At 38.8% G+C, this 143,339-nt stretch overlaps 2 protein-coding genes across 4 annotated transcripts in view; one reads left to right on the forward strand and one right to left on the reverse strand.

The window, feature by feature from the left end:
- Nucleotides 1-24,534, reverse strand: part of ece1 (endothelin converting enzyme 1) — a 55,090-nt gene extending 30,556 nt beyond the window's left edge. Inside the window, exons 1-6 of the mRNA XM_062038000.1 lie at nucleotides 24,229-24,534; nucleotides 17,477-17,615; nucleotides 8,689-8,901; nucleotides 8,494-8,618; nucleotides 1,717-1,863; nucleotides 1,512-1,577 (exon numbers count right to left, since the gene is read on the reverse strand). Of these exons, the coding sequence (XP_061893984.1) occupies nucleotides 1,512-1,577; nucleotides 1,717-1,863; nucleotides 8,494-8,618; nucleotides 8,689-8,901; nucleotides 17,477-17,615; nucleotides 24,229-24,357 (819 nt within the window). The 5' untranslated portion in view covers nucleotides 24,358-24,534. The remainder of the gene's footprint in view (nucleotides 1-1,511; nucleotides 1,578-1,716; nucleotides 1,864-8,493; nucleotides 8,619-8,688; nucleotides 8,902-17,476; nucleotides 17,616-24,228) is intronic.
- A 28,974-nt stretch (nucleotides 24,535-53,508) lies between these two features.
- Nucleotides 53,509-117,511, forward strand: alpl (alkaline phosphatase, biomineralization associated). Of its 3 annotated transcripts, none has more exons than XM_062038046.1 (12): nucleotides 53,509-53,644; nucleotides 79,471-79,606; nucleotides 81,070-81,189; nucleotides 86,773-86,888; nucleotides 90,286-90,460; nucleotides 97,910-98,085; nucleotides 100,281-100,421; nucleotides 102,300-102,369; nucleotides 102,441-102,575; nucleotides 102,634-102,825; nucleotides 110,071-110,190; nucleotides 116,544-117,511. In XM_062038046.1, the coding sequence occupies exons 2-12, from the start codon at nucleotides 79,528-79,530 to the stop codon at nucleotides 116,807-116,809; spliced, it is 1,590 nt and encodes a 529-aa protein (XP_061894030.1). In that variant the 5' UTR covers nucleotides 53,509-53,644; nucleotides 79,471-79,527; the 3' UTR covers nucleotides 116,810-117,511. The 3 variants fall into 3 exon arrangements, with proteins under 3 accessions (XP_061894030.1, XP_061894029.1, XP_061894031.1); XM_062038045.1 differs by lacking the exon at nucleotides 53,509-53,644 and adding an exon at nucleotides 65,831-66,070; XM_062038047.1 differs by lacking the exon at nucleotides 53,509-53,644 and adding an exon at nucleotides 78,374-78,392.
- Nucleotides 117,512-143,339: the final 25,828 nt, after the last annotated feature.

Here is a 143,339-nt window from a genome sequence, read left to right on the forward strand (position 1 = left end):
TATAGATATATATATATATATATATATTTATTTTTATTTTTTAAAATATTTTTATAAAAACACTACTATAGATGGGCAGCACGGTGGAAGAGGGGTTAGTGCGTCTGCCTCACAATACGAAGGTCCTGAGTAGTCGTGAGTTCAATCCCGGCCTCGGGATCTTTCTGTTTGGAGTTTGCATGTTCTCCCCGTGACTGCGTGGGTTCCCTCCGGGTACTCCGGCTTCCTCCCACCTCCAAAGACATGCACCTGGGGATAGGTTGATTGGCAACACTAAATTGGCCCTAGTGTGTGAATGTGAGTGTGAATATTGTTTGTCTATATGTGTTGGCCCTGTGATGAGGTGGCGACTTGTCCAGGGTGTACCCCGCCTCCCGCCCGATTGTAGCTGAGATAGGCTCCAGCGCCCCCCGCGGCCCCGAAGGGAATAAGCGGTAGAAAATGGATGGATGGATGGATAACTATAGATGTCAACATTGTGTATGTGCTAAAAGATTCATTTATGATTATATATCAAAATATAACTACAGATGTCAACATTGTGTATGTGCTGAAAGATACATTTATGATTGTTTATCAAAATATAACTATAGATGTCAACATTGTGTACGTGCTGAAAGATTAATTTATGATTGTTTATCAAAATATAACTATAGATGTCAACATTGTGTATGTGCTGAAATATTCATTTATGATTGTTGTCTTTGGTACCTCTTTTAGGTTTTGCTCACATTTGATTTATTTTATTTAGACTCGCCTAAGTTGGTGCTTTTCTAAACTTTTGTAACAAACGTGTTTAAGAAATACAAATAATATCAAGATAATACTTAAATGGGAAATAATAAACGTTAAAATAATATCAAACAAACCTTTAACAAAGTGATCACTGCAAACTCCCTTGGACTAGAGAGTGAACTACTTTTCTCGTCGTCTTTAATAAAATCTTGCACTCTTCCTCCCTTTTTGATTACCTCTCGAGGAACTCTGAAGAAACGTTTATGCTTTTTCACGATTTGAACGATTCGTACAGCCGAAGACAACACAAGCAAAGGGCGTTTTTTCTTTGAGAAAAGCTAAATGGCGTCTAGTACCCATTGACAACAGAGCTAGCTCGACCACCACGCATATATTATGGGTGGGACGTGAGCTGGACGTGACATCAGTAACATCCCAGCAATTTGAAGGTGAAATATTACCACAACGGGACACTTGGCTTTATATTCTTATTGTTTCCTCTTAATTGTCACTTTGTGGCACTTACTACTGGCGAGTAAGGAGGTGTACTTCCTGTGTGACGCCCTGCTCTCCACCTACCGATACAAAGATAGTGAATGACTGAAAAGAGGGCTCACTGTTTTCAGTTAATTCTACTGTTAAAGGTACTGAGAGAGATTCTCCTGGTTTGAAGACACAAACATGCAAATATCTACTCATACCAGTGCTACAAAAACCCAGTTTTCTTTGAAGTATAAATACTGACTCATTCATTCATGTGCGTAATATTAGAGCACCTTTTCATTGGCGGTTTTGTTGAGGTAGTAATCCCGTGAAGGGAGACCCAGACTGGACTGATCCACCTACAGCCGCAAAAGAAAGACCATGTGACTTTTTAGTTGGTCGGATGCTGCTGAGACACCAATGCAGAGAACAACACAGTGTCGGCTTCACTGCCCGCTTGTACAAACAAGCGAGAGTGGCTAAGATGGACCACCTGACCTGGATGATGTTACTGGACGAGTTCTTGGAGTCGGTGCTGACGTACACGGTGAAGAAGGGCGAGGTGCGGTAGTTTGCCGACACCGATCGGAGGACTTCCTGGAAGTTGTCTTTGTCCCAGGACCCGGTCAGGGCCCATCCTCCTATCTGGAAGAGGCACCGTTTTAGACTTTAAACACTGATTCTACTCAGGAGTCACACCTTGTTTGCAGAGCGTAATCAAATATTTTTTTTCAGGTCCAACAAGTAGTACTTATAAATGATAACAACATTATTGGTTAACTGATCATGTTCAAGAGGACCTATGATTTAATTTCATCTATATTTAAAACACTTTATTGTGGTCTAGAACAGTGGTTCTCAAACTTGTTTCACCAAGTACCAGAAAGAACGTGCTTTTTCAAAAGATACATTTTGATACTTTTGGAGAGGGTAATGCCACTTCCACTACACTATATATTCTTCATATGTCATCACAACATTCGGTTTGGGTGAGCAAAATCTTTTTTCCACAACCAAATTTTCAATGCATCATTAGTCAATAGTGCGCAGATATAGGCTGTATTTAATATATGAATATATATTTTGATTCCAAAGAAATAGCAATTGTTCAAGGACTGGAATTGACACTATTGACTTACATGTTACGTACATTGTGTAAGTTGTTTACGTAAAAGAGTTGAAAAATAAATCTAACGTAGATCCACGCTGACGTCAGTGTCTCCTTTACTTAACAGTCATTAAAATATTACAACCCTCCCAAATATATTACACACTATATGTCACACTGCGGTGAGGGATTCCTTGTCTTGGTTTTTTCTGTCTTGTGAATTGCATGTTTTATTTTGAAAAGTAACTCCTCTCGTGTCAGATCACTTGCCCTTCCATTTGTGTCATCAGTCTGACGTCATCCCTGACCCCTGATTGTTTCCACCTGTTTCCCATTACCCTCATGTGTTTTATAAGCCCACGCCTCCCCTTGTTCTGTGCCAGATTGTCTCGAGTATTTGTGCCCTCAGCAGTGATTTTGTGTTATTTAGTTTTACAGCCGAAGTGGTTAGATTTCAGTTTTTCTTATAGTTCTTTCTTTCCTCAAATTTTTGAGTGACATTTTTTGTTAACATTTATTAGATTAGAGAAAGTGTAGAATTTTCATAGCCATTGTTTCTTCCTACTGTTGGAGCGTTTTGTGTTTATATAAGTTTCATAGAATATACGTCGCCAATTATAGTTCGTCATTGTTTTTTGTGTTTTCCTCCTGTCGGAGTGATTTTCGGTTGTTCCTTTTTTTTGGGAACCTTTTTCGCCGACTAGTTAAGTTATTGTAGATTTTGAATTGCCCTGATTCTGGAGGTGAAAGGAAGCTTTCAAAATAAAAGCCTGCCGATATATTCCCTACTCTGCATCTGAGTCCTATCCTTTTGACCAAGCCTGACACTATATACATATATTCATAGTATTACTTATTTTCATGTAAAAAACACAAATTTTTAAGGTGTGGCGATCATATCTATGGTGGCTACTTTTATTTTATTTTGTAGTAGTAGTTCATTTACGGAATCCGGTCAACTTCCTTTGGGCCCCATTCAGCAACCGTTCTTAAGAACAAATTTTGTTCTTAGGCCCACTTACGAAGTTTGCAAGGAGATTTTTGTATTCACCAATATTTTCTTAGCTGGGATTTGTTCGTAAGTAAAAACAAAATCTACGAGTGCTCCAGAGCACTCTTAGGGTGGCTTATTTGTTCTTAAGTTCCCTTACTTCTATTGTCTATTGTTACATTAATATCATAGATAGATAGATAGATGGATAGATATATATAGATACATAGATAAATAGAGATATATATAGATAGATAGATATATACATAGATAGATAGATATAGATATATAGATAGATAGAGATAAGACAGACAGACAGACAGACAGACAGACATATAGCAAAATAAGCAATATATAGACATTTCAAAATACTGTGTGCGTACACACACACAAACACACACACACACACACACACACACACACACACACACACACACACACACACACACACACACACACACACACACACACACACACACACACACACACACACACACACACACACACACACACAATGGCAATGCTTTTGCTGCTAATGAAAGATGCCGCAGATCGTGCGCTGGGGAGGAGCGCATATTTCACCACCATGCAGACCTATTTGTTTGCTAAGTATAAAAAGGAGCTTAAATCTTTGAATGAAAGTGCTCTTCTAAATGTGTCCACTGGAGGTCACCATTGCAATCATTTATATCCCCTGCACATGACTTCAGAGGGGGGCGGAGCTATGTAATAAAATAAAGGCAACTCTTCCGCGTTAGGACAAGACGTCCTTACACTGCTTGTTAGTGATAGAATACAAAATGTACGTTGTCAAAGATGCTGTTGCTAATGTAACCTGTGACATTTACACACAAATAAATGCTTTTGATCATGTCTACATTCATGTTGTACTTATGACTGGGGACACATTTTGTGGGCGCACATAAATATGCTGAAATAATATGTATCCCCTTCTAACTTCATGTGTGATTCATGAAATGAGTCCACATTCACAAGTTGTGTTGTAGATGATGCTACATATGTACACACATGATGTTAGCACATCCGTTGGAGAACATGAGCACATTACATTAATAACATCATGTCATTTGATTTTAATATTATTATTAGGGGTGTCAGAAAAAAAAAAGATTTTCAGATTAATCGCAATTCTTATTTGTAACCATTCTTAATCGATTCAAAAATCGATTTTTATATTTTTTAAACTGTCCTGTCCAGCCATTTAGACAAATCATCACGTTGATGTAGATGATCTATATCTGCTGTACAGATATAGATCAGTACTTTAGAAAAGTATAGTACTTTAGAAAAGAGAAGTGTTGGATACTTCTCTTGTTGTCTTATTTGTATTTGACTTTATTAAATGTTTGGAAAGCATTTTATTCAACAAAAAACGTTTTTTTTTTTTAATTAACATAAAAAAAATATCAGCGCTGTTTATCTATTTAATGGGGCAATGTAGTCAATCATAGAACTGGCACCCAATGTCATTAAAAAAGTATTGATTTTGAATCGGGAATCGATTCTGAATCGAATAGTTACCCCCTAGAATCGATTCGAATTGAGTGGTGCCCAAAGATTCACAGCCCTAATAATTATTCATTTAATCTTTTGATAGATTAAAAGTGAACACCAAAGGGAGTATTTTACAACTCTTCTGACTGATGAACATTATTACATAATTTATTCAAAAAGTATCAATAATTAATTACAACTAAAGATATAATACTATTAATTTGAGTTGTCCCGATACCAACATTTTGGTACGGGTACCAAAATGTATTTCGATATTTTTCTAAATAAAGAGGACCACAAAAAATGTAATTATTGTCTTTATTTAAACAAAAAATCTTAGGGTACATTAAACATATGTTTGTTATTGCAATTTAGTCCTTAAATAAAAATAGTGAACATAATAGACAACTTGTCTTTTAGTAGTAAGTAAACAAACAAAGACTCTTGATTAGTCTGCTGACGTATGCAGTAACATATTGTGTCATTTATCATTCTATTATTTTGTACACATTATGAGGGACAAACTGTAAAAATGGATTATTAATCAACTTGTTTATTTACTGTTAATATCTGCTTATTTTCTGTTTTAACATGTTCTATCTACACTTCTGTTAAAATGTAATAATCACTTATTCTTCTGTTGTTTGATACTTTACATTAGTTTTGGATGATACCACAAATGTAGGTATCGATTTGATACCAAGTAGTAACAGTAGTTACATTGGTCATATTCAAAGTCCTCATGTGTCCAGTGACGTATTTCCTGAGTTTATAAACATAATATAATTTTTTTTAAACGAAATAAGATGTGATGCCAAAAAATATTCATGTAATCATAGTAGTATCGACTAGATACGCTCCTGTAGTTGGTATCATTTGTTTACATTTTGACGCCGGTGAGATAAGGTGTGTAGTGAAGCATAATTAGCTATTCCTCGTCCTTACTTTATTTGTCGCCATGGAGGCGAGGATTAAAGATTTAGAAGTAGCTAAAACACTGCAGACTGCGGATGGATGCTAGCTGCTACATAGCTAGCCATGTCTTAAAGCACCTCTTCCTGAGGGCGTTTCAGTGTTATAACTTAACCTTTATCGTTAGTTTTTAGGCCAAAATGCATCCGTTCTCCCTTTTCTGTATACACACTGTGTCTGCTTGTAAGTACTCCGTGTGTATGTGCCGCAGAACATGCTCGTCTCCTCGTAAACCAGCAATGACACGACGTGACGAAGACGGGGGGAGGGGGATGAGGGACCGGTCCTTTTTAGAGGCGGTATAGTACCGAATATGATTCATTAGCAGTGTTGGGTTAGTTACTGAAAAACAGTAACTAGTTACAGTTACTAGTTACTTTATTTCAAAAGTAACTCAGTTACTAACTCAGTTACTTACACCAAAAAGTAATGCGTTACTGTGAAAAGTAACTTTTTAGTTACTTTTTTTTTTTTTTTTTTTAAGGCTCCCATTAATGCCCTTTTAGCCTTCATTTCAGTACTGTTATTGCACTGGAGAATAATACAATGTGTTGATCAACTTGACATGCATTTGCATCACTGAACTCTGCTAAGCAATGTGGTCTACATACAACACACAAAGACAAAGATATGTTTCAAAGGGCCAATTTATTTCAGGCCAGAACAATTTGACAAAACTATTTTAAATAGCTGCAACATAACATACATAAGTAACAAACAGCATAATAACAACATAGCTGTAAACCTGGCTTCACCCAAGGAAGGCACACATGACATACACAAAGCTAACCAGGCATTTTTTTTCTCTCAAGGAATTCGGAAATAAAATCATGTCTTCATGAGATCAACACTGTACTGAAGCCCAGAACACTCTACACATTTCCCCAGTTTTAGTTTAGAGATAAGGAAAGATTGCCCTGGCCCACTAGGATCCCTCTTTATGTTTGTGAACTTTATAGTCTATACATTTAGAGTGATGTGATAATCAAACACTCTAGAATGAAAGAGTATATAAGAGACTTGACATAAAGTGTGTACCTTCAATGATGAATGATGAGCAGAGGCAGAGTTTGGAGTGTTTTCTTTAGCTCGCTTTCCATGTTTATGTACTCACTGTCCAGGTACTTGGAACATGTTTTCCGTGCCATTTGCTGTTTGACGCCGGAATCATGCTAATTAGCTGCCTGAGAGCAGGTGACTCCACTGTAGAAATAGCCTGCATGTCTTCTATCACATACACTGCAATGGCTCTATAAATGTTGTCCTGGCTAGCAGTGCCTCTGTTAAAATCATTAGGTGGAGCTGAAGTGGCATCGGAGTCTGTGTCTCTCTTTACTAGCTTTGTCGAAGCATGTTGCTTTTGTAGCTGTTTCAGCAGATTTGAATTGCTGTTTTGGGCAGTATTCCCGGGCGCGGTCACTGATGCTGCTCACTGCTCCCCTCACCTCCCAGAGGGTGATCAAGGGTGATGGGTCAAATGCAGAGAACAATTACGCCACACCTAGTGTGTGTGTGACAATCATTGGAACTTTAACTTTAAGTAGATGGGATCTTTGATCCAAGACACAACTTAAATTGAACTAAAATGTTCTTTTCTTTGTGCTCGACAAAAGAAAAGTAGTGAGAATGTTAAGAAACTCGAATTCTGGCTTCGCCATGCTGTCTTGTTAGTTGTTATGAGAGTAGCGTATGTGTGTGTGTGTGTGTGGCCCTTTAAGATATGACATAACCCCCCCCCTCCTCCATATCCCACACCCCGGATTGTAAATAATGTAAATAATTCAATGTATATACTCTGATGATTATCTTGTGTGATGACTGTATTATGAAAATAGTATATATCTGTATCGTGAATTAATTTAAGTGGACCCCGACTTAAACAAGTTGAAAAACTTATTCGGGTGTTACGATTTAGTGGTCAATTGTACGGAATATGTACTTCACTGTGCAATCTACTAATAAAAGTTTCAATCAATCAATCAATCAATCAATCAGACAGCATGTGAGGTGAGTGACGTCAGTGAGTGAGTGGGCGAGAGAAGTGAGCGAGCGGCAACAGTGACTGCGTGCAGGTGCTCTAGCTTGGTGGATGGCTGCGTGCAAGACACCAATAAAGTCACAAAGTTGCAACAAACCGCCGGCCTCGTCATTCACCCTCGAGTCCGGGGCTGTAAAGACCCACTGCCGGGTAAAGTGAAGGTTGTTAGCCCCGAAGTACATAGGCCCTGGAGGAACGTCTCCCCAAAAGTCCCGCCACCCCCCCGCCCCCACCCACACAAAGCACTTCTCTTCTCTGCACGACACCGCAGCGCTTCAATGAAACACACTCAGATCTTCTGTTTCTAGCCGATACTACATAAAAAAATAACGTAAAATAACGCAGTAACGCATCATGTAGTAACGGTAACTGAGTTACTGAATATAAAAAATAACGCGTTAGATTACTAGTTACCGCCGAAACTAACGGCGTTACAGTAACGCTGTTCATTAGTATCGTGGTACGATACTAATACTGGTATACCGTACACCACTACTATTAATTAAAGAACAAACATAATTTGTACATTTTCAGAATGTGCTTGGTGTAAACAGTTATTTTTAAGTTATCATGCCATGATTTGACCTCCAGATTGGATTTCACTTTAGAACAGATCATTTGTGTTCTGCACAGATGTTTGATGTTCCATACCTGCGTGATGAGCTCCTGTAACGGTTTGGCTCCTAACTCCTGGATCTTGCTCTCGTTCATACAGGCCTGATAATATCTCTGAGCTTTTTCCTCAGCCTGAGTCAGACCTTTCCTGGTTGTGTTCTCTGTTGAAGGAACAAACCAAAACCAAATAAGGACCAGCGAGAGTAGAAAGGTGTGGCGTAGCACGCTCACCTAACAACCGCTTCATGACCAGCATGTTGTGCTCCCACAGGTTGCTGAAGGGCCCCCAGCGGGACTTGCCCTCGGGGAGGGGGTTGTTCTTCATCCAGCCCCCGCAGGCAAAGTTGTAGAAGTCCTGGCAGGGGTCCACGGAGCGATCCAGGGCCGCTGTGACTGTGCTGGCCACCCTGATGCACGACTCCGTCAGACACATGCCGGGGTGAGCTGCGAAGCACATGTCAAATGTCCAATGTTCTCTGAGCAGGAGATGTTTGTGCAGCACTCTGAGTGTTGGGAAACTTTCAAAACTCCAATATACTCTTAGACCATTATTTATGAACACATCTTAGAGGAAACATTTCTCCTCACAAATACCGTATTATAAGGCGCATTGCCGATGAATGGTCTATTTTTGATAATTTATCATATATAAGGCGCCGGATTATAGGGTGCATTAAAGGAGTCATATTTTTTTTTTTTTTCTAAATTGAAAACACTTCCTTGTGGTCTACATAACATGAAATGGTGGTTCTTTGCTTAAAATGTTGCATAGATGATGTTTTACAGATCATCTTTAAGCCGCTTTCTGACAGTCGCTTCTGGATGCGCCGTTTTGTGGGTGGTCTTATTTACGTGGCTCACCTTCTGCACCGTCTTCTCCCCGTCATCTTTGTTGTAGCGAAGTAGCGTGCAAACATGTGTGTGGAAGAAGTGTCAAAAGGTGGAGCTAACTGTTTTAATGACATTCAGACTCTACTTAAATAACAACACCTGAAATGTGTCCTGTGAAAAACCGTCCAACCGGAACTGTAATAACTAAAGTTCCTTGGGTGAATAATGTAAACTCACCACACCGGTATGTTTTAGCGCTTTGATGTTTAGTGTTTACTGACAGATATACGTAAGTCAGAACTTTACACTACTTTATATTAGCAATGGCAACAGTGGATGATGAATGTCCTTACAAGAAGGTAAGAGAAAAAGAAGAAGCTTATAGACTACGGTGTCGGCACAGACAACAAAGGCGGACACGCGCAAATTTTCAGGATTTATGCAGATCCCAAATACAGATCAGCAGGTACCAGAAGGTAAGAAAAGTTGCTTTTGCATAATATTGTGAAACAAAACGCCAGATAATATGTCTTCTTATGCACACACCATAATAATACTCGTATGTTGAAGCACATCAAGCGGTGCGGCTTCATAGCTTACCAAAGTCGTACTAATGTCACGGCGCAGGCTCGAACCCGCTTTTCTCCGGCAGCTGCGTCTGCCGGCACCTCCGTTGGCAGCGCGCCTAGACTAACCCCTGCTCGCGCTGGCCGCATCACGCCCACATGCCTGGGAAGGCTGTGTGCGATCAGCAATCAGCACACCTGGGACTGATGAGGACGAGCGGTATTAAAACTAGTGGACCCAAGGATCCTGGCCGGAACTTAATCCTGTTACGTTGTAAGCATCCTGTGTCTGGCTTCCCTCCGCATTTCTTCCTTGATCCAGCGTCTCATGCCCTTTTGTGTTTCCCGCAGTGCTTCCCGTGTCCTCCATCATCGAGCCTCGACTCTCCCTGGACTTTGGACTGCTTCCCTCGATCCTCGACCCCGCTTTGCACACGGACCTCTTGACGCCTCTTTCAGCCCCACGGACCTACCGCTTGTCTCACGGACCTTCTTCTGCTTTGTCCCTCCTCTCGCCCAACACATGACGGTAATACACAACAATTAATTACACACATAGTCACACACACATACACCCCTTTTGGATTAGTCACACTCCATTCTCTTGTTTAGTTTATATTCTTATTGTTTGTTATTATATATATTTATTAATATATAGAGTAAATACATAGAACAACATCGCCCCCTTGTGTCTGTGCCGTCAACTCCTTCCAGCATACATAACAACTAAAACTTTTTGATAGATTTTGGAGCGCCGTGTGTAATGTTCTATATTGTCAATGGAACATATAAAATGTTGGTGTTGTTTACTTGAGTCATATTGCCATCGTAGTGCAGTCTACACGTATCTGTTATGTTTGACTGCCATCTACTGGTCACACTTATCATTACACCATGTACCAAATAAAATAGTTTCGAGGTCTGTAAGCAAAACCAGAAGTATTCCGTACATTAGGCGCACCAGGTTATAAGGCACACTGTCGAGCTTTGAGAAAAAATAAGGATTTTAAGTGCGCCTTATAGTCCGGAAAATACGGTACACTTTTGATCAGTTAGCTCGCAGCTAACACCAAATGTCATGCTATCACCACAGTGCTAACTCCTTCTTTTTTTCCTCATTTTTCTGAGAAGAAATAATAAAAGAGGCGTGTTCACTTCAGAATGGGCTGATACTGTTTGTTTCAACATGAACACAATGACAACATGATACATCCTTTCTCTTTTCAACATGTCCGAAAAGGAGTAGGAAGAAGCAAAGCGATTTAAACCTAGCCCTTTTAACCACTTCCTGTTTCCTTTATGGGACACAATTTACATCAGTGATTTATTAACACATAAGTTATTGTATTAGATCCTTAAGACAGTTCTGATTAACACACTGAGATGAAGAATATCTTCTCAAAATTCTTCTTTACTTTGTAAACACTTTTATTTTGAAAAGTTCTTAAACCGGATCATATTAGTACATTGTCTGACTTCTTTGCTTAATCCATTCCATAATGTAATTCCACATTATAAGTGTTGTGCGTGCATACACATGTTTTAGGTTACCGGTATGTTTTTCTCTAAGGTTGTATTTTTATTTTGTTGAGAAGAATTGTTGTACATTCGTAGCGAGCAGGTTATAGTTTGCTTTGTGCATCATTTTAGTTTGCAAATGCACCAAATCGTTTAGTATTTTGATTTAATAAATTATATTCTCTATATCCAACACTATGTATTATTATAACTGATCTTTAGTGAATGAAGCGTACTTTTGTCATTGTTTCCCCATATTTCTGCTCAAGAACCCAGATATGCTAAGACTAGCATGCAGCAGAGACTGCTTGTATCACACATGATATCACACACAATAAACACGCCGTGGGACTGCTTGTATTGCACATGATATCACACACAAATACAAACGTAAAACACACTGCGGGACTGCTTGCATTGCACATGATATCGCACACAAGTAAACACGCTGTGGGACTGCTTGTATTGCACATGATATCGCACACAAGTAAACACGCTGTGGGACTGTTTGTTTTACACATGATATCACACACAATAAACACGCTGTAGGACTGCTTGTATCGCACATTATATCATAAACAAGTAAACACGCTGCAGGACTGCTTGTATAGCACATGATATCACACACAAGAAAACACGCTGTGGGACTGCTCGTATCGCACATGATACCACACACAGGTAACCACGCTGCGGGACTGCTTGTATCACACATGATATCATACACAAGTTCTTGGCTAAGTAGAATCACAGCTGACCTGGACACTCGAAAGTTCTCTTGCCATTTCTCTGACACAACACACTCGTTGGCAAACATATCCCACCAGGCTGCCGTTCTTCCAGGCCTTATCCAAAACTCAACATTGCTATGTTGCCGTCTGAGATGTATTGTATCCCAAATACTTTCCTTCTCTTAAGGTATTCATGTGTGATTTCCACAAGCGTATGTACATGTAGAAGAAGGAGAAACACGGGCATGTCTGGATGACTCGCCTCCATCTTTCTAGTGGTTACCTCAGAGTCACGAAACCGGTTGTTATGAAGCTGGCTGTTGCGCGTTCTTTCTGACATCACTTCCTGTTTGGGGCGCGGTCTTTCTGACGTCACTTCCTCTCCGTACTCAGTTTGTAAACGATCGATGAGTCCACACAAAGCCAAGAGCCGGAGATTCAATTACCCGTGTAAAAAATTATCCAAGATGGGGAACCTTAAACGATGGGTTAGTGTGGATGACACAGGGTTTAGGCTAAATAGTTATTTGTTTAAGGAGTTAGACAGGGCCTGATTTTCCTCCATGACAAGTGTGGCTCGCGCTGACACTTCTTCCTCCTCTGCTGGGTTTCTGGCAGCCTTGACCACACCTTGCTGACAACACAAGCAGCACTGTAGTTAGGGATGGTGTATCAGTGGAGGAACAACTGAAGGGGTTGTTGAGGTTGTGAGACAGGAATGGTGTATCAGTGGAGGTACAACTGAAAAGGTTGTTGAGGTTGTGAGACAGGAATGGTGTATTAGTGGAGGGACAATTGAAGGGGTTGTTGAGGTTGTGAGACAGGCATGGTGTATCAGTGGAGAGACAACTGAAGGGGGCGTTGAGGTTGTGAGACAGAAATGGTGTATCAGTGGAGGGACAACTGAAGGGGTTGTTGAGGTTGTGAGACAGGAATGGTGTATCAGTGGAGGGACAACTGAAGGGGTTGTTGAATTTTTGAGACAGGAATGGTGTATCAGTGGAGGGATAACTGAAGGGGGTTGCTGAGGTTGTGAGATAGGGATGGTGTATTAGTGGAGGGACAACTGAAAGGGGTTGTTGAGGTTGTGAGACAGGGATGGAGTATTAGTGGAGATACAACTGAAGGGGGTTGTAGAGGTTGTGAGACAGGGATGGAGTGTTAGTGGAGAGACAACTGAAGGGGGTTGTTGAGGTTGTGAGACAGTAATGGTGTATTAGTGGAGGGACAACTGAAGGGGGTTGTTGAGGTTGTGAGACAGTAATGGTGTATTAGTGGAGGGACAACTGAAGGGGGTTGTTGAGGTTGTGAGACAGGGATGGAGTATTAGTGGAGAGACAACTGAAGGGGGTTGTTGAGGTTGTGAGACAGGGATGGAGTATTAGTGGAGGGACAACTGAAGGGGGTTGTTGAGGTTGTGAGACAGTAATGGTGTATTAGTGGAGGGACAACTGAAGGGGGTTGTTGAGGTTGTGAGACAGTAATGGTGTATTAGTGGAGGGACAACTGAAGGGGGTTGTTGAGGTTGTGAGACAGTAATGGTGTATTAGTGGAGGGACAACTGAAGGGGTTTGTTGAGGTTGTGAGACAGGAATGGTGTATTAGTGGAGAGACAACTGAAGGGGGTTGTTGAGGTTGTGAGACAGGGATGGAGTATTAGTGGAGAGACAACTGAAGGGGGTTGTTGAGGTTGTGAGACAGGGATGGAGTATTAGTGAAGAGACAACTGAAGGGGGTTGTTGAGGTTGTGCGATAGGGATGGAGTATTAACGGAGAAACAACTGAAGGGGGTTGTTGAGGTTGTGAGACAGTAATGGTGTATCAGTGGAGAGACAACTGAAGGTGGTTGATGAGGTTGTGAGACAGGGATGGTGTACCAATGGAGAGACAACTGAAGGGGGTTGTTGAGGTTGTGAGACCGGAATGGTGTATCAGTGGAGAGACAACTGAAGGGGGTTGTGATACAGGGATGGTGTATAAGTGGAGAGACAACTGAAGGGGGTTGTTGAGGTTGTGGTACAGGGATGGTGTATAAGTGGAGAGACAACTGAAGGGGGTTGTTGAGGTTGTGATACAGGGATGGTGTATTAGTGGAGAGACAACTGAAGGAGGGGGGGGGGGGGGGTTGTTGAGGTTGTGAGACAGGAATGGTGTATTAGTGGAGAGACAACTGAAGGTGGTTGTTGAGGTTGTGAGACAGGAATGGAGACAAAGCACCCCGGGGAGGATTCACCCCTCTTCCTTAGATTCTGCCAAGGTGTGATGTGACACGCAGGCTGAATTGCAGGAAGTGTCACCACGCTTCCCCTGGCAACTCACAGGAAACCCACACGTGAGATGGCTCATCCACCGCCTTTATCTGGGCTGGCGGGAGGAGTTGAGATGTGTTCTCAGGAAGCAGAGCTAAAGGTGCGGCTGTGGTGTGTCGACAGGGGACACATTTTTTGGGCGCACATAAATATGCTGGAATAATATGTATCCCCTTTTAAATTCATGTGTGATTCATGAAATAAGTCCACATTCACAAGTTTTGTTGTAGATGATGCTACATATGTACAGAATAAACAACATAGAATAGAATAGAATAGAATAGAATAGAAAGTACTTTATTGATCCCTGGGGGAAGTTCCCCAACATCAGTTGGGGAACATGAGTACATTACATTAATAACATCCTGTCATTTGGTTTGAATATTATTATTCATTTCATCTTCTGATAGACTTGAAATTAACACCAATGGGAGCATTTTAAAACTTTGCCAGAATCTATTGCACCTATTTGACTGATGAACATTAGAAAGTATATATGACGACAAATTAAGAGAAAATACTATTAACTGGAACATGTAAGTGTAAACAAATACATTTTCGGAATGGTCTATTTTTAAACAAAGAAAACAATCTGAAGTTATCTTTACTTCTAAGTTATCATGCCATGATCTTCCTCCATGAGGCCCCTGAACTAAAATGACTTTGACACCCCTGATCTAGAGCTCACATGGCACTTAATGCATGGTCATCTTGGCCCAGGAAGAACAAAAAAAAAAAAGTTTTTTAAATAATCTTTAGGGATGAAGGCGTACGGTCTGGATTGTCCTGTACAGTTTATACGGACTGCTATTTTTAATGTTGTCAAAAAGTTAACACAGCTTTTAAAAACTTTAAAATAAATATTTAAGATGTTCCAAAGTTGTAATTCAATACAGTGGGACCTCCACTTACGAACCCCCCATTGTACAAACTTTTTGATTTACAAACCGCAAACCTATTAAAAATATGCTTTGTTGTACAATTCTTGTCTCAATGTACGAGCGTTTCATCCACCCATTGTGTGCCCGGCAGCACATCTATTTATTTTTTACTGCTTTTTATGCAGTTTTTTTTTTAGCCATTTTACAAGTTTTGCTAGCTCAATTTGATTTCAAAGAATGCAATGTGATGTGTGGTCAGCAGTGTTACACACGCCTAACCAGGCCTTTTTCTCTCTCAAGAAATTGTGAAATAAAATCATGTCTTCAGGAGATCAACACTGTATTGAAGCCCAGAACACTCTACGCATTTCCCCAGTTTTAGTTTAGAGAAAAGGAAATATTGGCCTGGCCCACTAGGATCCCTCTTTATGTTTGTGAACTTTATAGTCTATATATTTAGAGTGATGTGATAATCAAACACTCTAGAAGTCTAGAATGAAAGAGTATATAAGAGAATTGACAGAGTGTGTACCTTCAGTGATGAATGATGAGTAGAGGCAGAGTTTGGAGTGTTTTCTTTAGCTCGCTTTCCATGTTTATGTACTCACTGTCCACTGTGTCCAGCTGCCTGAAATCGTGTGACCCCACTGTAGAAATAGCCTGCATGTCTTCTAGCACATACGCTGCAATGGCTCTATCAATGTTGTCCTGGCTAGAAATCCCTCCGTTAAAATCCAGCCGCTGTGTGTCTCTCTTTACTACCTTCGTCGAAGCATGTTGCTTTTGTAGCTGTTTCAGCAGATTTGAATTGCTGTTTTGGGCAGTAGATAGGATCTTTGATCCAAGACACAACTTACATTTAACTAAAATGTTATTTTCTTTGTGCTCGACAAAAGAAAAGTAGTGAGAATATCTCCATGTCAAGAAACTCGGCTTTGGCTCCGCCATGATGTAAACACAGACACGCCACCCACACAAAGCGTGTGACACAGGAACATTCAGAAGGACGACACCGCAGCAATAAAACACAATCGGATCTTCTGTTTCTAGCCGATAGTACATAAAAAATAACGTAAAATAATGCAGTAACGCATCATGTAGTAACGGTAACTGAGTTACTGAATATAAAAAATAACGCGTTAGACTACTAGTTACCGCCGAAACGAATGCGTTACTTTGTAACGCGATAGTCCCAACACTGGTGGTCAGGAAGTATCCACAGTGTTGTTACCACATGACAATGTGAACCAGGTGACACTAATGGTTGCTATGGTGACAAATAAAAGTGCACAAAAAGTCCAAAAACAAAACCGAACATGACTAAAACAAAACATGATCACACAGACATGACTGAATAATTGCAAAGGCATTTTATTATTAAATATATTTTCTATGTACATTGTGAAAGTAAAAGTGTACATTTTACAGTTAAACCTGACAGCTCAGTTGCCAGAATTTTACTGTAAAATCTATGTTGGTATATTCAGTGTAATATTGTAAATGGAAAAAAACTGTACCACATCTTTTTTTACGTTAGAATTCTTGTGACTGAGCTGCCAGTTTTTTTAAACGTAAAATCTATTTTTACGGTGTATTACTGTAAATGGAAAAATGATACCACAGTTTTTTTATGGTAACATTCTTGCGACTTAGCTGCCAGTTTGTTTGTTTTTTACCCTAAAATCTATTATTTTTACAGTGTACAAATGGATGGATAACTTGCTTTGAAATCATAAGTCAAGCAGATATTTAAGTATTTATTTTATTGTAACAAAAGACTTTTGAATGGATGATCACATAATTATTGCATTATTTGATATTTAACTTTAAAATATATTTAATTGCATGCAGTACATGTATTTCTGGCGGTCAAAATAGAAAGAATGAATACATTTAGTAAGAAATATAAAGTACTTTATTGACGCATATTAGGGCCAAATAAAATTATGTGGCGGGTCAGATTTGGGGCCGGGCCTTGAGTTTGACACCTTTGCCTTAGAAGGTTGCCATGACAGCAAAGATACTCAAAACAGCAACAACGACAAAAATCAGTTTAAGCAGATTCATAAAGTAAAGATGCGTTAGAAAGTTAAAGGGAAATTAGTAACGAAAGTCATCAAAATTACACCTTTGCCTCCTTAAGTTTAACATCGAGAGTCCAGTACTACAACCAGTCCAGTACTCACTTTGCCGGTAGAAGACGGCGGTCGTGATGAGCGATACGAACAGGGCCACAGAAAGGACACACACTAAAACCAGGAGCCTCCTCTCCCTCTGCGTTCTCTCAGGCCAACAAGGGAGGCCACGCCCCTGCAGAAGATTCACCTGCACACACATACCACCTTCTTGTTAAGTGCAAAACAACTTATTTTCTTCTCATTACAAATACACATTGTGCCTGACAAAAGCACACTACCAGGATAATGCAAAGAGTAATTAGAGAAGCTGTAGTGCTGCAGTGCCCTTCTTTTTAGCGCTTTCAACTGGAAGTACAAGAGCCGTTCCGTCTTATAGTCGTCCATAGCGTTTCTACTCATATGGATTCTTCATTCATCACTCCAAGAAACGTTTGTAAGTTTAACAATATAACAAAGACTGTTTATACATACTAAACCGTTCAATGTGTGACGTCTGTAGGAAATAGTAGTGTTACCTCTAGTGTTTTCATGCATATCTGTACGTAATGTAATCAAACAAGCTCCGTTAGCATTAGCTAACATGCTAACACGTTCGCGAGTGTCTGTGTTAGTATTATTAACTTACAATAGCATTATTTTTGTATTGTTTCAGTTTCACAAATTCCTTAGTAAATTCACCAAAACTTCATTGTGGAGTTATTGAGTCTGTTTAGCTGATTGGAGAGCTAGCTTGCGCATGTAGTGGGTCCATGACGATGACTTCTGTTTTGATGGATCAGTCGTTTTACTGGTGTGTTACAGGCGCCGTTTGGAAACAATTAAGGTATGTAAATAAACATTTACAGAATCTTTCTTTATAAATAACTAATTTCCAGTGTTGGGTTGGTTACTGAAAACCAGTAACTAGTTAGTTACTAGTTACTTTATTTCAAAAGTAACTCAGTTACTAACTCAGTTACTTACACCAAAAAGTAATGTGTTACTGTGAAAAGTAACTATTTAGTTACTTCTTCTACTTTTTTTTTTTTAAAGCTCCCATTAATGCCCTTTTAGCCTTCATTTCAGTACTGTTATTGCACTGGAAAATAATACAATGTGTTGATCAACTTGACATGCATTTGCATCACTGAACTCTGCTAAGCAATGTGGTCTACATACAACACACAAAGACAAAGATATGTTTCAAAGAGCCAATTTATTTCAGGCCAGAACAAATTGACCAAACTATTTTAAATAGCTGCAACATAACATACAAACATACATAAGTAACAAACAGCATAATAACAGCATAGCTGTAAACCTGGCTTCACCCAAGGAAGGCACACATGACATACACAAAGCCTAAATAGGCATTTTTTTTCTCTCAAGGAATTCGGAAATAAAATCATGTCTTCAGGAGATCAACACTGTACTGAAGCCCAGAACACTCTACACATTTCCCCAGTTTTAGTTTAGAGATAAGGAAAGATTGCCCTGGCCCACTAGGATCCCTCTTTATGTTTGTGAACTTTATAGTCTATACATTTAGAGTGATGTGATAATCAAACACTCTAGAAGTTTAGAATGAAAGAGTACATAAGAGAATTGACATAGATTGTGTACCTTCAATGATGAATGATGAGCAGAAGCAGAATTTGGAGTGTTTTCTTTAGCTCGCTTTCCATGTTTATGTACTCACTGTCATGTACTTGGAACATGTTTTACGTGCCATTTGCTGTTTGACGCCGGTATCATGCTAATTAGCTGCCTGAAAGCGGGTAACTCCACTGTAAAAATAGCCTGCATGTCTTCTAGTACATACGCTGCAATGGCTCTATCAATGTTGTCCTGGATAGCAGTCCCTCCGTTAAAATCCTTAGGTGGAGGTGAAGTGGCATCAGAGTCTATGTCTCTCTTTACTAGCTTCGTCCAAGCATGTTGCTTTTGTAGCTGTTTCAGCAGATTTGAATTGCTGTTTTGGGCAGTATTCCCAGGCGCGGTCACTGCTGCTGCTCACTGCTCCCCTCACCTCCCAGGGGGTGATCAAGGGTGATGGGTCAAATGCAGAGGATAATTTCGCCACACCTAGTGTGTGTGTGACAATCATTCGCACTTTAACTTTAACTTTAAGTAGATGGGATCTTTGATCCAAGACATAACTTACATTTAACTAAAATGTTCTTTTCTTTGTGCTCGACAAAAGAAAAGTAGTGAGAATGTTAAGAAACTCGACTTCTGGCTTCGCCATGATGTCGTGTTAGTTGTTATGAGAGTAGCGTATGTGTGTGTGTGTGTGGCCCTTTAAGACATGACATGTAGGTTGCTTCTCTTTCTTCCCCTCCATTTTTCTGCATTCTTTCGTATCTCAAGTTATCATTACGTATATGTATTGTTGCATTTGAACAATTTTATTGTTGATAATAAAGGAAAAGTATTGGTATTGTTTATTATCAATAGCACTATTTCTATTGGTATTCATATTGCTCCATTTTTAGTGTAATAATGCTCATTGTCATTTCTGTATTATTTTTTATTTTCGCTAACTGCTTATTTGCTATTACTTTTACCATCATATTTGTACATGTCGTATTTGCTGATGTTGCTCTGTTGTTGTTGTGTTTGCTGTTGTTGTTTTTGTCTCTCTGTCTAATCCCCCTCTTGTCCCCACAATTCCCCTTCTGTCTTCCTTTTTTTCTCTTTCTATCCCCTCCTGCTCCGGCCCGGCTGCACCAAATGATAATATAAATACATTTAATAAAGTCAAAATACAAATAAGGCAACAAGAGAAGTATCCTACACTTCTCTTTTGTAAAGTAAATCTGAACAGCCGATATGGGCATCTACATCTACTATATGATTTGCCTGAGAAGCTGGGCAGGACAAAAAAAATTAAAAAATAAAAATAAATAAATAAAAATAAATAAATAAATAAGACATGACAGCATGTGAGGTGAGTGACGTCAGTGAGTGAGTGGGCGAGAGAAGTGAGGGAGCATGTGCAGGTGCTCTAGCTTGGTGGATGGCTGCGTGCACCGTGCAAGACACCAAGTCACAAAGTTGCAACAAACTGCCGCCTTCGTCATTCACCCTCGAGTCCGGAGCTGTAAAGACCCACTGTAAAGTGAAGGTTGTTAGCCCCGAAGTACATAGCCCCCCCCACACCCACACAAAGCACGCCTTTTATTTTCCGACACCGCAGCGCTCCAATAAAACACACTCAGATCTTCTGTTTGTAGCCGATACTACATAAAAAATAACGTAAAATAACGCAGTAACGCATCATGTAGTAACGGTAACTGAGTTACTGAATATAAAAAATAACGCGTTAGATTACTAGTTACCGCCGAAACTAACGGCGTTACAGTCCCAACACTGCTCATTTCACAACATATATAAATTATAGTCCGGTGCGGCTAATATATGGCAACATATATTTTTACTAAAATTTAGTGGGTGCGTTTGGAAACAATTAAGGCATGTAAATAAAAATGTACAGAATCTTTCTGTGTAAATAACTCATTTCATAACATATATAGATTATAGTCCGGTGCGGCTAATATATGGAAACATATATATTTTTACTAAAATTTAGTGGGTGCAGCATATACACAAGTGTGCTCCATAGTCCGAAAATTACTGTAACTAACATACCGACAAAGACGATTACATACCAATACGTAGCGTAAAAATGGCTACTCAAAAATTCGGTATTGTTTTGTAAAAACATGAAGACCAACTGGGAACCAGTAAGAATTGTAAGCATATGGTTCAAATGAGCCAAATCTGCTTTCCCTGTCAAAGTTGGGTCACTTTGTTTTCCACACGACGATTCCACTGTCACAGATTTCTTTTTCACCTTGATACACCCGCTGTGGAGACCAACATTGCATGATTCAGACTTATGCGCCTAAAACTATTCCGTTCGCTACACTATCAAATAAGAAGATCTTAAGTTAAAGTGGCCCACATTTCTGGCCTGGACTTTAACTGGTAGAAGAAGAGCAGATCTCTTCTGTACTCCATCAGCTGCTTTTATTTCCCTAAAAAAAATCACAGCAGCATTCAGGCTGCTCAGTACAAGGTAGCTAAGGCAATAATGATATTAAAAGAAGGATGGTACTATACAAGGTGAGGCTGTGGGGCGTTATACTGGAAAATGGGACGTATACCGGCCTGGATGATATTTCATTTTATTCATTCATTAAAGTTTTTGTTGCGGGTGATTTAAAGAATTAAAAATTCTAGTTGTTTTCCCTCTTGCAAAGGGCATATCCTTTGCTCCTTCCTCCCCCTCGTGTCACACACAGGAACATCATGGCGACGACGATAGTGCAAAGTTTGTTCCCGAGAAAGGAAGATGGTCGTCAGTGGTTTGCAGCAGCAGACAAGTGCACAGTTTGTGAAAATAAATTTTTAAATGTCACATGTGCAAAATCATTGTTTCCTATGAAGAAACGTGCTGTACAAACTGTTCTATTTAACTATTCGTTAAACAGCCAATCAAGTTTGTAAATGCAGCCATACTAATAACATAGAAAATGGTACAATATTCTGGACTATAAGACGCTACTTTTTTCCTACACTTTGAACCCTGCGGCTTATAAAATGGTGCGGCTAATTTATGGATTTTTGTTTGCTGACGGCCATGAAGCAAAAAGTTTTCATTAAACACATGCAAAGACACTTTAATGGTGTGTTATTGTTTGTGCTATGGCGCCATCTTTTGGACGAGTTTGCTCACTGCAGGTGCTACTGGATCAGAGGTGTCAAACTCATTTTAGCTCAGGGGCCGCATGGAGGAAAATCTGTGCAGACGCGGACCGGACTATTAAAATCATGGCATTAAGACTAAAAAATAAAGACAACTTCAGATTGTTTTTTTTTTGTCTTACTTTGGCCAAAAATAGAAAAAACACATTCTGAAAATATTACAATAAAAATATAGAAAAAACTATCGGCAGCAGTAAAGTTTAGATCTATGAAGGAAAGAAGAAAGTGAATGAATGTTTTTAACTGAATACATTTACATATGCATAAAACATTTTTTTCTTTTGTATTATTTTTTTTTATGAATTAGGAACGTTTATGACAACCTTTTTCCAAAACATAATATAGAATGTGAGATATAACAGGATAATGCATACATTTATCATTTGTTTTCAAAACGCTTACAAAAAATGGGACCCCAAAAATGTACTGTGGGACCCCATTTTTATGACTTGATGGGGTCCATGGGACCCCATTTTGAAAATTCCTAGCGCCACTACTGATAGAGTATTGGTGTGTGCAAAAAAGCAGCAGGCGGTTGTGGCCTGCGGGCCAGTTCTAATACTAATAAAATATCATCCCAGGGGGCATAGATTATTAATTAGCGGGCCGGATCTGGCCCGCGGGCCTTGACTTTGACACCCCTGCACTTTGTGAATGTACTCATATGAATTCTTCATTCATCACTGCTGTCATGATCTGTGGTCTGGATCATGTTTTTTGTTATTTTCGGTTTAAGACTCCATGAGTTCCTGTTTGCACTCCCTTGTTTGTTTTAGTTTCCATGGCGACATTGATAGTTTCATGCTGATGTTCATTTCTTGCTCTGCTCATGTCATAGTTCATGCTGCTCTTTTCAAGCCACAGTAAGTGTTGTTTGTTTTATGATCATAGTTTACGTTAAAGTGTTAGTTTTGTTCCCTGCGCCAAGTTCGTGCCTTCGCCGGCGCGCCCTGATGACCAGGATTTTTTTTTTTCTGAACTCTTTTTTTTTGTCAGCCGCCCCCAAAAGACTCTAATTCCATGATAAGACATTATCAAAACATCCATCCATCCATCCATTTTCTACCGCTTATTCCCTTTGGGGTCATGGGGGGCGCTGGAACCTAGAGCTAATCAATCCAAGCCATCTAAATTTTATGCTCCGCTATTATATATTATTATAGATCAATACAGTCTGCAGGGATACAGTCCGTAAGCACACATGATTGTATTTCTTTATGACAAAAAACAAACAAACCCATAATCGCCCACCGAACCCCCCAGCTGCGGTTATATCATTATAGTACTTGTCCAGCTGCGGATATCATTATAGTAATTGTCCAGCTGAGGTTATATCATTATAGTACTTGTCCAGCTGCAGTTATATCATTATAGTACTTGTCCAGCTGCGGTTATATAATTATAGTTCTTGTCCAGCTGCGGTTATATCATTATAGTACTTGTCCAGCTGCGGTTACTTTATTATAGTACTTGTCCAGCTGCGGTTATATAATTATAGTTCTTGTCCAGCTGCGGTTATATCATTTAGTACTTGTCCAGCTGCGGTTACTTCATTATAGTACTTGTCCAGCTGCGGTTATATCATTATAGTACTTTTCCAGCTGCGGTTATTTCATTATAGTACTTGTCCAGCTGTGGTTATATCTTTATAGTACTCGTCCAGCTGTGGTTATATCATTATACTACCGGTAAATCAATCAACTTTCAACCACAAGTTAACTTGAAACATGTGTTTAGCAGCTGGCCTTCAGGCATGTGTACCTTTGAAAGACTTTGGCAATAACAATAATGATTTGCTACTTCCATCAGAGGTGGTCCCACTCTTATCATCAACCTTATGAACATCGGATGCTTCCAGAGAGGAGCAGAGTGAAATGTGGGACCATTAGATTCAGTCTGTGACGTCACCCTGCAGCTGTTTAGGACCTCAAAAACTATTGGTATGGTATGGTATGCCCTTTAAGTCCCATTCACCACAAAGCCGTCCAAGATTAGCCAAACAAACATGCTTAATGACACCTCTCATACATCCAATATGAAAAGGGTCTTACCTGCATGGGTGTTGACTGGTAGACGTCGTCCCCGCTGGAGTCAACCAGGTCCTCCTCATCCAACGTGGCTCTCTTGTATGTTGACATCTGAAATGGGAAATGCCCAAAAGTCTGTCTGAATGCCTCCATGCTGTTGACTGCCGTCTATTCTACGGCGGGGCTCTGAGATTGCGATTTCTCCCTGATGCCCATCGGCTTAGCTGAGGGTGATCGTCAGCGGGCCTGCTTTCAAATGACCCACCGTCATGGACGTGATATGCCACACGTCACAAGACTAATAAAAAAATAAAAAATAACACCTCCTCCAAGTCCTTGAGAGTTCTCTCTCTTCGGCCGCTTGCTTGTTCCGCCCGGCATGTGGGAAGACGGAACCGGAAAAACAGGAAGCGTGTGAGAGTCTGTGAACATTCTCCAAAACATTTGGGCTGACAAGAAGCCACACCTCTTCTGTTTTCTATGGACATGAAACTCTCAGAAGGTGGAGCCTGCCAAGTGTATTCCCCGTCCACTACGTGCTTGTGCCTGTCGCCGTGGTAACCGATACCTGATAGGCTTGACAGTGGAGCCTCTTCTCTCATCATTAGCCAGTTAGGACGTTTCCCTTTCTTTCTAGCTCAGGTCAACCCGACAAACTGTAAAAACTACATCGTTTTGGCAGCCACATTCCCAGAAAGCGAAGGACCCAGGGGCCGGACTTCACCCTTAACCATTAGTCTTATTTTGTATATTCCGGAGAACCAGCGTCGTCTACTGAAGACATTTGATTTAGGTCTATTTATTTGGTCTCAGTGGCCTAGTGATTAGAGTGCCTGAGATCGGCAGGTTGTGAGTTCAAACCCCGGCCGAGTCATACCAAAGACTATAAAAAATGGGACCCATTACCTACCTGCTTGGCACTCAGCATCAAAAGTTGGAATTGGGGGTTAATCACCAAAAATGATTCCACCGCTGCTGCCCACTGCTCCCCTCACCTCCCAGGGGGTGAACAAGGGGATGGGTCAAATGTAGAGGACAAATTTGACAAACACATTTTGGGAGAACATCTGCACCGTAACACAACATAAACACAATAGAACAAATACCCAGAATCCCATGCAGCCCTAACTCTTCCGGGCTACATTATACACCCTCGCTACCACCAAACCCCGCCCACCTCAACCGACGCACGGAGAGGGGGGGGGGGGGTTGATGTGTGTGTGGTGTGTGTGTGTGAGGGGGGGGCAGGGTTGGGGGGGAGGGGGGGGGGCGGGGTTTGGTGGTAGCGGGGGTGTATAATGTAGCCCGGAAGAGTTAGGGCTGCATGGGATTCTGGGTATTTGTTCTGTTGTGTTTATGTTGTGTTACGGTGCAAATGTTCTCCCGAAATGTGTTTGTCATTCTTGTTTGGTGTGGGTTCACAGTGTGGGGCATATTTGTAACGGTGTTAAAGTTGTTTTATACGCCCACCGTCAGTGTAACCTGTATGGCTGTTGACTAAGTATGCCTTGCTGTCACTTACTGTACGTGTGCAAGCAGAAGCTGCATACAACATGTGGCTGGGCTGGCACGCTGTTTGTACAGGTTGTAGAGGGCGTTAAATGCGGTGCCATCACAGCACGCCCTTATTATGTTGTTAGGGTGAAAATTGGAGAATATTTGCCCCGGGAGATTTCTGGGAGAGGCACTGAAATCCGGAAGACTCCCGGGAGGGTTGGCAAGTATGCAGCTGAGCCGCATCAGAGTGGTCAAAGAGCCGCATGCGGCTCCGGAGCCGGTTGCCGACCCCTGACCTAGTGTGTGTGTGACAATCATTGGTACTTTAACTTTAACTTTAAAGGCCTACTGAAAGCCACTACTACCGACCACGCAGTCTGATAGTTTATATATCAATGATGAAATCTTAACATTGCAACACATGCCAATACGGCCGGGTTGACTTATAAAGTGCAATTTTAAATTTCCCGCGAAACTTCCGGTTGAAAACGTCTATGTATGATGACGTTTGCGCGTGACGTCAATGGTTGAAACGGAAGTATTCGGACACATTGTATCACAATACAAAAAGCTCTGTTTTCATCGCAAAATTCCACAGTATTCTGGACATCTGTGTTGGTGAATCTTTTGCAATTTGTTTAATGAACAATGAAGACTGCAAAGAAGAAAGCTGTAGGTGGGATCGGTGTATTAGCGGCTGGCTGCAGCAACACAACCAGGAGGACTTTTGAGGATAGCAGACGCGCTATCCGACGCTAGCCGCCGACCGCATCGATGACCAGGTGAAGTCCTTCGTCGCGCCGTCGATCGCTGGAACACAGGTGAGCCCGGGTGTTGATTGTATTCATTAATTAAATTGTTTACTTTGACTCATTAATTTGGAGTGCAAGAAAAAGTGGAAAGTAAAATGTCGCTCTCTGATCACATGATCATTTATTAAGTAGACAGTCGTCCCTCGCTATATCGCACTTCCAGGTTTACAGCTTCACTCTACCAGGGGTTTATTTTATTTCATGTTTTTAGCATGTCATATATTTTTGTCCTCAATGAGGCATTGTAAGTTTAACAATGGCTAACTGAACAAAAATATTATGAAGTAGTATTGGCCACGAGACGAGCCCAAACTCATCAGAGCGCTTTGTTTAGTTTTGTGGCCACTGATTGGGTCAGCCTCCAGCAGCATTACCATATTGGATTAAACTGATAAAAGTGACTACTTTGGTGTTATTCTGTGTCTAGAGGGCTCTCATGATGGAAAAAAAAACATTATATACATAAAAAATATATATGTACATATATATGTAACTTTGTATTTAATCGTTAAAAACTGTAGTTTTAAATGTATTTTAGTAGAATGTTTATTTAACTTTTTTGTGCAATTAATTTGATTTGAATAATTATTTAAGTATAGTGTTTTATATCCTATATTCAAACACTGTGTTACTGTTCAAATTGTGTGTAATGTTACAGTGGCCAAAATATTAAATATACTTATCACATAAAACCTCTGCCTTGTTATTAATGAATACTTAGGTCTACTACACTACTGTAATTTAATGTTGTCATTATGGTGGTGCTTAATGAATACTTATATCTACTACACTACTGTATTTTTATGTTGTCGTTATGTTGTACTTAATAAATACTTAGGTCTACTACACTGCTGTAATTTAATGTAGTCATTATGGTGGTACTTAATGAATACTTAGGTCTACTACACTACTGTATTTTAATGTTGTCATTCTGGTGGTACTTGGAGGGCCAAGTGTTTTCTGAGGTGGTACTTGGTGAACAAAGTTTGAGAACCACTGCTCCAGGCTCTCCCTATATAATATAAACAAATTCTACTTTATGGAAATTAATTTACCAGCGTCAGGTCTGGAACCAATTACCAGCAATAAATGAGGGTTTACTGTACTGTACCACGTTGTAATATATACTCAGTCAGCATGGATATAATAATGATCTTCTTGTACTGCAAGTGTAACATGCATGGGTTGTAGATATATGCAGAGGGAGATGAAGCCACTGGATGCCGACAACTCATGCAGCTACTGCCATCTTGTTGAGGTAATAGAAATTACATCAGGAGGTTTGCTACAGCCTCAGATGTTATACAATGTTTCTCTCCTGCAAGGGGTCTGTGGTGCAGAACATGTCAAGGAACCCTGCTTTACAGTATGTAAAAGAAAGCTGCTGGGTTCCTCGACATGTTCTGCACAGCGCCTATGTGAAAGGGCAGTGGCTGTCGACAAGCATGTTGGTATGTTGTCTCACATCTCATTGTCAGACTGCCAAACAACCATTATCTGACGACAGCTGGGGAACTACCTGAGTTCACTGGGTGCCGTATAGGGTGGTACCCATACCAATATTTTGGTACCCGTACCAAAATGTATTTCCACACTTTTCGATACTTTTCTAAATAAAGAGGACCACAAAAAATGTCATTATTGGCTTTATTTTAACAAAAAATCTTAGGGTGCATTAAACATATTTTTCTTATTGCAATTTAGTCCTTAAATAAAATAGTGAACATACTAGAAAACGTGTCTTTTAGTAGTAAGTAAACAAACAAAGGCTCCTAATTAGTCTGCTGACGTATGCAGTAACATTGTGTCATTTATCATTATATTATTTTGTCAACATTATGAGGGAGTCAGGGACAAACTGTAAAAATGGATTATTAATCTACTTGTTAATTTACTGTTAATATCTGGTTATTTTCTGTTTTAACATGTTCTATCTACACTTCTGTTAAAATGTAATAATCACTTACTCTTCTGTTGTTTGATACTTTACATTAGTTTTGGATGATACCACCCATTTAGGTATCGATCCGATATATTTACTGAGTTTATAAACATAATATGAATTTTTTTTAAATGAAAAAAGATTTTGTGATGATAAAAAATATCGATGTAATCATACTAGTATCGACTAAATACGCTCTTGTACTTGGTATCATTACAGTGAATGTCAGGTGTAGATCCACCCATGGCATTTGTTTACATTGATAAGTGCTGGCTTGCTGTTAGCGGTGAGCTATTATATCCTCCTACGGTGTGTAGTGAAGCATGTTTAGCTATTCCTCGTCCTCCAGTGATAATGGTACTTGTAAGAAACATACTTTATTTGTCACCATGGAGACAAGGATTAGTCATTTAGAAGTAGCTAAAACCCTGCAGACTGCGGATGGATGTTAGCTGCTAGCTAGCTAGTCATGTTTAAAGCACCTCTTCCTGAGGGCGTTTCAGTGTTATAACTTCACCTTTATCTTTAGTTTTTAGACCAAAATGCATCAATTCTCCCTTTTCTGTCAACACACTGTGTCTGCTTGTAAGTACTCTGTGTGTGCGCGCTGCTGAACATGCTTCTCTGCTCGTAAAACGACGCGCCGTCATGCCTGTTAAAAGAAAAAAAGGGGAACTGGTACTTTTCAAACAGAGTATAGTACCGTGTTTTATTCATTAGTACTAATATACTAGTAGCGGTATGCCGTACAACTCTAGTGCCGTATAAAAGCTGTAGGCCAATAAATTACCTGTTGACACACTGATTCGGCTATTTTGCAGGATGTGACTGTGAAAGGGACTAAACTGAGAGGTTGTTTGCATTTTCAGAGTCCCAAATGAGCCAAAGTCCATGACTACACCCGATGACGCCATACCATTCACTGATAAGCCAACAAACAATCAACAATCCAGACGTATCCAATGTCTGACTAAAATATGAGCACCCTACTAATGTTTAAAGTCCAATTGTTGGCTGAAACGAAGGCGCTCACATTGTTCTCTCAGCACCATCTCATCTGGATTCCATCTTCCAGCAGCTCGTCAACCCAGGAACCCAATATGTTTACTTGACCCAGACAGCTCACTGTAAACCAGAAAGGCCACAGCCTTGATTTGTTGTCCTACCCTCTGGTTTTGTACAAACACAAAGCAGCGGTGGACTCCAACCACCTAGGACATTCCAGAACATCTAATTGTTTCTCCCTGGAATGGTTCTCTCACTCTCCATTTCATTTGTCATTTATATGTTTATTATTGTTTTCTGCATTAAATAAAATAGTGAACATCAAGACAACTTGTCTTTTAGTAGTAAGTAAACAAACAAAGGCTCTTAATTTAGCTGCTGACGTATGCAGTAACATATTGTGTCATTTATCATTATATTATTTTGTCAACATTATGAAGGACAAGTGGTAGAAAATGAATTATTAATCTACTTGTTCATTTACTGTTAATATCTGCTTACTTTCTCTTTTAACATGTTCTATCTACACTTCTGTTAAAAGGTAATAATCACTTATTCTTCTGTTGTTTGAATGCTTTACATTAGTTTTGGATGATACCACAAATGTAGGTATCGATCCGATACCAAGTAGTTACAGGATCATACATTGGTCCTCATGTGTCCAGGGACGTATTTCCTGAGTTTATAAACATAAAACAAATTAAAAAAAAAAAACGAAAGAAGATTTTGTGATGCTAAAAAATATCGATGTAATCATAGTACTATCGACTAGATACCCTCTTGTACTTGGTATCATTACAGTGGATGTCAGGTGTAGATTCACCCATGGCATTTGTTCACATTGAGGAGCGCTAGCGGTGAGCTATTGTATCCTCTTGCGGTGTGTAGTGAAGCATGTTTAGCTATTCCTCGTCCTCCAGTGATAATGTTACTTGTAAGAAACTTCATTTATTTGTCGCCATGGATGCCAGGATTAGTGACTTAGAAGTAACTACAACACTGCAGACTGCGGATGGACTTTAGCCGCTAGCTAGCTAGCCATGTCTTGAAAGCACCTCTTCCTGAGGGCGTTTCAGTGTTATAACTTCACCTTTATCGTTAGTTATTAAGCCAAAATGCGTCCGTTCTCCCCTTTTCTGTCTACACACTGTGTCTGCTTGTAAGTACTCTGTGTGTGCGCGCAGCCGAACATGCTCGACTGCTCGTAAAACCAGCAATGACACGACGTGACGACGAGGGGGGGCGGGTGGGTGAGGGACCCGTACTTTTTAGAGGCGGTATAGTACCGAATATGATTCATTAGTATCGCGGTACTATACTACGTTTGTAATACCGGTATACCGTACGACCCTAAAAATTTCTGGGTGTATGGAGTAGATATTTAGATTTTCTTTATTTATTTTTGGAAAAATTGCTTTAGTTTCTGCAAGATTTCGGTTTTGTCTGAACAGACTACTAAGGAAAAAGGCTAACGGCGAAATAAATTGTTTGTACAAACCCACAGACCCCTTAATAAAACATTTTCCGAAATTGAATTAAAAGAAAATTAGCAAATTGCTGAAACACCCAGGGATGTGAGCACCCTTTGAAAAAAAAAGCAGCAAAATGGAGAAAAAAGAGTAACTGTTAAACAATTTTTTGAAAATCAAGACTACATTTTCTTGCAATTGGGTTCAATTCCAAACAATAGTTTACCTTTAGATTTATTCTCAGCTACCAACCTCTTTTGGCTCATTGACCAACATCAGTATGATTGAGAATGTCAAATTGTATAACATGCATGCAAAAAACCTTTGGCAACTCTATCCTGTAGCCACGCCCCCTGGGGTAATATACTCGCAGTGTTGAAAATATACCTTCTGGTTGGCTACTAATAAATGTTCTAGAACACAGGTGTCAAACTCAAGGCCCGGGGGCCAGATGTGGCCCGCCACTTAATTTTATTTGGCCCTCGGAAGCCTGGAAATAATATGTATCAAGAAAGTACTGTAACTTTTCTTACTAAATGTATTCTTTCTTTCTATTTTGGGAGCAAAAAAATATATGTACTCCATGTAATCGCAAATTATGTTAACTTATATATTGTATAATTATGCAAAAATGTATTATCAAACATTCGAACAATTTTTTAAATAGAAATAAATACTAAATAGATTTCATGGTAAAATTGTGAAATGTACTGTGGTTTTTACAGCATTTTTCTGTAAATGAAAAAAACAGTACTTTTTTTAATGTAATAAACTGTGGTGCCGTTTTGGCATTTACAGTAATACATCGAAATATCTACTGTTGTTGATTTGCGGTCAAAACAAACAAACAAACAAACTGGCAGCTCAAGTACCAAAATTTTATTGTAAAATTGCATTTTTTTTAATTTACAGTAAAAAAACAAATGTACATTTTACAGTAAAATTCTGGCAACTGAGCTGCTTTTTTTTTTTTTTTTTACCATAAAAACAGCAGTACTGTTTTTCCATTTACAGTGTTTCCCCCAGAAAATGTGATAGTTAAGGTGGTGTCTCTCCAGGCAGACGGACCGGGGAAAGGGGTGGGTGGGTGTAAGGATTGGTGTAACTCGGCCTGTCGCCATCACGTCTCCACCTCGTCGTTTTCCGCTCCATTTGCTGAATGGCGATATACGGTATATATCTCAATATTTTTTCCGTAAAGTGAAAACAAAACAGTCCTAGTTACATGAGATACTAAGTATGTCATTATTATGACTTAGTAAGTCAATATTTTGACTTAGTAATTTACTAAGTCAAAATAATGACAAAATAATGACTGACTAAGTCAAATTTACTTACTGTAAGTAAGCGTTTGCAATAAGAGTTTGAAAAAAATAGTTAAAAGTGGGGCCACATGCTGACATATCCACAACTCACCATGCTTAATTTATTACAGCATTTGGGAAGCCTGTAGTTGATTTTTATTATTTAAATGTTTTATTTTTATCAACATGTGATAGCAGGTACCCTGCCATTCAAAACTGGGCTGCTACATTACTTATGATTAATGTAACTAGCTGAAAAAAATAGTACAATAGCAATAGGAGAGACTATTCATCCCTGAACACCATGGAGTTCATATAGGCTTTATGATGCAGTTACATTATTATATAAACTATCAGAGACAGCTTCATTTAACATAATGTCGTTTTTTTGCTGGTTCAACACAGCTCAATCAACACAGAAAAAGGTAGAGTTAAATAACTTAGTTGTTAACTGTAGGTCAATAATGCTTGTCTTTTTCTCACACAGACAGGGCTTTGTTGTCCGTAACACACACACACGCACACACCGTACAGTGAGCTAACGTTACGCTAAAAGCTAATTAGCCTTCACCTCAAGGACTGCGAGCGAGCTGAGCTGCCGCTTATGTTTCTAGGAGGTCAACGGGCTCATAGTGATGTTACTAGTAGTTGACTGCGAGGTGTTTATCATAATTTGGGGAGAGTCCGCTGCCTTACCTGCTAAACACCTTTCTGCTCACCCCACCGCAGGAGCACTGACTCCATGCGCTCTGAATACGCACTGCTGATTGGCTGTTATCATGCGCTCTGAATACGCACTATGATTGGCTATGACATGCGCTCTGAATACGCACTGCTGATTGGCTGTTACCGCTCTACCAATCAGATGGTTCTGTGGGTGGGACAATGCTGGGTGCTACAGAGACGTACTGACAGAGGCAGAGGCAGAACTAAGCGGAGCAGCTTGTTAAGACTTTAGTTTAGGCGGTGGCTCTTTGTTGTTAAGGCGGCTGCCTTAAAAACAAAATGCTGCGGGAAACCCTGTACACTACATTTTGAGGTGAAATTATTGCAACTTACCATATTTTTTTTTACATTTTAATTTAAAAAAAAATCTACTAATAAAATGCATAAAACAATTGTGTAATAATAGTATTCACTGTTAGAAGCCGCCCTCTAGGGCCAAACATAACTGCGGCCCTCAGTGAAAACGACTTTGACACCTCTGCTCTAGAACTACAACTGGTTGGGAACTAACAGTGTTGGGATTGTAATCATCCAAATATGATTAGCAGCAACGTGGACAACAAGTAAGCTAGCTAGATGGTTAGCTAACTATGCTAGCTTGTTTTGATGCTCCTGGTCGTCTCCCCGTCCTGCAACTCAGTGTTTAGTCAATTAAACAGCGATAAATTAACTTTAAAGTCGGTAAGTTTTCCAGCGTCAATAAATGGCCATGTGCATGCTCCAAGAGCATTCACACTTCCATCGCTTTCCTCATGAAGTGTTTTTGTGCAGTGAGGCCAGCCCGCTGGCCCGCTAGCATCACACGGTGCAGCTAGTTAGCATTAGGCAGCTATCATGGACAAACTGACCACAAAACCAAATGCCACCACACCAATGTAGGAATATTTCAATTTAAACATTGGAAAATGATGAGTCCATCAACACCAGTTTGCCCAATGTGCAAACACAAGCCAGGTCAGTGTAAACAAAACGGCGTGCGCTCACAGAAAGTGTGGTTAAAGACATCGCCAAAGACATCCTGCCCTTTAATACCATTATAAAACAAGCATTTTCTAAAAGTGTCATGTTCCTCACTTGGAATCTGTCAAACTTCATTTTGTTTTTCATATAACTGTTAATATCCAATCCAATCCAATCCACTTTATTTATATAGCACATTTACACAACAAAAATGTTTCCAAAGCTGCACAGCCATGTTAAAAACAATATTAAAAACAATATTATGCTACACCAATGACTGAATAAAAACAAAGAATAAATGAATAGAAAACCAATACAGAGACAATATAACAAATAAATATGATTAAAAACGATTTTTAAAGGGTAAAACCAATTAAAACAGTAAAATAGACATCAAAATTTATAAAAAACACACAGGACAACAGAGGACAGAAGACCACACAACTCACGTAGTGTTAAAAGCCAAAGAATAAAAGTGGGTCTTAAGACGAGACTTAAAACACTCCACTGTGGAAGCAGTTTGAACATGGAGGGGCAGAGTGTTCCAGAGTTTAGGGCCGACCACAGAGAAGGCCCTGTCTCTCCTGGTTTTAAGTCTCGTCCTGGGCACCACGAGCTGGAGCTGGCTCTCGGACCTCAGAGCGCGCGCAGGAGTGTAAATTTGGATGAGGTCCGAGATATACTGAGGTGCCAGTCCATGTAAAGCTTTAAAAACAAACAACAAGGATTTAAAATCAATTCTAAAATGAACAGGGAGCCAGTGCAAACTCAGAAGAATTGGGGTTATATGCTCACGTTTCCTGGCCCCTGTTAAAAGTCGTGCTGCCGCGTTCTGGACTAACTGCAACCGGGAGAGAGCTTTTTGGCTAATGCCAGCATAAAGTGCATTGCAGTAGTCCAGGCGACTTGAAATAAAAGCATGCACGACTTGTTCAAAAATACATCTGTTTAAACCAGGCCTGGGCAATTATTTAGAGAAAAAAAATGTGCCTGGGGGCCGGTATATGTACCGGTATTTTTAGGAACACTAATACAAAACCTCACAATAATGTCTGATTGAATGCTAAAAACGTTGTGACAGACCACCTTAAAAACGGAATGGAATTTTAATTTTTTTTACTAAATGAGACGCCCTGAATGTACATGAAAATAAAGAATGTGTGATTTACAATATTAACTATGAATGATAAAACACTGAATATTGACAACATATGAACGTCACACCCCCTCACGGTCGACATATTTTACAATCAAGCGAAACGCAACAAAAATGCAACAAACACAGCCAAATATGAACACAAAAGGTAAAAATAAAAACACCTACAATCTGATATATCACTAAGCTTTGGAACTTTCTTGTAAAAATCTCCTTCCGCTTCTGTCCCTGACACCCGCATTTCAGGCTGGCAGCTCTGAAAACACTCTGTGGAAACGCTCCCCAACCACACTGCTTGGTGCCTCGTCTGAGCTGCTGTGACTTACATTACCATAGTAACTAAATAGATTACCATAGTAACTAGTATATCATGCAAAAGCGCAGATTCCAACCATTGAAATACTTTGTATAGTTCAAGACTTACGGTACATTGAAAACATCACTGCACATCATAAAACTACAGTTTACATCTTAAAGATCTAAAAAAATTATTTGGGAATGTCTAGCGGGCCAGATTGAAAATCTTAACGGGCTGCATGCAGCCCCCGGGCCTTAATTTGCCCAGGTCTGGTTAAACTGTATGTTTATATTGTTAATTTCATTTTGTTTTTCATATGACTGTTAATACATCTGTCATGTCTGTGTTCATGTTTTTGTTTGGCCATGTGCTGTTTTGTTTTTTGGACACTTCCTTAGTTCCTTGTTTCACTTCCTGGTTTTGTTTGTCACCATAGCAACCATTAGTTTCACCTGTTCCACGTTTGGACTCACACACACCTGTCTCACGTTTACACAGTCATGTCACGCACCTGTTCACAGTTAGTCACGCACCTGTTTTCACTTATCATGTCACTATATAGGCTTTTCTGTTTCTGTTGTTCGTCCTGGCGACATCACACATTCATGCCATGTCCACAGTTCCTTGTCACGTTAGTTCTTGTTTCATCTCATGCCAAGTAAGTTTTGTTTATTGTTCATAGTTTTGTGCCCACGTGCATGTCTTTTGTTTCATAGTCTAGTTTTCTACTTCCGCCTTTGTGCGCGCTTTTTGTTTTGTCATAGCCAAGTTTGTTACCTCCTCTGTGAGCGCCTTTTGTTTGTACCTTTTGTTTGAGTTAAAAGATTAAACATGTCCTCACCTTCACGCCACGTATGGTCCAATTCATTTGCACCACGGGAGAGCAAACCACGCCAAGGACCAAGTCGTGACAACATCTGTTTAAAGTGTATGTTTATATTGTTACCTAACTTGATTAAGTCATGTACAACTCCACCTCTGCCTACAAGTTCAATACTGAAGTCAACTTTGTTTGTCAATACTCTAATTAGCTATTTCATTTATTGTTATGGTTGTACATATATTTGAGGCCCCCCCAATTCCCTCTTTCAGATTTATTGTATTGCTTTTGGTTGTAATTGTGTGAATGCTTCAAAGCATTCTCACATATGGTTTTCTACACCAAAATTCACCTATTTATTATTCAACTTCTTCTTCTTCTTCTTCTCCAGATCTTGGCGAGCTCTACCTTCCACATTTCCCCCCCGATTCAAACCGTTCCAACTTCAAATTTCAAACAGGCTTTCCCTTGACGAATTCCAAAAATTGCCAGATATCCCAGAATTCCAGGTTTTCCGGGACATTTTTCCCATTCAAAATGAATTGGCCATTTTTCAAACTTCCACCATTTCCACATATTTCAACCGATTCAAACCATTCCACCTTCAACATATTCCATGCATCCTGGACATTCAAACTATTATTTTTCCAAGTTTGAAAAAATTCCACGAACTCACAGAATTCCAGTTTTTTCAAACCCTTTTTTGACCTTTTTTTCTGGCGACTACTCCTTCCACATTTTTCAACCCACTTCAACTGTTCCACCGTCCAAACATTCCTCTTAATCAGGACAAAAAAACAAAGTTGTTTTACGAACTGGAAAAATTCCCGGTTTTCCCGAAATTCCAGGAATTTATAAAAGCAGCTTCCATGAAATGCTCAGTCATTCACAAACAAAGATAGGGTGAGGGTCATCACTTTGTGAACAAATGCGTGAGCAAACAGTTTAAGAACAATATTTCTCAACAAGCTATTGCAAGGAATTTAGGGATTTCACCATCTACGGTTCGTAATATCATCAAAAAGTTCAGAGAAACTGGAGATATCACTGCACGGAAGCGATCATATTACGGACCTTTGATCCCTGCATCAAAAAGCGACATCAGTGTGTAAAGGATCCTGCATCAAAAAGCGACATCAGTGTGTAAAGGATATCACCACATGGGCTCAGGAACACTTCAGAAAACCACTGTCAGTAACTACAGTTTGTTGCTACATCTGTATGTGCAAGTTAAAACTCTACTGTGCAAAGCGAAAGCCATTTATCAACAACACCCAGAAACGCTTTTGGTTTTGCTGGGCCCGAGCTCATCTAAGATGGACTGATGCAAAGTGGAAAAGTGTTCTGTGGTCTAATGAGTCCACATTTCAAATTGTCTTTGGAAACTGTGGACGTTGTGTCCTCCGGAACAAAGACAAAAAAAAACATCCGGATTGTTATAGGCGCAATGTTCAAAAGCCAGCATCTGTGATGTAATGAGGGTGTATTAGTGCCCAAGGCATGGGTAACTTACAAATCTATGAAGGCACCATTATTGCTGAAAGGTACATACAGGTTTGGAGCAACATATGTTGCCATCCAAGCAACGTCATAATGGACGCCCCTGCTTATTTCAGCAAGACAATGCCAAGCCACGTGTTACAACAGCGTGGCTTCGTAGTAAAAGAGTGCGGGTACTAGACTGGCCTGCCTGTAGTCCAGACTTGTCTCCCATTGATATTGTGTGGCGCAATATGAAGCCTAAAATATCACAACGGAGACTGTTGAACAACTTAAGCTGTACATCAAGCAAGAATGGGAAAGAATTCCACATGAAAATCTTCAAAAATTGGTCTCTTCAGTTCCCAAACGTTTACTGAGTGTTGTTAAAAGGAAAGGCCATGTAACACAGTGGTAAAAATGCCCCTGTGCCAACTTTTGTGCAATGTGTTGCTGCCATTAAATTCTAAATTAATGATTATTTGCCAAAAAAAAATTAGTTTCTCAGTTTGAACATTAAATATATTGTCTTTGCGGTCCCCTTACACATCCCCTCGAGAGATGTGCTTTTCAATAATCTAGGCGTGTTAGTCTGACTTTTTAAAAGCCAAACACGATCAGATTAAGGTGTTTCCATGGGTTGTCAAATACTGAGAACACCAGACTAATTAAAGAACAATCAGATGTCATTGAACTGTGGGGCCACGTCAAACTCCCACAGATGCATAAAACAACAACGATAAAATGCTGACCTAATCATTGAAGCAGCAGCAGCCTGATGTTGAATGTACACGCTCTCTTACACGTATGAAATAGTCAAGTCATGAAACATGAGCAACCTGTTGCCCTAACGTTGTGTTTGTTTTCTGCCGGATGAAGCAAACAAACTGTGGCCCTGCATGACTCAGCGCATAACTCGTGCACGTTATCTCACGCACTCAATGTCGCAGGCTGCAGGGCAGCAGATAGCGTCTGAATCCACTGGGGATTTAGCGCTTGACCCCTGACGTCAAAGCGGCGCTGGAAAAGGTCATTCTTTCCCACAGCTGACATGTTTCCTTTCGGAAAGAAGAAAAAAAAAGACCCTGATAATGGCAGTGTGGTCAGCAAAATAAAGCCAGTTTCCAGAAAAGGCCTGAGAACTTCCCAGGAATTGTTAAATCGGGCGTTCTCAGAAATTGTCTTGGTTTATTTTTAGCAGCATTAAAAGAAATCGCCACATGATTATTAATATGCAAGCGACCGCTACGGAATTCTTTTCATTCCTCAATGCCCACTTCAGGTGTTCCAGCACATGTGCAATGATCAGATATCTTACAACGCTCTTATTGTCTTCAACCCCTCAACTAGCTGCAGTACGGAGGTTCATTTGTGTCTTTGTTCCGGGTTTTTTAGACACTGAATTTATGAAACGGAATCAAATTATGCTGACAATTTTGTTGAAAAAAAATTTGTTAGCAAAATGCGTGTGTTTAAAAATTGAGTGTTTTAAAAATTCAGAGTATGAACATTCAGTGTAAAAAATGCAGTGCATAAAAATTTGCTGTAAAAAAACAGTGTATAAAAATGCAGTGTAAAAACATTCTGTGTAAAAAAAATCCTGTTTAAAAAAAAAAAGAGTGTTTCAAAATGCAGTGTATAAAAATTTGGTGGAAAAAAAATTAGTGTATAACAATGCCGTGTAAAAAAATTCAGTCTATAAAAATGCAGTGTTTTAAAAATTCAGTGTATAAAAATCAGTGTATAATAATGCTGTGTAAAAAAAACAGTGTATAAAAATCAGTGTCTAAAAATGCAGTGTAAAAAATCCAGTGTTTTAAAAATTCAGTGTATAAAGATTTAGTGTAAAAATAAATCAGTGTATAACAATTTAGTGTGAAAAACGCAGTGTAAAAAATGGTGTGTAAAAAAAAATCAGTGTTTAAAAATGCAGTGTATAAACATTCAGTCTATAAAAATGCAGTGTTTTAAAAATTCAGTGTATAAAAATGGGGTGTAAAACAATGCAGTGTATAATACTGCTGTGTAAAAAAATCTGTGTATAAAAATGCAGTGTATAAAATGCTGTGTAAATAATGCAGTGTAAAAATGCAGTGTAAAAAACGCAGTGTAAAAAATGCAGTGTAAAAAACGCAGTGTATAAAAAATGCAGTGTAAAAACGCAGTGTAAAAAAAAATGCAGTGTTGAAAATTCCACATAATCGCCAAAAATATCACTGTTCTGAAATGTGCCTCTGTTCAATACTCGTTGCTCCGTAAAAAAGCCCCGCCCACTCTGTTGGCGCCATAAATTTTTAATTTTATGTTGTTGAAATAGACTTAGAAAAACAAGAGCTGTGATTGGTAAGCTTGTTACAACATAATTTCTGGAGTTCACGTAACTCGCCTTCGCCAACATCCTTTTCTACGGTTTCTAAGCAAGGTGTACTTTAAAAGTGTTTCAAAGGTTTTAGCTCCAACATTCACGGGAGTGTTGCTGCCACTGCTACACACAGGAAAACGTGTGGAAGATAATTGCAAGTAGGCATACCGAAACAAAGATTGTGGAGGACTGACAAGAGAATCACTCTGTTCAGCTACTGATAAACCATGCACAGAGTGGGACTTCTTGTATCCAGTTTGAAAGATGACGTAGCAATTTATTGATGAGTTGATTTTCATTTATTGTTCAATTTATTGACTTTTTGACTGTCAGCCAAGCCCTACAATTGTATAAAAAAAATAATCCCTGGACTTCGGAAATTTCATTTCATTTAAGGCACAATTTTTTTCACTAAATCTATTTAATTAGTTTTATTACTTTTTAATGACCCGTGGAAACCCTGATATTACAGTCCTGTATAAACGATGACTCCCTTAGTTGGGTCAAATCCAATGAGCTTTTTACACACTTCAATCAAAGGACTCACCGCGTTTTGTTACAAAGGACATTTGCTACATGCTAGCAGACATGTAATAAGACATTCTCAAAGATGGTTAGGAAATCAAGGACGTTGGACAATTAGTTGCTCAGTCTCGCTTGTGCCCCTGAGAAACGTTTTGATGGCGGCCATTTGTCTCTCAATCTTTTCCATCTTGTTCAAATTTTAGAGAATTTTTAATTCTCTAAATGTATGTACCACATTCCGTGAAAAATGTCAAGTCGGGCTAGGGTTGTATGGTATACCGGTACTAGTATAGTATCGCGCTACTAATGAATCAAAAAACGGTACTATACTCTGTTTGAAAAGTACCGGTTCCCCTTTTTTTTTTAACGGCCTTGACATTGCTGGTTTTACGAGCAGAGGAGCGTGTTCAGCAGCGCACACAAACAGAGTACTTACAAGCAGAGACAGTGTGAAAAGGGAGAATGGACGCATTTTGATCTTAAAAGTAAAGATAAAGGTGATGTTACAACACTGAAACGCCCTCAGGAAGAGATGCTTTAAGACATGGCCAGCTATCTAGCAGCTAACATCCATCCGCGGTCAGCAGTGTTTTAGCCACTTCTAAATCACTAATCCTGGCCTCCATGGCGACAAATAAAGTTTCTTACAGTATCATTATCACTGGAGGACGAGGAATAGCTAAACATGCTTCCCTACACACTGTAGGAGGATACGATGCTAACCGCTAACAGCAAGCTAGCACGCTTGAATGTAAACAAATGCCATGGGTGGCTCTACAACTGACATCCACTGTAATGATACCAAGTACAAGAGTGTATCTAGTCGATACTACTATGATTACATCGATATTTTTCATCGTCACAAAATCTTTTTTCCTTTTTTTAAAATTCATATTATATTCATAAACTCAGGAAATACGTCCCTGGCATGAGGACTTTGAATATGACCAATGTATGATCCTGTAACTACTTGGTATTAGATCGATACCTAAATGTGTGGTATCATCCAAAACTAATGTAAAGTATCAAACAACAGAAGAATAAGTGATTATTACATTTGAACAGAAGTGTAGATAGAACATGTTGAAACTGAAAATAAGCAGATATTAACAGTAAATGAACAAGTAGATTAATAATCAATTTTTACAGTTTGTCCCTCATAATGTTGACAAAATAATAGAATGATAGATGACACAATATGTTACTGCATACGTCAGCAGACTAATTAGGAGCCTTTGTTTGTTTACTTACTACTAAAAGACAAGTTGTCTCGTATGTTCACTATTTTATTTAAGGACTAAATTGCAAAGAAACATATGTTTAATGTACCCTAAGATTTTTTGTTAAAATAAAGCCACTAATGCTATTTTTGTTGTCCCCTTTATTTAGAAAAGTGTTGAAAAGTATGGAAATACATTTTGGTACTGGTACCAAAATATTGGTATGGGGACCAGCCTAAGTCAGGCCAACTTATGGGGTGAAACTAACCATGTGGTGTATTTGTCAGAACAATAATAGCACAGTCGTGCATGTTTTGACAAATGTGTGTCCGGTGCAGGAGACAGGTTATCTTATCATAGAAAGACCGTACATACCAATGACACACGGACGTCGGTTTTTGGACAAACCCGGTAATTTCACACCAATAAACATCGTACCACACGATGGTCCGTAGGAATTTAAGTGCTCCTGTCTACTTAGATTAAGGTGTTCTTGGGCTTCTGAGCCATAACACAGACAGATAAGAGTGTGGCTCTCACGCCTTGCTAATGAATGACTGCTAAATAAACAGCCCACTCACAAGACACAATAGTGGGTTATTATCAAAGCGATGAATCAAAATCAGGAGCTCTTTGATAACTATTTGTGTTGCACGAGGAAGCATATGCAAAAGAATAATCACCGCCTAAATGACTGCACATGTTGACCCCCGAGAGAGACATGCAGTGATTTATTTTATGTGACACATTCCCAACATTCTATTGCTTGTATTCTGTCATGTGACTTCTTCCTGGAAGTGACAAGCAGTGGTGGTCAAGATGGCCCATACAGACCACAGCTGACAAACAGGAGAACTGCTTTGCTTCTTATTTACAATCCTTATGAGAGACAAGAACACATATGTTGTTGTTTTTTGTTTTTTTTTGCATTTTAACATGTAAAAACCGGCTCGATCTATGTGGCTAGCAATGCAGCTAATGGGAGCAATCAAATCTACCTCTAAATCAATTTAAAAATGCATTCAAAAACTGTCAACAATACTTCATTTACGTTCTGTAACCTGTATAATAACCAAACTGTAGCAACATTGTTTTTGTAAGAGTGAACACTGAGGAACTCTTTTTCTCTTTCGACAGCATGCTACGGCATTAGCAAGAAGGAGCTAGCTTCTTGCGTCTGCAGCTGAATGGCTTTTGAGTTTGTAATGCACAAAATGTGATAGGACACCAATCTATACTGGCTGAAATACAATCACATTACAGAGTCTGTAAAGTATTATTTCATGTTTTGTTTGTACACAGCTAGCTTGACAGTGTATGTAGTTGTAATAACAAGCATGATGTGCTGATGATCAATATTATAGTGACTCACTCGATAGACAGTTGTCTGTTTGGTCCAGTTAATTTTGGGTAAGGGATTGTTAGCACAAACAATTTGTCTTTCGTTGTGATGTGGTTTCTTTGAGCAGTGTCCTTCGAGCCAGATACAAGAAGTCTTTCCACCGATAATAACATTGTTTAGAGATAATTAGAGAACCCACATTTGCTGACAAATGACAAAAATACAGTAAATTTTGTCTGTATTATAAATTGTTACGGATGTGTCTGTAACTACTTTGTATATATACTTGCAGTGTGTATATTGTAAATATTGCATATTGTTAAGAAGGTGTCGTTACTACATTATATATATACTTGCAGTGTGTATATTATACATACGGTATTACATATTGTTATGAATGTGTCTGTTACTACATTATATATATACTTGCAGTGTGTATATTGTACATATTACACAATATTATGAAGGTGTCTGTTACTACATTATATATACTTGCAGTGTGTATATAAAACATATTACATATTGTTATGAAGGTGTCTGTTACTAAATTGTATATATATTCGCAGTGTGTATATTGTACATATTACATATTGTTATGAAGGTGTCGTTACTACATTATATATATATACTTGCAGTGTGTATATAAAACATATTACATATTGTTATGAAGTTGTCTGTTACTACATTATATACAGTGTTTCCCACACATTAATTTATTTGTGGCGGCCCGCCACGAAAGAATTACGTCCGCCACAAATAAAATTAAAAAAAAGACTTTTTTTTTGTTTTTTTTTTGTCCTCTCCAGCTTCTCAGGCAAATCATATAGTTAATGTAGATGCACATATCGGCTGTTCAGATTTACTTTACAAAAGAGAAGTGTAGGATACTTCTCTTGTTGCCTTATTTGTATTTGACTTTATTAAATGTATTTATATTAGAAACACAACATGTGTATATAACAAAGGGTGCAAAGTCTGCAGGCAGTAGGAAACACATGGTTAAGTGTAGGGAGTAAAACTGATGGCAGTCTAAAGTTCAAGATTTTTGGAGCTCTTTGTTCAGTGGATCAGATGTTTGATGAAGCTCTGTGTCTATCTACCACCACTACTGTTTTCTGTTTATTTGTTACTGACTGTGGCAGGACACCTCTGCCTCTGTTTCACTTTATGTTGCTGGTAAATAATATGGTTGTAGTAGTAGGCTAAAGTTAAATTATTTAGTATGCACTAATTAAAGGGGCAGAGCTTTATGAGACATTTTAGCTTTTATATTTTATAAGATATATTTTTTGTAAGAACCACAATTAATAAATATATTTCAGTGAATAACTTATTGTTCAAATCTGTATATAAATATGTACATAAAGTGTTGTAATTATATTGTAAAATGGATGGATGGATGGATGGATGGATGGACGTTTAAAACAAAACTGTTATTATTAATTAGTAAGTATACATTTTTTGAGCCTTTTTAGAGAAAATCATATCATTGTAGTAAATTATGCAAATTACGTGATGATGTCATGGTGACCACGCCCATAGCCACACCCCCACCGCCACAGGTATCTAGGCAGTTTATGGGAAACACTGATATATATATATATATATATATATATATATATATATATATATATATATATATATATATATATATATATGTATATATATATATATATATATATATATATATGTATATATATATATATATATATATATATATATATATATATATATATGTATATATATATATATATATATATATATATATATATATATACATGCAGTGTGTATATTGTACATATTACATATTGTTATGAAGGTGTCTGTTACTACATTATATATATATACTTGCAGTGTGTATATTGTACATATTGTTATGAAGGTGTCTGTTACTACATTATATATATATACTTGCAGTGTGTATATTGTACATATTGTTATGAAGGTGTCTGTTACTACATTATATATATACTTGCAGTGTGTAGATAAAATGTTATTGGAGGGTTTTAGAGTGCTCTGAAGATAATAAAGGGAGCTCCCATTATTGAGCATCTTGCAGGCATTTTTTTAAATCTTTAGAATTCTTAAAAAAAGACATGTGTGTTCTTGCCTTTTATAAAGATTATAAGTGATCGAAGTCCAGAGGCATTCATTTTTTATACAATTGTAAGACTTGGCTGAGAGTCAAAAAGTCAATATATCAAAAAATAAATGAAAATCAACTCATCAATAAATTTCTACTTCTTCTTTCAAAACTGGATACAAGAAGTCCCACTCTGTGCATGGTTTATCAGTAGCTGAACAGAGTGATTCTCTTGTCAGTCCTCCACAATCTTTGTTTCGGTATGCCTACTTGCAATTATCTTCCACACGTTTTCCTGTGTGTAGCAGTGGCAGCAACACTCCTGTGAATGTTGGAGCTAAAATCTTTGAAACACTTTTAAAGGACACCTTGCTTAGAAACCTTAGAAAAGAACGTTGGCGAAGGCGAGTTAAGTGAACTCCAGAAATGATGTTGTAACAAGCTTACCAACAACATAAAATTCTAAATTCATGGCATAGGGCGGGGCTTCTTTACAGAGCAACGAGTATTGGACAGAGGCAGATTTCAGAACAGTGATATTTTTGGCGAATAAAAATGTGGAATTGTCAACCCTGAAATTTTTTTTTACACTGCGTTTTTTATACTACATTTTTACGCTGCATTTTTATACACTGCCTTTTTTACACATAAGTTTTTTACACCACATTTTTATACACTGAATTTTTTACACAGCATTTTTTACACTGAATTATTTACACAGCATTTTTATACATTGCATTTGTATACTGTAGTAACAGACACCTTCATGACAATATGTAATGTGTACAATATACACACTGCAAGTATATATATAATGTAGTAATAGACACCTTCATAACAATATGTAATATGTACAATATACACACTGCAAGTATATACAAACCCTGTTTCCATATGAGTTGGGAAATTGTGTTATATGTAAATATAAAAGGAATACAATGATTTGCAAATCCTTTTCAACCCATATTCAGTTGAATGCACTACAAACACAAGATATTTGATGTTCAAACTCATAAACTTTTTTTTTTTTTTGCAAATAATAATTAACTTAGAATTTCATGGCTGCAACACGTGCCAAAGTAGTTGGGAAAGGGCATGTTCACCACTGTGTTACATGGCCTTTCCTTTTAACAACACTCAGTAAACGTTTGGGAACTGAGGAGACACATTTTTTAAGCTTCCCAGGTAGAATTCTTTCCCATTCTTGCTTGATGTACAGCTTAAGTTGTTCAACAGTCCGGGGGTCTATGTTGTGGTATTTTAGGCTTCATAATGCGCCACACATTTTCAATGGGAGACATGGCTGGACTACAGGCAGGCCAGTCTAGTACCCGCACTCTTTTACTATGAAGCCACGTTGATGTAACACGTGGCTTGGCATTGTCTTGCTGAAATAAGCAGGGGCGTCCATGGTAACGTTGCTTGGATGGCAACATATGTTGCTCCAAAACCTGTATGTACCTTTCAGCATTAATGGCGCCTTCACAGATGTGTAAGTTACCCATGTCTTGGGCACTAATACACCCCCATACCATCACACATGCTGGCTTTTACACTTTGCGCCTATAACAATCCAGATGGTTCTTTTCCTCTTTGGTATCGGAGGACACGACGTCCACAGTTTCCAAAAACAATTTGAAATGTGGACTCGTCAGACCACAGAACATTTTCCACTTTGTATCAGTCCACCTTAGATGAGCTCAGGCCCAGCGAAGCCGACGGCGTTTCTGGGTGTTGTTGATAAACGGTTTTCGCCTTGCATAGGAGAGTTTTAACTGTAGTTACTGACAGTGGGTTTATGAAGTGTTCTTGAGCCCATGTGGTGATATCCTTTACACACTGATGTCGCTTGTTGATGCAGTACAGCCTGAGGGATCGAAGGTCACGGGCTTAGCTGTTTACGTGCAGTGATTTCTCCAGATTCTCTGAACCATTTGATGATATTACGGATTGTAGATGGTGAAATCCCTAAATTGCTTGCAATAGCTGGTTGAGAAAGGTTTTTCTTAAACTGTTCAAAAATTTGCTCACACATTTGTTGACAAAGTGGTGACCCTCGCCCCATCCTTGTTTGTGAAGGACTGAGCATTTTATGGAATCTACTTTTATACCCAATCATGGCACCCACCTGTTCCCAATTTGCCTGTTCACCTGTGGGATGTTCCAAATAAGTGTTTGATGAGCATTCCTCAACTTTATCAGTATTTATTGCCACCTTTCCCAACTTCTTTGTCATGTGTTGCTGGCATCAAATTCTAAAGTTAATGATTATTTGCAAAAATCAGTTTGAACATCAAATATGTTGTCTTTGTAGCATATTCAACTGAATATGGGTTGAAAATGATTTGCAAATCATTGTATTCTGTTTATATTTACATCTAACACAATTTGTCAACTCATATGGAAACAGGGTTTGTATATATATATATATATATACACATATATATATACAGTATATATATGTATATATATATATATATATATATATATATATATATATATATATATATATATATATATATATATATATATATATATATATATATATATATATATATATATATATATAGTAACAGACACCTTCATAACAATATGTAATATGTACAATGTACACACCACAAGTATATATATCATGTAGCAGAGGTGTGGACTCGAGTCACATGACTTGGACTCGAGTCAGACTCGAGTCATGAATTTGGTGACTTTGGACTCGACTTGACAAAATGTAAAGAGACTTGCAACTCGACTTAGACTTTAACATCAATGACTTGTGACTTCACTTGGACTTGTGCCTTTTGACTTGACATGACTTGCTACTTTCCCCAAAACCTAAAGCTTAAAAAGTTATTTGGGAGCGCTCCGTAGCTTTCATTTTGTACGTGTCTGTCTATCAGCGTGTGTGCTGCGTGTCAGCGTGTGTGCTCTCAGTACAACAGCCAATCAAATTAGATCTACATTGTTTTCATCACACAGCATTCAGCCAATCAAATTGCAGGACAACCAATGAACAAGAGTTGTCAAACAACGCGCCAGTGAGAAAGATTTATACCAAAGTTGATTTCGTTCGGATATAAAAACTACGACTTGGTCAACGAATTGCCGTATGCAAATCACGCAGTTGGAATATTACAGACGGAGACGCAACAACTTCCAACTTCGTTCGACATTTGAAGTTGCACAAAGAAGGGTAAGTTTTGAATGTAAGATAACGTTTATTGGCTAAGTAACATGACTTTTATTTGCTGTGTAGTTAAATCAGTGAGGCTGTAAACTCACTGCTAACGTCATAACCATAGACATCTTATAAGGGTACACAGCACCGAGCGCTACTGCCTACTGGCGCAGACGAGACGCGGGCCGCCATCTTGGAGTGGTGATCCGCTCCACTCAGTGCAATTCATTTGGCAGGAGCAATGAACTGTCAACGCATTTAATTCATTTTACCTCACTGAATACCACTCATTTTCACGCGCTTTTTTGTCATACGTGTAGCTATGATAACGGACACATGTTTTATTATTCATAGTTTGCTTAACAGTAATAGAATATTCTTATACGCCAGGGGTCGGCAACCCGCGGCTCCGGAGCCGCATGCGGCTCCTTGACCACTCTGATGCGGCTCAGCTACATACATGCCGACCCCCCCGATTTTCCCAGGAGATTTATGGATCTCAGTGTCTCTCATAGATTACTCCCAGGGTAAAACTAATCCTATTTACACTCTTACTTACTAAATAAAGGGCGTGCCCTAATTGCACTGCAGCAATTGTCCTCTATAGCATTTACATACAGCGTGCCAGTCCAGCCACATGTTGCATGTTGTCATTACTTGCATACAGGAGACAGCAAAGCATACTTACTCATCAGCCACACAGCTTACACTGACGGTAGCCGTATCAAACAACTTTAACATTGTTACGTTACAAATATGCGCCACACTGTGAACCCACACCAAAAAAGAATGAAAAACACATTTCTGGAGAACATCCCACCGTAACACAACATAAACACAACAGAACCATTACCCAGAATCCCATGCAGCCCTAACTCTTCCGGTCTACATTATACACCCCCGCTACCACCAAATCCCCCCACACATCAACCCCCGCCCCTCTCCGTGCGTTGGTTGAGCGGAAGAGTTAGGGCTGCATGGGATTCTGGGTATTGGTACCGTCAGTGTAAGATGTGTGGCTGCTGAGTTAGTAGCCTTGCTGTCTCTTACGTGAGCAAGCTAGAACAGCATTCCAATTGTGGTCGAGCAGGTACACTGTCAGGGCAGACTGTAGAGGGCGCCAAATGTAGTGTCATCACGCTCTGATATTCGGGAGTCTCCCGGGAAAAATTAGAGGGTTGGCAAGTATGACGCTATCAAGCGGCTATCAAGCGACATTCATTCAAAACTCGCGGGCTGCACTAACATCAAATTTCCACATTAAAGTGCGTGCCGGTGCGTGTGTCTGAGACCCCTGGTTAACATAGCACAAAGCATGTAAGCTTTGTATGCGGTGTTTTTCATTTTAAATTTTAAATTTTTTTTTGTGGCTCCCATTACTTTCTATAATTTGTGAAACTTGCCAAAATGGCTCTTTGAGTGGTAAAGGTTGCCGACCCCTGTTATACGCTATAAGTGACCAGACGTCCGAGATTAAAACTGGGAATATAATCCCAGAGAAGGGGGGAAAAAACGGTCAGCTATTTTTAAATTGAAGAAACAATATGATTACGTTATATATACATGCTACATAAACAATGTATGAATACATTAGATATCTATATATCTTATAGACTGTATCTCTGTTGCTGCAGCAGCAGAGAGTTTATTCTGTCGTGACACTTTGTATTGATATTTTGTATTACATTCTTCCCTTAAATGATCATGTTTACAGTGATTGTTATATATGTATTTTTTATGTATGTCACTTTGGATAAAAGCGTCTGCCAAATACTTAAACATATATAAACACCTGAAAGTCTTTATATCAGCTAAAACCACCAATCTCTTTCACTGGATTCAGAATAAAACCAAATTCTGTTTTACCCAACAATGTTAGTATTTGAATATTGTTACTTGAAGACTTATTCCTGGTTACAATTATACTGTTAAGAAAGTATTGTCTTATATTTTGCCTAAAATGAGAATGCATTATAATCAATGGCGGCTGGTGAATTTTGTTTTAGGTGGGGCAGAAAGTTTGTAAACCAAACCCCTGTAGGGGCGTCATCCTCCCCCAGAAGATTTATTTGTGATTTTCACATACAAATATTGAAGATCTTTGCTCCTTCTCAACTCTGTGGTAATGTTATTTTCATAAAATACAACCAATAGTACATTAATGTTAAATCTTACTTGTGAAAAGTAATCCCCCGATTCCTATTTTCAACAGTCCGCTCATTTGAGCAGGAAAACGCTGAACACCAGCCCGGCATCTTTGTTTTCTACCTGTCAACTGTCAGTTTAGGCTGCTCGCCGGCTCCTCATCACCACTTCAAGATGCAAATTGCTCGCGTCACAGCAACCAATATTGCGTCTACATATAAGATGTTTATGGTTATAACGTCATTTCAAACACGGCAATATGTTGCGTCCACTGCAGTTTGCTACCTTATTCATACTTTTTGTCAAGTGATTTTTTAAGCAGGGTTGCATGAGGTACCTATACATAACGTTACGTTAGTCAATGTATCACACACAGTAACATAACGTTAGACGGCGGTCAGCAGCACCGCGTATTTTAGCCACCTACAAAAAGACAAACATAGTCAAATAAAGGTCAGTTAAAATATATACCATATTAAGAATATGTGTACATATTGCATAGGGCCCTGACATCTAAAAAGTACAACTCTGTTCATTGTTATGTTCATGTATTTATGTTTTGTACGCACACATCAACACACATACAGTATGAGATGAGATCAATGAGATAAGGTAAGAACAGAATAGAAACTGCTGTGGAACTAGTTACAATGCAATATGCCATGGAAATACAATGTTAACACTTTTGTACAAATAAGTACAGTTGCACTTGTTTTTGCAAATGTGTTTATTCTGTAAAGGAATGAGTTAAATGTTTAAAATTGTTTAAACTATTAAAATGACTGGTTAATAGTGCTATTATGAATTGCAATGTCAGTACTATTTTCTTTCCTGCTATTTCAAATGCACTTGTTTCAATAAATAAATACAGCGGTTTAAAAGCATACACAATCTGTGTAAAAATATTAGTCTGTGGTCAAAAGGACTTGAAAGGACTCGAAACTCAAAATGCAGGACTTGTGACTTGACTTGAGACTTTCCAGTCTTGACTTTGGACTTGACTCGGGACTTGCCTGTCTTGACTCGGGACTTGACTCGAGACTTGAGGGCAAAGACTTGAGACTTACTTGTGACTTGCAAAGCAATGACTTGGTCCCACCTCTGTCATGTAGTAACAGACACCTTCATAACAATATGTAATATGTACAATATACACACTGCAAGTATATGTAAATCTTGTCGGAATACATCCTCATCCTTCTACTATCCAGGTGAGGTGCATGATTTTTGATCTACAATAAAGTTTGTCTGCATTAACGCTGATAATAACATTATCACTAATACTTGTTAATATTCATGTCACAAAATGTAAATGGAGTATTGTTGGCGCTTTTTTGATGGTTTTTTTGGGGGGGGGGGGGGGTTATTGTTTATTTACAAGTTAGAATACATTTTTGAAAAAAAATCCGTTGTCATGTCTTTCATAATGATTGTGAACGATAGGCAAACATTTAAAAAAAAGTGCAGTTCCCCTTTAAGAAACGCTACACTAGATGGAGCACGTGTACCTTCAGTGGCACGAAAACCACAGCTTGAGAATAAACAAATCGAATAATTACACATTCATTAGGGTTTCTTTGGATAAAAGCAGCAAAGACAAGCCTTGGAAAACATGTTGACACGTTCAAGAAAACAAAGTCAGGAAGACACAAAATGAACAATCCCAATACAGCCGCGTTTTCACCTTAGCTCACCCCGGAAGTGGAAATCCATGTATTTTTTTTGATTTTGGAGTGATTTACTGTACGACTTATCGGGGAAAAGGTTATGAAAAACAAGAGCGGTGTACTCACGGTGCTGTCAGATGGTCCACTTGCGTGACCGACCCCGTTGTGTTGTGGAGTGGGAGTGGGGGGCGGCGAAGAGACAGCCCACTGCAGAACTGCCAAAGAGAGCTCCGTGCCGTGTGGGACAAGATAGTTCACCCCCCGCTGCTACGTCATTACGAAAGCGGTGTCTTTCGGTCAAAACCCCCCTACATCCTTTTTTCAAAAAAACACAGATATTCTGTCACACAAAAATGTTAACTGGAATACATTTACACTTACAGATAGTGTGCAACATAAAATAATATGTGCTTTTAATTGATAATGAGCCACTGGAGAGTGGACCACATATTGGCTGAATTGGACATTGTTATTTTGTTTTCTGAGTAACACACGTGACTAAAAGTATTCTTGTGCGAACTGCAACCACAACTAGATGAGGCAATTCCTGAAGGAATTGCGTGTGAATGATTCAATGCTGAAGTTGAACTGAAATGCTGACAGAATGTAGTATAAATGTAAGAATAGTTTGAATGTTGGAATGGTTTGAATGTTGAAAAGTTTGAATTTCCAGGAAAACCTGAATTTGATTTGGTACTTGTCCAGGATGAGTGGAATGTGTTAATGTTGGAATGGTTTGAATTGGTTGAAAAATGTGGGAATTGTGCAATTTGGGAAAAATGTCCCATTCCTTTCAATGGGAACTTCCTGGAAAAGCGGGAGGGTTGGCAAGTATGGTTAAAGGTGGAATGGTTTGAATCGTTTGTATAATGCGGAAATGATGGAAGTTTGAAAAATGGTCAATCTGGGAATTTTTCGAATGTGTCAAGGGAAAGCCCGCGATTATTTTTTTTTTGATTGATTGAAACTTTTATTAGTAGATTGCACAGTAAAGAACATATTCCGTACAATTGACCACTAAATGGTAACACCCCAATAAGTTTTTCAACTTGTTTAAGTCGGAGTCCACGTTTAAGTTGGGGTCCACGTTTCCTGTTTGAAATCGGAACGGTTTGAATCGGGTGAAAAATGTGGAAGGTAGAGCGCGTCAAAATCTGGTGAAGAAGAATAAGTTGAATACATTCACGCAATAATGAAATATTTTGTTTCAAACATTAACTCGCGTGGGTGCTGATTTGCATGCAGTGTGATGCACCAGTCACCCTACAGAGGGCGCTCTAAGTCCAATTAAAGTAGTCCCCTTTAGGTCGAGCAGCCGGACCTCGTTATTGGGTGTTTCCCCCCTCCTACTGAGGCATTGTAAAAACCGCTATAACCCCCTCCAAAATACAAACAGTCTCAAACCAAAGGAACGTTTGAAAGGGGACACACTGCAGTGCGACGTTTGCTGATCTAAGTAAGTACGCCAAACTACAAGATAACTTGAAGTTACTTTAGTTGTGAACATGAATTGGTGCGTGGGTTTTTGTCTCTGCAGGATCTGGAATTGTTATGCATGTGAGCTTTACACGTTTGCATTGAAATCCTTGAGCATTTCATGCTTGAATTACAATTGTCATTATTTGCTTCATTGCTTCAGTCATTGTGTGCTTTTTTTCCTTTTTCTCTCTCTTTCTTTCCTTTTTCTTTTAAATTGTATTTTTACTGCCTTTTTTACATCATGGCCAGGGGATTACAGATGAAAACTAGCCTTCTGGCTAATTCTGGCTTTTTTAACCATGTGTAGTCATGTGTTTTAAGAAATTGCATTGTCCCCTTTGAAATAAACTAATCATATCTAATTTAACAGTCAATTTGTATGGAAATTGGAGGGAAAATGCACTTTAATGGCTCTCTACAATCCGCGTTTGCAAAAATAATAAAAAAACATATATAGAGTCATTTGTCCCTTAAAGTGATGTTTAATCAATTCCAAATGTTTCATGTATTTAAAGTATATGCAGTACATAACTATGTATGATTTTGTTAATAACTTATACAGAGGAGTCCCTTGTTTACTTTACTTTGTAAAACATGGTAATTAGTCGGGTTTAATTACAAAAAACACACATACGCAAGGTCATGAATCAGTGTTATTTAATGTTCATTTGTTAAAAAAACAAAAAAAACACTTCCTAATTTCTGGTTTTGATGTGATGGTGGCTTGTTGCTTCATGTGGTTGTCATTATCTTTCAGCACTTTTAACATAACTCTATACGAGTTTACATACTTAAATGTAACATTTAGGGATAAACAGTATGCATATATATATATATATATATATATATATGTGTATATATATATATATATATATATGTATATATATATATATATATACATATATATATATATATGTATATATATATATATATATATATATACATACATACATATATATATATAATATATATTATATATATATATATATATATATATATATATATATATATATATATATATATATATATATATATATATATATATATGTATATATATATATATATATATATGTACAAATACATACATATATATATATATATACAGTGGGGCAAAAAAGTATTTAGTCAGCCACCAATTGTGCAAGTTCTCCCACTTAAAATGATGACAGAGATCTGTAATTTTCATCATAGGTACACTTCAACTGTGAGAGACAGAATGTGAAAAAAAAATCCCGGAATTCACATTGTAGGATTTTTAAAGAATTTATTTGTAAATTATGGTGGAAAATAAGTATTTGGTCAATAACAAAAATTCAACTCAATACTTTGTAATATAACCTTTGTTGGCAATAACAGAGGTCAAAGGATTACTATAGGTCTTTATCAGGTTTGCACACACAGTAGCTGGTATTTTGGCCCATTCCTCCATGCAGGTCTTCTCGAGAGCAGTGATGTTTTGGGGCTGTCGCTGAGCAACACAGACTTTCAACTCCCTCCACAGATTTTCTATGGGGTTGAGGTCTGGAGACTGGTTAGGCCACTCCAGAACTTTCAAATGCTTCTTATGGAGCCACTCCTTCGTTGCCCGGGCGGTGTGTTTGGGATCATTGTCATGCTGGAAGACCCAGCCACGTTTCATCTTCAAAGCTCTCACTGACGGAAGGAGGTTTTGGCTCAAAATCTCACGATACATGGCCCCATTCATTCTTTCCTTAACACGGATCAGTCGCCCTGTCCCCTTAGCAGAAAAACAGCCCCAAAGCATGATGTTTCCACCCCCATGCTTCACAGTAGGTATGGTGCTCTTGGGATGCAACTCAGTATTTTCTTCCTCCAAACAGGACGAGTTGAGTTTATACCAAAAAGTTATATTTTGGTTTCATCTGACCACATGACATTCTCCCAATCCTCTGCTGTATCATCCATGTGCTCTCTGGCAAACTTCAGACGGGCCTGGACATGCACTGGCTTAAGCAGGGGGACACTGCAGGATTTGATTCCCTGTCGGCGTAGTGTGTTACTGATGGTAACCTTTGTTACTTTGGTCCCAGCTCTCTGCAGGTCATTCACCAGGTCCCCCTGTGTGGTTCTGGGATTTTTGCTCACCGTTCTCATGATCATTTTGACCCCAAGGGATGAGATCTTGTGTGGAGCCCCAGATCGAGGGAGATTATCAGTGGTCTTGTATGTCTTCCATTTTCTGATAATTGCTCCAACAGTTGATTTTTTCACACCAAGCTGCTTGCCTATCGTAGATTCACTCTTCCCAGTCTGGTGCAGGTCTACAATTATTTTCCTGGTGTCCTTCGACAGCTCTTTGGTCTTGGCCATAGTGGAGTTTGGAGTCTGACTGTTTGAGGCTGTGGACAGGTGTCTTTTATACAGATAACAAGTTCAAACAGGTGCCATTAATACAGGTAACGGTGGAGGACAGAAGAGCTTCTTAAAGAAGAAGTTACAGGTCTGTGAGAGCCAGAGATCTTCCTTGTTTGAAGTGACCAAATACTTATTTTCCACCATAATTTACAAATAAATTCTTAAAAATTCCTACAATGTGAATTCCTAGATTTTTTTTCTTCACATTCTGTCTCTCACAGTTGAAGTGTACCTATGATGAAAATTACAGACCTTTGTCATAATTTTAAGTGGGAGAACTTGCACAATCGGTGGCTGACTAAATACTTTTTTGCCCCACTGTATATATATATATATATATATATATATATATATATATATATATATATATATATATATATATATATATATATATATATATATATATATATATATATATACATATATAAAGTACATACAAATATATATATTTACATATGTACACACATACATACATACATACATATATTTATGTGTCTGTATATATATACATATACAGTGGGGCAAAAAAGTATTTAGTCAGCCACCCATTGACAATCAATGGGTGGCTTTTTTGCCCCACTGTATATATATATATATATATATATATATATATATATATATATATATATATATATATATATATATATATATATATATATATATATATATATTCTATTGTATGTTATAATAAGCAGGATGTGAAAGGAAAAAAGTGCAAAGCACGGCCGTGAAGTCTCACTTCCCTCGCCATGCAGGTTTTTGGAAACAGCTGTCACTGTCATATGAGCATTTTATACGGATGCTGTACTGATATCATATAACGATCTGATCGTGTGATGCTGTGTGGAAGAGCACAACGGTACTCTAGCAATATTCTGTGTGAAAGGCAGAGGCGGACAAATTTCGGATCTGCTGAACTGTTAAGGGGAACAGCACACCTACCATTCTCAATCCTTATGTGGAACAAGCACACATATGTTTTTTTTTTTTTTTTTAAGCATTCTAAATCGTAATTAAAAGCTAGCAAAAGTCAGGTAACAATGGAGCTAATGGGCTTTGATCTAATCCGCCTATAAAGCGCTCTTAAAACATCCAAAAACCTCCATCAAGGTTTTATATACACACTGTAAGTATATATGTAATGTAGTAACATTTATGATAACATGTAATATATACATGATGTAATTATATATGTAATGTAGTAACATTTATGATAACATGTAATATATACATGATGTAATTATATATGTAATGTAGTAGCATTCAAAATAACATGTAATCTATACATGATGTAAGTATATATGTAATGTAGTAACATTCATAATAACATGTAATATATACATGATGCAAGTATATATGTATTGTAGTAACATTCATAATAGCATGTAATATATACTTTATGCAAGTATATATGTAATGTAGTAACATTCATAATAACATGTAATATATACATGATGCAAGTATATATGTAATGTAGTAACATTCATAATAAAATGTAATATATACATGATGCAAGTATATATGTAATGTAGTAACATTCATAATAACATGTAATATATACATGATGTAAGTATATATGTAATGTAGTAACATTTATAATAACATGTAATATATACATGATGTAAGTATATATGTAATGTAGTAACATTAATCCATCCATCCATTTTCTGCCGCTTGTCCCATTCTGGGTCGTGGGGGGTGCTGGAGCCTTATAATAATATGTAATATATACATGGTGTAAGTATATATGTAATGTAGTAACATTCATAATAACATGTAATATATACATGATGCAAGTATATATGTAATGTAGTAACATTCATAATAACATGTAATATATACATGATGCAAGTATATATGTAATGTAGTAACATTCATAATAACATGTAATATATACATGATGCAAGTATATATGTAATGTAGTAACATTCATAATAAAATGTAATATATACATGATGCAAGTATATATGTAATGTAGTAACATTCATAATAACATGTAATATATACATGATGTAAGTATATATGTAATGTAGTAACATTCATAATAACATGTAATATATACATGATGTAAGTATATATGTAATGTAGTAACATTTATAATAACATGTAATATATACATGATGTAAGTATATATGTAATGTAGTAACATTTATCCATCCATCCATTTTCTGCCGCTTGTCCCATTCTGGGTCATGGGGGGTGCTGGAGCCTTATAATAATATGTAATATATACATGGTGTAAGTATATATGTAATGTAGTAACATTCATAATAACATGTAATATATACAAGTATATATGTAATGTAGTAACATTCATAATAACATGTAATATAATCATGATGTAAGTATATATGTCATGTAGTAACATTTATAATAACATGTAATATATACATGATGTAAGTATATATGTAATGTCGTAACATTTATCCATCCATCCATTTTCTGCCGCTTGTCCCATTCTGGGTCATGGGGGGTGCTGGAGCCTTATAATAATATGTAATATATACATGGTGTAAGTATATATGTAATGTAGTAACATTCATAATAACATGTAATATATACAAGTATATATGTAATGTAGTAACATTCATAATAACATGTAATATAATCATGATGTAAGTATATATGTCATGTAGTAACATTTATAATAATATGTAATATTTACATATTTTGCTAATTTTAAGCATGCAGCGGTGTATTATTTTCATAGACGCATCACAACGTTCATTTTTCCTACTAATCATGGCAGACTTCATGAGAGTTAACAAACATAATAAAACAATCACTCACTGTACAATGTTTGCTCTCACTGGGATGTTTATACCTTCCCATTCAGATGAAGAATTAATCATAATCTTTGCAAAGGGTTGAAAAAAAAAGCTGGTATTGCAAACTAGCGTCTTTTTGTGTCTTTCTTGCCATATCCGGGGTATAAGTTGAATGTCAGATGACCAACTTCTTGGTTTATGTCCACAACCTTTCTACTATCCAGGTGAGAAGCATGATTTATAATCTAGAGTTAACTTTCACCAGCTAACAGGCGATCATGAGCAGCAGCTCAGTATGTCAACATGGTAGCTGCATGAGCTAGTTAGCGCTCTTAGATCGCGGCGTAAAAGCTTATAATAAAAATATTGCTAAAAACACTTGGTTGATATTCAGGTCACAAGTGGTATTGTTGGTGCTTTTTAGGTGCATATTTAGACTGATTTAATGGATTATTCCCATTAGCATCATTGCTAGCTCCCTAAAACGAGCCGAGTATTACAAATTAGAATGCATAAATAAAAGAAAAATACATACAGTATTTGTTTTTGTCTCTCATAAGGATAATAATAGGCAAAAAAAGTGCAGTTCCCCTTCAAAGCCAGGCGAAGAATCCGAAAGAAAACAGGAATGTTCCGATCAAAAATTTTTGAGTGAGATTGGCCGATACCAATACCGATCGCATGCAATTATCGTACATTTTTACAATTTATTCATGGTAAGTGCTGTTGACACTATTAAAAACATTTTAAACTCGTTCTTTTATTACGTACAATTGTTTGACCAACACAAAGTCAATAGTACACAATAACTCAACAATTAGACTAGACTTAGACTTAGACTTCCTTGTTATTGTCATTCAAATTTGAACTTTACAGTACTGATAAGAACGAAATTTCATTTCATTAGCTCATGGTAGTGCAGGATAAAAAAGCAATAAGGTTCATATATGAATAAATAAATAGGTTACTGTACAGATAAATATATTGCACTTTTTCACATGCGTCCACGTTTATGGATGTATGTTAGATTGTCATTTTTATTCCAGCGAGTTAATCCATTTTGGGGGGAGTTGAGAGGATTTTTATGATGCGTTCAAGAGTCTTACGGCCTGAGGGAAGAAGCTGTTACAGAACCTGGAGGTTCTGCTTCGGAGGCTGCGGAACTTCTTTCTAGAGTCCAGCAGTGAAAACAGTCCTTGGTGGGGGTGGGAGGAGTCCTTGCAGATTTTCTGAGCCCTGGTCAGGCAGCGGCTTTTTGTGATCTCCTGGTTAGGAGGAAGAGGAGTCCAGGGGCCGTACTTATCAAGCTTCTTAGAGTGCCATTTTACACTTAAGTCCTGAGCATTTGCGAAATTTAGTCCTACTCTCAAACTTAAGAATAAAAGCTTTTTATCAACGTTCTTAAGTCTAAGAATCACTCCTACTCTCCACGATATTTAAGAGACCTTCAGAGGTGTCTTAAGTGGTTAGGAGTTGCCAGCAGGGGATGGCACTGAGGCGAGAGAGACGTGCGCGAACGTTCAGGGAACGGAACAATGTTTTGGTTTTTTTGATGACGAGCAGCTGATCAAACGGTATCGTTTAGACAGAGCGGATATTATTTTTGTCACAGATTTAATACTTTTCGATTCCTTGTTGATTTCTGCATGTGTCTGCAGTGGGCTAGTATATATAGAGCCACCCACACCAGTTTCAAATTAGTTGCCTAATTAATGAATTGGAAAGAAAATGTTATGACAGTAGCGTATGTGTGTGGCCGTGAGGTGAGTGACGTCAGTGAGTGTGTGGGCGATAGAAGAGAGGGAGCGGTAGCGTGAGTGCCGACGGGGACTAGTTTGTTTTGTATTATTTTGCAGTTTATTGTCAAAATATACACTCCCATTGTCCACTTAAATATTTCCAAGATATTTCTTTATTCTTAGACAACGGATTCCCTTCCGTGATTGGTCATTTCTATGGACACAGAAATGACGTCACCTAAAATTCCGTTTACGGCACATAGTAATGTCGTAATTCAGCTCTGAGTGTGACACTTAAGATTCAGTCCTACACTTCGCTGAAAGTGTGAGTAAGATGCTTGATAACTAACTTTTAAGTGCAGCTTTCAGCGAATAATTTATTTACTCTTAAGTCAACTCTTAGCAGACTTCTTAGGAGTAATTCTAAGAAGCTTGATAAGTACGGCCCCTGATGATCTTTTCCGCCGTCCTCACCACTCTCTGGAGAGACTTCCAGTCTGAGGCACTGCAGGCTCCAGTCCAGATAGAGATGCAGTTGGTCAGTAGACTCTCTATAGTGCCTCTGTATAATGTGGTGAGAATGGGGGGAGGGAGCTGTGCTCTTTTCATCTGACGCAAAAAGTGTATGCGCTGCTGAGCTCTTTTTACAAGAGCTCCGGTGTGTAGGGACCAGGTTATATTGTCAGTTATCTGCACCCCCAGGAACTTGGTGCTGCTTACCATCTCCACCGCTGTGCCGTTGATGAAGAGTGGAGCATGGCTGGACTGGTGCTTCCTGAAGTCAACGATGATCTCCTTGGTCTTGTCGACATTCAGGACCAGGGGCCGTATTTTTCCAGCTTCTTAGAATTACTCCTAAGAAGTCTGCTAAGTGTTGACTTATGAGTAAAGAAATTATTCGCTGAAAGTTGCACTTAAAAGTTAGTTATCAAGCGTCTTACTCACACTTTCAGCGAAGTGTAGGACTGAATCTTAAGTGTCACACTCAGAGCTGAATTACGACATTACTATGTGCCGTAAACGGAATTTTAGGTGATGTCATTTCTGTGTCCATAGAAATGACCAATCACGGAAGGGAATCCCTTGTCTAAGAATAAAGAAATATCTTAGAAATATTTAAGTGCACAATGGGAGTGTATATTTTGACAATAAACTACAAAATAATACAAAACAAACAAACAATATTGGCAATGAATCAAAAATAAATGTTTCCTTTTCTTTCCAATTCATTAATTAGGCAACTAATTTGAAACTGGTGTGGGTGGCTCTATATATACTAGCCCACTGCAGCCACATGCAGAAATCAACATGGAATCGAAAATTATTAAATCTGTGACAAAAATAATACCCGCTCTGTCTAAACGATACCGTTTGATCAGCTGCTCGTCATCAAACAAAGCCAGGACATCCTTCCGCTCCCTGAACGTTCGCGCACGTCTCTCTCGCCTCAGTGCCATCCCCTGCTGGCAACTCCTAACCACTTAAGACACCTCTGAAGTTCTCTTAAATATCGTGGAGAGTAGGAGTGATTCTTAGACTTAAGAAAGTTGATAAGTAGCTTTTATTCTTAAGTTTGAGAGTAGGACTAAATTTCGCAAATTCTCAGGACTTAAGTGTAAAATGGCACTCTAAGACGCTTGATAAATACGGCCCCAGGTTGTTGGTTCTGCACCGGTCAACCAGATGTTTCACCTCTTCCCTGTAGTCCATGTCGTTGTTGTCACGGATGAGGCCCACTACTGTCGTGTCGTCCGCATACTTCACAATGTGGTTAGTAGTGGACCTGGCGCGGCAGTCATGGGTCATCAACGTGAACAGCAGCGGACTCAGTACGCAGCCCTGGGGGGAGCCGGTGCTCAGGGAGATGGCACTGGAGGTGTTGTTGCCCACTCTCACAGATTGGGGTCTGTCTGTGAGGAAGTCAAGCAGCCAGTTGCATAGGGCGGTACAGAATCCAAGGGGGGCCAGTTTGCTCACCAAGTGCTGCGGGATGATGCTGTTGAATGCTGAGCTAAAGTCCAGGAACAACATCGCACGTGTGTGTCCTTTCCTTCCAGATGTTCTAAGCTAAGGTGGAGTGCAGAGGAGATGGCAAACTGGTATGGGTCGAATGTGGGGGGAAGTCTGGAGACAATATATTCCTTTACCAGCCTCTCGAAGCACTTCATTATGATGGGGGTGAGTGCAACGGGGCGATAATCAATGAGGGAGAGTATTGTAGGTTTTTTAGGCACTGGAATGATTGTGGCCGTCTTAAAACATGACGGTACCACATCCTGCTTACTCCCTCTGGCCAGGTCCTCACCTGCTTCACTGTAGCTTGCTTCCTGATCAGCAGAGGCTTGTATGCAGGAATTAGCATCACAGATAAGACAGTTACGACCTGATACTCGTGAAAAACTAATTATTTAGAGAAGGTGATCATTCTGGCACCAATCATGTCTGCCGCCTTCTTACGTGTTGCGTACTGACTGGGACAATACGTTTTTGTTGATTTTGTACAAATGCAGACGATTCTCAAAGCTAAAGACGCCACCACTTTTAGGACTATGATACTATTTAAGACTATGATACCATCTAAGACAATGATACCAATTAAGACTATGATACAATTTAAGACTATGATACCATCTAACACTATGGACCATTTAAGACTATGATGCCATTTAAAACTATGGACTATTTAAGACAATGATACCATTTAAGACTATGGACCATTTAAGACTGATACCATTTAAGATTATGATACCATTTAAGACTATGATACCATTTAAGACTATGATACCATCTAAGACTATGGACAATTTAAGACTATGATACATTAAAACTATGATACCATTTGAGACTATAATACAATTTAAGACTATGATACCATCTAAGACTATGATACCATTTAAGACTATGATACCATTTTAGATCATGGACCATTTAAGACTATGATACCATGTAAGACTATGATACCATTTAAGACTATGATACATTAAAACTATGATACCATTTGAGACTATAATACAATTTAAGACTATGATACCATCTAAGACTATGATACCATTTAAGACTATGATACCATTTTAGATCATGGACCATTTAAGACTATGATACCATGTAAGACTATGATACCATTTAAGACCATGATACCATTAAAACTATGATACCATTTAAGACTATGATACCATTAAAACTATGATACCATTTAGGACTATGACACCAGTCTATGATATCAAGAGTACATCTTTCCAAAGCTCCGATACTGTCACGACTTGGTTCTTGGGTTTTGTTTCTCCGGAAGGCAACGGAAAAAAACGTGAATTAAGAAACATGATTTAATATTAACACTCAAAAAAAGAATAAACAAAAGGCGCGCACAATGGCGGAAGTACAAAAACTTGGCTATGAAAATAAAACTTGCACAAAAGGCAGAAACTATGAACAATGAAACAAAAACACTAACTGTGGCATAAATGAACAAAACTTACTTGGCAAAGAACTGTGACATGACATGAAGCAAAGTGATGAAAAAGTGTGTCAAGAGTGATGTCGCCAGGCCGACTGCCTGGCAACAATGGCCTTAAATACTAGTGACATGATTAGTGAAAACAGGTGCGTGACTCAAAATGTGAAAACGTGAGACAGGTGCGTGACATGAGGATGTGAACCAGGTGAAACTAATGGTTACTATGGTGACAAAGCAAGGGAGTGAAGACAAGAACTAAAAAGTGTCCAAAAACCAAGCAAAACAAAGACATGATCAACACAGACATGACAGATACCAGTGACCATGAGGTATTCTTCTTTCTGGCATTGATGCAAACGGGAATGTTTGATGCCACATGCACAGTAAATAAAGAAGGGGATGTACAGAGTTAAGTCCATAAAGTACATAAAAAATGTTAATAAAACAAAAAAACACGTATATATGTATACATATATATATATATATATATATATATATATATATATATATATATATATATATATATATATATAAAAATATATACCAACCCTGCAGCAGTCATAAGTAGAAGGCCTCAGTATTCATTAAAAACAAGGCTCCCCAAAGTAGAAGTTTTTTTTTACACATTTGTTTATTGAGTTTTTTCAACATATACAATTAACAATAAAATCAAATGTTTCCCCCACATAATAAATAAATGAAAAACCAAAACATTTTAAATAAATACACAAATAAAAAAATGTATTAAACAAAAGTAAATAAATTAATTATAAAAAATAAAATAAAAAAATAATTAAAAAAACATAAATATGTATGTACTGTATGTATGTGTATAAAACAACCCTGCATCAGTCGTAAGTAGTAGTTTTTTAAACATTTCTTTATTGAGTTTTTTCAACAGTAAACAACAGTAAAATCAAATGTTTTCCCTTCAGAAAAATAAATAAATAAATTATGAGTTAAGGGTAACAGAGTTAAGTCATTTGTTGCGCGTAGAATGGATAGAAGTGAAAGACTGGAATTGTGGTGAGAGAGGACTAGAGAGACCACTGGTACGTAACTACTCCTGTGAGTGCTCAGATACACTCGGATCATTGTATAAAAAACGTTGATGGAGGGTTTGAAGTAGTTTTAGGGGCTTTGAAGGCTACAACAGTGACCCAGCGTTTTTTTATCATCTTTAAAATCCCCAAAACAAGACAAGTGGGTTCTTGTATGTCATAATGATTGTGAACACAATTCCAAAAGAAGTGCAGTTCCCCTTCAAACTTTACTAAGCACTCATTTCTTGGTGTTGTTTTGAAGCTAGATTAGCTTCGCTTTTATCATGCCTGCTCCTGGCTTTCTCGCTGTGTAACATGATTAGCCTTCTTGATAAAGATACTTAAGCTTCAAGGGAATGCAGGTTATTTGCTGTAATTGAGGTGATCACTATTAGTTTAGCCTAGGATGGACACACATCATTAGCTGCTAGCCACTTGTCAGCCGGGGAGGATGTGTTTTTTTCACAAATCACCCGATATCAATCGACCCCGAGAAGAAAGAAGATGTACTCCTTTCTGACACCATGGAAAGAACTTGACTAGTCCTTTAATGGCATGAGGGAGGATAAAATACGTCATTAAAGAGTGTAAATAGTATACTTTGTTTTGAGATTTAGCTACATCTTTGCCAAAATCGACATGGTTTAAAACGTGGTGGTTTGGAGGTCACTTGAGTGTCCTTCTGAGCGCTCCAAATCCTAATCCTAGCTTCTGAGTGTGAAGCAACAGCAGCTTGAAAGGGATGAGGAGAAGAGCGGAGCAGCGTTAGTCCTCCGTCTCCACACCAGCGGGATTTGATTGACTTTGTTCAACGCTTGGCGACGCCATGGACCACGCGGTCTGGACCACGGCCCTGTCTGCTCTCCTGCTGATGGCCGTGGTGGTCCTACTTTGCTACTTCACCTGCAGGCTGGGAGGGTCACTGCCTCTGGGCGGGCCTGGGAACTTCTGAGGCTCTGCAGGTCGGTTTGTTAGCAGCGGATGTTTCTCTGAGCAAGGCGGCGCCGCATGAAAGTCCTGGAGGTTTGTGAGTTTAGAGAGCATCGCTGTATGATACTTCTCTTAGCTAGTGGAAGACTTTAAAGGAGCCATAACGCAAGCACGGTCAAAATTCTGTAGTCCCCTCCCCCTCTCCCTGACTTAGGTTGCCAGATACGCAGCCGAATAGCTGGATAGATTGGGCTACTCCAAGGAACTTCAAACTTCCACCGCCTCTTACTAGGGGTTGAGGTGCTAGGACCATAATACCTGAAGAGACAAGCGTTTTGTCAATAATAAAATCTCTAACCAACAGAAATTAGGCTATTTTCAGGAAGAAGTAGGTCATGCCTGAGTACAATAACACAACAATCATATGGTTATTGTCAGTACTATCAGAAAACAAAGACTAAAACCAACTACAACCAACGCTAGCAATGGTTGTACTGGTGAAAAAAAGTAGAGCGTGCTTAGCAGCTTAATGTATGCCCAAAACTAAAGAGGAGACATTTTACCAAGGTATGCCTGTAGGCTACTGTTTCAAACCTTTCAGACTGCCATAGGGTTGTACGGCATACCGGTACTAGTATAGTATTGCGGACTAATGAATCAAAAACGGTACTATACTCTGTTTGAAAAATACCGGTTCCCGGGCATGACGGCGCGTCGTCACTTCATGACATTGATGGTTTTACGAGCAGAAGAGCATGTTCGGCAGCGCACAATCACAGAGTACTTAAAGGCAGACAGTGTGTACGATAAAGGTGAAGCTATAACACTGAAACGCCCTCAGGAAGAGGTGCTTTAAGACATGGCTAGCTAGCTAGCAGCAAACATCCATCCATAGTCGGCAGTGTTTTACCTTCTTCTAAATCACTAATCTTCGCCTCCATGGTGACAAATAAAGTACGTTTCTTACAAGTATCATTATCACTGCAGGACGAGGAAGAGCTAAACATGCTTCACTACACACCGTAGCAGGATACAATAGCTCACCGGCGTCACCGCTAACAAAAGCTAGCGCGCCTGAATGTAAACAAAGACATCCACTGTAATGAAACCAAGTACAAGAGTGTATCTAGTCGATACTATGATTACATCTATATTTTTAATCATCACAAAATCTTTTTTCCTTTTAAAAAAATTCATAATATGTTTATAAACTCAGGAAATACGTCCCTGGACACATGAGGACTTTGAATATGACCAATTTATGATCCTGTAACCACTTGGTATCATTTTTGTGAGATACATTTGTGGTATCATCCAAAACTAATGTAAAGTATCAAACAATAGAAGAATAAGTAATTATTACATTTTAACAGAAGTGTAGATAGAAAATGTTAAAACACAAAATAAGCAGATATTAACAGTAAATGAACAAGTTAATAATACATTTTTACAGCTTGTCCCTCATAATGTTGACAAAATAATAGAATGATAAATGACACAATATGTTACTGCATACGTCAGCAGACTAATTAGGAGTCTTTGTTTGTTTACTTACTACTAAAAGACAAGTTGTCTAGTATGTTCACTATTTTATTTAAGGACTAAATTGTTTTTCGATTGCAACATATGTTTTATGTACCCTAAGATTTTATTGTTAAAATAAAGCCAATAATGCAATTTTTTTTGTGGTCCCCTTTATCTACAAAGGTATCGAGAGGTATCGAAAAGTATTGAAATACATTTTGGTCCCGATATCAAAAATTGGTATGGGGACAAGCCTAAATTTCATATAACTTGGTACATGTAGTCCACAATATGCAAACACCAATGAGGAATTATTTTATCATGTGATTTGGCTGTCTCCATACGTTTCACATCGCCATGATGACTAATGTTGGAACCCATTATCAGCATATTGAGAAAGAAAAAGGCACTGACACTACCCATAACAACATAGGTTTTATTTGTCCAAAATATATTTTGTCCTGTCAGTTGGGTGACACATCGACATACAGGCTAACGGGCATATATTTCCCCCGTTAGCCTGTATGTTGATGCGTCATTGACCGGGTTAGCATGCTAAGCATTACACTAGGAGCTAAGCACCATCACACTAAGCATTGGTTACAGGAACATACTAGCTTTATTAGACAAGGCCATAGGCTGTATTGGACAATATAGTTTACATGCTAAATGTCCATTTCCATTTATTACAAGTAATAAGAAAACATAAATGCCTGACTTACCTATCAAGTAGGAAATGAGCAAGTTTGGCGTCAAATGAAAAAATCTTCTCCGTCTTTCAAATCCTGGTTTTGTTCCTGGCTTTGTCATGAATAAACTGAGAATAGTAACTTTTAGATTTACTAAGGTCTGACATGTTTAGTAACTTTACCAGTAGCAGTAGCTCGGCAAAGATGGCGGTGTGTAACTGACAGCCTGGATGTAACAAACTCACAGACTTTCTAATTGGTCAAACGGTGGAGATAACAATATTTCGGGGCTGTAAATCTAATTTGGAAATGAGCATATCCCGGTTGAACTACTGTTATTAGTTATAGAGGTATTGGAAAAGAACATGATTTATTAATACCTTTTGACATATCAGGGCCAAAAACATTGCACCTGGGGTTAGGTTGATTGGCAACCCTAAATTGGCCCTAGTGTATGAATGTGAGTGTGAATGTTGTCTGTCTATCTGTGTTGGCCTTGCGACGAGGTGGCGATTTGTCCAGGAATTACAAGCGGTAGAAAATGGATGGATGGATGGATATCAGGGCCATTTAATGATGACTTGACATGACATTACATATGGCTCCTTTAAATGACTTGACATGACATTATTACATATGGCTCCTTTAACTGCGGTCATTTCTTTGTGTGCAGTCAATCATTCGGCGTTAATCGCCTTTGTCCTGGCATTTAAACCCGGGAGTGTTCTGGAGCTCAATCCCATTAAAATAGCCTTGACTCAGAGCCCGGGCAAGGAAGAGGGAGGGTGTGGATAATCGCAGACCTTGGAAAATCTCCTGTTGGGACCACTTTCCCTCAGCGAGACCGCTTCTATACCGCCTTCTGGCGCCAAGCCTGAGAGATCTTCCGTGAGAAGGGACACAACCTTCTGTGACTGAGCTCTTAACTCCCAACACTTGTGTCTCAGATCATTGAAATGAAGTGACATCAAGTTCATTGGTGCTTGGCCCCTCAAAACAGTATTTTTTTCATTATTTTGTATTAGTTTGAGGTTTTTCAGCATAAAACATTTTTCCTCTCACATAAAAAAAAAAAAGAAAAACTACTACCCAAAACGTAAATAAATAATAAAAAAATTAAATAGAACAAAAAAGATATATATAACAAATAAATAAAATTTTTTTAAAAATATGTATATATATATATATATATATATATATTAGGGGTGTGGGAAAAAATCGATTCGAATTCAAATCGCCATTCTCACGTTGTACGATTCAGTATCGATTCTCATTTTTCAAAAAATCGATTTTTTAAAATTGTATTTGATTTTTTATTTTTATTTTTTTTTTAAATTAATCAATCCAACAAAACAATACACAGCAATACCATAACAATGCAATCCAATTCCAAAACCGACCCAGCAACACTCAGAACAGCAATAAACAGAGCAATTGAGGGGAGACACAAACACAATCCAAAAGTAGTGAAACAAAAATGAATATTATCAACATCAGTATCAATATTAGTAACAATTTCAACATAGTAGTGATTAAAAATCCCTCATTGACATTATCATTAGACATTTATAAAAAAAAAATAAAAATAAAAAATAAAAATGAACAATAGTGTCACAGTGGTCTTACACTTGCATCGCATCTCATAAGCTTGACAACGCACTGTGTCCAATATTTTCACAAAGATAAAATAAGTCATATTTTTGGTTAATTTAATAGTTAAAACAAATTTATATATATATATATATATATATATATATATATATATATATATATATATATATATATATATATATATATATATATATATATATATATATATATATATATATATATATATAATGTACTTACATATGTACACTACCGTTCAAAAGTTTGGGGTCAGCCAAACAATTTTGTGGAATAGCCTTCATTTCTAAGAACAAGAATAGACTGTCGAGTTTCAGATGAAAGTTCTCTTTTTCTGGCCATTTTGAGCGTTTAATTGACCCCACAAATGTGATGCTCCAGAAACTCAATCTGCTCAAAGGAAGGTCAGTTTTGTAGCTTCTGTAACGAGCTAAACTGTTTTCAGATGTGTGAACATGATTGCACAAAGGTTTTCTAATAATCAATTAGCCTTCTGAGCCAATGAGCAAACACATTGTACCATTAGAACACTGGAGTGATAGTTGCTGGAAATGGGCCTCTATACACCTATGTAGATATTGCACCAAAAACCAGACATTTGCAGCTAGAATAGTCATTTACCACATTAGCAATGTATAGAGTGTATTTCTTTAAAGTTAAGACTAGTTTAAAGTTATCTTCATTGAAAAGTACAGTGCTTTTCCTTCAAAAATAAGGACATTTCAATGTGACCCCAAACTTTTGAACGGTAGTGTATATATAACAACCCTGCATCAGTGGTAAATAGCAGGCCTTAGTATTCATTAAGAACAACGTCCCCGTAAACAGTAGTCTTTTTTAAAACATTTGTTTATTGAGTAGGTATGAAGCCTTAATATTCATTAAGAACAAGGCCCCCCAAAATTGTAGTATACATATATATATATATATATATATATATATATATATATATATATATATATATATATATATATATATATATATATATATATATATATATATATATATATATATATATATATATATATATATATATATATATATATATATATATCTACTGTATATGTGTTTTCTGAGGTGGTACTTGGTGACAATAGATCTGGGAACCAATGATGTACACCTTTCCCCAACTCCTTCCAGCTTCTTCTTCCGTCAAACACACCATCAACAGCTTTTTCCAAATTTTTTTAAACAATCTAAGCTGGCATTAGCATGGTGCAGACTAGTGCCGATACGCTCCATGTTCCCAGGGTTGCAAAAAGTGATGTCGATCCCTAGCTATGAGCTAATGCTAGCAAGTAAGACCAGAAGTTTTCTGCGCCAACTCATGGCGAGGATGCTCGTAACTCAAATTTTTGCTTGCAACAATTAGCTTAGAGACAACTCTGATCTCAAAAGACTTGAGTTGACGTACCACTATGCCTCTGTGTGTATTTGTCAGTAGCATGACAAAAAAAAGTGTTTCACAAAAGTTAGCACATAAAATTATTGCGTAACCTGCTTCCTTTCCGTTAGCTAACGTTTGCCAACCTGTCTGTGTGTCAGAGTGTTTTAGTGTGTAAGCCAGGGCGCCCATGGCAAGTTTGAATTGGGGGCAAACGGAGCAGTACGCCCCAAACAATCCAGCAGATGTAAAAAACAACTCAATTAAATAGTGGCACACTCAGTAGTTAACCTGCTCTTCATTTCCACGTCCTTGTGTTCACGTATTTTCCATCTGTTTTTTTTTTACTTTAAAAAAAACGTCCTCTCAGCTGGAACAGCACAGCTGCTCGGTGAACATCGGTGTCAGGAACTTTTGGTTCCTGGAACTTCTAGTTCTTGGAACTAGTGGTTTAGTATATTTAATCTACACTGATACCATGTCAGTAAACACACAATATTAGGTCACAGTTCGCTTACTAAGAAGTAAGTACATGAAATACAAAGCAATGATATACAAAACAATACGATTTAAATAATAATAATACCGAATTGTTCATAAAACGTCAGGCTTTTGTTTGCAATGTCAGTCAGAAAGTTGTCCTCTCAGTAAATTATGAATTCATTAGGGTCATTTTGGTCCATTTCAGCTGTAAATAATAATATATGTATAATAAATGTCAGTGTTTCTCTGTAAATAACAATATATAAATGATACATGTTAGTGTTTATCTGTAAATAATACATAAATAATAAATGTCAGTGTGTATCTGTAAATAATACATAAATAATAATGCAGAGAATAATTTCGCCACACCTAGTGTGTGTGTGACAATCATTGGTACTTTAACTTAATAAACGTCCATTTCAGCTGTAAATAATAATATATATATATAATACATGTCAGTGTTTATCTGTAAATAACAATATATAAATAACACATGTCAGTGTTTATCTGTAGATAATATATAAATGATAAATGTCAGTGTTTATCTGTAAATAACAATATATAAATAATAAATGTCAGTGTTTATCTGTAAATAACAATGTATAAATAATAAATGTCAGTGTTTATCTGTAAATAACAATATATAAATAATAAATGTAAGTGTTTATCTGTACATAACAATATATAAATATTACATGTCAGTGTTTATCTGTAAATAATAGTATATAAATAATACATGTCAGTGTTTATCCGTAAATAACAATATATACATAATAAATGTCAGTGTTTATCTGTAAATAACAATGTATAAATAATAAATGTCAGTGTTTATCTGTAAATAACAATATATAAATAATTCATGTCAGTGGTTATCTGTAAATAACAATATATAAATAATAAACGTCAGTGTTTATCTGTACATAATATATAAATATTACATGTCAGTGTTTATCTGTAAATAACAGTATATAAATAATACATGTCAGTGTTTATCTGTAAATAACAATATATACATAAAAAATGTCAGTGTTTATCTGTAAATAACAATGTATAAATAATAAATGTCAGTGTTTATCTGTAAATAACAATATATAAATAATACATGTCAGTGGTTATCTGTAAATAACAATGTATAAATAATAAATGTCAGTGTTTATCTGTATATAAAAATATATAAATATTACATGTCAGTGTTTATCTGTAAATAACAATATAATAAATAATAAATGTCAGTGTTTATCTGTAAATAATAATATATAAATAATAAATGTCAGTGTTTATCTCACGCCGATAACACGAACACAACAGCTTTGGCGTTAGCTTGTTAGCATTCGCATTGGGTTGACCGGGGTTGAGGCTAAAAACTAAAAATGGAGTGTCACTGACTACTTTTACAACATGTCATAAAGTAAATAGTTAATATTTGATGTTATTTACCTTGTGTGCTGCCTCCTTTATTTTACATTTATCCAACAAAGTCAGAGAAGTACGCAGCTGAGGTCGTTGCTTCGAATCCGGCTTCATACTCCTAAACATATTTACGTTTAAAAGAGTCCGTCCACGTCTCGTATTGAAATGGAGTTTACAAAAATAATAACAATAAACTGCATAAAGTTTTAAAGACTGCTGAGTAAAAACATCGCAAGATAGTTCCACTGATCAGAGTTCTTTAGCACGAAGAAGTTTCTGCAAGTCGAAAGTTCCTTTTGCTCTTCTTTCTCTCCGTTGTCCAGTTTGGTGAAATAGAAATACGCAAGACATAAGAAATAAACAAGTTGTATAGCATTCTGGAATAAGTTTAGGAAGGCCCAAACTGTGTTCAACCAATCAGTGCGGCCTGCCCCCAAAAAGGTTCCAGAGCCTTTCAAAAGTCCCACCTAGCTGGCAGGAACTAAAAACAAGTTCCTGAAGAACCAAATCTACCCAGGTAGTTTTTGGTGGAAACACAAGGGGAACTGTATTTACCCGGGTGAGTGGGAAAGTTCCTGCGGTGATGCAGTGACAGGCCCAGAAACCTGAGTGTTCCTGGTATGAATACAGCATCCGCCGTCCTAGTCCCCGTCTTTGTGTCCTTGGGCAAGACTCTTCCCCCACCCTGCTCCCTCACACTGCTGTATGGATGGGAATGTTTGGCCGTGGGCGCCAACTGGCAGCCATGTTTCCGTCAGTCTACCTCAGGCCAGCTGTGGCTGCGTACCACCACCAATGTGTGAATGTGGACTCAACCAATGATGGCTTCTCCCTTCTCACTTTAAAGCCATTTGAGTGTCTAGAAAAGCACTATATCAATAGATTATTATTATTTCCCACATGTTCTCCCATATTTGTAAATGTGAATGTTGACCACAAAGCCAATGGGAAACATTTCAATTAGAATTAACCCCAAAAAAACAAATGTTGTAAAATGAAAAGTTTTACAACATCAGTGAGCATTTTAGAAGACCCTCGCTTATTTTATTGACACCAGTGGTGATTGCTTTAATACTTCAAAGGAACCTCCGTCATCCTAAAACGGGGATCAGCAACCAGCGGCTCTCGAGCCTCACGCGGCTCTTTAGTGTCGCCCTAGTGGCTCCCTGGAGCATTTTTAAAAAAGGATTAAAAATGGAAAAAGATGGGGGGAAAAATATATTTTTTTGAGTATGTTTTTTGTTTGAGGACAGACATAACACAAACCTTCCAAATTGTTAGAAAGCCTACTGTTTGATATGTTTGTGTGTATGGTTCACTGATGACAGTACTTGGTAAACATCGTTTTGTCCTACTAATTTCGGTGGTTCTTGAACTCACCATAGTGTGGACTGTGACGCAACAGTTTGTTTACATGTAAAATCTTCCACTCCTTCTTTGTCTCATTTTGTCCACCAAAAGTTTCATGCTGTGGGTGAAAGCACAAAAGTGAGCTTTGTTGATGTTATTGACTTGTTGGAGTGCTAATCAGGCATATTTGGCCAGTGAATGACTGCAAGCTAATCAATGCTGACATGCTATTTAGGCTAGCTGTACTAATTTAATATTCTTTACTTTCATCCTCTTTGTATATAATTTAGTTTTGCATGTCTCATGACACATTATAATAATAATATTGGCTGCATTTCAGTTGTTTGTGTGCCATGTTGTTCCAGACCACAGCAAACATTACCTAGCTTGCCAAAGATTGTAATATACCTGCCGTTTTCTTTCGTAATTTCCAGGAGTTATCTCACCTTCTGAGTAGCCTCTGATTTACGAATGATTTCTAATGTTGTAGAAATGTGTAGAATAAATATTAAATTTCAACATTTCTGTCAACGAAGATTTGCTTCAGCCTGCGACACATAATCATTTTGATAGTAGGCTATTATAGCTAATATAGACACGAACGTCATGTGTTGCCTTCAGTATAAGACTTTTATAAGGCTTTTCATTTTTTGCGGCTCCAGACAGATGTTTTTTGTATTTTTGGTCCAATATGGCTCTTTCAACATTTTGGGTTGCCGACCCCTGCCCTTACATGTAAAAAAAAAAAAAAAAACGTTTGCGTTTACATTTCATTGACTAATAATGCACTAGAAGAGCCAGAGGTGGGTGGAGTACACAAAAACTGTACTCAAGTAAGAGTAGCTTTACTTTGGAATACTATGACTCAAGTCAAAGTAAAAAGTTGTCATCAAAATAATTACTTGAGTAAGAGTAAGTATTTTGTGAAAAAACTACTCAAGTACTGAGTAACTTGTGATTTATATAGTAGGGGGGTTAGCAACCCGCGGCTCTCGAGCCGCACCGCCCTAGTGGCTAAGTGGAGCTTTTTTCAAAAATGGAAAAAGATGGGGGGAAAAATACATTTGTTGTTTTAATCATGTTTCTGTAGGAGGACAACACAAACCTTCCCAATCGTTAGAACGTTAGAAACTGTTTAATATGTTTGTGTTTATTCTTCACTGATGGCAGTATTTGGCCAGCACCGTTTTGTCCTACTAATTTTGGCGTTCCTTAAACTCACCGTAGTTGGTTCACGTGTACAACTTTCTCCGTCGCTGCCACAGAAAGACGTGTTTTATGCCACTCCTTCTTTGTTTCATTTTGTCCACCAAACGTTTTATGCTGTGCGTAAATCCATAAAGGTGAGCTTTGTTGATGTTATTGACTTGCGTGGGGTGCTAATAATCCATGCTAACATACGTATTTAGGCTACCTGTGTGTACATATTGCATCATTATGCCTCGTTTGTAGGTATATTTGAGTTCAATTAATTTCCTTTACTTATGTCCTCTTTGTATTTAATTTATATTTGCATGACTCATGACATATTATTTGTATGTAATATTGGCTGCATTTCTGATTGTGTGCCATGTTGTTCCAGACTACAGCAAACGTTAACCAGCTTGCAAAGATTGTAATAAATCCATTAGAAGAAGACAGCCGGTCCTTTCCTTTAACTTGGGCACACAATTCAATACCGTTGGCAGTTTTAAGCCAATAATTTCCAGGAGTTATCTCATCCTCTGAGACACTTACTCAATGTGTTGCCTTCATTATAACACTTACATAAGGCTTTTAAAGGCCTACTGAAATTATTTTTTTTTCTTTAAACAGGGATAGCAGATCCATTCTATGTGTCATACTTGATCATTTCGCGATATTGCCATATTTTTGCTGAAATTATTTAGTAGAGAACAACAACGATAAAGTTCGCAACTTTTGGTCGCTGATAAAAAAAAGCTTGCCCCTACCGGAAGTAGCGTGACGTCACAAGCTGGAGTGCTGCTCACATTTCCCTATTGTTTACACCAGCAGCGAGAGAGATTCGGACCGAGAAAGCGACGATTACCCCATTAATTTAAGCGAGGATGAAAGATTCGTGGATGAGGAAAGTGAGCGTGAAGGACTATAGTGCAATGCAGGACGTATCTTTTTTCGCTCAGACCGTAACTTAGGTAAAAGGGTTCATTGGATTCCACACTTTCTCCTTTTTCTATTGTGGATCATGGATTTGTATTTTAAACCATCTCAGATATCTTCTTGAAAATGAGAGTCGAGAACGCGAAATGGACATTCACAGTGACTTTTATCTCCACGACAATACATCGGCGAAACACTTTAGCTATGGAGCTAACGTGATAGCATCGGGCTCAAATGCAGATAGAAACAAAATAAATAAACCCCTGACTGGAAGGATAGACAGAAAATCAACAATACTATTAAACCCTGGACATGTAAATACACGGTTAATGCTTTCCAGCTTGGCGAAGATTAACAATGCTGTTGCTAACGACGCCATTGAAGCTACCTTAGCAACGGGACCTCACAGAGCTATGATAAAAACATTAGCGCTCCACCTACGCCAGCCAGCCCTCATCTGCTCATCAACACCCGTGCTCACCTGCGTTCCAGCGATCGACGGAAGGACGAAGGACTTCACCCGATCATCCATGCGGTCGGCGGCTAGCGTCGGCTACCGCGTCTGCTATCCAAGTCAAAGTCCTCCTGGTTGTTTTGCTACAGCCAGCCGCTAATACACCGATCCCACCTACAACTTTCTTCTTTGCAATCTTCATTGTTCATTAAACAAATTGCAAAATATTCACCAACACAGATGTCCAGAATACTGTGGAATTTTGAGATGAAAACAGAGCTTTTTTGTATTGGATTCAAAGGTGTACCAATACTTCCGTTTAACTAGTGATGTCACTCGCATACGTCATCATACAAAGACGTTTTCAACCGGAAGTTTAGCGGGAAATTTTAAATTGCACTTTCTAAGTTAACCCGGCCGTATTGGCATGTGTTGCAATGTTAAGATTTCATCATTGATATATAAACTATCAGACTGCGTGGTCGGTAGTAGTGGGTTTCAGTAGGCCTTTAAAACAAGTAAAACACTCTAACATAAAATCTGCTTAGTGAGAAGAATTATCTTATCAGACAGAAAACAAGCAAATATCACCCTTATTTGAGATATTTAATCTTACTTAGATTTCATTTTTTTCACTGCAAGTCTTAATCCAATGTGAGTAAAACCTAAAAGAGTTCAGTTTTTACCAAAGACAACAATCATAAATGAATCTTTCAGCACATACACAATGTTGACATCTATAGTTATATTTTGATAAACAATCAAATTAAATTTTCAGCACATACACAATGTTGACCTCTATCGTTATATTTTTGATAAACAATCATAAATGAATCTTTCAGCACATACACGATGTTGACATCTATAGTTGTAGTTTGATAAACAATCGTAAATGAGTCATTCAGCAAATACACAATGTTGACATCTATAGTTATAGTTTGATAAAAACACACTACTCGTAAACGGCGTGTGCAACAACAACAAAAATTTGGCGGTAGACACAAAGTTAAATCATAAAATACAACCTTACACTTACAAAAATGATACATATTTATCCAGGAGAGTCTTGATACCAATGTCCTTGACCCAGACACACACAAAGAAGTTGTAGACCTCCAAGTTTCATCTGTTTTGTCGTGTAGAATGATATTCAGGAGAACAATAGTTTCATATGTCTGGGAGCGCGATCGACGTATAATTTTTTGCTCGTATCTGTTTTTTTGCAGGAAGATCTAGGCCCCTTGTGTAGTATGCGCGCTGCTTGCCATCGACCCAGCCAAAAGGCTGGGTCGACCCCCACTGGTTTTCACTTCCGGGAAGAGGTCACGTGACGGAAAACAAGCAATACAAATATTCTTTCAGCCTTTCTAGGTTAGTGTCAGCAACCCAAATTGTTGAAAGAGGACCAAAAAAAATGTGTCTCAAGTCGCAAAAAAATATAAAGTTATATAATGAAGGCAACACATTAAGTAAATGTCTATATTAGTTATATTAGCCTACAATAAAAATTACGTTAAAAGTCTTATATAAGTGTTATAATGAAGACAACACGTTATGCAAGTGTCTATATTAGCCTACTATCAAAATGCCTTTAAAAGTCTTATATAAGTGTTATAATGAAGACAAAACTTGATGTAAGTGTCTATATTAGTTATGTTAGCCTACTATCAAAATGACTTAGCTTAAATACTGTGTACCAGGCATAATGATTCAATATGTACACACAGCTAGCCTAAATAGCCTGATTAGCACTCCAACAAGTCAATAACATCAACAAAGCTCAACTTTGTGCATTTACGCACAGTATAAAGGTTTGGTGGACAAAATGAAACAAAGAAGGAGTGGCATAAAATACATTGTTCTGTGGCAGCGTCGGAGAAAGTTATACATGTAAACAAACTGTTGTGTCACTGTCCACACAACTACGGTGAGTTCAAGGACCGCTGAAATTAGTCGGAAAAAACAGTGCTCGCCAAATACTCTCATCAGTGAAGCATGTTTAATATGAACAGTAGGATTTCTAACATTTAGGAAGGTGTGTGTCATGTTTGTCCTCCTACAGAAACCATGTTCAAACAAAACTACGTTTTTTCCCCCTATTTCTTCCATTTTCATAGCCAGGGAGCCACTAGGGCGGCGCTAAAGAGCCCCGGCCTATCTTTATATCTATCTGCATCATAGCTGCACCCATCCATCCCTATAGATGTAGATGTTGTGAGGCAGACAGGTTAAAAATCAATATTTACTCCTGAGAATGAAGACTTAATCACACCTATCAACAGCGTAGGCACACAAACATTACAAATATCTTCTGATACGGCCGGCCTTTCTAGTTTTTATTGTTTGCATAACTCCTTCAACTAGTAAGTCGCCTAGAGATATCACAGACTGAGTGCATACAGTAAGTCAAAAATTATAACCGCTTCATCTGTGTTCTCGCCCCCCGCAGACAAGCTTCCTCGCAGCCGCAGAATCGAGGAAGATAAATCAACGCTGAGACGACAACATGAAGTTAAAAGCGCAGCAACTCTTTATCATCTGCTGCGTCTTGTTTGCGGCGTGTTTGGGCCAAGTCAACTTTCCTGGTAAGGGATCTTTTGGAGTCACATGATCACTCACGCATTTGAGGTTATAGGCATTTATCCAACTACATTTCCTGTGAGAATATATTTAGTTCTGCTTTGCAAATCTATCCAGCTGTACGATTAAGAGTACAACCAAAAATGTCATGCACAATAATTTCAACCGCAGCCATAGATGAAAAACGGAAACGGGGACATACATGCTTTTCATTGGACAGGGGTTCATATTTCGGATATCTGGCACAAGAACTTTCATGGAATGTCACCACAGGTCAAAACAAGAACATGGTTATATGTCTTTTAGCAGTGTTTCTTAATCATAGGGCCCATTGTTGGGCCGCATAAAAAGATCTGTTTCTGTATGGGCCTTATCAAAAATATCAAACAAACAGAAGAAGTCCGGAGCTAAAGTCTCTGCGAAGTTTCTGAAGTGCAAAGGTGATGACTAAAGGGGTGATGACTAAAGGGGTAATGACTAAAGGGGTGAAGCTATTTTCATTTGCACTCCAAGGCGCCGTTTGCAACTTCCTCAGTTACATTGTTCAAAGCAAACAAAATAACAGGAACACCACTGGCTAGCTAATGTTACCTGTTACTCCCTCCAGTCGAAAGTACCAGACCAAATGTTCCTTTTTTCAACAGGCATTTAATGATGTTGAGCATGTCCTGAGAACTGTACACAATATATTATTAGAATACAGTGAAACGCAAGATGATACTCATAGAGAACATAAAACATGTATTTACTACTCAAATAGCTTTCGTCTTAACCTTATCTGTGTTGGCCCTACGGTAAGGTGGTGACTTGTCCAGGGTGTACCCCGCCTTCAGCCCGATGCAGCTGAGATAGGCTCCAGCACAGCCCGCGACCCCGAAAGGGACAAGCGGTAGAAAATGGATGGATGGATCAACATCACAACCTGACATTGAATAAACGTCGTCAAAAAGCATGTTGTTTCAACGTTGTATTTGTATTGTAGAGTATTGGTTGGAAAATGACCAAATTTCAATGTCAAATCAACATCACAACCTGACATCGAATAAACCTTTGTCAAAAACCATGTTGTTTCAACGCTGTATTTGTGTTGCTCAACGACACAACCTAATTCCCAAGTTCTCAACGTTGTTTTCATGTCTTGTGCCTGCTGTTCTATGTCAATTTTTATGAGTCCCTTTTGCAATATGTTTGATTGCTATTTATTTTTGTTATCAGCCTGACCTAAGCCTTGATAATAATATTTGTGATTAACACATGCTTTCATATGATATAAGTATCCTTGTAAACTGTACGTGGATATAATTATTAAATCTGATTAAAATCAAGAGTTGGATGACTAATTCAGTGTTAATATTTGTGTGGGCCCTGAGGTCAAAAAGGTTAAGAACCCCTGTCTTCAAGTTGACATTCTAACTTTATTCCAACTCTTAACCATCTTCTGTCTGGTGTGTTTGCCCCCAACACAAAGAGCAAGAAAAGGATCCTAACTTCTGGAGGTCGTGGGCCCAGCGCACCCTACAGAACGCCCTGACACTGCAACGGCTAAACCAGAACAGAGCAAAAAACCTCATCCTGTTCCTGGGCGATGGTGAGTCACATTGATGACGTCTGATCAAAGCAAGGAAAGAAATGTCTCAACTTTATGCCGCTCGACTCAACCATGTTGACCGGTTTTCACTTTTAGTTCAAGTCAGTCTCAGTGGTGCGACGGTAAATGAACAGCGCAAAAGCAAACAAGGGCGCTCGCTTGTCGGTGGAACAATAACTTGTGTCCTGCGTCGGGCCCCTGCACTCCTGGACTAAGGCCACATCATGACATTCCTGCCCAGCGCTGCATGCATGGTCACGTTAGCGTCTTGCCGTCGACATAGTCAGTGGAGAGAAGGGGGGCTGTGGTTACACTGAAGAAAGTTGCGTTTGGTCATGGAAACACACAAAGAGCAGTGGTCAAGCAGTGAAGACTCATCAATGTTGCAAACACTGCCTGTTCTTACAGGTTTTCCAACTAAAAGTAGTGAATCACAAACGCACTATGACTACGTTTACCAGTGGCGTGCGGTGAGGTTAATGTCTGGTGAGGCACGACTGCATCATCACAGTCAGATTTACAAACATATGAACCTGCAGTGCAGGTGTACCTAATGTTGTGTCCCTGCGGTCGTTCGCGGCTCCTGCAGCGCGAGCATTGTTGTTTTTGCACTTTTTGGCTTCTTGTTAAGTGACTTTTTTTGGGTGGATTCGGTCTTGCACGTGTGGGCTTTGGTTGGTGTGGCGCTCCCGTCGGGCGGTGCATTCTGCGGCGGAGGTGCTTGGCACCAGGAGGCGGGGTTATGAGGCGAGCCTCACACAGTGTGTCTTCGCAGCAGTTTTATGAATGCTCAGCACTAAAAATACGTTACACACATACAGTTGTTGACAAAATACACTGTACATTATATACTTCAGCTAACTAAACTATGGAAATGTATAATATAATTCATATAGCAATACAGTCTCACTGCACAGCAGGCCAGCAGTTAGCCGAGTCATTGCGCACAATCCATGTTGAGGCACAAATCAGTGACGTGCCTCAACTGGCTGCTGATCACCGCACCGTCTCTTCTCAGTATTTCAACGGCAAATGTGAAAATAAAAATAAAAATAATCTAAAACTGGTGAATTAAATGGAAAATAACTTTAGTATAATCACTGGATACATATAACAATTTAATTATATATTTTTTTCTTTTTACTTTTTTTTTTCTTTCCATGATGGCAGGTGAGGCCGTGCCTCCCCTGCCTCTAGTGACTACACGCCACTGACGTTTACACTTCAGGCCAATAAAATATGTCAAATATGTGATGTATCATGGTGAACGTGCATACATGCTCCAAATAAACTTCAAACAACCAAATCTGATTTTTTCCAGCTGACTGTTTAGGTCAGGGGTCGGCAACCCAAAATGTTGAAAGAGCCATATTGGACCACAAATACAAAAAAGTAATCGGTCTGTAGCCGCAAAAAATTTAAAGACTTATGCGTTATAATGATGGCAACAGATGATGTAAGTGGCTAATTAGCTATATTAGCCTACTATCAAAATGACCATGTGTCGCAGGCTGACGCAAATCTTCGTTGACAGAAATGTTGAAATGTAATATTTATTCTAAACATTTTTACAACATTGGAAAACATTAGTAAAACTTCTCAGAGGGTGAGATAACTCCTGGAAATGACTGGGTTATAATAGCCAAAGGTATAGATGTGTGTGTCCAAGTTAAAGGAAACGTTAGGCTGTCTTCTTATAATGTATTTATTACAATCTTTGCAAGCTGGTTAACGATTGCTGTGGTCTGGAACAACATGGCGCACAAACAACTATCTGAAATGCAGCCAATATTACATACAGATATTGTGTCATGAAACTAAATACACACAAGTAAAGGAAATTAAATGAGCTCAAATATAGCTACAGATGAGGCATAATGATGCAATATGTACATACAGCTAGTCTAAATAGCGTGTTAGCATCAATTAGCTTGCAGTCATGCAGTGACCAAATATGCATGATTAGCACTCAACACAAAATGATAACATCAACAAAGCTCACATTTGTGCATTCACGCACAGAATAAAACGTTTGGTGGACAAATTGAGACAAAGAAGGATTGGCATAAAACACGTCTTTCTGTGGCAGTGTCGGAGAAAATTGTACATGTAAATAAACTGTTGAGTCACAGTACACACAACAGTAAGTTCAAGGACCGCTGTAATTAGTAGGACAAAACGGCACTCGCCAAATACTGTCATCAGTGAAGCATAAACACAAACATATTAAATAGTGGGCTTTCTAACAATTAGGAAGGTTTGTGTGGTGTTTGTCCTCCTACAGAAACTATATTACAAAAAAAAACATATTTTTTACCCCATTTTTTTTTCCATTTCCATACATTTTTGAAAAAGCTCCATGGAGCCACCAGGGCGGCGCTAAAGAGGCGCATGTGGCTCTTGAGCCGCGGGTTGCTGACCCCCGGTTTTGTGCTTTTTGTCAGACTCTAGTGTAAACAGGCACAGTCCCCAATTTGGCCTAAATGTGGCCCCAATGTGGGCTCGAGGTCACTATCATGCACAGTTCGATAAAGTGAAAACTAAGGAAGTCAGCTTGATTCCGTAAATGAACAAAGAAAATAAAAATAAAAGTCGCCACACGTGAAAATAAATTGAATTAATATAATGGATATATTTTGGAGGGTTGTAATCTTTTTATGGCTGTTAGAAGACGAGGCAGACATCAGCGTGGATCTACGTTAGCGTTATTTTTCAACTCTTTTACATAAACAACTTATGCAATGTAAGCAAATACACCTCATTGTAAAGTGATTTTACAATCCTTCAACAACGGCTATTTCTTAGAATTCAAAGAATATATACATCTTTTTAGATGACATATGGTCTATTATTTACGCACCATTTACTAGTGATGCACTGAAAAATAGATGACGTAAAAGCCGCAAACAGGTCGCATTGCCGTTTAAACTGAAGTCACATTAGAAAAGATCATATTCAAAACGGATTCAGACTACCTCCTAATGTGGCCTGAATCTGATACGAAAAGATCAGATTCGAAACACTTTGGAGCGTTTAGATTAAAAAAAATCAGATCTGTGTCACTTGAGGAAAAAAAAACAAACTGATTTGGTGTGCAGTGTAAACGTGGCCTCGACGGCACTTGCATGCACAGTTTGAAAACAAAGTAAGTTGACCTGATTCCATGAATGAACAAGAAAGTCATTACTACTACTACAAAATAAAATAAAAGTCACCACACCTTAATAATGAGTGTTTTTTTACGTGAAAATAAATTTAAGTAATATAATATATAAATGGATGTATATAGTGTAATATATTTGGTAGGGTTGTAATCAATGCCGGCCCAATCCTCCATGGGGCCCTAAGCAAAATTTGATTTTGGGGCCCTCTATTTCTGCCAATAATATTGATTGTTGATCATTCACACATCTACTATAAACTCATTGCGGCTCTGGCAGTGTTGTTTACATTATCCTATTGTCAGCCTGGTGTGTCTCTACAAATGACATGTCATTTATAAAGATATGGGGGTGGCCCAGTTAAGAACATAAATAATACCAATGAATGAACGAATGATGTCCAGAGTGCCACATATGGTTCCTAATCTTAAAATGTAGAAAACATTCAGCTACAAGAGTGGCCTGGGGTTGAACAGTCCAAGTGATAAAGCTTTTTGTATTTACAGTAAAAGTGTCATCTTGTCTCATCAGTCTTGTACATATTAGTCTTTAATTACTAGTTTATATTTTTAGTTAATTGTTCATATTTAATTTTTACTTTGTACAAAGAGAGCGCAGTCTACTGAAGTTAAATTCCATGTGTGTTAAATATAACTGGACAATAAAGCTGATTCTTATTCACTTTATTATTTTTGGTAACAAAAACCTGAAACAGCAATGTGCAAAAATAATTCGTAGTGCAAGAAAAACAATGAAGTGCAACAATAAAATCACTTAAATATATATAAAAAGGAACAAATTCAATTGTACAAAAAACAACATAATTAAATTAAATATCAAGCAAATACTTAAATAATATTAATGAACAGAGTTACCAGAAACAAGGTAACATAACGGTTTATAAACAAGTATAAAGTTACTACATATTAAAACTATGTAAATGTACATAACGATGTGCAAAAAATTTTTGGGGAAAAAATCAAAATAAACTACCTTAAATTAAGGTCCTTAATTCACACATTTGACCATCACATCACAGTTTTGTTCCTCTGTTCTTCACCACCCACACCACTCCACCCACTCCTTAAAACCTGTGCTTCCTGGCTTTTCTGGAGGCAAAGTCATTTATGACATCACTGTAAGAAATCTGATGGCCGACTTTGTTATTAATACTAATCACTGTCATGTACGAGTCTGACTCAGACTCATACATGCAAAAAATAAAAAATACGAATTTTTTGTTAATTGCTTTTGGGGGCCCCCTGGTGGCCGCGGGGCCCTAAGCAAGCACTTAGTACGCTTATGCTTTGGGCCGGCTCTGGTTGTAATCTTTTTATGGCTGTTAGTAGAGGAGACACAGACATCAGCAATCTACAGTAGATTTATTTTTCAACTGTTTTCCGTAAACAACTTACACAATGTTCGTATCATGAAAGTAAATACGCCACAATGTACAAGTGATTTCCGGTCTTTCAACAATCGCTATTTCTTGTAAATGAAAGGATATATACAGTATATCTTCCTATATTACATATAGTCTATTATTTACGCACCATTCACTAGTGATGCACGGAAAAATCGGCCGCCCAAAAAGGACTTACCACCAACACTGCCAAAACCCGATGTGATGAAGTATCCACTTTTTGCTGCTGTTCTTGCGCACACCAAAAAATAGTTAAAAGTCGCAAACAGATCGCATTGCCGTTTAGACTGAAGTCACATTTTAAAAGATTTGATTCAAAATGGTTTGGACTACTCCTGATGAAGTACTTCGTAACATTTGGACTGGCAAAAAAATATCCGATCCGTGTCAATTGAGGGAAAAAACTAATCTGATTTGGTGTGGAATGTAAACGGGCCCAATGTGGCCCCCGACGTCGCTTCGATTAAGTAAAAACAAAGGAAGTTGAGTGGATTTTGTAAATGAACAAAGAAGTTGCTACAACTACTATTGCTTTGCAAAATAAAAGTTGCCACACCTTAGAAATGAGGGTTTTTTCTGTGTGAATGAATGAAAGTAATGTAATGTATTGAGGAGGAGAAGCCGACATCAGCGTGGATCTACGTTAGCGTTATTTTTCAACTCACTTGTGTAAAAAACAAATACGCCACATTGTACATGAATGACGGAGCTCGACCAAAGATTACGTAACAGTCGAGCCTTTTCCTACCTTTTACCGTAAGGATGCCCAAAGGTTACAGAAAGATTGTTCACTGGCTATTTCCAATGGAAATATGTGTGAGTTGAAATAATATTGTTGTTTACATGCATGTCCCACAACAAGACCTTGAAACATCTTTGGCGTAAACTGACTGATGTGTTTTAGTCAATCAATCAATCAAAACTGATTGGTTGATTGAGTCCTCGCTAAGGGGAAAACAAATGTGTTCCTAACGGTTGACCTGTTTCTGGCGTTCAAAGGGATGGGCATTCCCACGGTGACGGCCGCTCGGATACTGAAGGGTCAGCTGAGCGGACAGTCTGGAGAGGAAACCCAGCTGGAGATGGAAAAGTTCCCACATGTGGCTTTGTCAAAGGTGACTAGGTTTTGGATCCAAACCATCAACGGTAGAACAAAGCACCAATCTTGCTGGGGTCATTTAGCGACTCAGTCATTGTTTGTGTTTTCTTGTACAAACGTGATTATCATAGTGAGCTTCATGCAACACTCATAAAGCCTGATCTACTAAAGCAGGTGTGTCCAAACACTACGGCCCACGGGCCAAGTGCAGCCCACAAGTTCAATAAGCAATATGGCCGGGAGCGGTGAATTCATATCACACAAATATGCCAGCGGTCTGATAGCTGCCATTTTGTCGCTATCTGGTGGCCAACAAAAGTAACACAACCAATAATTGTACTTGCAATTAAAGACGGCACAGCTTTTGACCCCAGCCAAACAACCTTCCCTAGTCATGATGCAGAAAAAAAAAATCAACTAGCACAAAAATTCAACACACATGGTCACACATAACACAACCTGCTCATTGAATTTTGAGGATATTATAGAAAACGATTAATCAACATAAAAAAATAGAAATTACGCCAAAATTTAAATCCATTACAAGAAATGATGGGAAAAATGCAAAACACTCTCTCCACACTTATCCATGTTTTGGCACATTTTAGCTTACTGATATTTCTGATTGATTAAAAAACCTTAAGGAGGTTGTCACGGAAGTAAACAAGGTAGGAGTTGAACTTTCACATACATATAATAATTATTAATTATACATCCAATACATCCATTATATTATTATCATAATATGTACTCATATTAATGTATAGGCTTTATATATATATATATATATATATATATATATATATATATATATATATATATATATATATATATATATATATATATATATATATATATATATATATATATATAAAAAATATATATATAGACAGTATATATATCTATATCTATACATCTATCTATCTATATATATATATATGTATATATATATAGATAGATATATAGATAGATAGATATATGTCTATATATATATATATATATATATATATATATATATATATATATATATATATATATATATATATATATATATATATATATATATATATATATATATATATATATATATACACACCAGTGACGTGCGGTGAACTAAACACCAGGAGTTTTTTTTCTTCTTTTTTTTTACTTAAATTCAGATGTGCAGCTCTAATCATTGTTGATTTAGGTTGCACATTAGAGTAACAGGAAAAAGACGGGAGTTATTTGCTTTCATAAAAACGTTATCATAATGATATTATGATATGATAAATGGGTCCAAAAAGTATTTGATAAAGTTGTTATTAAATACAAAATAAATCAAGTGTTGTGATTGTATCTTACCTTTCTGTATTTGTATCTGGAGCAGCAATAGCTACCCTCCATGAAAACTTACTTTGTATGATCACATTCATTTTGTCTTAAAGTCCAGTTTACAATATATAATCCTCCATATTGGCAGACACATTCATTTAATTCTATTACATTCCAAGCAATAAAACAATATTTTTGCATCTGACAAAAAACACCCACAAACGCAGGCTTACTCTAATAAACATGCCATGCTTGTTATAATTACAGTTAGAAAAAAGGCTGGTTTCCGCTTGAGAGACATGTGTCTGCTAGCTTGAGCACCACCTCTTCTCCCAGTGTGGCGAGTCAGAGTACTGCTGAGGCATTCAACTGCATGTTGACAATATATCGCCCCCTACTGTGAGGCAGAGGTACTTGCTGCCTCATGGCCTGCCTTTTCCCCATGGCAACAAGCACGCTCCTCCTCGCACGCACACGCTCAATACACTTTGTGTGTCGCCGTGGAGGCACCATCTGCGTCTGCCTCACTTCTCGTCTGCTGCGTTATTTTGATCAGGAAACACGGAATTTCTGGGATTTTGACCATAAAAATGATCACAATATACAGGAACCACACCAAAATCACATAGAAAATATAGACCAAAAGAGAAATATTCAAACTTAGGTGAGCCACTGCTTCACTTGCCTCCCCTGACAGCACGTCGGGGGCGGCATAGCTCGGTTGGTAGAGTGGCCGTGCCAGCAACTTGAGGGTTCCAGGTTCGATCCCCGCTTCCGCCATCCAAGTCACTGCCGTTGTGTCTTTGGGCAAGACACTTTACCCACCTGCTCCCAGTGCCCACCCACACTGGTTTAAATGTAACTTAGATATTGGGATTCACTATGTAAAAGCGCTTTGAGTCACTAGAGGAAAAGCGCTATATAAATATAATTCACTCACACTCACACGTCACTGATATATACATATAAATGTATACACACACACATATATATATATATATATATATATATATATATATATATATATATATATATATATATATATATATATATATACATACGACCTATGACATATGACCATACAGATGACCAGCTTCTCGGTTTATGTCCACAACTTTCTACTATCCAGGTGAGAGGGATGATTTATAATCTAGAATTTACTTTTACCAGCTAACAGATGCAGCAGCTCAATATGTCAAGACTGTAGCTGCACAAGCTAGTTAGCGCCCCTAAATCACAGCTAAAAATAGTTTGTCAGCATAAACGCTTATAATAACAATATTGCTAATACTTAGTTATTATTTAGGTCACGAGAAGTAAATGTAGTACTGTTGGCGCTTTTTTGGGTGCATTGTTAAAGTGATTTAAAGGCAAAATGGATTACTCCATTAGCACTATTGCTAGCCACTTAGCATGAGCCGATTACTACAAACTAGAATGCCCAAAAAATTCAATAGAAATATCTTATGACTGTGAATGGCAGGCAAAATTCCCCATAAAATGCAAGTACCCTTTAAGTCCTCTCCTTTATTTTTCATAATATAATTTATGTTACTAAGGTGTTGTAGGTTGTTTACTTCAGATACACTCAGTAGTCATCATGTCTTCATCTTCCTTAGGTGGGCTAGTAGTGCTCGTCAAGGTTCCATTTTAGGTTCTCTCTTCATCATCTGCTGGCCCGTGAGTTGGGTTCTAAAAACTTGTAAGAGACTCTCTGTCTCCAAAAAGTGTGTCCCTTTTGGTATATGCAGGTATCTCTTCACACGTCAGGTTGGCCTTTTCGAAGGAAAAACAAAGCGATTGGAGTCACACCTCCCACGTCTGTAGCTGAATGATGGCTAGATAGCAGCCTTTGTTTCAAAATGTGGCAGGTCAGGGCCAGAGTCCTGTCCTTGAGGAAGGAGGTTTTTCCTCATGAGAAGCCGCAACTTGAAAGTCAAGCGGCTGAACGCCCGGTTTCTCAAGATAAGGGAACAAACGTGAGGGAGATGATAGGTTTATCTCATGTTTGAGAGACACATTGAAAAGTTATTACATTTATTCAACTCCACCAAAAAGAACAAGTACTCTCCTAAAACAAGGTGCTATCTTCTGTGCAGACATACAACACTAACGCGCAGGTGGCGGACAGCGCTGGCACAGCCACAGCCTTCCTGTGCGGGGTCAAGGCCAACGAGGGCACGGTGGGCGTGAGCGCGGCCGCCGTGCGCTCCCAGTGCAACACCAGCCAGGGAAACGAGGTCACCTCCATTCTCAAGTGGGCCAAGGATGCAGGTGGACGACACAAGCAGTTTGTACCTGTCATGAACTGTCACTCCACGCCTGACTTTATTTTTCACACTTCCTTATTTCTGTATTTATTTCCTTTCCAGCACTCTTATTTTTGTTTTACTTCCTGTTTTCCGCCACCTCTCCCTTAAAGGCCTACTGAAATGATTTTTTATTTATTTAAACGGGAATAGCAGATCCATTCTATGTGTCATACTTGATCATTTCGCGATATTGCCATATTTTTGCTGAAAGGATTTAGTAGAGAAAATCGACGATAAAGTTGGCAACTTTTGCTCGCTGATAAAAAAAAGCCTTGCCTGTACCGGAAGTAGCGTGACGTCACAGGAGCTAGTATTCCTCACAATTCCCCGTTGTTTACAATGGAGCGGGAGAGATTCGGACCGAGAAAGTGATGATTACCCCATTAATTTGAGCGAGGATGAAAGATTCGTAGATGAGGAACGTTACAGTGAAGGACTTGAGAGGCAGCGATGGACGTATCTTTTTTCACTCTGACCGTAACTTAGGTACAAGCTGGCTCATTGGATTCCACACTCTCCTTTTTCTATTGTAGATCACAGATTTGTATTTTAAACCACCTCGGATACTATATCCTCTTGAAAATGAGAGACGAGAACGCGAAATGGACATTCAGTGCCTTTTATCTCCACGACAATACATCGGCGAAATGCTTTAGCTACGAGCTAACGTGATAGCATCTTGCTTTAACTGCATATAGAAAAAAAAGAAATAAACCCTTGACTGGAAGTATAGATAGAAAATCAACAATACTATTAAACCGTGGACATGTAAATACACGGTTAATGCTTTCCAGGCTGGCGAAGGTTAACAATGCTGTGCTAACGACGCCATTGAAGCTAACTTAGCAACCGGACTGCACAGAGCTATGCTAAAAACATTAGCTCTCCACCTACGCCAGCCAGCCCTCATTTGCTCATCAACACCCGTGCTCACCTGCGTTCCAGCGATCGGCAGAAGGACGAAGGACTTCACCCGATGCGTTTGGCGGCCCGGAGACGTAGGAAGTCAAGGTGAAGTCGGCGGCTAGCGCGGCTAGCGCTCCAACAAAGTCGTCCTGGTTGTGTTGCTGTAGTCCGCTGCTAATACACTGATCCCACCTACAACTGTCTTCTTTGCATCCTTCATTGTTCATTAAACAAATTGCAAAAGATGTCCAAAATACTGTGGAATTATGAAATGAAAACAGAGCTTTTTGTATAGGATTCTACGGGGTACCATAACTTCCGTTACTCGGACTTCGTCACGCGCATACGTCATCATACCGCGATGTTTCAGCCGGATATTTCCCGGGAATTTTAAAATGTCACTTTATAAGTTAACCCGGCCGTATTGGCGTGTGTTGCAATGTTAAGATTTCATCATTGATATATAAACTATCAGACTGCGTGGTCGGTAGTAGTGGCTTTCAGTAGGCCTTTAAGTTTGAGCGCTGTTTCTCCTCACCTGTTTGTGATTGGTGATCAGTGAACTAACCTGCCACTGATCACTAATCAAAGGGGTTACATGCCGGCCTCGCTGGTCAGTCGGGGCTGGGTGATGGTAACTGATTTGTTTGCTATCACGTCACGCTCAGGGCCGCTTAGTGCACAGGGTTAACCTGGCTGAAGCCCTAGGGGCCCCTACCCAATCAGGGGCCCCCGATTTTGATGGCAAAATGCAATGATTGTCAATCACAGACAGTTCTGCTTCGTGTAGCGATTATGTACTCTCTCTCGCTCTCGGCTGAGTTGTTTTATCTCACACACACACTGTCTACTCTCCCTTTGTCTTTCTCAGGAAACTCACTGAGATACATTGTATTTGCAAAGATTCATGTTATGTCCTTGAAAATTATCTACAAAGATGGGAAAATATTCCTCTGGCATTTACAAACTCAGGAAATAAGTCCCTGGATACAGGAAGGAACAGTTGCCCTACAGAGCCAATAGGTCTGCCGGTGACTCGGTCAACCTGGCCCTCCACTCCATCCTCAAGCATCCGGACTCAGCAGGATCCTGTTTGTGGATTTCATTCAGCTCTGCCTTCAAGACCTTGCTACAGGACAAGCTCTCTCAGATGAACATGCCTGACCCCAGATGCAGGTGGACTTCCTGTCTGACAGGAGACAGCAGGTGAAGGACCATCAACACTGGCTGCCCTCAAGGCTGTGTTCTTTCCCCCTATGCTCTTCTCCCTATAACAGCTGCACCTCCAGTCACCAGTCTGTCAAGGTTTTCAAGTTAGCAGACAACACCCCTCTTTTTGGACTCAATAGCTGCGTTCCTTGCAGTTTTTTGCAAAATAAAAGCGTTAGTTCTAAAATTTCGACAAAGTATATTTACGACTTGTAGGTGTTTCCATTAAAGAGTGTTTTGCATCATGAGCCGTAATTTCCGTAAAATCTCATCCCACGAGACTCCAATTTGAGGAATATATTGCAACCACTGCTCCGTGATGTCAATAGAAGACAAATGCAACTTCCTCACGGCCCCTTTGACAATGTTCGAACATGTGGGTCTCTCTGAGCCTGCGGGTCGGCCTCTATTGCTGGGAAGGGACCCGTGGGATGGCGCCGGCGACAGCCCGGTGTGGCGAGGCCGCCTAGCTGCCTTCCCCCCCCTGCTGACCTATCGCAGACTTACGGCCCTGTCAACAATGTTTGGGCATGTGGGTTTCTCAGAGCCTGCGGGTCGGCCTCTATTGCTGGGAAGGCACCCGTGAGACGGCCCGGTGCGGCAGTGACACCTCACTCGACCCCAGCCTACCATTTGGAAGCGAGACCAAGTTGTCCTGCATTGGCGCCCCGCCAGTTCCGTGTTTAGGTGCGCTATGAATGCAAAAAAAAGTGTTGAAAAGTCTCAAAAAACATCTCATGAGAGCGCAAAAATGTTTTTGCGATATTTTCGAAATATGGGTGTTTCCATTACCAGTTTTTATTGGTTTTGCGCATTTCTAAGGGGAATGGAAACACAGCTAATGTCATATTTGTGTGTGGCAGTCCTTGCGTGTTATGTCTACAGGTCTGGGATGACGAACAGAGTTAAACCTCCAAGGTGGTCTTGAAGAAGAGGGGAGGGTGCAGAGCGGCTATCACTGTGCTGGACTCACTGGGACGCACAGCCTGGCAAAGGCCATTTGCAGAGGGAGTTAAATTGTAGAGAAGGCTTGTTTTTTTTTCATGCGAGCAGACATATTCCAAGGGTTGTTCTGATCTTAATTGTCTGTTGTGTCTCTCAAATTGATCAATCTTTGCATTTCGGAAAGCCTCTCTAAGATGTAATTCAGTTTGCGATCGCTGCAGTCCATTCGCCCACAATTCTACCCATTCCGTCTATCGTCTTCGGTATTTGTTGATACAGTTGAACGTCAAATTTGTCGATACACCGAAGCAATGATCAAGCCAATCACCAGGTGCACTGTTATCTCATCTCCAAATAGATATCTTCCACGTCTTCAACGGAAAGCACTGTCAGACACTTGACTCGCCACTTCTCCCACGAGTCTCCGGCAGCAAACGGGGCATGTTCCCCCGATCTTCTGCTTCTCGTCGAGAGGATCTTGTCAATTGAGTTGAGGGTCCAAGTTATCAATGTCCTTTCTAGATTTCGGGGAACAACACAGAAAGAGAGATTTTTAAAGTATAGGAGAGGGAGGAAGTGTGACCGCCTTCGTCAAGAGCTGTTGCAGCAAAAACAACCTAGAGCTTAACGGTCTGAAGACAGTGGAGATAATTGTGAACTTTAGAAAAAAACGCAGCGCCCCCCAGCACCATCATCATCGGTGACTCCAGGGTGTCTACTGTGTAGTCTTTTCGCTTCCTGAGGAGTACAATGACCCAGGACTTCAAGTGGAAAAAATAAATCACCTCCCTCATCAAGAAAGAACAGCAGAGGATGAACTGCCAGCGGCAGCTGAAGAACTTCAACCTGCTAAAGACCATGTCGGTACACTTCTACACTGCCATAATTTTCCTGAGGGAACTCTCCTGAAGGAATCAATGAAGTACTATCTATCTATCTATCATGGAGTCCATCCTTTCCTCCTCCATCACGGCAAAGGACGGTGCAGGCTACAACCAATCAGGGGATTGGCTGCAATCTACCATCACTCCATGACATGTACACCCCCAGGACCCTGAGGCGTGCAGGCACAATTGTGGGTGACCGCTCTCACGTTGCAAATTTGAGACCCTCCCCTCTGTTAAAGACCTACTGAAATAATTTTTTTAAATTTAAACGGGAATAGCAGATCCATTCTATGTGTCATACTTGATCATTTCGCGATATTGCCATATTTTTGCTGAAAGGATTTAGTAGAGAAAATCGACGATAAAGTTTGCAACTTTTGCTCGCTGATAAAAAAGCCTTGCCTGTACCGGAAGTAGCGTGACATCACAGGAGGTAATATTCCTCACAATTTTCCTTTGTTTACAATGGAGCGAGAGAGATTCGGAGCGACAAAGCGACGATTACCCCATTAATTTGAGCGAGGATGAAAGATTTGTGGATGAGGAACGTTAGAGTGAAGAACTAGAGGCAGTGATGGACGTATCTTTTCTCGCTCTGACCGTAACTTAGGTACAAGCTGGCTCATTGGATTCCACACTCTCTCCTTTTTCTATTGTGGATCACGGATTTGTATTTTAAACCACCTCGTATACTATATCCTCTTGAAAATGAGAGTCGAGCACGCAAAATGGACATTCACAGTGACTTTTATCTCCACGACAATACATCGGTGACACACTTAGCTACTGAGCTAACGTGATAGCATCGTTCTCAAATGCAGATAGAAACAAAATACATGAATCCCTGACTGGAAGGATAGACAGAAGATCAACAATACTATTAAACCATCTACATGTAACTACACGGTTAATAATTCTCAGCCTGGTAAAGCTTAACAATGCTGTTGCTAACGACGCTAAGGCTAAATTAGCAACTTAGCAACCGGACCTCACAGAGCTATGATAAAAACATTAGCGCTCCACCTACGCCAGCCAGCCCTCATCTGCTCCTCAACAGCCGTGCTCACCTGCGTTCCAGCGATCGACGGCGCGACGAAGGACTTCATCCGTGGGTTTGGCGGCTAGCATCGGCTAGGCGTCTGCTATCAGGGTAAGTAGTCCTTGTTGTGTTGCTACAGCCAGCAGCTAATACACCGATCCCACCTACAACGTTCTTCTTTGCAGCCTCCATTGTTCATTAAACAAATTGCAAAAGATTCACCAACACAGATGTCCAGAATACTGTGGACTTTTGTCGAAGAAAACAGAGCTCTGTGTATTGTGTCCAAACACTTCCGTGGACCTCGCGACGTCACGCGCATACGTCATCCTCCAAAGGCGTTTTGAACCGGAAGTTCCCCGGGAAATTTAAAATTGCACTTTATAAGTTAACCCGGCCGTATTGGCATGTGTTGCAATGTTAAGATTTCCTCATTGATATATAAACTATCAGACTGCGTGGTCGGTAGTAGTGGCTTTCAGTAGGCCTTTAAGAGGCTGTCGTCCTTCAGGACCAAAACCTCTAGACTCAAAAACTGTTTCTTCCCCCCTGGTGTCAGTCTAATCAACAATGTCCCTCCCTCCCGCTCCCCCCACATAACAACATCAGCCCCACAGTCACAAAACATCACAGCAATGTGAAAGATGAAACTTTTAAGTGTTACATTAATGCTCACTGGACTTAAATTATTTATCTGCACTCCATTGCACCTTTTCTACATTTTCTGTGTTATTTTTAATTTTTTTTGTAATTACGCCTATATCGGACAATTTTGAATTCTATTTTATATATTGCCAATTGCAATACTTACTATATATATGATATTAGGTACATATATTTTATTTTACTTAAGGTATTGCTATGTTGGCCTTATTTCTTATGTTAGCTGTTTTGCACCAGTACACCAAGACAAATTCCTTGTATTGTCTTTTTTTAAAAATCCAGGGCCCTAAGGAGAATTTCATTTTGAGGCCCCCCCTTCCCCAACATTTGTTTTACTTATTTTATGTACCACGGATATTGCTCTCCAAAATAACCTCTCCTGTTAGTAATATTAGGATCATCAGTGTTAATATTATTAACTTTCTTATGGCAGCAGTTTTTCATCCTCTGCTCAAAAGACCTAACCTCGATCCAGACGTCCTGGTAAACTACTGTCCCACCTTCCCTTTATCTCAAAAATCCTCCATCCTCTCATTGTTCCCATTAGGATGAGTTTTTTCTTGCACGGATGTGGGATCATGTCATTGCAGTTTGTGCAGCCATTTGAGAATTTTTGATTAAGTCTATATAAATACAGTTTGATTGTTTTGTACTAAGACTAATTCATGGGAAAACATTTTTAGTGAGAAATAACAATTTGAACATCATTACAACTTACATTTTTACAGTAAACTTTCCAAAATCAACTCTGATCAAGATTCAAACCAAGTACCTCTGCCTTACACGCTGGAAAAAATACCCCCCTTAAAATGAGTTTTAAAAAAATGTATACAAATTATTTTTGTTTTTAACAAGCACAAAAATCTGACAATGGAACAAGTCAAAATTGTCTTGGTAGGATTTCTTGAAATAAGACTTTTAAAGCTTAAAGGGATCTTAAAATTAGCAATTGAAACATATTATTAGCTATACTTAGTACCATTGTTAATTTTAGTGTCTTATAACAAACATGTGATGCTCAAAAGTATTTTTTTTTGCCTAAAAACAAGTTCTTATGTCTCACTGACTGTTTAGATATTTTGACTTGAAATTAAAAATATAAACTTGGTGAGTTTTTCCAGTGCAAAACAAGAGTCTGTGGGGAAATGTTCCATTATGTCAGTGACGCCACAGAAAGCGTCTAGGAAAACGTTTGTGGTCAAAATGTAATATGACACGCCCTGTCATTCCTTAATTAACCTTTTCCGTGCGCGTCTTCACACAAAACGGGGCCCTACACGGATGGTGGGGCCCTATGCATGTGCTTTGTTATAGGGATGGTCATGGTTGGGTGCTGTACACACCATGATGGTTTATTTGAAAGACATTATGTTGAAGTGACCTTGGTGGGGATGTTGATTGACAGAAACGTTGTGATCCAGACTGTGTTTTGTGTATTTATTAAAACCCTTGTTATCACAACAACCTGATAGGATGGAATCATGAGATCAAGTAGTCGTTTGGCATGTAATAGAGCATTCAGTTAGCTTAGCGTAGCGTGTGTAGAGGTCAACAAAAGTGCGACTTCCCAGGCCCTTCAGCGTTCCTATTTTCTCCCTACACGCCTCTTGAAATCTTCCACACGCAGCCAGAGCCTCACACGCACACAAAACCCGTACTTCTGTCTCCTACTGTAACAACCAACGTCAACAGAAATCGCACACAACTGCTGTGGTGCCTGTGTAGTAAAACAGCAATAACAAACATGGTGTGCCCTCTGCAGGCAAGTCGGTGGGGGTAGTGACCACGACTCGCATCAACCACGCCACGCCCAGCGCTGCCTACGCCCACAGCGTGGACCGAGACTGGTACTCCGACAACGAGATGCCGGCGGAGGCGCTGCAGGCTGGCTGCAAAGACATCGCAAGACAACTGTTTGAAAATATTCCAAACATCGACGTGAGTTATAAGTTTTGGATGGATCATTCACACATTCACAAACATATTGTCTGGTATTGTTTACTGTAATATTTACTAGAAATAACAATGTGTGGTCGATACTGAATTTGTTTGCTACTTTGTTGAATATCAAGGTTCAATTGATCAATTAATGTTACTGAGGTTTGACTTCCCTTCGGAGAAGTGAAGCCAATTTAATTACTAGGTCAGATTTTACAGCATCTTTGGAAACATTAAAATGTATCCAAAAACTGTCAACAATACTTAATTTTCGTTATGTAACCTGGATAATCACCAAGCTGTAGCAACATTGTTATTGTAAGAGTGAACACTGAGGAACTCTTTTTCTAGCGTACAAACACATTGGCGTGCTACGGTATTAGCCGCAAAAGCTAACTACAGAAAAGGATAAGCTAGCTTCTACGTCAACACGAAACACGTTTGAGTTTGTAATGCACAACACTGTGAGAGGACACCAATCTATACTGAGTGAAATCATTTTTGTTTCATCTGACTTCACATGGACAAAGATAAGACCTTGTGAAGGAAAGTTATGTGGTCAGATGAAATAAAAATGTAGCTGTTTGACCACAATACCCTGCAATATGTTTGGAGGAGAAAAGGTGAGGCCTTTAAACCCAGGAACACCAAACCTACCGTCAAGCAAGCATGGTGGTGGTTGTATTATGGTCTGGCCCTGTTTTGCTGCCAATGGAACTGGTGCTTTACAGAGAGTAAATGGGACAATGAAAAAGGAGGATTATCTCCAAAGTCTTCAGGACAAGCTAAAATCATCAGCCCGGAGGTTGGGTCTTGGGAGCAGTTGGGTGTTCTAACAGGACAATGACCCCAAACACACATCAAAAGTGGTAAAGGAATGGCTAAATCAGGCTAGAATTAAGGTTTTAGTATGGCCTTCCCAAAGTCCTGACTTACAACATGTGGACAATGCTGAAGAAAAAAGTCCATGTCAGAAAACCAACACATTTAGCTGAACTGCACCAATTTTGTCAAGAGGAGTGGTCAAAAAGTCAAACAGAAGCTTGTGGATGGCTACCAAAAGCGCCGTATTGCAGTGAAACTTGCCAAGGGACATGTAAGCAAATATTAACATTGCTGTATGTATACTTTTGACCCAGCAGATTTGCTCACATTTTCAGTAGAACCATAATAAATTCATAAAAGAACCAAACTTCATGAATGTTTTTTGTGACAAACAAGTATCTGCTCCAATCACTCTATCACAAAAAAATAAGAGTTGTAGAAATTATTAGAAACTCAAGACAGCCATGACATTATGTTCTTTACAAGTGTATATAAACTTTTGACCACGACTGTATACTTGCAGTGTGTATATTGTACATATTACATATTGTTATGAGGGTGTCTGTTACTACATTATATATATATACTTGTAGTGCGTATATTGTACATATTACATATTGTTATGAAGGTGCCTGTTACTACATTATATTTAGACTTGCAGTGTGTATATTGTACATATTACATAATTTTATGAAGGTTTCTGTTACTACTCCAACAATTTAGTTGTAATTTTTGCGCTTAGGAAACTTCTGTGAGTTTAGCCCCAGACTTCTTCTGTTTGTTTGATATGGTCATTCCGCCACAAGTGGTGGAATAGTGTATTACAATTGAGTACTGCTTCGGCTCATTTGGACCACAGCTGAGGAACACATGTTTTTCGGTGGCCCTTTAGGGGGCGCTCGCGACCCGTCAATGGGCCCCGGCCATATGGTTAACAAACACACTTCTACGGTGCCATGTTGGTACATTCACTGGCAAAGGGCCACACGTTTAAAAATAGCCATGACAACCAGGAATTCTTTTGTGGGACTTCCGGGGCCCTTGCTATTCATCAAGAGGCTGGGACAGAAACCGTGGCTTTAAATTCTGTAGAGTGAAACTGCAACCAGTTTGTGAACGCAAACCACAAACAATGACGCCACATTGACTTCTGGTTTGCAAACGTTTTATGTAATGTTTGTATCCGATGGAAAGACTATTCTGTGTGTCACTAAAGAATCTTGCTCGCCAAAATAAGTACCAGTTTTGTTAAACATTTCCATATGCTAAAGTCTGGTGGTTATACTGCAACCTCGCCGCACACTTAAAACCTAAACTATTTTTAGGAACTTTGTGATCAACATGTTCCTTCTTCTCTTGTGGCCTTTCAGGTTATGATGGGTGGAGGAAGGAAGTACATGTACCCCAAAAACACCCCGGATATCGAATACCCCAACATTGGGAAACACAACGGCACGCGGAACGACGGCCGGAGCCTGGTGAAGGAGTGGGTCGACAAAATGAAGGACAAAGTAAAAATCGCAGTTCCTGTCTTGTCTCGGCTCTATTCATTATTATTAGCTCAAGCAGGGGTGTCCAAACTATGGACCGCAGGCCAAGTGCGGCCTGCGAGACCACATTTGAAGCCTGTCAATTTTGATGCTGCTGTTTTGTCGAAATCTTGTCGACAATGTGATTAATTCAGGTCAATGACCTGTTATTATGCTCTGGATGGAGATATGCACATAATTTACTTATATGACCCAATGAAAACAACCTTCCCCAGTCATGATGCAAAAAAATTCAACCAACACACATGGTCACACATAACACAACCTGCTCACTGAATTTTGTGGATATTGTAAAAAAAAAACATCCACATACCATAAACATTTCAAAATGACACCCATTTAAATGCATTACAAAGCAGGATGGGGAAAAATGAAAAGCACTCTCCACACTTAACCATGTTTGGCACATTTTAGCTGCTTGATATTTATGATTATAAAACTTTAAGGAGGTCATCAGGGAAGTAAACAAGGTAGGAATCGAACTTTCACACTCTTTATATCCATCCCATCCATTTTCTACTGCTTGTCCCTTTCGGGGTCACGGGGGGTACTAGAGCCTATCTCAGCTGCACACAGGCGGAAGGTGAGGTGCACCCTGGACAATCCAATTATTATAATTACTAATATGTATTATTTATAGCATATATATGTATATTCGTATGTATATAACATATATATGTATGTATATAACATATATATGTATGTATATAACATATATGTATATATATATATATATATATATATATATATATATATATATATATATATATATATATATATATATATATATATATATATATATATATATATATATATATATATATATATATATATATATATATATATATAATGTATGTGTATATATTTATACATGCAGTCAGCTACTCAGTAGTCTAGTGCAGTGGTTCTCAAATGGGGGTACGCGTACCCCTGGGGGTACTTGAAGGTATGCCAAGGGGTACGTGAGATTTTTTAAAATGTCTGTCAAAAAGAACTGTGAAAAGAAATGCAACAATGCAATATTCAGTGTTGACAGCTAGATTTTTTGTGGACATGTTCCATAAATATTGATGTTAAAGATTTCTTTTTTTGTGAAGAAATGTTTAGAATTAAGTTAATGAATCCAGATGGATCTCTATTACAATCTATGTGTAGAAATCTTTATTTATAATTGAATCATTTGTTTATTTTTCCACAAGTTTTTAGTTATTTTTATATCTTTTTTTCCAAAAAGTTCAAGAAAGACCACTACAAATGAGCAATAGTTTGCACTGTTATACAACTTAATAAATCAGAAACTGATGACATAGTGCTGTATTTTACTTCATCTTTTTTTCAACCGAAAATGCTTTGCTCTGATTTCTGGGGTACTTGAATTAAAAAAACATTCACAGGGGGTACATCACTGAAAAAAGGTTGAGAACCACTGGTCTAGTGGTTAGAGTGTCCGCCCTGAGATGGGTAGGTTGTGAGTTCAAACCCCGGCCGAGTCATACCAAAGACTATAAAAATGGGACCCATTACCTCCCCGCTTGGCAGTCAGCATCAAGGGTTGGAATTGGGGGTTAAATCACCAAAAATGATTCCCGGGCGCGGCACCGCTGCTGCCCACTGCTCCCCTCACCTCCCAGGAGGTGAACAAGGGAATGGGTCAAATGCAGAGGACACATTTCGCCACACCTAGTGTTTGTGTGACAATCATTGGTACTTTAACTTTATCTTTTGGCCCTCGACCAATTTATTTTTAGCCCAATGCGGCCCCCAGGGTTTGGACACCCCTGATCTAAAGCTAAGTTGACCAACACATTGACTTTTCTGTGATTGTGTCCAAATTTCCAGAAAGGCCATTATGTCTGGAACAAGTCACAGCTCTTATCACTCAACCCCGGCAGCGTCAATTACCTTCTCGGTGAGTTTCTTCTGCCAGAGGCTCAGAGTTGCAGGACACGTGTGCCACAACTTTATTTCTGTTTTTTTCAGGTCTATTTGAACCAGCGGATCTCATGTACGACTTGGAGAGGAACCAGGACACGGAACCTTCACTCACAGAGATGGTCGAAATGGCCATTAAGATCCTCAGGAAGAACCCCAATGGATTTTATCTGCTGGTAGAAGGTAGGTTGTACCTCTTTCTGCAAGTCGTCTGAGCTGGACATAAATGGTTGTCCTTCAGGAGGACGTATCGACCACGCTCACCATGAGGGCAAAGCCAAGTTGTCCCTGTACGATGCCGTGGAAATGGATCGGTCAATTGGCAGAGCGGGTCTCCTGACCAGCGAATTCGATACAATGACCGTTGTCACTGCCGACCATTCCCATGTCTTCAACTTTGGAGGTTACACACACAGAGGAAACAGCATTTTCGGTAAGTTACCAACTCCATATTGACAGTTACGATAATGCCACAGTAGGGAAAATGTTTCTTATGGCCCCATTCCTGGGTGGATCTTGCGTAAAAGGAAGAGGGGGGTTAATAATTTTGCAATGCAGTCTGCTGAAAATGATGGAAAGTGTCACTCTACATAGAAACTGACACTGTGGTCAAAGTTGGAATTGCCGCAAAACACATTTTAAGATATTCCAAAGCTGTGTACAGAGCGAGGCGCCATCTTTGCTACCAATGACGTGCAATTGCAGAGAGAGATGTCTATGAATGTTCTCATTCATCAGGTCATTGTCATCTCAGTGTATTCAATCCATCGCAACTGAACTTTTTGCTTTGTCTTATAAGACGTTTCGCCTCTCATCCAAGTAGGCTTCATCAGTTCATGATCATAAAATTCGATTGGTCACTTCTAGTCTTAGACTTAGATTGGTCAGATTTGGTCTAGTGTCTGCTGCCAAAACCCCAAATATTTATACTCCAAAAACCAGGAGGGTGTTACTGGGCAAGGATGGTTTAGCCCTATCGTAGTGAGAAAAACAACTGTTTTGTTGCAAACAAACAATCCTACGGTCAAAGCCAACAACAGTCGTTGAAGTGTAATTTCCTCTCGTTAGCATTGAGGTATTGTGTGGCAGAACGATCGCTGTGGATCGACTACTACCAGTCCAAAATAGTCCGAATCGGACAGTGTTTCACTATTTACAACGCACAAAAAAAGGAAAAGACGTGTGTTCAGTGCAGTTCACCTTTAACACGTCAACAGCAACCCTCATGACACCGTTAGCGCCGCAGTGCTAGACTAGCCAGTGGCCACAACAACAACACCCCAGAAGGCACAAAACATTGATTATTCATACACGTCCTTTAAAACTGACTTTGAAGCAACGTGGCAAAATAGTCGTATTTGTAAATTGAGATAATGTTGATGTCTAACGTTGGATCCACGTTGTTGTTTGGGAAATGTCAAATCAATGTCACAACCTGACATTGAATAAACGTTGTCAAAAAGCATGTTGTTTCAACGTTGTATTTGTGTTGTAGACTATTGGTTGGCAAATGACCACATTTCAATGGTCAAATCAACGTCACAATCCGACATTGATTAATAAACGTTGTCAAAAAGCATGTTGTTTCAACGTAGTATTGTGTTGTAGAATATTGGTTGGGAAATGACCAAATTTCAATGTTCAAATCAACATCACAACCTGACATTGATTAAATGTTGTCCAAAAGTATGTTGTTCAACATTGTATTTGTGTTGTAGAAATGACCAAAATTCAATGGTCAAATCAACGTCAGAACCCGACATTGATTAAACGTTGTCAAAAAGTATGTTGTTTCAACGTTATATTTGTGTTGTAGAATACTGGTTGGGAAATGACCAAATTTCAATGGTCAAACCAACGTCACAACCTGACATTGATTAAACGTTGTGAAAAAGTATGTTGTTTCAACGTTGTATTTGTGTTGGAGAACATTGGTTGGGAAATGACCAAAATTCAATGGTCAATCAACGTCAGAACCCAACATTGAATAAACGTTGTCAAAAAGCATGTTGTTTCAACGTTGTATTTGTGTTGTAGACTTTTGGTTGGGAAATGACCAAATTTCAATGGTCAAATCAACATCACAACCTGACATTGATTAAATGTTGTCAAAAAGTATGTTGTTTCAACGTTGTATTTGTGTTGTAGAAATGACCAAAATTCAATGGTCAATCAACGTCAGAACCCAACATTGAATAAACGTTGTCAAAAAGCATGTTGTTTCAACGTTGTATTTGTGTTGTAGACTATTGGTTGGGAAATGACCAAATTTCAATGGTCAAATCAACATCACAACCTGACATTGATTAAATGTTGTCAAAAAGTATGTTGTTTCAACGTTGTATTTGTGTTGTAGAAATGACCAAAATTCAATGGTCAAATCAACATCACAACCTCACATTGATTAAATGTTGTCAAAAAGTATGTTGTTTCAACGTTGTATTTGTGTTGTAGAAATGACCAAAATTCAATGGTCAAATCAACGTCACAATCCGACATTGATTAATAAACGTTGTCAAAAAGTATGTTGTTTCAACGTAGTATTGTGTTGTAGAATATTGGTTCGGAAATGACCAAATTTCAATGTTCAAATCAACATCACAACCTGACATTGATTAAATGTTGTCAAAAAGTATGTTGTTTCAACGTTGTATTTGTGTTGTAGAAATGACCAAAATTCTATGGTCAAATCAACGTCAGAACCCGACATTGATTAAACGTTGTCAAAAAGTATGTTGTTTCAACGTTATATTTGTGTTGTAGAATACTGGTTGGGAAATGACCAAATTTCAATGGTCAAACCAACGTCACAAACTGACATTGATTAAACGTTGTGAAAAAGTATGTTGTTTCAACGTTGTATTTGTGTTGGAGAACATTGGTTGGGAAATGACCAAAATTCAATGGTCAATCAACGTCAGAACCCAACATTGAATAAACGTTGTCAAAAAGCATGTTGTTTCAATGTTGTATTTGTGTTGTAGACTATTGGTTGGGAAATGACCAAATTTCAATGGTCAAATCAACATCACAACCTGACATTGATTAAATGTTGTCAAAAAGTATGTTGTTTCAACGTTGTATTTGTGTTGTAGAAATGACCAAAATTCAATGGTCAAATCAACGTCACAATCCGACATTGATTAATAAACGTTGTCAAAAAGTATGTGTTGTTTCAACGTAGTATTGTGTTGTAGAATATTGGTTGGGAAATTACCAAATTTCAATGTTCAAATCAACATCACAACCTGACATTGATTAAATGTTGTCAAAAAGTATGTTGTTTCAACGTTGTATTTGTGTTGTAGAAATGACCAAAATTCAATGGTCAAATCAACGTCAGAACCCGACATTGATTAAACGTTGTCAAAAAGTATGTTGTTTCAACGTTATATTTGTGTTGTGGAATACTGGTTGGGAAATGACCAAATTTCAATGGTCAAACCAACGTCACAACCTGACATTGATTAAACGTTGTCAAAAAGTATGTTGTTTCAACGTTGTATTTGTGTTGTAGAAATGACCAAAATATATGGTCAAACAACGTCACAACCTGACATTGATTAAACGTTGTCAAAAAGTATGTTGTTTCAACGTTGTATTTGTGTTGTAGAAATGACCAAAATTATATGGTCAAACCAACGTCACAACCTGACATTGATTAATCGTTGTCAAAAAGTATGTTGTTTCAACGTTGTATTTGTGTTGTAGAAATGACCAAAATTATATGGTCAAACCAACGTCACAACCTGACATTGATTAAACGTTGTCAAAAAGTATGTTGTTTCAACGTTGTATTTGTGTTGGAGAACATTGGTTGGGAAATGACCAAAATCCAATGGTCAATCAACGTCAGAACCCAACATTGAATAAACGTTGTCAAAAACCATGTTGTTTCAATGTTAATTTTGAGTTGCTCAACGTCAGGACCTAAATCAACATATTCTCAACGTTGTTTCAATGTCTTGTGCCTGCTGGGACAGCACGTCCTCATTATTCACCAACGACAGTTACGGCGGGCGAGTTTGCTTTCACAAACACCCAGAATTAATTCTTTTTTTAGCACGTCGTCTAAAGTCTGTATTGCTGCAATAATTATGTCCATTTGTTTTTCCATTTTATTTCTAATTTTAAATGTATTACTGTAATTGCTTTTTTAATTTATATAATTAAAGTATTTTAAATTACTAGTCCAGTGTTTTTGCGGGGCAATAAAAAGCATTGAAAGTCTTTAAATGGATTTTGCGAAAATTAAGGCCTTAAATGGCATTAAAAAGCATAAATTGCGATGTCCAGAGGCATTAAAAAATGTAACATAAAGGTAAGACTTATAGATAGTCGTCAATACGTCAATCCATCAAACGATAAATGAAAATGAATTTGAGAACGTTGCTGTCATCGATAAATTGCCACGTCTGTCTGTGTGTTTCTTTTCGAAAGCGAGCAAAGCGCTGCCTCCATAGTGGCTGGACGGCAAAATCAAACACCTGGGGACTCAAACTTTGCCACTGTTTGGTGACTGTAGGCGTGTCGTCCTTACCTGTGACACCATGTCATGTTCATGAGGAAGCTGAACTTGTTTCACACACGACTCCTTTATTTCAGTCGCCAGTTCAACACGCATGAGCTAACTTGGCTAACACTTTCTAGACACAGCAGCTCACGTGACCTACGGTGGCCTCGGATGGACAAACAAGACAATTCTCATAACAGACCACAACTCCTATTTTCTGACATTCTAACAATAAATGAATAAAAGTTCCCTCAGCTGCCATGACACTTCATACATAACTTGCTAAACACTGTACCCATTCTAAACAACTGTGAGCTGTAAAATAAAATGTATTCAAGATGTTTAATTGACTCAGTTTATTTTTAATGCATCTAAAGGTCTAATTGGCATTTTTCCAAATATCATTCCATGAAATGTATTTGCTTAAATCAATCACCTATTTCCGAACACATGCATCATTTTCATTCCTAGTATGATGTTCATACTATTAAAAAACGGTATCCTGATTAAAATGCATTAATATGCATTTTTACCGCATTTTTGAACTACCAAAGATACAATTTAAAAAAATACTTATATTAATCAACTAATTCAGAATTGGAGGTTTATTTAGAAGACCTAAGTGCAGTTCCCCTTTAATCATTTTGACTGAAGGTACAATGTGATGATTGAGAGGCAGAACCTTTTAATTAGTTATTGTCTACGGCCGTGCACGAAGTCACACCGGGTGTTGCTACAGAGAAATAAATAAATAAAAATACATTCTCAGATCAAACACTCTTGCGAGCCAAATCTAATTAACTATATTGTAAAAGTTAACATCAACTTTTCAACTAGTCAAGATTATTATTGTCAAATGCTTACATTTGTGTGTGTATACACACACAATTGTAGGCGTTTGACTAACCATACACATTCGGACATGGGCATAAATTTTTTTTAAGTGACACTTAAAGGCCTACTGAAATGAATTTTTTTTATTTAAACGGGGATAGCAGATCTATTCTATGTGTCATACTTGATCATTTTGCGATATTGCCATATTTTTGCTGAAAGGATTTAGTATAGAACAACGACGATAAAGATTGCAACTTTTGGTATCTGATAAAAAAAAGGCTTGCCCCTACCGGAAGTAGCGTGACGTAGTCAGTTGAACATATACGCAAAGTTCCCTATTGTTTACAATGATGGCCGCATGAAGTGAGAGAGATTCGGACCGAGAAAGCGACAATTTCCCCATTAATTTGAGCGAGGATGAAAGATTTGTGGATGAGTAAAGTGCAAGTGAAGGACTAGTGGGGAGTTGAAGCTATTCAGATAGGGAAGATGCTGTGAGAGCCGGGGGTGACCTGATATTCAGCTGGGAATGACTACAACAGTAAATAAACACAAGACATATATATACTCTATTAGCCACAACACAACCAGGCTTATATTTAATATGCCACAAATTAATCCTGCATAAAAACACCTGCGTGTTTGTTACGCTAGCTCCTAGCTCCTCTGCTAGCTCCTAGCTCCATAGAACACGCCAATACAATTCAAACACCTGATCAACACACACAATCACTCAGCCCAAAAGACCGTTCACCTAACCCAAGGTTCATAAAGCTTATATATTTTTAAAAAGTTACGTACGTGACGCGCACATACGGTCAAGCTATCAAATGTTTAGCAGCCAAGGCTGCATACTCACGGTACCTGATATTCAGCTGGGAATGACTACAACAGTAAATAAACACAAGACATATATATACTCTATTAGCCACAACACAACCAGGCTTATATTTAATATGCCACAAATTAATCCTGCATAAAAACACCTGCGTGTTTGTTATGCTAGCTCCTAGCTCCTATGCTAGCTCCTAGCTCCATAGAACACGCCAATACAATTCAAACACCTGATCAACACACACAATCACTCAGCCCAAAAGACCGTTCACCTAACCCAAGGTTCATAAAGCTTATATATTTTAAAAAAGTTACGTACATACGCAAAAAAAAGTTGCGCACATACGGTCAAGCGATCAAATGTTTAGAAGCCAAAGCTGCATACTCACAGTAGCACGTCTGCGTCTTTGTCATCCAAATCAAAGTAATCCTGGTAAGAGTCTGTGTTGTCCCAGTTCTCTACAGGCGTCTGTGTATCGAAGTCAAAAGTCCTCCTGGTTAGAGTCTCTGTTATCCGAGTTCTTCCATCTTGACTGCATCTTTCGGGAATGTAAACAAAGAAGCGCCGGCTGTGTACTGTTGTGGCTGACTACGTTCGAAAAATACGTCCATTTCGCACCGACAAATTTCTTCTTTGCTTGCTCAGCTTCCTTCTCCATAATGCAATGAACATGATTGCAACAGATTCACGAACACAGATGTCCAGAATACTGTGGAATTATGAAATGAAAACAGAGCTTTTTCGTATTGGCTTCAATGTGGAAGGCATACCCGTGTTCGCCGGGCTACGTCACGCGCATACGTCATCCTCAGAGGCGTTTCGAACCGGAAGTTTAGCGGCAAATTTAAAATGTCACTTTATAAGTTAACCCGGCCGTATTGGCATGTGTTATAATGTTAAGATTTCATCATTGATATATAAACTATCAGACTGCGTGGTCGGTAGTAGTGGGTTTCAGTAGGCCTTTAAATGGCATTAAAAAGCATAAAATTAGATTGGGCAGCACGGTGGAAGAGGGGTTAGTGCATGTGCCTCATAATACGAAGGTCCTGAGTAGTCCTGGGTTCGATCCTGCGCTCGGGATCTTTCTGTGTGGCGTTTGCATGTTCTCCCTGTGACTGCGTGGGTTCCCTCCGGGTACTCCGGCTTCCTCCCACCTCCAAAGAAATGCACCTGTTGATTGGCAACACTAAATTGTCCCTAGTGTGTGAATGTGAGTGTGAATGTTGTCTGTCTATCTGTGTTGGCCCTGCGATGAGGAGGCGACTTGTCCAGGGTGTACCCCGCCTTCCGCCCAAATGCAGCTGAGATAGGCTCCAGCACACCCAGAGACCCCGAAAGGGACAAGCGGTAGAAAATGATGGATGGATAAATTAGTTTGGCTGATACCTGTAGAAACCATGTAGTCTGTTCAACTTGTCTGTCATAAGAACCCTAGTTGACAGTGTTCTGGTACTCTTTGGGACATTACATTGGTCTGTGTAATTCCGTAGGCCTGGCCCCCATGGTAAGTGATGTTGACCAGAAGCCCTTCACCGCCATCGCATATGGGAATGGACCAGGTTACAAGTTGGTCAACGGTGCAAGAGAGAACGTCTCCACCATCAACTATGGTAGGTACTTCTCCATGAACTTACCATAATCACCCTGTGAGTAGCAGTAATAATATGCATCTGTATCAAACATTTTGTCTTGACAAAGAAGTGCCATAATTTCAATTTGATACATTTAAAGCAGGGGTCTCAAACTTAATTTACTTGGGGGCCACTGGATGCAGAAACTGGGTGAGGCTGGGCCGCAAGAAAAGATTTCTTAAAAAAATCCAACATGCACTTTTTAATGAATTCACCTTCTTTGAATGGCTTTCCCGCCCTAGCAACATACTTGCCAACCCTCACGATTTTTCCGGGAGACTCCGGAATTTCAGTGCCCCTCCCGACAATCTCCCGGGGCAACCATTCTCCCGATTTTCACCCGGACAACAACATTAAGGGCGTGCCGTGATGGCACTGCCTTTAACGTGCTCTACAACTTGTCGTCGCGTCGCTTTTTTAACATACCAACAGTGTGCCGGCCCAGTCACATGTTGTATGAGGCTTCTGTAGACACACGTAAGTGACTGCAAGACATACTTGATCAACAGGTCACACTGAGGGTGGCCGTATAAACAACTTTATCACTGTTACAAATATGCGCCACACTGTGAATCCACACCAAACAAGAATGACAAACACATTTCGGGAGAACATCCGCACCGTAACACAACATAAACACAACAGAACAAATACCCAGAACACCTTGCAGCCCTAACTCTTCCAGGCTAAAAGACATGTTTGGGGTTGTGGAATATATTTGTATTTAGCCGACGCACGGAGGAGGGGGGGGGGGGGGTTGATGTGTGGGAGGGCAGGGTTGGGGGTGTGGGGTTTGGTGGTAGTGGGGGTGTATATTGTAGCCCGGAAGAGTTAGGGCTGCATGGGATTCTGGGTATTTGTTCTGTTGTGTTTATGTTGTGTTACGGTGCGGATGTTCTCCCGAAATGTGTTTGTCATTCTTGTTTGGCGTGGGTTCACAGTGTGGTGCATATTTGTAACAGTGTTAAAGTTGTGTATACGGCCACCCTCAGTGTGACCTGTGTGGCTGTTGATCAAGTATGCCTTGCAGTCACTTACGTGTGTCTGTAGAAGCCTCATACAACATGCGACTGGGCTGGCACGCTGTTTGTACAGGTTGTAGAGGGTGCTAAAGGTAGTGCCATCACTGTGGACTGGACTTTCACAATGTTATGTCAGACCCACTCGACATCCATTGCTTTCGGTCTCCCCTAGAGGGGGGAGGTTACCCACATATGCGGTCCTCTCCAAGGTTTCTCATAGTCATTCACCGACGTCCCACTGGGGTGAGTTTTTCCTTGCCCGTATGTGGGCTCTGTACAGAGGATGTCGTTGTAGCTTGTACAGCCCTTTGAGACACTTGTGATTTAGGGCTATATAAATAAACATTGATTGATTGATTGATTGATCACGGCACGCCCTTAATATTGTTGTTAAGGTGAAAATCGGCAGAAATTCGAGAGAATGGTTGCTCTGAAATTCAGGAGTCTCCCGGAAAAATCGGAAGGTTTGGCAAGTATGACGCTGTCAAGCGGCATCCATATAAAACTTGCGGGCCGCACTAACATTACATTTTCATATTAAGGTGCGGGCCGCAAAACAACGTCTACGGCCCGCGGGCCGCAATTAGCCCGCGGGCCACGTGTCTGGGACCCCTGATTTAAAGAATTTGAATTGGCTGCATTTCAGAAAAAAAATCCCTTATAGCCAAGTAACAGGAAGAGTTTGGCATTTTAACAAAAGTTTGGGCTTAAACACTAAAACAAACATAAATCATCTACACCAAGGGTGTCAAACGCACAGGTTTAATGTGTCCACTGGATGTCGCAAGAGCAATTCAAGTGCAACCCACGTCACACATGATACTGTTTAAAGATGTCAGGTCAGCTGACTTTAAGCGCCTGGATTGGCTTCCGCTACTCCAACCAGCACAGGTGCAAACAATCAGCTGCTCCTGTTGTGGCTGGCAGCAGATGACGGCAGACTGCATTGTCAACATTGCCAACTCAACGGGTAAAATAAGAAAACGGTAAGATTCAAAGACTTAAGTCAACACGACCATCATCTTCGTAGTTAAAGTTCTGTGCAGTGCTCGCAATTGTTTGACGGCGCGATGCGCACCCCGAACTCCATTGTAAAGATGTGTGTTTCACATTTGTTTGTTCTGTTTTGCTTTATGCTTAAATCTAGCATGATCACATTGGTTACATTTGTAGTTATGTTACTTTGATATGACTACGGTGTCATTTATATCATAATTGTAATATTTAAGTGATGACAAATGAATGTGTTGTGGCAGTTGCGGATGTCACCAATGCGGCGGTTTGAGGAAACACTTGGTTGCTTTTCCAAAAACGTTTTAATGAACTGCCTACATGAGAACGCTGAACAGGAAGTGCTTAAAGTTGAATGGCTTTGTAAAAACACTTAGACAAAGTCTAAGTTAATTGTGTTCTTCATGGTGGTTTTAAAACTGCACCAATTTTTTCCTCAATTAATCTGAAGTGTTTTGCCAAGAGGATTATTTGTAACATGTACATGTTCAGAATGTGCTTGTTCCATTTTTGGCCAAAGTAGGACAAAGAAAACAATCTGAAAGTTATTTTTTAAATTATTATGCCATGATTTTACCAGTCCGGCCCGCATCGGGAAAATATTTTCCTCCGTGTGGCCCCTGAGCTAAAATTACTTTGACACCCCTGCCCTACACTTTAGATAATTGGTTAAAGCAAAGCATTGTGGTATTTTTAAATAATTTGAAAGTCATAATACATAAAATTATATGATCTGTTTAATAGAAGATATGTTTTGTCTTAATTGTAAAAAAAAACATGTTTTAATTTAAATGCTAGTTAAGGACCGGGAGAGTGGACTATTCTTCAAACCAACGTCCTCTATAGTAGACATTAATTGATTTTGGTCTATTTATTTTGTCAGAGTTACAGGAGAGCTCTGCTGTTTTTACGGACTTCCTACATTAAAAAAAAAAAAATCAAGTCAAAGATCATCTCTAATACAGCACTGTATTTTAGAATCTGCGGCAAAAATGTGAGTCCCTCACAAATTTTTAGAACTGAACTCTTGGGCCACAAGTTAAGTAGCCCAAATGATGAAAAAGAATGGACCTAAGATGGAACCTTGAGGAACACCACTAGTATAAGTAAAGAAGTTGAACAAATGACTCCTGACTGCATCTGAAGTAAACAAGCTACAGCAACTTCCTTATATGGATCATATTACCAAAAATAACTGCCAAAAAGTAGAGGACCTCAAAGGGGAACTGCACTTTTTTGGTATTTTGCCTATCGTTCACAACCTTTATGAAAGACATGTATTTTTTTTTAATGCATTCTAACTGGTAAAACAAACGTAAATAAAAGTCCTCTATTCCGCCCAAAAAACCCAATAAAAAAAACATCCAAAAAGCGGCAACAATAGAAGGATGACGATGTATTCCAACAAGTTGGTACACTTTGACAGCCCATTTAGACCTGGCATAAAGACTGTGAACGATAGGCAACATTCCAAAAAAAGTGCAGTTCCCCTTAAAGGGGTGCCATGAGAAACGCCTCAGTTATGTAAATCCCAAGTTTGGACCCAAGTGTTCTGTGTGCTAGCAATGTTCACAAAGATCAGCCATTTTGATCACAGTGGTCCAAGTTCCTCTTCGCATCAGAACACTTTAGTGTCTTTAGGAATATGCTGCCAAAATGTTTGTCTCCCGAGTTTTGACGTGAACGCGGGGGCTAGTGTGGCGTGAAACGGTATTCTAAAATACACCAAATTGCAATTGTACTTCCTGTTTGCAACCTCAATTCAAATTGACTTGAATTCATTCTAAAAACAAGCCTGACGCAGTGCTGTCAGTCTAACCCTAACATGAGTGCTGTAGTGACCCACCTGATCCAGCAGGTGGCGCTGCGTAAAACCACAAGGACCCAATTCCAATAAGTGTACAGCTCTGGTAATGGGTACATTCACACCCACCTGCACAAATGTACTTCAAAATGTAACAATCAAAATAAATATGACTTTTTGTTTGTTTACTAGGGCATGCATATATAATATGCATTAGTTTGACCATTTAAAATCAACGATAATAAAAAGGAGATGCTTGGAAATAGCATAAAAATGCCCCAAAAACTTGGAAAAACGCGATTCATAACGTTAATTTTTGGTGTAACCATCATGAGCGTTCTGTTCAGGTATATTTCTTTTATATTTTGATAAATCATCATATTTATGTGCTCATGATGGCGTAACCAAACTAGATTTCATTTAATGATCTTATTTTGAATATTTATTCCCTTTTTACATTTAGTATATTTAAATATTCATTTATAAACATTGAATACATTTCAAATATCAATAAAATGCAATTGCCTTCATCTTATAGGGCAGACCTGGGCATTCTGCGGCCCACGGGCCGCATCCGGCCCTTTGTGCGTCCCTGTCCGGCCCGCGTGAGGCCAATTATAAATTACAAAATAAATTTTAAAAAGTATCTATGTCGAGTGTGCAATACAACGGTGCTGCTTTTGTTTTGAAAATCGTTATTTGTATTACTTCCGTGTGGACGTATGCGTGATTGTGAGTGAATGTGAACAACTGCAATTACAAAATAAAGTTGAAAAAACATCTATGTCCTGCGCGCAATACAACTGTGCTGCTTTTATTTTGAAAAGTATTATTTATGGGCGTGTGTCGGTGTGTAACCTGCGAGTGAAGGTGCACATGCAGCGACAAGTGATGCACGGTTTACACCCGAGACGCCAAAAAGAGAAAAGTTGATGAGGAATTGTCAAAACTCGATCTTTGGCGTGGTTTGCTCTCCCGTGGTGCAAAAGAATTGGAACGGACGTGGCGTGCAGGTAAAGACATATTTAATTATTACTATAAACTCAAACAAAAGGTACAAACAAAAGGCGCTCACAGCGGAGGTAAAAAACTTGACTAGAAAACAAAAGGCGCGCACAATGGCGGAGAACTATGAACATTAAACAAACAAAAACTTACGTGACAAGGAACTGTGAACATGGCATGAATGTATGATGTCGCCAGGACGAACAACAGAAACAGAAAAGCCTATATAGTGACATGATAAGTGAAAACAGGTGCGTGACTAACTGTGAACAGGTGCATGACATGACTGTGAAAACGTGAGACAGGTGTGTGTGAGTCCAAACGTGGAACAGGTGAAACTAATGGTTGCTATGGTGACAAACAAAACCAGGAAGTGAAACCAGGAACTAAGGAAGTGTCCAAAAAACAAAACAGCACATGGCCAAACAAAAACATGAACACAGACATGACAGGAATGCCGTGTTTTCAACAAGACATGAACTGCAAAGCAACGTCCCCTCACCTAAGGTGCGTGCCTGCGCAATTGCGCACTGCTCAAGCGTCCGCTGCGCGCAGCAAGTATATGCCGCGCACCAAATCAAATCCCATCTGAATTATAAACAAAATAAACATATTTATTCTATGGAATTTTGCAATGCAACTTTGAGTGACAGTGACAACAAGCGGCCCTAAGTGTGTTCGTCAACACCGTTCAATTGAACACCGTTCAATTATTGTAACGTCTATCGAGATGCTTCGAGGACAGGAATTATATCGATCACTTTATTGAACAAAACTGTTTATATTCGGACATAACCACACCAAAAACATGAGTAAAACAATTCTATCTCGAAAAACTAGTCATTTTCTGCCGTACAAACCAGGCCAAAACCAACTTGTCATCTGTCACCAACACGCATAGCACTAAACCACTGGTGCGTTTACGGCCACACAAAAAGTCGGACAACTCAAACACCACACAAAGTTACACTATGACTCCTCAGTCATACGTGTGCTTATTTTACTGTCATTTATTATTAATGTTAATTTATATATATTAGTCATGGAATGCTGTTACACACACTATGTTGAAGTATTACTATTATTATTATTATTATTATTATTTATCTTACGGTATATATCAAAAATAATATTGAGCAAAATTTAATTGAAATATTGTCGATGTGGCCCTCCAGCAGTGCTCGGGTAGCTCATGCGGCCCCCGGTAAAAATTAATTGCCCACCCCTGTTATAGGGTAATGTTTAGTTACACCAAGTCATGAGCGTAACACTTAGCTTCATCACTTCGACTTGTAATATTTGTAATTCTGGTGGTGTTTTATGCTTTTTTCTTTTTGGAACACGTACTATACATATAATACAATAAAGTCCCATATAAAATTATGTTTCTAGCAATACTTTAATTTTGCCTTTGAAAGTAACACTCCAATGTCCATTAGTGGAGCTGTACACAAAAGTAAATGACGGCGTGACGATGCTTTCCCTTGCAGACGACGCCCACTACAATGCCCAGTCGGCCGTCCCTCTGAGCTCCGAGACGCACGGCGGCGAGGACGTGGCCGTGTTCGCCCGAGGTCCCATGGCTCACCTGCTGCACGGCGTCCACGAGCAGAACTACATCCCGCACGTCATGGCGTACGCCGCCTGCATCGGCAGCAACACGGCGCACTGCTCGGGCCAGAGCGGGACCGCCGCCGTGCGCCCCGTTCTTTCCGGCGTGGTCGCCGTGCTCGCAGTGGCACAACTTCTGTGCTGACAGCAGCTGACCATTAGCCATACCATGTGGGCTTTTACTTTGAAATTCGTCTTGTTTTGAGCACTATGTTTGAACATAACACATTTAGAGTCGTCAGTCTGTATAATAACCCCGGATGCACTGATATTGCCACACCATCAGAGTCCTGTCATGTTTTGTCTATCTTGCTAACCTTTAGCGCAGGGGTGTCAAACGTAAGGCCCGTGGGCCGGATCAGGCCCGTGAACAGGTTTTATCCGGCCCGCGGGATGAGTTTACTAAGTATAAAAATGAGCCGAAATTTTTGAATGAAAGAAACTGCTGTTTTAATTGTGTCCACTAGATGTCACAATAGCAATTATTTGTGTCTTTCTAGATTATGCTACATATGTAAAAAAATAAAAAAAATATACCACACGATGTAAGCAAACTACATAAATAACATCCTGTAATTAGGTTTTTATATTATTTTTTTAATAATAATAATAATAATAGATTTTATTTGTAAAAAGCACTTTACATAGAGTAAACAACCTCAAAGTGGTACAGTGTATTAAAAAAATAAAATAAAATAAATAAATAAATTAGAAAAAATAAAAAGATAATAAAAAATAAATAAAAACTAGAACAGCCAAATAGCTAAAACTAGTATGCATATATCTAAAAAAAAAAAAAAAAAAAAGGCTTTTTTAAAAAGAAGGGTTTTTAAGCCTTTTTTAAAAGCATCCACAGTCTGTGGTGCCCTCAGGTGGTCAGGGAGAGTGTTCCACAGACTAGGAGCAGCGGAGCAGAAAGCCCGGTCTCCCATTGTTCACTGAAGTTGTCTTTATTTTTAAGTTATCGTGCCGTGATTTTACCGGTCCGGCCCACTTGGGAGTAGATTTTTCTCCATGTGGCCCCCCATTTAAAATGAGTTTGACACCCCTGCTTTAGCAAAACAATACGTTGTTGTGTTGACATCTACCTCACTGGTGCAGCCATGACAGGACATGTGCTCAAAATTGTGTCGTTGTACTGTGCAAAGTCTGACTGAACTTAAGAAGTTGACCGAGTGAAAGAGTAAACAGTCGAGCAGGATTACACACTTGAGTACGTAAGAAGGACGAGGGTCAAGCAAAAGATGCAGATTTTTTATCATTTGAGTCCCTGGAGCGGTGGTGTCCAAAGACCGAGTTTTGTAAGAAAACGTTAGAAAAATAGCACAAAAATGTAAGTGTAATGAGAAAAAGCTGAATTGTTCAAACTAATAGTAATCAATAATACACTTGTATAGCTGTAACACAAAAGTTTGTCTTTAAATATACAAAACCCAAAACCAGTGAAGTTGGAACGTTGTGTAATTCGTAAATAAAAACAGAAAACAATGATTTGCAAATCCTTTTCAACTTATATTCAATTGAATGGACTGCAAAGACAAGATATTTGATGTTCGAACTGAGAAACTTAAATTTATTTTTGCAAATAATCATTAACTTAGAATTTAATGGCAGCAACACTTTGCAAAAAAGATGGCACTGAGGCATTTTTACCACTGTGTTACATGGCCTTTCCTTTTAACAACACTCAGTAAACGTTTGGGAACTGAGGAGACACATTTTTGAAGCTTTTCAGGTGGAATTATTTCCCATTCTTGCTTGATGTACGGCTTAAGTTGTTCAACAGTCCGGGGTCTCCGTTGTGGTATTTTACACTTCATATTGTCCCACACATTTTAAATGAGAGACAGGTCTGGATTACAGGCAGGCCAGTCTAGTACCCGCACTCTTTTACTATGAAGCCACGCTGTTGTAACATGTGGCTTGGCATTGTCTTGCTGAAATAAGCAGGGGCGTCCATGATAACGTTGCTTGGATGGCAACATATGTTGCTCCAAAACCTGTATGTACCTTTCAGCATTAATGGTGCCTTCACAAATGTGTAAGTTACCCATGTCTTGGGCACTAATACACCCCCATACCATCACACATGCTGGCTTTTCAACTTTGCGCATGTTGCACATGTTGCAGGCATCAAATTCCAAATGAGCTAATATTACGTATAACGTTAAGTATCTTGTCTTTGCAGTCTATTCAATTGAATATAGGTTGAAAAGGATTTGCAAATCATTGTTTTCTGTTTTTATTTACCATTTACACAACGTGCTAACCTCACTGGTTTTGGGGTTTGTAATAATGTTAAAAAATACACTTAGTCAGCTATAACACAAAGTTTTGTCTATAAATATACATAATATAGCTTTTAAAAATAATTAAAACAAATATCAAAATGGCCCTTGGTGGAAAAGACACCCCTGATCTAAAATATTAGAAACTCTCAAAATAAAAATATAAACAAAGTTTAGTTACTTAATTAAAATAGAAAAGTAATACTAATTAATTAATTTGAAAAATGACAACAATAATAAACTATGATGAATAGGGAACTGAACATTAATATTTTATTATCCTATTACAGCGGGAAAATAACATGAAAAAGAATGTAATGAGAAAAAGCTGAAATGTTGTAACAAATAACAAAATACTTGGTCACCTAAAACACGAAGTTGACACAAAGTTGTGTCTTTGAACATACAATACTGTATATAATCAATCAATCAAAATGTATTTATATGGTCCTTAATCACAAGTGTCTCAAAGGGCTGCACAAGCCACAACGACATACCGTATATACTGTAAATACAATATCTTTTATTTTTATTTTTTTAAATACAATACAATATCAAAATGGCCCCTGTATACTTGGATTTTCAGTGGAAAAAGACATCCCTGATCTAAAATATTAGACGCTCTCGGAATAAATATAAAACTATAAATAAAGTAGTTAATGTTATTTACGAACTTATGAAAAATTACAACAATCATTTCTTCCAAGGGGGGAAAAAACAGTAAAAATGGAAGGAAAAAAGCTAAATTGTTGTAACTAACGATAATATACTTAGTCACCTAACACACGAAATTGACACAAAGTTGTGTCTTTAATAATACTTGTTCAGCATTTTTTTTTAAACAAAAAAATATCAAATTGGCCCACGTATACTGTGACTTTTCAGTATGCGGCCTTTGGTGGAAAAAGGTTTGGACTCCCCTGCACTAGAGCATCATCCTCCCTTGGGGGGTCTGCACAACCCTCCGTGACATGCTCGTTGTGTAAAAACAACACATCCCTCTAAGACTTCTGCACGCTATTACGGGAATAAATGGACACCAACTTTTGTAGTGTTAACTGTTTCGAAACCAACATTTCTAATTTCTTGTACTTTTCCATCATTCCATCATGTTGTGGAATTGTGCGTCTGCTGGCACAACAGTGGGCTCCTCACGCTGAACGCAGCTGAAAAAGGGTTTCTTCCAGACTGTGTTTTTTTTCTCTTCATTTTATTAAACAATCAAGTTCCAACATCTTCCCTTCTTCACACAACTACAGCATGTGTGAAGACTACAAGGTCATATTTCCAGTTCAAAACTTACAATAAAATATAAACCATTTTCTCAAAGCCCTCATTTTTCATCATTTCCTTTTTAAGACAGAAGACTTTCACATTGTTTGGTTCCATAAACTAACACCTTTGAACCTTGTCATTGTTCTAAAACTACATTTAAAAAAAAAAAAAAAAGTCCTTTTACAGTGTAATTACTTTCTCTATTTACAAATGTATTTTCAATCTTGTTTGGTTAATAATTAATTGCAATACATGGATAATATATATATATATACAATATACTGTATATTAACAAAGTATAAATGTATAAATAGTTGATTTATAATTGAATTGTAGCCCCTGAATTGTAATCATAATCTAATAATGCCCAAAGATTCCAACCTCTATGCCAGTGGAAAACTTTTTTCAAACCAAGTACCATCTCAGAAGAAAGTAAAGGTACCACTATAATGAGAGCATTAAAATACAGTAGTGTAGTAGACCTAAGTATTCATTAAGTACCACCATAATGACCAACATTAAAACACAGTAGTGTAGTAGACCTAAGTATTCATTAAGTACCACCATAATGACCAACATTAAAACACAGTAGTGTAGTAGACCTAAGTATTCATTAAGTACCACCATGATGACCAACATTAAAATACAGTAGTGTAGTAGACCTAAATATTCATTAAGTACCACCATAATGACATTTAAATACAGTAGTAGTAGACCTAAGTATTAATTAAGTACCACCATAATGACAACATTAAATACGGTAGTGTAGCAGACCTAAGTATTCATTAAGTACCACCATAATGACAACATTAAATACAGTAGTGTAGTAGACCTAAATATTCATTAAGTACCACCATAATGACAACATTAAATACAGTAGTGTAGTAGACCTAAGTATTCATTAAGTACCACCATAATGACAACATTAAAATACAGTAGCGTAGTAGACCTAAGTATTCATTAAGTACCACCATAATGACAACATTAAAATACAGTAGTGTAGTAGACCTAAGTATTCATTAAGTACCACCATAATGACATTTAAATACAGTAGTTGTAGACCTAAGTATTAATTAAGTACCACCATAATGACAACATTAAATACGGTAGTGTAGCAGACCTAAGTATTCATTAAGTACCACCATAATGACAACATTAAATACAGTAGTGTAGTAGACCTAAATATTCATTAAGTACCACCATAATGACAACATTAAAATACAGTAGTGTAGTAGACCTAAGTATTCATTAAGTACCACCATAATGACAACATTAAATACAGTAGTGTAGTAGTCCTAAGTATTCATTAAGTACCACCATAATGACAACATTAAAATACAGTAGTGTAGTAGACCTAAGTATTCATTAAGTACCACCATAATGACATTTAAATACAGTAGTTGTAGACCTAAGTATTGATTAAGTACCACCATAATGACAACATTGAAATACAGTACTGTAGTAGGTCTAAGTATTCATTAAGTACCACCATAATGACAACATTAAAATACAGTAGTGTAGTAGACCTAAGTATTCATTAAGTACCACCATAATGACAACATTGAAATACAGTACTGTAGTAGGTCTAAGTATTCATTAAGTACCACCATAATGACAACATTAAAATACAGTAGTGTAGTAGACCTAAGTATTCATTAAGTACCACCATAATGACAACATTAGAATACAGTACTGTAGTAGGTCTAAGTATTCATTAAGTACCACCATAAAGACACCATTTAAATACAGTAGTGTAGTAGACCTAAGTATTCATTAAGTACCACCAAAATGACAACATTAAATACAGTAGAGTAGTAGACCTAAGTATTCATTTACTACCACCATAATGACAACATTAAATACAGTAGTAGTAGACCTAAGTATTGATTAAGTACCACCATAATGACAACATTAAAATACAGTAGTGTAGTAGACCTAAGTATTCATTAAGTACCACCATAATGACAACATTAAAATACACTAGTGTAGTAGGTCTAAGTATTCATTAAGTACCACCATAATGAGAACATTTAAATACAGTAGTGTAGTAGACCTAAGTATTCATTAAGTACCACCATAATGAGAACATTTAAATACAGTACTGTAGTAGGTCTAAGTATTCATTAAGTACCACCATAAAGACACCATTTAAATACAGTAGTGTAGTAGACCTAAGTATTCATTAAGTACCACCAAAATGACAACATTAAATACAGTAGAGTAGTAGACCTAAGTATTCATTTAGTACCACCATAATGACAACATTAAATACAGTAGTGTAGTAGACCTAAGTATTCATTAAGTACCACCATAATGACAACATTTAAACACAGTAGTGTAGTAGACCTAAGTATTAATTAAGTACCACCATAATGAGAACATTTAAATACAGTAGTGTAGTAGACCTAAGTATTAATTAAGTACCACCATAATGACAACATTAAAATACAGTAGTGTAGTAGACCTAAGTATTCATTAAGTACCACCATAATGACAACATTAAATACAGTAGTGTAGTAGACCCAAGTATTCATTAAGTACCACCATAATGACAACATTAAAATACAGTATTGTAGTAGGTCTAAGTATTCATTAAGTACACCATAATGAGAACATTTAAATACAGTAGTGTAGTAGACCTAAGTATTCATTAAGTACCACCATAATGACAACATTAAAATACAGTAGTGTAGTAGACCTAAGTATTCATTAAGTACCACCATAATGACAACAATACAATACAGTAGTGTAATAAATGATAATGATAAATGGGTTGTACTTGTATAGCGCTTTTCTACCTTCAAGGTACTCAAAGCGCTTTGACACTATTTCCACATTTACCCATTCACACACTGATGGCGGGAGCTGCCATGCAAGGCGCTAACCAGCAGCCATCAGAGGCAAAGGGTGAAGTAGACCTAAGTATTCATTAAGTACCACCATAATGACAACAATACAATACAGTAGTGTAGTAGACCTAAATATTCATTAAGTACCACCATAATGACAACATTAAAATACAGTAGTGTAGTAGACCTAAGTATTCATTAAGTACCACCATAATGACAACAATACAATATAGTAGTGTAGTAGACCTAAGTATTCATCAAAGACATTCAAGTTAAACTCTGAGTCCATTACTACTCCATGATCTCTAACCTGACCATTATGTTTCAGAGAGAAGGTCTCAGGGTAACTACAAACGTTTGTAATAATAGTTTATCTTTGCTGCTGTGGGCCAAAGACAATGATCTCAACAGACCGACAATCACTTACTGCCACGGACACGTAAATCTGAGTGTCATCTGCATAGTTCTGATCCGGGAGGACACGCTGAAGCTGCCTATTAGCTGACCCAGTGGCAGCATGTACAAGTTGAACAACAGGGGTCCCAAAACGGAGCCCTGAGGAACCCCACAGGTCATAGCCCTGAGCTCAAAGACACAGTTACTAGTTCCAACAAAGTATGTCCTGTGATGGAGATAAGACCTGGACCAGGTCAAGACAGAAGCACATTTTCTAACCTCTGTGATGAGATAGTATGTCAAGTGTGTCAAAAAGCATCAAACCATCTTTTAATTAAAAAAATGTAAAATTAAAAGAAAAATTGTCCAATAATAATTTGTGTTCGAACTTAAACTCTTTTGAAGATATACAAAAATACTTACTCCCTATACAGCGCACCTGTATATAAGCCACACCCACAACCTTCTAGAAGAAAAAAAAACATTTTCCCATATATTAGTTGCACCGGATTATAAGCCGCAGTTGTGGAATGAGTTATTTCCACAGAAATATTCTGTAAATGTTTATTTACATACCTTTATTGTTTCCAAACGATGTCTGTAACACGGCAGTAAAACGGCTGATCAAACAAAACAGAAGTCATCAAGCTAGCTCTCCAATCAGCTAAACAGACTCAATAACTCCACCGTGACGTTTTGGTGAATTTACTGAGGAATTTGTGGAAGTGAAACAATACAAAAAATAATGTCATTGTAAGTTAATAATACTAACACAGACACTCGTAAACTTGTTAGCATATTAGCTAATGCTATCAACGCTAGCGTCAATATATTATAGCACGTACAAATATGCATGAAAACACTCCCACAGACATCACACATGGGATTGTGGAGGTCTTACTCCCTCCGGGTTCCTTGGACCACCAATGACGGACATGACAGCTTCGGTCCTCTTTGCACACAATGATTTATTTGACAATAAATGTTCTTTTATGCTTTTCAGCAAATGTCTTGTGTCTGTCAAAATCGCCCGTGAGCACACGAATGGTTTTTCCACTGTCTCCGCTCTCACTCTCGCTCGTGCTCCGACTGCCAATTCTCCACCACCAACAACTCTCCTCTCTCCTTCCCGACGGCTGCCTTCAACAGAGCTACAGGTGATCAGACAAACACTCTCACCTGTGTCATCTACGCACCTGTCACTGATCTCGAAGCCGGTCCGACACACCCCGCTTCGCTGCAGGCCCGCAGGCCAGGCCCCCCCACAGGGATGTTTTAGTAAGTAAGAATTGTTTTAGATATATTGTAAAACTTACAAACGTTGCTTGGAGTGATGAATGACGAATCCATACGAGTAGCAACGCTATGGACGGCTGGAAGTCGACCGGCACTCCGGTTAAAAAACAAAACAAAATCAAAGCAGTCCTGTAAATGGAAGGACTCCTGCAGTGAGCGAACTCATCCATAAGATGGCGGCATAGCACAAACTATAAAACACTTTCTCGGTGTATTTGCCTGTTTGTTTGTTTTTTAACCAATTTTTATTTGGGCAGTTATTGGAGAGAAATCCACAAATTAGCCGCACCGGTTCAAAGCGTAAGAAAAAAGTAGTGGCTTATATTTAGGGTAAATATTGTTTTTTTTTATCAATATTTATCATAGAACTTTCAATTATTGCTATTGCAGTTGAGTGATGAACCCATTTGGACTATTAAAATATTACATCTGTTAAGAAATGTATTCAACATAACAGCAAACAATTCCTCTAAGATCTTAGAGAAGTGATATTGGTCTAAAATTAAAGTACACTACGCCAGAAAAGTAGTCCCCCTGTGTTAGCTCTTACAATAACAATGTCGCTATAGCTCGGTTATTATGCAGGACACGGCATGTACATCTTTTACTAGCAGTTTTTCACAACTTGTGATGCACAGAAAAGAGAAAGTCCTGTGTTCTTGTCCCACATTGTGAAGGATTGGCAAAATGTAAAAAAAAAAAAAAAGGTGCAGTTCCCCTTTAAGTGAAAAAACAATGAGCTGCATTACGTGTGCGTTTTTTTTCCTTAAGCCTAACAGTTAAGTTTAGGAAAGAAATAATGTTTTTTTTTTTTTTTAGAATATTCTAACCCCCTTTGTAAGTGTCACATGGAAAAGCCATGTCACTCTATCAAAACACAAAGTAAAAGCTGAGCGAACATTTTTCAGATGCGGCAATTGTGCGTGATCTTTGTGTGAAAGTTTCACTTGATGATGTTAAAGTTTATTAACAATCCACAATCCTGGTCAAGCCTCCGTGACTCAGTGGAATGAAAAACTCAAATCCCAGCATATTGATTTTTTTTTATTGCTCCTCTATAAAACAAACGTTTTGTGGCCTGAATTAAATAAAAATTAGGGCCCGAGCAGCGAAGCAAGCCCTGCAGGGGGCGATGCAGCGCTCCGCAAGGGCCCTACTGAAATTACTGTTTTTTCTTCCATATGTTGGGACGCCTTTTTGAGGCCCTTCAAATCCGCGAAAAGTCCACATATTTTGCAGGCCTGTCAGGTATAGCAAACAATTTGATATTTTTGGGGTCCCAAAAATGAAATTTCAAAATTGTCTAGCGCCACCTTTGAAATTAGAAAAAAATAGCCCCTCCTACCAGTTTCACGTATCAACACAAAAATCCCAGAAGATGTCTATCATGACGGGACGCACATAAAAGTCTCAGGAACCCATACCTGAAAATGAACAGGAAGTCGGCCATCTTGGTTTTCGTCTTCCATTTTTTGGCGAAAAAAAGGGCTCGTACTCTAACAAATTTCTCTTAGGGAATTTGACCAAATGAGTCGTGGTTAAAATTACAGATTCTACACATATAGGCCATGATAAATTCTGAACACATTTTTTCTATGTCCTAAAATGTGGGCGTGGCATGGCGCCAAACTTTGCTCCGATCGTTTGTGGCCAATTTTTGGTGAAAAAAAGGGGTTGTAATTTGTCTGACTCCTCCTAGGGACTTCGACCAAATGAGTCGCAGTTAAAATGTCAAACACTACACATATAGTCGATGATACATTTTAAACATATTTTTCCTACGCCATAAAATATGGGCGTGGAATGGCGCCAAACTTTGCTCCGGTCGTTTGTGGCTAATTTTCGGTGAAAAAAAAGGGGTCGTAATTTGACGAACTCCTCTTACATACACTTGACATATAGGCCATGATAAATTGCAAAATGATTTTTCCTACGCCATAAAATGTGGGCGTGGCATGGCGCCAAACTTTGCTTCGATCCTTTGTGGCCAGTTCTTGGCGAAAAAAAGGGGTTGTAATTTGACGAGCTCCTCCTAGGGACTTTGACCAAATGAGTCATGGTTCAAATTACGGGTACTACACATATAGGCCATGATAAATTCCGAACAATTTTTCCTATGTCATAAAACGTGGGCGTGGCATGGCACCAAACTTTGCTCCGATCGTTTGTGGCCAATTTTTGGCGAAAAAAAGGGGTTGTAATTTGTCGAACTCCTCCAAGGAACTTTGACCAAATGAGTCGCGGTTAAAATGACAAATACTACACATATAGTCCATGATAAATTGTGAACATATTTTTCCTATGCCATAAAATGTGGGCGTGGCATGGTGTGGCATGGCGCTAAACTTTGCTCCGGTCGTTTGTGGCTAATTTTCGGTGAAAAAAAAGGGGTCGTAATTTGACGAACTCCTCTTAAGGACTTTGACCAAATGAGTCGTGGTTAGAATTACATACACTTGACATATAGGCCATGATAAATTGCAAAACGATTTTTCCTTCGCCATAAAATGTGGGCGTGGCATGGCGCCAAACTTTGCTCCGATCGTTTGTGGCCAGTACTTGGCGAAAAAAGGGGTTGTAATTTGATGAGCTCCTCCTAGGGACTTTGACCAAATGAGTCATGGTTAAAATTACAGATACTACACATATAGGCCATGATAAATTCTGAACACATTTTTCCTATGTCATAAAATGTGGGCGTGGCATGGCACCAAACTTTGCACCGATCGTTTGTGGCCAGTTCTTGGCGAAAAAAAGGGGTTGTAATTTGTCGGACACCTCCTATGGACTTTGACCAAATGAGTCGCAGTTAAAATGACAAACACTACACATAAAGTTGATGATAAATTGTGAACATATTTTTCCTACGCCATAAAATGTGGGCGTGGAATGGCGCCAAACTTTGCTCCGGTCATTTGTGGCTAGTTTTCGGTGAAAAAAAAGGGGTCGTAATTTGACGAACTCCTCTTAAGGACTTTGACCAAATGAGTCGTGGTTAGAATTACATACACTTGACATATAGGCCATGATAAATTGCAAAATGATTTTTCCTACGCCATAAAAAGTGGGCGTGGCATGGCGCCAAACTTTGCTCCGATCGTTTGTGGCCAATTTTTGGCGAAAAAAAGGGGTTGTAATTTGTCGAACTCCTCCAAGGAACTTTGACCAAATGAGTCGCGGATAAAATGAAAAATACTACACATATAGTCCATGATAAATTGTGAACATATTTTTCCTATGCCATAAAATGTGGGCGTGGCATGGTGTGGCATGGCGCTAAACTTTGCTCCGGTCGTTTGTGGCTAATTTTCGGTGAAAAAAAAGGGGTCGTAATTTGACGAACTCCTCTTAAGGACTTTGACCAAATGAGTCGTGGTTAGAATTACATACACTTGACATATAGGCCATGATAAATTGCAAAACGATTTTTCCTAAGCCATAAAATGTGGGTGTGGCATGGCGCCAAACTTTGCTCCGATCGTTTGTGGCCAGTTCTTGGCGAAAAAAGGGGTTGTAATTTGATGAGCTCCTCCTAGGGACTTTGACCAAATGAGTCATGGTTAAAATTACAGATACTACACATATAGGCCATGATAAATTGTGAACACATTTTTCCTATGTCATAAAATGTGGGCGTGGCATGGCGCCAAACTTTGCACCGATCGTTTGTGGCCAGTTCTTGGCGAAAAAAAGGGGTTGTAATTTGTCGGACACCTCCTATGGACTTTGACCAAATGAGTCGCAGTTAAAATGACAAACACTACACATACAGTTGATGATAAATTGTGAACATATTTTTCCTACGCCATAAAATGTGGGCGTGGAATGGCGCCAAACTTTGCTCCGGTCATTTGTGGCTAGTTTTCGGTGAAAAAAAAGGGGTCGTAATTTGACGAACTCCTCTTAAGGACTTTGACCAAATGAGTCGTGGTTAGAATTACATACACTTGACATATAGGCCATGATAAATTGCAAAATGATTTTTCCTACGCCATAAAAAGTGGGCGTGGCATGGCGCCAAACTTTGCTCCGATCGTTTGTGGCCAATTTTTGGCGAAAAAAAGGGGTTGTAATTTGTCGAACTCCTCCAAGGAACTTTGACCAAATGAGTCGCGGATAAAATGACAAATACTACACATATAGTCCATGATAAATTGTGAACATATTTTTCCTATGCCATAAAATGTGGGCGTGGCATGGTGTGGCATGGCGCTAAACTTTGCTCCGGTCGTTTGTGGCTAATTTTCGGTGAAAAAAAAGGGGTCGTAATTTGACGAACTCCTCTTAAGGACTTTGACCAAATGAGTCGTGGTTAGAATTACATACACTTGACATATAGGCCATGATAAATTGCAAAACGATTTTTCCTACGCCATAAAATGTGGGTGTGGCATGGCGCCAAACTTTGCTCCGATCGTTTGTGGCCAGTTCTTGGCGAAAAAAGGGGTTGTAATTTGATGAGCTCCTCCTAGGGACTTTGACCAAATGAGTCATGGTTAAAATTACAGATACTACACATATAGGCCATGATAAATTGTGAACACATTTTTCCTATGTCATAAAATGTGGGCGTGGCATGGCGCCAAACTTTGCACCGATCGTTTGAGGCCAGTTCTTGGCGAAAAAAAGGGGTTGTAATTTGTCGGACACCTCCTATGGACTTTGACCAAATGAGTCGCAGTTAAAATGACAAACACTACACATACAGTTGATGATAAATTGTGAACATATTTTTCCTACGCCATAAAATGTGGGCGTGGAATAGCGCCAAACTTTGCTCCGGTCATTTGTGGCTAGTTTTCGGTGAAAAAAAAGGGGTCGTAATTTGACGAACTCCTCTTAAGGACTTTGACCAAATGAGTCGTGGTTAGAATTACATACACTTGACATACAGGCGATGATAAATTGCAAAATGATTTTTCCTACGCCATAAAAAGTGGGCGTGGCATGGCGCCAAACTTTGCTCCGATCGTTTGTGGCCAATTTTTGGTGAAAAAAAGGGGTTGTAATATGTCGGACTCCTCCTATGGACTTTGCCCAAATGAGTCGCAGTTAAAATGACAACCACTACACATATAGTCGATGATAAATTGTGAACATATTTTTCCTACGCCATAAAATATGGGCGTGGAATGCCACCAAACTTTGCTCCGGTCGTTTGTGGCTAATTTTCGGTGAAAAAAAAGGGGTCGTAATTTGACGAACTCCTCTTAAGGACTTTGACCAAATGAGCCGTGGTTAGAATTACATACATTTGACATATAGGCCATGATAAATTGCAAAATGATTTTTCATACGCCATAAAATGTGGGCGTGGCAAGGCGCCAAACTTTGCTTCGATCCTTTGTGGCCAGTTCTTGGCGAAAAAAAGGGGTTGTAATTTGACGAGCTCCTCCTAGGGACTTTGACCAAATGAGTCATGGTTCAAATTACAGGTACTACACATATAGGCCATGATAAATTCAGAACAAATTTTTCCTATGTCATAAAATGTGGGCGTGGCATGGCACCAAACTTTGCTCCGATCGTTTGTGGCTAATTTTTGGCGAAAAAAAGGGGTTGTAATTTGTCGAACTCCTCCAAGGAACTTTGACCAAATGAGTCGCAGTTAAAATGACAAATACTACACATATAGTCCATGATAAATTGTGAACATATTTTTCCTATGCCATAAAATGTGGGCGTGGCATGGTGTGGCATGGCGCTAAACTTTGCTCCGGTCGTTTGTGGCTAATTTTCGGTGAAAAAAAAGGGGTCGTAATTTGACGAACTCCTCTTAAGGACTTTGACCAAATGAGTCGTGGTTAGAATTACATACACTTGACATATAGGCCATGATAAATTGCAAAATGATTTTTCCTACGCCATAAAATGTGGGCGTGGCATGGCGCCAAACTTTGCTTCGATCCTTTGTGGCCAGTTCTTGGCGAAAAAAAGGGGTTGTAATTTGACGAGCTCCTCCTAGGGACTTTGACCAAATGAGTCATGGTTCAAATTACAGGTACTACACATATAGGCCATGATAAATTCAGAACAAATTTTTCCTATGTCATAAAATGTGGGCGTGGCATGGCACCAAACTTTGCTCCGATCCTTTGTGGCCAGTTCTTGGCGAAAAAAAGGGGTTGTAATTTGACGAGCTCCTCCTAGGGACTTTGACCAAATGAGTCATGGTTCAAATTACGGGTACTACACATATAGGCCATGATAAATTCAGAACACATTTTTCCTGTGTCATAAAATGTGGGCGTGGCATGGCACCAAACTTTGCTTCGATCCTTTGTGGCCAGTTCTTGGCGAAAAAAAGGGGTTGTAATTTGACGAGCTCCTCCTAGGGACTTTGACCAAATGAGTCATGGTTCAAATTACGGGTACTACACATATAGGCCATGATAAATTCAGAACAAATTTTTCCTGTGTCATAAAATGTGGGCGTGGCATGGCACCAAACTTTGCTCCGATCGTTTGTGGCCAATTTTTGGCGAAAAAAAGGGGTTGTAATTTGTCGAACTCCTCCAAGGAACTTTGACCAAATGAGTCGCGGTTAAAATGACAAATACTACACATATAGTCCATGATAAATTGTGAACATATTTTTCCTATGCCATAAAATGTGGGCGTGGCATGGTGTGGCATGGCGCTAAACTTTGCTCCGGTCGTTTGTGGCTAATTTTCGGTGAAAAAAAAGGGGTCGTAATTTGACGAACTCCTCTTAAGGACTTTGACCAAATGAGTCGTGGTTAGAATTACATACACTTGACATATAGGCCATGATAAATTGCAAAACGATTTTTCCTTCGCCATAAAATGTGGGCGTGGCATGGCGCCAAACTTTGCTCCGATCGTTTGTGGCCAGTACTTGGCGAAAAAAGGGGTTGTAATTTGATGAGCTCCTCCTAGGGACTTTGACCAAATGAGTCATGGTTAAAATTACAGATACTACACATATAGGCCATGATAAATTCTGAACACATTTTTCCTATGTCATAAAATGTGGGCGTGGCATGGCACCAAACTTTGCACCGATCGTTTGTGGCCAGTTCTTGGCGAAAAAAAGGGGTTGTAATTTGTCGGACACCTCCTATGGACTTTGACCAAATGAGTCGCAGTTAAAATGACAAACACTACACATAAAGTTGATGATAAATTGTGAACATATTTTTCCTACGCCATAAAATGTGGGCGTGGAATGGCGCCAAACTTTGCTCCGGTCATTTGTGGCTAGTTTTCGGTGAAAAAAAAGGGGTCGTAATTTGACGAACTCCTCTTAAGGACTTTGACCAAATGAGTCGTGGTTAGAATTACATACACTTGACATATAGGCCATGATAAATTGCAAAATGATTTTTCCTACGCCATAAAAAGTGGGCGTGGCATGGCGCCAAACTTTGCTCCGATCATTTGTGGCCAATTTTTGGCGAAAAAAAGGGGTTGTAATTTGTCGAACTCCTCCAAGGAACTTTGACCAAATGAGTCGCGGATAAAATGACAAATACTACACATATAGTCCATGATAAATTGTGAACATATTTTTCCTATGCCATAAAATGTGGGCGTGGCATGGTGTGGCATGGCGCTAAACTTTGCTCCGGTCGTTTGTGGCTAATTTTCGGTAAAAAAAGGGGTCGTAATTTGACGAACTCCTCTTAAGGACTTTGACCAAATGAGTCGTGGTTAGAATTACATACACTTGACATATAGGCCATGATAAATTGCAAAACGATTTTTCCTACACCATAAAATGTGGGCGTGGCATGGCGCCAAACTTTGCTCCGATCGTTTGTGGCCAGTTCTTGGCGAAAAAAGGGGTTGTAATTTGATGAGCTCCTCCTAGGGACTTTGACCAAATGAGTCATGGTTAAAATTACAGATACTACACATATAGGCCATGATAAATTGTGAACTTATTTTTCCTACGCCATAAAATGTGGGTGTGGCATGGTGTGGAATGGCGCCAAACTTTGCTCCGGTCATTTGTGGCTAGTTTTCGGTGAAAAAAAAGGGGTCGTAATTTGACGAACTCCTCTTAAGGACTTTGACCAAATGAGTCGTGGTTAGAATTACATACACTTGACATACAGGCCATGATAAATTGCAAAATGATTTTTCCTACGCCATAAAATGTGGGTGTGGCATGGCGCCAAACTTTGCTCCGATCGTTTGTGTCCAATTTTTGGTGAAAAAAAGGGGTTGTAATTTGTCGGACTCCTCCTAGGGACTTTGCCCAAATGAGTCGCAGTTAAAATGACAACCACTACACATATAGTCGATGATAAATTGTGAACATATTTTTCCTACGCCATAAAATATGGGCGTGGAATGCCACCAAACTTTGCTCCGGTCGTTTGTGGCTAATTTTCGGTGAAAAAAAAGGGGTCGTAATTTGACAAACTCCTCTTAAGGACTTTGACCAAATGAGCCGTGGTTAGAATTACATACACTTGACATATAGGCCATGATAAATTGCAAAATGATTTTTCCTACGCCATAAAATGTGGGCGTGGCATGGCGCCAAACTTTGCTTCGATCCTTTGTGGCCAGTTCTTGGCGAAAAAAAGGGGTTGTAATTTGTCGGACTCCTCCTATGGACTTTGCCCAAATGAGTCACAGTTAAAATGACAAACAGTACACATATATTCGATGATAAATTGTGAACATATTTTTCCTACGCCATAAAATATGCGCGTGCAATGGCGCCAAACTTTGCTCCGGTCATTTGTGGCTAATTTTCGGTGAAAAAAAAGGGGTCGTAATTTGACGAACTCCTCCTAAGGACTTTGACCAAATGAGTCGTGGTTAGAATTACATACACTTGACATATAGGCCATGATAAATTGCAAAATGATTTTTCCTACGCCATAAAATGTGGGCGTGGCATGGCGCCAAACTTTGCTTCGATCGTTTGTGGCCAGTTCTTGGCGAAAAAAGGGGTTGTAATTTGATGAGCTCCTCCTAGGGACTTTGACCAAATGAGTCATGGTTAAAATTACAGATACTACACATATAGGCCATGATAAATTCTGAACACATTTTTCCTATGTCATAAAATGTGGGTGTGGCATGGCGCCAAACTTTGCACCGATCGTTTGTGGCCAGTTCTTGGCGAAAAAAAGGGGTTGTAATTTGTCGGACACCTCCTATGGACTTTGACCAAATGAGTCGCAGTTAAAATGACAAACACTACACAAACAGTTGATGATAAATTGTGAACATATTTTTCCTACGCCATAAAATGTGGGCGTGGAATGGCGCCAAACTTTGCTCCGGTCATTTGTGGCTAGTTTTTGGTGAAAAAAAAGGGGTCGTAATTTGACGAACTCCTCTTAAGGACTTTGACCAAATGAGTCGTGGTTAGAATTACATACACTTGACATACAGGCCATGATAAATTGCAAAATGATTTTTCCTACGCCATAAAAAGTGGGCGTGGCATGGCGCCAAACTTTGCTCCGATCGTTTGTGGCCAGTTCTTGGCGAAAAAAAGGGGTTGTAATTTGATGAGCTCCTCCTAGGGACTTTGACCAAATGAGTCATGGTTAAAATTACAGATACTACACATATAGGCCATGATAAATTCTGAACACATTTTTCCTATGTCATAAAATGTGGGTGTGGCATGGCACCAAACTTTGCTACGATCGTTTGTGGCCAATTTTTGGCGAAAAAAAGGGGTTGTAATTTGTCAGACTCCTCCTAGGGACTTTGACCAAATGAGTCGCAGTTAAAATGACAAACACTACACATACAGTTGATGATAAATTGTGAACATATTTTTCCTACGCCATAAAATGTGGGCGTGGAATGGCGCCAAACTTTGCTCCGGTCATTTGTGGCTAGTTTTTGGTGAAAAAAAAGGGGTCGTAATTTGACGAACTCCTCTTAAGGACTTTGACCAAATGAGTCGTGGTTAGAATTACATACACTTGACATATAGGCCATGATAAATTGCAAAATGATTTTTCCTACGCCATAAAAAGTGGGCGTGGCATGGCGCCAAACTTTGCTCCGATCGTTTGTGGCCAGTTCTTGGCGAAAAAAAGGGGTTGTAATTTGATGAGCTCCTCCTAGGGACTTTGACCAAATGAGTCATGGTTAAAATTACAGATACTACACATATAGGCCATGATAAATTCTGAACACATTTTTCCTATGTCATAAAATGTGGGTGTGGCATGGCACCAAACTTTGCTACGATCGTTTGTGGCCAATTTTTGGCGAAAAAAAGGGGTTGTAATTTGTCAGACTCCTCCTAGGGACTTTGACCAAATGAGTCGCAGTTAAAATGACAAACACTACACATACAGTTGATGATAAATTGTGAACATATTTTTCCTACGCCATAAAATGTGGGCGTGGAATGGCGCCAAACTTTGCTCCGGTCATTTGTGGCTAATTTTCGGTGAAAAAAAAGGGGTCGTAATTTGACGAACTCCTGTTAAGGACTTTGACCAAATGAGCCGTGGTTAGAATTACATACACTTGACATATAGGCCATGATAAATTGTAAAATGATTTTTCCTACGCCATAAAATGTGGGCGTGGCATGGCGCCAAACTTTGCTTCGATCCTTTGTGGCCAGTTCTTGGCAAAAAAAAGGGGTTGTAATTTGTCGGACTCCTCCTATGGACTTTGCCCAAATGAGTCACAGTTAAAATGACAAACACTACACATATAGTCGATGATAAATTGTGAACATATTTTTCCTACGCCATAAAATGTGGGCGTGGAATGGCGCCAAACTTTGCTCCGGTCATTTGTGGCTAATTTTCGGTGAAAAAAAAGGGGTCGTAATTTGACGAACTCCTCCTAAGGACTTTGACCAAATGAGTCGTGGTTAGAATTACATACACTTGACATATAGGCCATGATAAATTGCAAAATGATTTTTCCTACGCCATAAAATGTGGGCGTGGCATGGCGCCAAACTTTGCTCCGATCGTTTGTGGCCAGTTCTTGGCGAAAAAAAGGGGTTGTAATTTGATGAGCTCCTCCTAGGGACTTTGACCAAATGAGTCATGGTTAAAATTACAGATACTACACATATAGGCCATGATAAATTCTGAACACATTTTTCCTATGTCATGAAATGTGGGTGTGGCATGGCGCCAAACTTTGCACCGATCGTTTGTGGCCAATTTTTGGCGAAAAAAAGGGGTTGTAATTTGTCAGACTCCTCCTAGGGACTTTGACCAAATGAGTCGCAGTTAAAATGACAAACACTACACATACAGTTCATGATAAATTGTGAACATATTTTTCCTACGCCATCACCGATCTAACTGCCATTTCTGCACTTGAGCTGATAAGAGACGATACGAAACGGATGGCTGATGATGAATTGCAAAAAATGGCCAAACGTTAATAACTCGGCTTCACAAGTTCAGGTCCTGATCCTCATTGTTGGAAATGATGATGACAGTCTGACGTGGCTTTATTCAATTTGAAATTTAATTTAGATAAGACATTTAATTAAATTGTATTTAGATTTATTGGGCCTAAGCAGAGGAGGAAGCCCTTTTGAAATTGCTGTGTTTTTTCTTCTCTCCAATTGGACGCCTTTTTGAGGCCCTTAACATGCACGAAAAGTCCCCAAACTTTGCATGTCTCGGGAAGGACCCCGCAGTGCTTCATTATTATTCTCTCTGCTATCTCCCTGCTGGCTGAAGAAATACACGGTATCTCAAACAGGACAGCTGACGTAACACGACACGCACTCCCTTCTTGTTGTTGATGGTTTTTTTTAGGAAATCTGGCCCAAGTCAGCCAAAGTAGCGCAGGTCAAAGGTAATGTGCTACTCTCCTTTTGCAGCATCGAGATTGACATTTCTACCGAGCTACTGTTCGCTCTCTACTTCCTTGGAGGGATCAAGTCATTTGCAGTCATGGACTGGAGCAGAGAGAGGGTTGCCCAAACAAAAGCTCGGGTGTTTGAGTCAAGCAGCTATTGATCAGAGGGGGAACAAGGGCTCCCCTAATTGCAATGCAGTCATTGAATTGGATGCTCATTTAACTTGGCAACCCGCACTTTGGCACTTGGCGATCACTCCAGCAGCACTGAGAGTGGAATCAGCCAAACTACCTCCAAGTAATGTTGCAATTTTCAGTGCCAGCAAAGAAAAATGACTCAAAAAAAACTTTCCAATGTAAGCTATGTAGGCTCTGCTTTTTCCAGAATTGCGTTAGCTTGATGCTAATATACATTGGCTTTGTTATTGACATGCGACATCAACACGTTTACCGTATTTTCCGGACTATAAGGCACACTTAAAATCCTTTTTTTTCCTCAAAACTCGACAGTGCGCCTTATAACCCGGTGCGCCTAACACACGGAATAATTCTGGTTTTGCTTACCAACCTCAAAGCAATTTTATTTGGTATATGGTGTGACCAGTAGATGGCATTCAAACATAAGAGATACATGTAGATTGCACTATGATGGCAATATGACTCAAGTAAACAACACCAACATTTTATATGTTCCATTGAAAATATAGAACATTACACACGACACTCAAAAATCTATCAAAATGTTTTAGTATGACTTTGGTTAGCTATGAAGCCGCAGTGCTTGATGGAGTATTATTATGGTGTGTGTATAAGGTAAGACATATTATCTGGCGTTTTTGTTTTGCAATATTATGCAAAAGCAACTTTTTTTTTATCTTCTGGTACCTGCTGATCTGTATTTGGGATCTGCATAAATCCTGAAAAATTGCGCGTGTCCACACCATAGTCGATAAAGTTCTTCTTTTTCTATATCTTCTTGTTATGGAACATTCATCCTTCACTGTTGCCATTTCTAATATAAAGTAGCGTAAAGTTGTTACTTATATCCGTCAGTAAACTCGCCATGAAAGCGCTAAAACATGCCGGTGTAGTGAGTTTACATAATTCACCCAAAGAACTTTAGTTATTAGAGAGTTCCGGTCGGACGTTTTTTCACGGGACACATTTCCGGCCTTGTTGTAGTTTCAGGATGAGGAGATGCTGCTCCATTATTGATTTAAGTAAAGTCTGAATGTCATTAACACAGTTAGCTCCATCTTTTGACACTTTTTTCACTCCCGTCCTTGCACGCTACACCGCTACAACAAAGATGACAGAGAAAAGACACAGCCGAAGGTGAGCGACCTAAAAAAGACCGCCCACAAAACGGCGCATCCGGAAGCGATTGTCAGAAAGCGGCTTGAAGATGATCTGTAAAACATCATCCATGCAACATTTTGACCAAAGAACCACCATTACATGTTATGTAGGCCACAAGGAAGTGTTTTACATTTAGAAAAAAAAAGAAAAAATATGACTCCTTCAATGTGCCCTATAGTCCGCCCTTGAATATGAAAAAAGATCGAAAATAGACCCTTCATCGGCAGTGCGCCTTATAATCCGGTGCGCCTTATGGTCCAGAAAATACGGTACATGGCAATTTTCATCACCTCCGAATTTGTAAATGAAAACTACAACTAAGATGCATGATACAATAAAACAGCAGCAGAGTAATAAAAACAATACTTACAGTATTAACTAGGGCTGTCAAAGTTAACGCAATAATAACGCACTAATATTTCAATAACGGCACTAACAGCTGAATAACGTACACACGTCCCTTTTGACCCTCGGCCTGTGCCGTAGCGGGGGAAACTTGGCTTCAGTTCACTAGTTCGTGATGAGCCACAAGTGGGAAAATGGCGAGCAGAAATGGTCGAAGAAAAGGGTACATTTTGGAAGTATCAGGTTCAAAGCTTTGGCAACTTGTTTTCCCGGCAAGAAAGGACTATTTTTCGCCATGAGATGAGACGACATCAATGCAGCAAACACCTGCTGGGCGCGTTGTTCAGAGGTGGGTGGTGCTTCACTTCCGTGTTCAGATTACGATTAAAGGCCTACTGAAATGATTTTTTAAAATTTAAACGGGAATAGCAGATCCATTCTATGTGTCATACTTGATCATTTCGCGATATTGCCATATTTTTGCTGAAAGGATTTAGTAGAGAAAATCGACGATAAAGTTCGCAACTTTTGCTCGCTGATAAAAAAAAAGCCTTGCCTGTACCGGAAGTATCGTGATGTCACAGGAGCTAGTATTCCTCACAATTCCCCATTGTTTACAATGGAGCGAGAGAGATTCGGACCGAGAAAGTGACAATTACCCCATTAAATTGAGCGAGGATGAAAGATTCGTAGATGAGGAACGTTACAGTGAAGGACTTGAGAGGCAGTGATGGACGTATCTTTTTTCGCTCTGACCGTAACTTAGACAAGCTGGCTTATTGGATTCCACACTCTCCTTTTTCTATTGTGGATCACGGATTTGTATTTTAAACCACCTCGGATACTATATCCTCTTGAAAATGAGAGTCGAGCCCGCGAAATGGACATTTAAAGTGACTTTTATCTCCAAGACAATACATCGGTGACACACTTAGCTACTGAGCTAGCGTGATAGCATCGTTCTCAAATGAAGATAGAAACAAAATAAATAAACCCCTGACTGGAAGGATAGACAGAAGACCAACAATGCTATTAAACCATGTACATGTAACTACACGGTTAAAAATTCTCAGCCTGGTAAGGCTTGAAAATGCTGTTGCTAACGACGCTAAGGCTAATTTAGCAACTTAGCAACCGGACCTCACAGAACTATGATAAAACATTAGCGCTCCACCTACGCCAGCCAGCCCTCATCTTCCCATCAACAGCCGTGCTCACCTGCGTTCCAGCGATAAACGGCGCGACGACGGACTTCATCCGTGGGTTTGGCGGCAAGCATCGGCTAGGCGTAGTAAGTAGTCCTTGTTGTGTTGCTGTAAGTATTGTACTTTGCCGCTAATACACCGATCGATCCCACCTACAACGTTCTTCTTTGCAGCCTCCATTGTTCATTAAACAAATTGCAAAAGATTCACCAACACAGATGTCCAGAATACTGTGGAATTTTGTCGAAGAAAACAAGAGGCTTTTGTATCGGGTCCGATGGGGTCCAACCACTACCGTTGCTTTTGTGACGTCACGCGCATAAATCATATCCAAAGGAGTTTTTCAACCGGAAGTGTGGCGGGAAATTTAAAATTGCACTTTATAAGTTAACCCGGCCGTATTGGCATGTGTTGCAATGTTAGGATTTCCTCATTGATATATAAACTATCAGACTGCGTGGTTGGTAGTAGTGGCTTTCAGTAGGCCTTTAAGGTGCAGTGATAACATAACACTTAGATTACAGTTAAGGTGCAGTGATAACATAACATTTAGATTGTTACTGTGACTGATTTGGTAAGATGACATAAAAGCTCAACATAAATGAAATACGGTCGGCAGGAAGTTGAAAGGGGACTTTTTTTTAATTGCAAACAGTCGATCTGACATCGGATAATGTCAAGACACTTTCTCAAACCAATCACACACTTTCCAGGCTTCAAAATAAAAACACTACGCTATACATCAGGGTTAACTACATTAACAAAATAAAAATGTCTTACATTGCAATCAGGCTTTGTCAAATATGTTTTGTAATGATAGTCTGGCTGATATATTGTGTATATTATTTAATAACATGTTATGGTCGACGCCTCAATTACAAAATGATTAACAGGCTAAAAAGTGCATTTTGTTAATAAATAAACAAGGTTAAAACATTGCATTCATTTGTACAATATGTAATTTACAGAATATCAGAGGCATTTATCCTGGTAGAAATATCACAGATTACCAAACATCTTTGAAAATCGAGGCATGATCGTAACAACCCACGTTTTGTGTTATTAATGTGTGAAACTATTATCTAAACATACAAGTGGCGGCGTGGCGAAGTTGGTAGAGTGGCCGTGCCAGCAATCGGAGGGTTGCTAGTTACTGGGGTTTAATCCCCACCTTCTACCATCCTAGTCACGTCCGTTGTGTCCTTGGGCAAGACACTTCACCCTTGCTCCTGATGGCTGCTGGTTAGCGCCTTGCATGGCAGCTCCCGCCATCAGTGTGTGAATGTGTGTGTGAATGGGTGAATGTGGAAATACTGTACAATTGTTTGTGAAAGCAGTTCAAAATCACTCACAACATTGTCTTATGATTGTTTGAACAACAATCTTCATAGGCAAAGTACATGCTCTGCAGTGAATCTGGTCTACAAAGAAAGATGGCGGATAGTGGAAGTTTGTACTTCTTCTTGTAAGGGTCATAAATCATCATGACGTTTGGGCTACAAAAAAGATGAAAATAACCAATTTATTTGGTAGAATTATTTAAGCATTGGGGTTGAATATATAACCATTTATTTGGTAGAATTAACCCAGCATTGGAGTTAAAATGACCCAGCATTTGTATTGAATATATAACCATTTATTTGGTAGAATTAACCCAGCATTGGAGCTAAAATGACCCAGCATTTGTGTCAAATATATAACCATTTATTTGGTAGAATTAACCCAGGATTACAGTTAAAATGACCCAGCATTTGTATTGAATATATAATCATTTATTTGGTAGAATTAACCCAGGATTACAGTTAAAATGACCCAGCATTTGTATTGAATATAAAACCATTTATTTGGTAGAATTAACCCAGCGTGGCAGTTAAAATGACCCAGCATTGGGGTTGAATATATAACCATTTATTTGGTAGAATTAACCCAGCGTGGCAGTTAAAATGACCCAGCATTGGGGTTGAATATATAACCATTTATTTGGTAGAATTAACCCAGCGTGGCAGTTAAAATGACCCAGCATTTGTATTGAATATATAACCATTTATTTGGTAGAATTAACCCAGCGTGGCAGTTAAAATGACCCAGCATTGGGGTTGAATATATAACCATTTATTTGGTAGAATTAACCCAGCGTGGCAGTTAAAATGACCCAGCATTTGTATTGAATATATAACCATTTATTTGGTAGAATTAACCCAGCGTGGCAGTTAAAATGACCCAGCATTGGGGTTGAATATATAACCATTTATTTGGTAGAATTAACCCAGCGTGGCAGTTAAAATGACCCAGCATTGGGGTTGAATATATAACCATTTATTTGGTAGAATTAACCCAGCGTGGCAGTTAAAATGACCCAGCATTGGGGTTGAATATATAACCATTTATTTGGTAGAATTAACCCAGCGTGGCAGTTAAAATGACCCAGCATTGGGGTTGAATATATAACCATTTATTTGGTAGAATTAACCCAGCGTGGCAGTTAAAATGACCCAGCATTGGGGTTGAATATATAACCATTTATTTGGTAGAATTAACCCAGCGTGGCAGTTAAAATGACCCAGCATTGGGGTTGAATATATAACCATTTATTTGGTAGAATTAACCCAGCGTGGCAGTTAAAATGACCCAGCATTGGGGTTGAATATATAACCATTTATTTGGTAGAATTAACCTAGCGTGGCAGTTAAAATGACCAAGCATTTGGGTTAGTATAACCAATTCATGTAGCAAAATCAACCCAGCATTACAAGTTAAAATGACCCAGCATTTGGGTTGAATATATAACCCATCTATCTTGGTTAAATAAGAAACCCATCTTGCTGGGTTAAATTAACCCAGCGTTGGTTAGTTACCCAGCAGCTTGGTAGAAAACAACCCAGGTTGGATAGTTTTCAACCCAGCATTTTTAGAGTGATACTATTTGTGTTGCGTTTTAGTGTGTTCCTGCCTTATTTTTGTCTGCACCTGTGTTTTAGTGATTCGTCCTCGGCGAGGGGCGGACCTGGTGACACACCTGCTCGCAATTAGCCCGCCAGAATTTAGGCTCGTCACCTACAGCTCGACCTTGCTGGTCATTGTTTCCCGTACTACGCACGTGCATGCGCCTACTTCGCCTCATGGTACGTTGCTTTCCCTTGACCTGTTATTTATAACTTCTTTGTGTTTGTTCCCTAGCCTCCTTGAGGAAGCAATGACTTTATGCGGTGCTTGGTGCGCCCTGGCTTTTCCCCCTGCCAACCACTGAGGAACCTGTTTTGTTAGTATTCATGGTGTGCACTTCTGCCCCATCGCTTTTTGTTACACTTTTTGGACTTATTAAATGTATTCCTTTTTGTATTTCAAACCTGCCTCCCGTCTCTGCATCCCGGGGTCACCCTCCTTGACCAGTTCTTAACAATTTGGCTCTCAACTTTAAAAAAAAAAAAACAATGCTGAAAGATACAACCATCCCATCAGTCAGTCAGTCAGTACCTGATACTACATTACATACGTACTTATGGCATGTTTTTAAAACGGTCATGGAAGTTTTTAGAGTGCTTCATAGGCGGAATAGATCGTATCTCCATTACCTGCATTGTTTGACGATTTTTTTTTTACTCTTTAGAATTCACAGAAAAGGGAAGGAGATCTTTTCTCACTTAGGGATTGTGGATGATGAGCAACATTCCTTAAGAAAGTGCTGTTTCCCTTCAAGAAAGGTCACGCTGACATTTAAGGCCTGACTTCCATCCGCTACAGCAGGGGTGTATGCTAGCTGCTGCTTTTGATTTGTTTCCTTTCACATGTTCATTTTTATGACTTCTGCTAAAACAAAGTTCAAGTTGACCTCCTGTGTCCAAAGAAATAACAAACCTGGTTGTGGCAACCTTGTC

Source organism: Entelurus aequoreus, linkage group LG26 (genome assembly GCF_033978785.1).
Source record: "Entelurus aequoreus isolate RoL-2023_Sb linkage group LG26, RoL_Eaeq_v1.1, whole genome shotgun sequence".
NCBI lineage: Eukaryota > Metazoa > Chordata > Actinopteri > Syngnathiformes > Syngnathidae > Entelurus > Entelurus aequoreus.

Excerpts from the sequence above, each read along its gene's own strand:
- alpl (XM_062038046.1), top strand. The coding sequence starts at position 79,528 with ATGAAGTTAAAAGCGCAGCAACTCTTTATCATCTGCTGCGTCTTGTTT. Across the intron at positions 100,422-102,299 it reads TCGACAAAATGAAGGACAAA|AAAGGCCATTATGTCTGGAA; the intron begins GTAAAAATCGCA and ends CCAAATTTCCAG. Across the intron at positions 102,826-110,070 it reads CAGAGGAAACAGCATTTTCG|GCCTGGCCCCCATGGTAAGT; the intron begins GTAAGTTACCAA and ends GTAATTCCGTAG.